The sequence below is a fragment of the Lissotriton vulgaris genome, unplaced genomic scaffold (assembly GCF_964263255.1).
Source record: "Lissotriton vulgaris unplaced genomic scaffold, aLisVul1.2 SCAFFOLD_336, whole genome shotgun sequence".
In the NCBI taxonomy this organism is placed as follows: Eukaryota; Metazoa; Chordata; class Amphibia; order Caudata; family Salamandridae; genus Lissotriton; species Lissotriton vulgaris.
In genome coordinates this window covers 409318-553496 of record NW_028249992.1, presented here as the reverse complement: position 1 = coordinate 553496, position 144179 = coordinate 409318, and the positions used below count along the sequence as shown (strand labels likewise).

At 46.1% G+C, this 144179-nt stretch overlaps 1 protein-coding gene across 1 annotated transcript; it reads left to right on the top strand.

Annotated features, from left to right (window-relative positions):
* Positions 1–28341: 28341 nt before the first annotated feature.
* LOC147663430 (zona pellucida sperm-binding protein 1-like) lies at positions 28342–141156 on the top strand. The gene is made up of 12 exons (XM_086950465.1): positions 28342–28565; positions 56396–56517; positions 57306–57498; positions 77256–77402; positions 92865–93049; positions 93139–93236; positions 93324–93451; positions 100234–100423; positions 100502–100643; positions 121188–121269; positions 121358–121462; positions 140978–141156. Exons 1-12 carry the CDS (start codon positions 28370–28372, stop codon positions 141133–141135), a joined length of 1746 nt encoding a protein of 581 aa, XP_086806591.1. The 5' UTR covers positions 28342–28369; the 3' UTR covers positions 141136–141156.
* The last annotated feature ends 3023 nt before the right edge of the window (positions 141157–144179 follow it).

The following is a 144179-nucleotide window of genomic DNA, read 5'->3' as shown; positions in this document are numbered from 1 at the left end:
ATTCTTGGGGAAGGTCTTCAAAAAAACTGATTTCCAATTCAAGAGACAATCAAATCCAACATTTGCTAGTCCGGCTTTAGATAACAATGCACTATGAAGACGGGCACATTCCAAGTGTTTGATGATGCTCTTCGGATCTTCTTAGTTCTGTTCGATCTTTCTAGTGCCTTCAAAAGTATCAATCACCAAGCTCACCTTAACATCCTCACATTCTGAAGAGGCTTTGCTAAGATCTGCCAGCAATGCTTCATCTCCTACAGAAAAAAACAGAGCCCTGTTAGTAAAAGAGGATTCTTCTAGTTACAAACCCATCCTTCGTCACCTGTGGTGTCCCCAAGACTCCGCTTCAGTGATCTTCCACCGCTATACTGAACCCCCAGGAGTACTGATAGATTGCAAACATACTGGTATTCACCAACATGCAGTTGACACCCCGCTGAACTTGAAAATATCTTCAGACTATGATATTGAGAGCCTGGAATATTGTCTCCCAGATCTGTTGACTGGGTGTGAGTGTTTGATTGGTTCAGATGCTCCATCCATCACCACCCCCTTTTGTACCGCTTTACCGCTATTCAAGCACGGACGCCTAAACCATTCCTCAAGGTGAATCGCAACATAGCAGAATGTATACTGCTTACCAAGGCAGCAAACAAGGTGTAGAGCAAGAAAGGCTATCAAAGACGAATCCTGGCACATTCGCTACCTCAACTCACTGACTGCACTAATTGCCACATGCAACTCAACTTCAAAACCTACTTCACACACAGGAAGAACATTTGTGTGCAAAATCTCTAAATAGTGGGCACCATAGTGAAGGGTTCCAGGCATTATTTAGAACTCATAAGCAATAATGGTCCCTTGGCGTAATAAACGAAAATATTCCCAGTCACAAATGGCACATTAATGTCAAAACAACAATTGATGGAAAGAATGCAGAACAATGTCCCCAAACAATAATGAACATAATTAACTTGAGCTAGTAAAGGATAATACTGGACCCAGGCAGTAAGGAGCATCAATATTGGCTGCAGGCAATAATGATTATCAATGTCCTGGCAGTAAGGAGCTGCATTGACTCCAAACATAAATCAGTATAATTGGCCCCATGCATTAAAAACTATTATAGACTCAAACATAATGTGCCTCAAGGGACCCATTATTCACGAGCAGCAGTGGCCCCAAGCTTAATAACGGGTCAACGAAAACCTTTGAAAAAGTGGAACTGTTGGGTATTCCTACAACATAGAACATTATAACTTTATTGTGATTATGTTCACAAAACAAAACTTCCATTCTGGAGCTGTCTGTTTGCCAGACCTTTTGTTTCCAGTATGCATATAGTGGGCTTCGGGTCTACAAAGTGCTGCTGGGCCTCGAGCAGTCTTTTATTGTGCAATATGCTCCTTTTTTAAATCGTGTTTTTAATATTTTAATTTACCAATCAAACATGGGGGTCTTTCATGTTAGAATGGTATATTTCACAAAAAAGGCTGAATAAAATTATATACATGCACAAATCATGAAAACTGTCATGACTCGCGCGTTACGATGTGTGGATGCTCATGTGTTTTGTGACACCAGCAGCCATCTTAAAATTAGTTGACTTTATTAGAAATCCCACGCCAAAATTGCCATCAAATGCATGCATGTGAACACATGCATTTGGAAAACAAGCATTTACAATGCAACGGTCTCGCCTTTGCAAAAGTTAGCGCTTTTGGCATTGTAAATGACAAATGTTTTATTTATGTGTTGGTTTTGGAAACAGATAAATAAATGGCATTGTCATGAGCAGTAGAGAGTGAGTAGTAGAGAGTGAGTAGTAGAGAGTGAGTAGTAGAGAGTGAGTAGTAGAGAGTGAGTAGTAGAGAGAGAGTAGTAGTGAGTAGTAGAGAGTAGTAGTGAGTAGTAGAGAGTGAGTAGAGAGTAGTAAGTGAGTAGTAGAGTGTGTAGTAGAGAGTAGTGAGTGTGTAGTAGAGAGTAGTGAGTGTGTAGTAGAGAGTGTGTAGTAGAGAGTGTGTAGTAGAGAGTGTGTAGTAGAGAGTGTGTAGTAGAGACTAGTGAGTGTGTAGTAGAGTGGTGAGTGTGTAGTAGAGTGGTGAGTGTAAAATAGGAACCAACAATTTGAAGATGAAAAGTAGTGGTTTATTAGAAGAAAGATCCCAGCCACAGGTGAGCATCCAGCCAGCATCAAGGTATGACAGCAACTGCTTCTAGGTTAAAGCATAACATTCCACATGAGGTTTGAGGTTCCAGTGCTCCATGACATCAGCGCAGCTATGTCATGAAAGACACAGAGAACCACGATGCCACACATCTCCCTTCTTAACAACAGTAACAAAATTACAAAAAGAAATGAGTTAACATTAAGGCATAAATCAGTAACGAAATTGGAGGAGGAAAAGAGTTAACATAAAAGCACAAATCACACAGTCACATAGTCTCTTAAATACTCAGGAGAATGAGAGACCCTTGCAGACTTGCGAAGAAGTGAAGAGGGTTCACCACTAGGAATTTGGCAATGAGAACTGCAAGAAGCCTCCACAAGATCATCACTAACCACCACCACCCTGTTCAAATTCCAAACACGATGATCTGCAGTCTTGATGGCATTTTTAAAAACTTTAATGACCCGAATGGGCTTCTTAAAGGTAGCCTTATTGTTTTTACAGGGATTTTTAATGAGTACCCAATCTCCCACTTTAACTGGCGTGACCTTTACAGAATTCCTTGCATCAAAATTCCTTTTTCTATTCTCAACTCTAGAAGATTCACGCAGCATCCAGTCATCCCGAACATCACGAGGACAAGGTTGTAGGTCATTAACCCATGCAGGTACCACAAGGGTATTGGGAATGCGTGACCTAAAAAGTTCAAAGGGAGTCTTCCCAGTAACAGCATGGGGAGATATCCTGTAAACCTTAACCTTTTTAAAGACATCTGTTCTCCAATCTGTACCAGCAGACTTGGCCATTCTGATGGTTTCTTTTAGAACACGGTTGAATCTCTCAACCATACCGTTTGTTTCTGGGTGGTACAAAGAGGACTTTTTGTGTTTTACACCTTGCTCTAACAGAAAATGCTCCATCTCGTTAGATACTAATTGGGGACCATTATCCGTGAGAATGGTGTCGGGAATGCCCTCCCTTGCGAAAAGTTTAGTTAAAAAGGCCACCACATGTTTAGTCTCGATGCCACGAGTAATGGCAATTTCTGGCCATCTGGAAAAGAAGTCAACAAGGACCAGAACATACCACTCACAACCAGCAGACACAATGGGCCCCAAAATATCCAGACCAACTTCTTTCCAGGGTGCACTCGGTCTGTCTCTGATCACCATAGGTTGAACTTTAGGTTTCGCTACCTTCTCACTGAGGGCACAGTCAATGCAATCTCTAACCTTACGTTCCACTTCTAAATCCATATTAGGCCACCAATACGACCTCCTCAATATCTCTTTGGTTTTAGAGACTCCTAAATGGCCAATATGTGCTAAAGACATAAGCTCATCCCGAAGAGCTAGAGGTGGAACCAATCTAGTTCCCCTAAAAAGTAAGCCATCCTGTTCTGAAAGTTGATCTTTGACATGCCAAAACTTCTCGAGGCCTTCATTAGATTTGGGTTTGACCTTCCATCCTGTCGTTAACAGTTTAAGAACCTCCACGAGAACCAAATCCTCCTGAACCATCTTCAACCACCTTTCCTTATCAATGACAGCCTCCTCTACAACACAAACCATCTCATCGTCTTCATCACAATCCTCCTCATCATTAGCCTCAGAAGTAGGAACAAGGCGGGATAAGGCATCTGCTACCTTGTTTTCTACTCCAGGTAGATATTTTACATCAAAATCATAATCTTGTAAACCAACAACCCATTTAGTGATCCTTCCAGACACAGCATCAATTCCTTTCTTTTTTAGAATTTCACAAAGCGGCTTGTGATCCGTCCTAACCTCAAAGGTGGTTCCCCATAATAGATTTTTAAGCTTCTTGACCGACCAGTAAACAGCGAGAGCTTCACGCTCAATAACTGAGTATCGAGTTTCAGCTCCCTTTAAACTCCTTGACAAGAAGAGAATGACCCTCTCGGTGCCCTCAAACTTCTGTACCAGTACCGCACCTAAACCCTTCAAGCTTGCATCAGTAATCAAAATAGATTTCTCAGAAGGATCAAAACTGCTCAGTTTAGGGGCAGAAGCTAACCTCTTCTTGATGACTTCAAACTCATGTTGACACTTTTCTCCCCAAACAAAGTCCACTCCTTTCTTCAACAAGTATCTCATGTTAGCACACAAAGAGGCAAAATCTTTCACAAACTTACTATAATATTCAGCAAGTCCCAAAAAACTCATCAATTCTTCCTTATTCTGTGGGGAAGACAACTTTGAAATGGTAGAGATTAAGTTTTCCTTAGGTAAAATTCCTCCTTCAGTAATTGTGTGACCAAGATAGTCAATGGAAGTCTTCCTAAACTTGCACTTTTCAATCTTAACAGTTAAACCTGCAGTACACAGTCTTTCTAAGACTGCAAAGAGCCTCAAATCATGCTGTGAGTTATCCACTCCAAACACAAGAATATCATCTTGGTATACTCTGACACCCTGTAAACCTTTTAAAACCTTTTCCAATGCCCTTTGAAAAACCGATGCGGCTGACACCAAGCCAAATGGTAGTCTGACAAACCTAAAAGTGCCATAAGGTGTTACAAAAGAGGTCAAATCTTTTGAATTCTCCTCTAACCTAATCTGATGGTATGCAGACCGTAGGTCAATGGTGCTAAAGATCTTGGCACCCTTGAGTAACATAAGCATGTCTGCAATCTTGGGTAAAGGATAGTGATCTGTAACCACACACTTGTTAAGTTCTCTTAAATCAACACAGAGACGAAGAGAGTTGTCCGATTTCTTAGCTGCGACAATCGGGGCAACCCATTCCGTTCCTTCTACTGTTTCTATAATGCCTCCCTTGACAAGCTTGTCAAGTTCAGCTTTAACTTGTTCCCTGACAGCCACAGGTACATTTCGCACTTTGCAGCAAACAGGTACAGCATCCTTCTTCAAAATGATACGATGACAATAATCATTCAGGCACCCCAAGTCCTCAGAAAAAACTTTAGGAAACCTCCCTTTCAACTCAGAGGTGAAATCTTGAGAGACCAGTGAGATAGTGTGAGAGGTAGAAGGGAAAGGTTCTTTTAATACAATAGGAGGTGTCGAGTTTGGATCAAGCATCACCCCCAAATCCTTGAGAGCAAACCAACTTATTATGCTATCTCCCTTCTGAGAAACATAAATTTTTGCTTTGGCCAATCTATTCTTATAATTGATAACACCTTCACAAACCCCAAGTAACTTAATGGGTTGTCCAGCATAGCCAAAAGGTCTTATGTCAGGGCGAGACAACTCGAGCTTTTGCCCTAACTTATTCAAGAAAAATTCTTTTGCTACAATAGTGATTTTTGCTCCAGAATCGAACAAAACTTTCGTGGGGAAACCTTCTACTAAAATCTCGTCAGAAGGCGAATTTTTTGCTTCTTCAGCACTTACAGTTTGTATACAAATTTGGCCACAATCTACATTTTCATCTGGATTGCATTCATTTTCAAAATCATAAAATATCTCATTCACTCTACCTTTGTAGTTTCCCCCTTTACAACATGAGGTAAAATGTCCTTTCTTTTTGCATTTACCACAATACGCCTTCCAACCTTGACACTGTCTATCCGTAGCAAAATGTCCCATTTTACCACACCTATAACACCTTATCTGGGAGAAATCAAGACCGTTTTCCTTCTTTTTATAGGGAATTTTGCTTGAACCATTTTCATTTCTAGATTCCTTCTGGGGATTACCGCCTACTCTAGGAGTAGATTTTACAACACTCACTGTTTCCTTAGTAGTTTTGCTCTCACCATTTTTTTTAATGACTTCCACACACTTGATAGAATGTTCTATTCTCTTTGCAATAGTAAGAACCTCTTCTAAAGAAGGTTCATCCTTTTGCCATAATTCCTCCCTGACCTTTTCAATATAGCATCCAAGCATGAATTGATCTCTTATGTGTTCATCAAGAGTGGCACCAAACTTACACGAAGAAGCTAACTTCCTTAAGGCTGTAATGTAATTTTCAATTGTCTCTTCTTCCATTTGTGTTCTCCGACCAAAATGATATCTCTCTAATATTGTACTGACTCTAGGAAGATAATGTTCATCCAATTTTGCAATACATATTTCATATTCATTTAAAGTACCATCATCAAGGTCAGGCAAATGATCGAATACCTCTTGTCCTTCTGCCCCCAAACAGTGTAAGAGTAAAGCCGTCTTTCTTTCAGCACTCAAGCTAGATCCACATACTCTCGCATACCTTTCAAATACCTTACGCCATTTTTTCCATCTGATAGGTGGATCCCCAGGTGAGGATAAAAAGAAGGGGGGAGCAGTTACATTTTGCATAATGCTGTTATCAAAAAAGAATACAAGAGAAATAAAACACAAAAATAAATAAATAAATAAATATCAATATGAGTGTGTAAGAGTAAGTGCACACAAAAGAATAATAATAATGGTGGTAAGTAGTGGAGAGGAGGTATAGTGTGAGTGTGTCACAGTAGGAGGACACACAAAAGCAGTTAAGTACAGTGTGTGTGTGTCACAGTAGTAGGACACACAAAAGCAGTTTCAAATATAGTGTGTGTGTGTCACAGTAGTAGGACACACAAAAGCAGTTTCAAATATAGTGTGTGTGTGTCACAGTAGCAGGACACACAAAAAAAATGGTTTCAAGTGAGTGTCTCCAGAAGGTAAATAAATCAAAACAGTACCTTTAAATTGTCTTTCACTGAAAATGTGGCAATGTTCGTAGAAAATAAAGGACTTCACAGTAAATTAGAGGATTAGCGATGATTAGCGGTAATTATAGTCAAACAACGCAAAGAAAGCGTAATGCGTGTACTTTGAGGTGAATATCCGGAAAGTGACCAATCCAAGATGGCGCCCACGTTTGCGTGACTCCCAGAGTACCTAGCGGCACGCTTGCGTCCTTCCCAGCAAGCTTTGCGAGCAGCCGTGAAGAGGAACGAGGCTGGTTTGTTTGTTTCCCGATGCCGAAAGTTCCAAAAGGCTGCTAGGCAATGGCGTTGGCGTTCTCCAAACGATGTAGCTCGTGAGGACGTTGGGAGGTAGGGGGCTTTTTCAAAAGATGCAGATCGCAAAGTAGATCGAGTAGATCGCGCTTTGAATTGAATTGTAAAATAAGCGCAAAGAGTGTCTGAAATAGCGATCGCAGCAGTGCCAAAGTAATAAGATTGGTCAGACCGCTAACAATGTAAACAAAGAGGTTGTTTTGTTTTTAAAGAAAGAAAAATGTTTCCTCTTACCATGAAGATATGGAATGAAGTCCTTGTAGAAGTCCAGAGCCACAGAAATGTTTTCAATCTTGAAAGTTGAATGCCACTGAGTATCTCATAAAAGTTGTTTTAAATAGTCCACGAATTTCCAAGGGAAAAATAGTTTTGTTTTTTTTAAAAAAAAATAAAAATTAGAGATAGGTGTTGAGATCTTTTCTTCTTCCCATCCTGCGTCGCCAAATGTAAAATAGGAACCAACAATTTGAAGATGAAAAGTAGTGGTTTATTAGAAGAAAGATCCCAGCCACAGGTGAGCATCCAGCCAGCATCAAGGTATGACAGCAACTGCTTCTAGGTTAAAGCATAACATTCCACATGAGGTTTGAGGTTCCAGTGCTCCATGACATCAGCGCAGCTATGTCATGAATGACACAGAGAACCACGATGCCACAGTGAGTGTGTAGTAGAGTGTGTAGTAGAGTGTGTAGGAGAATGTGTAGTAGGGAGTGTAGTAGAGTGTGTAGTAGGGAGTGTAGTAGAGTGTGTAGTAGAGAGTGTGTAGTAGAGAGTAGTGAGTGTGTAGTAGAGAGTGTGTAATACAGAATGTGAAGTAGAGAGATTGAAGTAGAGAGATTGAAGTAGAGAGATTGAATTAGAGAGATTGAGGTAGAGAGATTGAAGTAGAGAGATTGAGGTAGAGAGATTGAAGTAGAGAGTGTGGAGTAGAGAGTGTGGAGTAGAGAGTGGAGAGTCTGTAGTAGAGTGTAGTAGAAAGTAGTGAGTGTGTAGTAGAGTAGTAGAGAATGTGTAGTAGAGTAGTAGAGAGTAGTAGAGGGTGTGTAGTAGAGTGTGTAGTAGAGCGTGTGTGTAGCAGAGTGTGTAGTAGAGTGTAGTAGAGTGTGTAGTGTAGAGTGTGTAGTAGAGAGTGTGTAGTAGAGAGTGTGTAGTAGAGAGTGTGTAGTAGAGAGTGTGTAGTAGAGAGTGTGTAATGTAGAGTGTGTAGTAGAGTGTGTAGTAGAGTGTGTAGTAGAGTGTGTAGTAGAGTGTGTAGTAAGTAGTGACTGTAGTAGATAGTGTGTAGTAGAGAGTGTCTAGTATAGAGTGTGTCGAATAGAGTAGTGGCTGTAGTAGTGAGTGTGTAGTGAGTGTGTAGTAGAGTGTGTAGTAGAGAGTAGTGACTGTAGTAGAGAGTGTGTAGTAGTGTGTAGTAGAGAGTAGTGACTGTAGTAGAGTGTGTAGTACAGTGTGTAGTAGAGAGTAGTGACTGTAGTAGATAGTGTGTAGTAGAGAGTGTCTAGTATAGAGTGTGTCGAAGAGAGTAGTGGCTGTAGTAGTGAGTGTGTAGTGAGTGTGTAGTAGAGAGTAGTGACTGTAGTAGTGTGTAGTAGTGTGTAGTAGAGAGTAGTGACTGTAGTAGAGTGTGTAGTACAGTGTGTAGTAGAGAGTAGCGACTGTAGTAGAGAGTGTGTAGTAGAGTGTGCAGTAGAGAGTGTGTAGTAGAGTGTGTAGTAGAGAGTAGAGTGCGTAGCAGAGAGTAGTGACTGTAGTAGAGAGTGTGTAGTAGAGTGTGTAGTAGAGAGTGTGTAGTAGAATGTGTAGTAGAGAGTGTGTAGCAGAATGTGTAGTAGAGAGTAGTGACTGTAGTAGGGAGTGTGTAGTAGAGAGTAGTGACTGTAGTAGAGAGTGTGTAGTAGAGAGTGTGTAGTAGAGAGTGTGCAGTGATTTGAGTTTTACATCAAATTAAAAACGGGAACGGAACAAACTCATCCTATACATTATTGTGGTAGGTGCCCACGCATATAGGGTTAAATGATGCGTTAGATGCCACAGGTCCCACCAACACGCTTCCTTTATGATAGGAGAATGCCCAACATCGCGGAGATTTGCTCTCTGCTCTTCCCGGATATTTGTATTTTCAAATGTATAATGTTATCCTGCTAAACGAAGACGATGCTCAAACTATAAAAGAAGAGGGTTTCACAGATATGTTAGTCCTTCCGGGCAAACGAAATGACCCAAAGAAAGATCAAGTGACAGTTTAGAGCTCCAAGTGAGTCTTAATAAAATCAGTGTCTGGAACGCATAGCATCAAAAAACGAGCGGGGCATCAAACTGCAGTGTCATTCAATCAAAGCTTCAAGGCTTCTGAGCGCTAGCCGAGAATTATTTTTTGTGAAGCACTAATCACTGTGGAAGGTGCCCCTGCTATCCCAGATGTGAGAAGTCAGTCTGATATGAAAATAAGCAGTATTTGGAATGAATGTATTTGGCAGGGGGAAGGTGGGGCGGCGCAAGACCGTACTGACGAGTGAACAGGAGCCATTTTGTACCGAGTGATTCTGCCTGTGTGCATGTAGACAAACCAGGCAGCAGCATGAGCATGTGAGTCGGTAAAATAACAAGCATTTACAATGCAATGGTTTTGCCTTTGTTAAAGTTAGAGCTATTGGCATTGCTCTTGACACTCTGAAGCTCCACTCTGCATTCGAAAGCTCCACTCTGCACTCTGAAGCTCCACTCTGCACTCTGAAGCTCCACTCTGCACTCTGAAGCTCCACTCTGCACTCTGAAGCTCCACTCTGCACTCTGAAGCTCCACTCTGAAGCTCCACTCTGAAGCTCCACTCTGAAGCTCCACTCTGAAGCTCCACTCTGAAGCTCCACTCTGAAGCTCCACTCTGAAGCTGCACTCTGAAGCTCCACTCTGCACTCTGAAGCTCCACTCTGAATCTGAACTCTGAAGCTCCACTCTGAATGTTATGTTATGTTATGTTAGATGCATTTATTTTGCGCACAGCTGCTCCAGCGAAGGAGCGTCCTGGCGTATGGAAAAGGTGAGCATAACACAACGCGGAAAAAGTGAGAGTCAACATAAAAGGATTAAAACAGGTAGGTTTTCACGGCCCTGCGAAATGCTAATAGATCCTCTAGAAGGCGGATTTCCAAAGGAAGCGAATTCCAGAGAGCCGCAGCTCTCACACGGAAGGAGCGGCCGCCCATCCGGCTAAGCCTGAAACGCGGGGTAACCACAAGGGATTGCCCTAGGGATCTGAGAGAGCGAGTCGGGACATAAGGGGATATAAGATTATTGAGGATCTCAGGAGCCGATCCTTTTAAAATTTTAAAAGCAAGGCTGAGTACCTTAAAATGGATTCGGCTTTTCACTGGTAACCAGTGTAGGGACCTCAGAGTGTTGGACGTGGGACATGACCTCGGCAGGCCCACCACAGCTCTCGCAGCCGCGTTCTGGACGCGCTGCAGGCGGACGATCTCAGCTTGGTTAGCTCCCAGCAGGAGCGAGCTGGCATAGTCCAGCCGGGAGATGATCGTCGCTTGGATGACCAACTGTCTCGTCGGGGCATCGAAAAATTTAAGCACCGGCCTCAGTCCGCGTAGGACACCAAAGCAGCAAGCTGCCACTCTCTTAGTGTGGGTGGTAAAACATAAGGTGTGGTCGAGCCATACTCCCAGGTTTCTGAGCTCCATCACCGGTATGGGGGCAGGCCCGAGCTCCTGTGGCCACCAATTGTCCCCCCAGCAGTCCGTTCCTCTTCCCACGATCATCACCTCGGTTTTTTTTGCGTTCAGCTGGAGACAGTTGTTATTCATCCAGCTGGCCACCTCTCTCAGCCCATCACGGAACCTGGGGGCATCTAGTTCGGCGTCCCCGCTGATCGTGACCGCTAGCTGTGTGTCGTCGGCATATGAGACCATAGTAAGGCCCCACTGCCTGGCGACATCAGCCAGCGGCCGCACGTAGAGATTGAAAAGCGTGGGACTCAGCGAGGAGCCCTGGGGAACCCCCAGGTCCAACTGATGGAATTTGGACTGGAAAGGAGGGGTGGCAACGCAGAAGGAGCGATCGCTGAGGAAGGAACGGAACCACTGCAGAGCGGGGCCACAAATGCCGATGTTCTCCAGGCGGTGTAGGAGGATGCGATGGGACACTGTGTCAAAGGCAGCGCTAAGATCTAATAAAATAAGCGCTGCCGTTTGACCTGCATCCAACACACTCCGCAGATGTTCCACCATTGCCAGAAGGGCGGTCTCCGTGCTGTGCCCAGCACGGAACCCATTCTGCGTAGGATCGAGAACATTGGCCAGTACCAGATGCTCAGATAAGGCTAGATTGACATGGGCCTCCATGACTTTGGCCGGCCAGGGAAGCAATGAGATTGGGCGATAGTTTTCCGGTTTTAGCGGATCCAAAGATGGTTTTTTCAGGATCGGGGAAACCACCGCCTGCTTCCACTTGGCAGGAACAGTGCCTGAAGTCAGGGAAAGATTGATTAATGAACACACTGCCGTGCGCCCCTGAAAGGACGGATCTCTGAAGAGAGCAGGTCTGAGTGGGTCCGCCGGGGAGCCGGACTTGACACGTTGTGCCAACTTAACAAACCCATCCCAAGAGAGAGCGGGGAGAGAATGTAATACCAGCCGGCTGCAGAGATCGTTCCGAGGAGAAAGTGGTAATGTCATGCTGGGAAATGACAAATAGATGTTCTTAACTTTCTCCAGAAAGAAGGCAGCCAAAATCTCACACTGTGAGGTGGAACCATCCACAGGCGGAGCCACTCTCTTAGCCATCAAGTCTTTTAAGGCTTTAAAGATGGTCTTCGAGGGATTATGGCTATTACGGAATTCCGTTGCGTAGAACGCCGCGCGGGCTCTACAGATAGCTCGATGATAGAGCTTAACCGCGGCCAAGTACGCGGTTTTTTTAACGGCATCGTACGCCTTCCGCCACTCTCTTTCTGCCCGCCTACACGAGCTCTTCAGAGCGCGGAGAGCACTGTCGTACCAAGGGCTCGACTTCCTGGAGCTGGATTTACTTGCAATAACAGGCACCAGTCTGCACTCTGAAGCTCCACTCTGCACTCTGAAGCTCCACTCTGAATCTGAACTCTGAAGCTCCACTCTGAATCTGCACTCTGCACTCTGAATCTGCACTCTGAATCTCCACTCTGCACTCTGAATCTCCACTCTGCACTCTGAATCTCCACTCTGCACTCTGAAGCTCCACTCTGCACTCTGAAGCTCCACTCTGCACTCTGAAGCTCCACTCTGAATCTCCACTCTGCACTCTGAAGCTCCACTCTGAATCTCCACTCTGCACTCTGAATCTCCACTCTGCACTCTGAAGCTCCACTCTGCACTCTGAAGCTCCACTCTGCACTCTGAATCTCAACTCTGAAGCTCCACTCTCCACTCTGAATCTCCACTCTGAAGCTCCACTCTCCACTCTGAATCTCCACTCTGAATCTCCACTCTCCACTCTGAAGCTCCACTCTGAACCTCCACTCTGAAGCTCCACTCCACTCCACTCTGAAGCTCCACTCTGAAGCTCCACTCTGAAGCTCCACTCTGAAGCTCCACTCTGAAGCTCCACTCTGCACTCTGAATCTGCACTCTGAATCTGCACTCTGAATCTGCACTCTGAATCTCCACTCTGAATCTCCACTCTGAAGCTCCACTCTGAAGCTCCACTCTGAAGCTCCACTCTGAAGCTCCACTCTGAAGCTCCACTCTGCACTCTGAATCTGCACTCTGAATCTCCACTCTGCACTCTGAATCTCCACTCTGCACTCTGAATCTCCACTCTGCACTCTGAAGCTCCACTCTGCACTCTGAAGCTCCACTCTGCACTCTGAAGCTCCACTCTGCACTCTGAAGCTCCACTCTGCACTCTGAAGCTCCACTCTGAATCTGCACTCTGAATCTGCACTCTGAATCTGCACTCTGAATCTGCACTCTGAAGCTCCACTCTGAAGCTCCACTCTGAAGCTCCACTCTGAAGCTCCACTCTGAAGCTCCACTCTGCACTCTGAAGCTCCACTCTGAAGCTCCACTCTGCACTCTGAAGCTCCACTCTGAAGCTCCACTCTGAAGCTCCACTCTGAAGCTCCACTCTGCACTCTGAAGCTCCACTCTGAAGCTCCGCTCTGAAGCTCCGCTCTGAAGCTCCGCTCTGAAGCTCCGCTCTGAAGCTCCACTCTGAAGCTCCACTCTGCACTCTGAAGCTCCACTCTGAAGCTCCACTCTGCACTCTGAATCTGCACTCTGAATCTGCACTCTGAATCTGCACTCTGAAGCTCCACTCTGAATCTGCACTCTGAATCTGCACTCTGAAGCTCCACTCTGCACTCTGAAGCTCCACTCTGAAGCTCCACTCTGCACTCTGAAGCTCCACTCTGAAGCTCCACTCTGCACTCTGAAGCTCCACTCTGAAGCTCCACTCTGAAGCTCCACTCTGAAGCTCCACTCTGCACTCTGAAGCTCCACTCTGAAGCTCCGCTCTGAAGCTCCGCTCTGAAGCTCCACTCTGAAGCTCCACTCTGCACTCTGAAGCTCCACTCTGAAGCTCCACTCTGCACTCTGAAGCTCCACTCCGCACTCTGAAGCTCCACTCTGAAGCTCCACTCTGAAGCTGCACTCTGAAGCTCCTCTCTGAAGCTCCTCTCTGAAGCTCCACTCTGAAGCTGCACTCTGAAGCTCCACTCTGAATCTCCACTCTGAAGCTCCACTCTGAAGCTCCACTCTGAAGCTCCACTCTGCACTCTGAAGCTCCACTCTGAAGCTCCACTCTGCACTCTGAATCTGCACTCTGAATCTGCACTCTGAAGCTCCACTCTGAATCTGCACTCTGAATCTGCACTCTGAAGCTCCACTCTGCACTCTGAAGCTCCACTCTGAAGCTCCACTCTGCACTCTGAAGCTCCACTCTGAAGCTCCACTCTGCACTCTGAAGCTCCACTCTGAAGCTCCACTCTGAATCTGCACTCTGAAGCTCCACTCTGAAGCTCCACTCTGCACTCTGAAGCTCCACTCTGAAGCTCCACTCTGCACTCTGAAGCTCCACTCTGAAGCTCCACTCTGCACTCTGAAGCTCCACTCCGCACTCTGAAGCTCCACTCTGAAGCTCCACTCTGAAGCTGCACTCTGAAGCTCCTCTCTGAAGCTCCTCTCTGAAGCTCCACTCTGAAGCTGCACTCTGAAGCTCCACTCTGAAGCTCCACTCTGAAGCTCCACTCTGAAGCTCCACTCTGAAGCTCCACTCTGCACTCTGAAGCTCCACTCTGAAGCTCCACTCTGAAGCTCCACTCTGAAGCTCCACTCTGAAGCTCTACTCTGCACTCTGAAGCTCCACTCTGAAGCTCCACTCTAAAGCTCCACTCTGAAGCTCTACTCCGCACTCTGAAGCTCCACTCTGCAGCTCCACTCTGCAGCTCCACTCTCAAGCTCCACTCTCAAGCTCCACTCTGAAGCTCCACTCTGAAGCTCCACTCTGAAGCTCCACTCTGAAGCTGCACTCTGAAGCTCCACTCTGCACTCTGAAGCTCCACTCTGCACTCTGAAGCTCCACTCTGAAGCTCCACTCTGCACTCTGAAGCTCCACTCTGCACTCTGAAGCTCCACTCTGCACTCTGAAGCTCCACTCTGCACTCTGAAGCTCCACTCTGCACTCTGAAGCTCCACTCTGAAGCTCCACTCTGCACTCTGAATCTGCACTCTGAATCTGCACTCTGAAGCTCCACTCTGCACTCTGAAGCTCCACTCTGAAGCTCCACTCTGCACTCTGAAGCTCCACTCTGAAGCTCCACTCTGCACTCTGAAGCTCCACTCTGAAGCTTCACTCTGCACTCTGAATCTGCACTCTGAATCTGCACTCTGAATCTGCACTCTGAATCTGCACTCTGAATCTGCACTCTGAAGCTCCACTCTGCACTCTGAAGCTCCACTCTGAAGCTCCACTCTGCACTCTGAAGCTCCACTCTGAAGCTCCACTCTGCACTCTGAAGCTCCACTCTGAAGCTCCACTCTGCACTCTGAAGCTCCACTCCGCACTCTGAAGCTTCACTCTGAAGCTCCACTCTGAAGCTGCACTCTGAAGCTCCTCTCTGATCCTCCTCTCTGAAGCTCCACTCTGAAGCTGCACTCTGAAGCTCCACTCTGAAGCTCCACTCTGCAGCTCCACTCTGCAGCTCCACTCTCAAGCTCCACTCTCAAGCTCCACTCTCAAGCTCCACTCTGAAGCTCCACTCTGAAGCTCCACTCTGAAGCTGCAATCTGAAGCTCCACTCTGCACTCTGAAGCTCCACTCTGCACTCTGAAGCTCCACTCTGAAGCTCCACTCTGCACTCTGAAGCTCCACTCTGCACTCTGAAGCTCCACTCTGCACTCTGAAGCTCCACTCTGCACTCTGAAGCTCCACTCTGCACTCTGAAGCTCCACTCTGAAGCTCCACTCTGCACTCTGAATCTGCACTCTGAATCTGCACTCTGAAGCTCCACTCTGCACTCTGAAGCTCCACTCTGAAGCTCCACTCTGCACTCTGAAGCTCCACTCTGAAGCTCCACTCTGCACTCTGAAGCTCCACTCTGAAGCTTCACTCTGCACTCTGAATCTGCACTCTGAATCTGCACTCTGAATCTGCACTCTGAATCTGCACTCTGAATCTGCACTCTGAATCTGCACTCTGAAGCTCCACTCTGCACTCTGAAGCTCCACTCTGAAGCTCCACTCTGCACTCTGAAGCTCCACTCTGAAGCTCCACTCTGCACTCTGAAGCTCCACTCTGAAGCTCCACTCTGCACTCTGAAGCTCCACTCCGCACTCTGAAGCTTCACTCTGAAGCTCCACTCTGAAGCTGCACTCTGAAGCTCCTCTCTGATCCTCCTCTCTGAAGCTCCACTCTGAAGCTGCACTCTGAAGCTCCACTCTGAAGCTGCACTCTGAAGCTCCACTCTGAAGCTCCACTCTGAAGCTCCACTCTGAAGCTCCACTCTGAAGCTCCACTCTCCACTCTGAAGCTCCACTCTGAAGCTCCACTCTGAAGCTCCACTCTGAAGCTCTACTCTCTACTCTGAAACTCCACTCTGAAGCTCCACTCTGAAGCTCCACTCTGAAGCTCTACTCTGCACTCTGAAGCTCCACTCTGAAGCTCCACTCTGAAGCTCCACTCTGAAGCTCCACTCTGAAGCTCCACTCTGCAGCTCCACTCTGCAGCTCCACTCTGAAGCTCCACTCTGAAGCTCCACTCTGAAGCTCCACTCTGAAGCTCCACTCTGCACTCCGAAGCTCCACTCTGCACTCTGAAGCTCCACTCTGAAGCTGCACTCTGAAGCTCCACTCTGAAGCTGCACTCTGAAGCTCCACTCTGAAGCTCCACTCTGCACTCTGAAGATCCACTCTGAAGCTCCACTCTGAAGCTCCACTCTGAAGCTCTACTCTGCACTCTGAAGCTCCACTCTGAAGCTCCACTCTGAAGCTCCACTCTGAAGCTCTACTCTGCACTCTGAAGCTCCACTCTGAAGCTCCACTCTGAAGCTCCACTCTGAAGCTCCACTCTGCAGCTCCACTCTGCAGCTCCACTCTGAAGCTCCACTCTGAAGCTCCACTCTGAAGCTCCACTCTGAAGCTCCACTCTGCACTCTGAAGCTCCACTCTGCACTCTGAAGCTCCACTCTGCACTCTGAAGCTCCACTCTGCACTCTGAAGCTCCACTCTGCACTCTGAAGCTCCACTCCGCACTCTGAAGCTCCACTCCGCACTCTGAAGCTCCACTCTGAAGCTCCACTCTGAAGCTCCACTCTGAAGCTCCACTCTGAAGCTCCACTCTGAAGCTGCACTCTGAAGCTCCACTCTGAAGCTGCACTCTGAAGCTCCACTCTGCACTCTGAAGCTCCACTCTGAAGCTCCACTCTGAAGCTCCACTCTGAAGCTCCTCTCTGAAGCTCCACTCTGAAGCTCCACTCTGAAGCTCCACTCTGAAGCTCCACTCTGAAGCTCCACTCTGAAGCTCCACTCTGCACTCTGAAGCTCCACTCTGAAGCTCCACTCTGAAGCTCCACTCTGAAGCTCCACTCTGAAGCTCCACTCTGAAGCTCTACTCTGCACTCTGAAGCTCCACTCTGAAGCTCCACTCTGAAGCTCCACTCTGAAGCTCCACTCTGCACTCTGAAGCTCCACTCTGAAGCTCCACTCTGAAGCTCCACTCTGCACTCTGAAGCTCCACTCTGCACTCTGAAGCTCCACTCTGCACTCTGAAGCTCCACTCTGCACTCTGAAGCTCCACTCTGAAGCTCCACTCTGAAGCTCCACTCTGAAGCTCCACTCTGCACTCTGAAGCTCCACTCTGAAGCTCCACTCTGCACTCTGAAGCTCCACTCGGAAGCTCCACTCGGAAGCTCCACTCGGAAGCTCCACTCTGAAGCTCCACTCTGCACTCTGAAGCTCCACTCTGAAGCTCCACTCTGAAGCTCCACTCTGAAGCTCCACTCTGAAGCTCCACTCTGAAGCTCCACTCTGCACTCTGAAGCTCCACTCTGAAGCTCCACTCTGAAGCTCCACTCTGAAGCTCCACTCTGCACTCTGAAGCTCCACTCTGAAGCTCCACTCTGAAGCTCCACTCTGCACTCTGAAGCTCCACTCTGCACTCTGAAGCTCCACTCTGCACTCTGAAGCTCCACTCTGCACTCTGAAGCTCCACTTTGAAGCTCCACTCTGAAGCTCCACTCTGCACTCTGAAGCTCCACTCTGAAGCTCCACTCTGCACTCTGAAGCTCCACTCTGAAGCTCCACTCTGAAGCTCCACTCTGAAGCTCCACTCTGAAGCTCCACTCTGCACTCTGAAGCTCCACTCTGCACTCTGAAGCTCCACTCTGAAGCTCCACTCTGCACTCTGAAGCTCCACTCTGCACTCTGAAGCTCCACTCTGAAGCTCCACTCTGAAGCTCCACTCTGAAACTCCACTCTGAAGCTCCACTCTGAAGCTCCACTCTGAAGCTGCACTCTGAAGCTGCACTCTGAAGCTGCACTCTGAAGCTCCACTCTGAAGCTCCACTCTGAAGCTCCACTCTGAAGCTCCACTCTGCACTCTGAAGCTCCACTCTGCACTCTGAAGCTCCACTCTGAAGCTCCACTCTGAAGCTCCACTCTGCACTCTGAAGCTCCACTCTGAAGCTCCACTCTGCACTCTGAAGCTCCACTCTGAAGCTCCACTCTGAAGCTCCACTCTGAAGCTCCACTCTGAAGCTCCACTCTGCACTCTGAAGCTCCACTCTGCACTCTGAAGCTCCACTCTGAAGCTCCACTCTGCACTCTGAAGCTCCACTCTGCACTCTGAAGCTCCACTCTGAAGCTCCACTCTGAAGCTCTACTCTGCACTCTGAAGCTCCACTCTGAAGCTCTACTCTGCACTCTGAAGCTCCACTCTGAAGCTCCACTCTGAAGCTCCACTCTGAAGCTCCACTCTGCACTCTGAAGCTCCACTCTGAAGCTCCACTCTGCACTCTGAAGCTCCACTCTGCACTCTGAAGCTCCACTCTGAAGCTCCACTCTGAAGCTCCACTCTGAAACTCCACTCTGAAGCTCCACTCTGAAGCTCCACTCTGAAGCTGCACTCTGAAGCTGCACTCTGAAGCTCCACTCTGAAGCTCCACTCTGAAGCTCCACTCTGAAGCTCCACTCTGCACTCTGAAGCTCCACTCTGAAGCTCCACTCTGCACTCTGAAGCTCCACTCTGAAGCTCCACTCTGAAGCTCCACTCTGCACTCTGAAGCTCCACTCTGCACTCTGAAGCTCCACTCTGCACTCTGAAGCTCCACTCTGAAGCTCCACTCTGAAGCTCCACTCTGAAGCTGCACTCTGAAGCTCCACTCTGCACTCTGAAGCTCCACTCTGAAGCTCCACTCTGAAGCTCCACTCTGAAGCTCCTCTCTGAAGCTCCACTCTGAAGCTCCACTCTGAAGCTCCACTCTGAAGCTCCACTCTGAAGCTCCACTCTGAAGCTCCACTCTGAAGCTCCACTCTGCACTCTGAAGCTCCACTCTGAAGCTCCACTCTGAAGCTCCACTCTGAAGCTCCACTCTGAAGCTCCACTCTGAAGCTCTACTCTGCACTCTGAAGCTCCACTCTGAAGCTCCACTCTGAAGCTCCACTCTGAAGCTCCACTCTGCACTCTGAAGCTCCACTCTGAAGCTCCACTCTGAAGCTCCACTCTGCACTCTGAAGCTCCACTCTGCACTCTGAAGCTCCACTCTGAAGCTCCACTCTGAAGCTCTACTCTGCACTCTGAAGCTCCACTCTGAAGCTCTACTCTGCACTCTGAAGCTCCACTCTGAAGCTCCACTCTGAAGCTCCACTCTGAAGCTCCACTCTGCACTCTGAAGCTCCACTCTGAAGCTCCACTCTGCACTCTGAAGCTCCACTCTGCACTCTGAAGCTCCACTCTGAAGCTCCACTCTGAAGCTCCACTCTGAAACTCCACTCTGAAGCTCCACTCTGAAGCTCCACTCTGAAGCTGCACTCTGAAGCTGCACTCTGAAGCTCCACTCTGAAGCTCCACTCTGAAGCTCCACTCTGAAGCTCCACTCTGCACTCTGAAGCTCCACTCTGAAGCTCCACTCTGCACTCTGAAGCTCCACTCTGAAGCTCCACTCTGAAGCTCCACTCTGCACTCTGAAGCTCCACTCTGCACTCTGAAGCTCCACTCTGCACTCTGAAGCTCCACTCTGCACTCTGAAGCTCCACTCTGAAGCTCCACTCTGAAGCTCCACTCTGAAGCTGCACTCTGAAGCTCCACTCTGCACTCTGAAGCTCCACTCTGAAGCTCCACTCTGAAGCTCCACTCTGAAGCTCCTCTCTGAAGCTCCACTCTGAAGCTCCACTCTGAAGCTCCACTCTGAAGCTCCACTCTGAAGCTCCACTCTGAAGCTCCACTCTGCACTCTGAAGCTCCACTCTGAAGCTCCACTCTGAAGCTCCACTCTGAAGCTCCACTCTGAAGCTCCACTCTGAAGCTCTACTCTGCACTCTGAAGCTCCACTCTGAAGCTCCACTCTGAAGCTCCACTCTGAAGCTCCACTCTGCACTCTGAAGCTCCACTCTGAAGCTCCACTCTGAAGCTCCACTCTGCACTCTGAAGCTCCACTCTGCACTCTGAAGCTCCACTCTGCACTCTGAAGCTCCACTCTGCACTCTGAAGCTCCACTCTGAAGCTCCACTCTGAAGCTCCACTCTGAAGCTCCACTCTGCACTCTGAAGCTCCACTCTGAAGCTCCACTCTGCACTCTGAAGCTCCACTCGGAAGCTCCACTCGGAAGCTCCACTCGGAAGCTCCACTCTGAAGCTCCACTCTGCACTCTGAAGCTCCACTCTGAAGCTCCACTCTGAAGCTCCACTCTGAAGCTCCACTCTGAAGCTCCACTCTGAAGCTCCACTCTGCACTCTGAAGCTCCACTCTGAAGCTCCACTCTGAAGCTCCACTCTGAAGCTCCACTCTGCACTCTGAAGCTCCACTCTGAAGCTCCACTCTGAAGCTCCACTCTGCACTCTGAAGCTCCACTCTGCACTCTGAAGCTCCACTCTGCACTCTGAAGCTCCACTCTGCACTCTGAAGCTCCACTCTGAAGCTCCACTCTGAAGCTCCACTCTGCACTCTGAAGCTCCACTCTGAAGCTCCACTCTGCACTCTGAAGCTCCACTCTGAAGCTCCACTCTGAAGCTCCACTCTGAAGCTCCACTCTGAAGCTCCACTCTGCACTCTGAAGCTCCACTCTGCACTCTGAAGCTCCACTCTGAAGCTCCACTCTGCACTCTGAAGCTCCACTCTGCACTCTGAAGCTCCACTCTGAAGCTCCACTCTGAAGCTCCACTCTGAAACTCCACTCTGAAGCTCCACTCTGAAGCTCCACTCTGAAGCTGCACTCTGAAGCTGCACTCTGAAGCTGCACTCTGAAGCTCCACTCTGAAGCTCCACTCTGCACTCTGAAGCTCCACTCTGCACTCTGAAGCTCCACTCTGAAGCTCCACTCTGAAGCTCCACTCTGCACTCTGAAGCTCCACTCTGAAGCTCCACTCTGCACTCTGAAGCTCCACTCTGAAGCTCCACTCTGAAGCTCCACTCTGAAGCTCCACTCTGAAGCTCCACTCTGCACTCTGAAGCTCCACTCTGCACTCTGAAGCTCCACTCTGAAGCTCCACTCTGCACTCTGAAGCTCCACTCTGCACTCTGAAGCTCCACTCTGAAGCTCCACTCTGAAGCTCTACTCTGCACTCTGAAGCTCCACTCTGAAGCTCTACTCTGCACTCTGAAGCTCCACTCTGAAGCTCCACTCTGAAGCTCCACTCTGAAGCTCCACTCTGCACTCTGAAGCTCCACTCTGAAGCTCCACTCTGCACTCTGAAGCTCCACTCTGCACTCTGAAGCTCCACTCTGAAGCTCCACTCTGAAGCTCCACTCTGAAACTCCACTCTGAAGCTCCACTCTGAAGCTCCACTCTGAAGCTGCACTCTGAAGCTGCACTCTGAAGCTCCACTCTGAAGCTCCACTCTGAAGCTCCACTCTGAAGCTCCACTCTGCACTCTGAAGCTCCACTCTGAAGCTCCACTCTGCACTCTGAAGCTCCACTCTGAAGCTCCACTCTGAAGCTCCACTCTGCACTCTGAAGCTCCACTCTGAAGCTCCACTCTGCACTCTGAAGCTCCACTCTGAAGCTCCACTCTGCACTCTGAAGCTCCACTCTGAAGCTCCACTCTGCACTCTGAAGCTCCACTCTGAATCTGCACTCTGAAGCTCCACTCTGAAGCTCCACTCTGAAGCTCCACTCTGAAGCTCCACTCTGAAGCTCCACTCTGCACTCTGAAGCTCCACTCTGAAGCTCCACTCTGCACTCTGAAGCTCCACTCTGAAGCTCCACTCTGAAGCTCCACTCTGAAGCTCCACTCTGAAGCTCCACTCTGCACTCTGAACGGTCAGACTCCAAAAATCGGCCCTAATCACAATAGTATTATTTCACCTGCGTGAATATAAGTCTTTGAAATTCTGGCCAGTGGTAATACACACAAGTAATATAAAATTGTTGTTCCAAAGAGCATTAAATAGAAATAAAACAAGTACCAGACCCATTGACGCCTGCACCTTAAAAGTGAAACTGACTGAAGCAAGCGCCAGGGCCACGTTGAAAAAAAAAGCCACACACATTAGATGCAGTCAAGGCGCGTTCACGAGGTCAGAAGGCACTCCACATGAACAACTACCAGACACATTGACGCCTGCACTTTCAAAGTGAAATGAAACAAAGTGAAACTGACTAAAGGAAGCGCACGGCCCATTAGATGCAGTCAAGGCGCGCTCACGAGGTCAAATCTCCAAAGGAGAAGCTCGTGACAGCCTGACTACAGCAGAAAAAGCTCGTAACAGTCTGATGTCCACACCATTCCCAGAAAAGTGGCAACATAAGTTGTCTCGCATAGACAGCAAAAGCTTCGCTTTTGCTTTCGTCTAGGCGAGACCTAAAAATGGCTAACTCAATAACTTGTCATTTTGGCGCTGAGACCTTCCAGTCTTGTAAATGCTTGTTTCTTTTCTTTTTAAACTGAAACACTCTTGAAACTTCCGAAGAATGTCACAATGTGAAAGCGCTGTTCTTCAACATATGTTTTCTGTCTTTTAGTTAGATATTCTTTTAAATGGAAAGTCATTTTTACCATAACTTTAACAACCTCTCCATGGCTTTTCCAGACTTTGGTGCAAACTGATCAAGAGAGGACCACTTTATTACAAGTATGGATAGTCCTTTGGAGTGCTGCTTGAAGCCTAACAAGAGAAGTGTGAATACATCTTCAGTTTTATGTATCAGAGCAAACTTGATGGGAAATGTTATTTTGAACAAGTGATTTAGTAGCTTACACGCGCCTACCTGTGCGGAAAGTACAGATGTTGGACCTATATCTATTCTCATGAGCCTCTTGGTAGAAGCAGGCCTCTCACACAGCCATGGCATGCCCCTGCATCCTTTGGTACCCCAGTGCATATTGGTGCCCTTTAACATCCCCAAAAGGATTGGAGACTGTGTCTCAAACACAATCACATGGCTGTCAGCTCTTCACCGGCTTACAGGTGACAAGCAAGGTCTTTCAGTTATGGTGAAATTGATCATGTGGGCTCCCTCTACCCTCTTTGTGCTGAACTGTTGCCATGGAGACTGGGCTAGTGGACCACGCCTTCTTCGCAGCGTATCGGTGGCCCACATGCGCTGCGTGGCCCATCGCCTTCTTACCAAGCGACCTTAGAAAGTGAATCTCCTGAGGGATCGAAGTACTACAGAAAGGAGAGTGCCTGGATATCCTATTGGGTGTTTAGCTGCGCTTTATAAATCCTGATCGATTGATTAATTGATTGACAGTGGAGTGTACCCCCCACCAGGCCCTAAACACAGGATGACCCCCTGAACTCCAGTCACCGACCTTAGAAGGTAAGGTCCATGCAGATTAAGTGAGGACCCAAACCATAGCGCACATTGCCGCCAAAGACTCTGGCCGCGTTGCTGATGCGCATCTATGGCTCCAAGCGATGGGTGGCCATCACAGGATGGACAGTTAGGGGCATGCGCGGGTGCCACCTTGGCCCCACCTCTGAGAGCTCTTGATGCACTGGTCACAATGCACAGAAACACCTGTCACAATCTCTTCTGGTCAATCGTTGGGTTTCATCTTTGTTAAAGAAAGTCTGCTCAGATACACTCCACGGATGAAAGACTGTAGTAACAAAAAGAAAAGTTGGTAACCTGTGAATCAAGGGTACTTTTCAATCAAGGGCGGTCACACATTTCTGGTTAGACACCGTTCTTCACTGGGAAACACGTGAGGGATTTAAGTAAAAAGAGCTGCGGGTGTCTGAGGCCGGAGGTCATGAGAAAGGAGGAAGGAAGGCGGCCTTCAGAGGGCGACACGTATGGAACTGTATCGAGTGAGTAAGTTAATCAGCACGAGCCAAGATGTGAAAGGGAGGCTTGCAGGAGCAGGAAACATGGCTGAGGCGTGTTAGAGTCACACACACTAATTTTTATTTATTTTGGAGATTTATAGAGCGCATGGCTGCCCGAGAGCGTCCCAGCGCTGACAAAAATCCACTATGATCTCCAGAGGAGGGGGCCGGTGGGGAAGCAAGGGATCAAGGGAACAGCCATGTCTTCAGGGATTTGCGGAATGCTAGGAGATTAGGTTGGGCCCGGAGGTCCGGTGGAAGAGTATTCCACATCTTGGACGCCTGAAATGAGAATTGTCGACCTCCAAAACGTGATTTTTTTGATCTTGGGTATTTTGGTCAGGTGGGCATTGGTAGAGCGTAGGGTTCTGGTTGTCGTGTGGGGAGTCACGAGATCTTTCAGAACCGGGGGGGCTTTTCCGTGCAGGATTTTGTGGGTTAGGCACATGGCCTTGAAGTGCACCCTTTGTTCCACCGGGAGCCAATGGAGTTCTTTGAGTGCAGGTTTGGCAGAGCAGCGTTTTTTGGTGCCAGTGAGGATTCTGGCGGCTGCATTTTGCACCACCTGAAGCCTAGAGATGACTTTCTTTGGGGATCCAAGATATAAGGCATTGCCGTAGTCCAGTCTGGACAGTATGAGGCCCTGGATGACCAATTTTCTTGACTGGAATGGTAAGAGTGGGAGAATTTTGCGGATGGAGCGGAGCAGGCCAAAGCAAGTTCCCGCAGTTTTTTTGGCCTGAGTGTTGAGAGTAAGTTTGTCATCCAGCCAAATCCCTAGGCTTTTGATATCAGTTTTGGGGATTGGTGGTGGGCCCATACTGGGAGGCCATAGAGACTCCGGGCGGAAAAGGGACTGGTTACCTAGTACCATTAGCTCGGTTTTTTCCCCATTGAGCTTTAAATGGGAGTCGCTCATCCAGCTGACTATATTCTCCAGGCAGGAATACAGATCGATGGTGGGGGGTTCTGACTGGCTCAGGGAAACGACCAGCTGTGTGTCGTCCGCGTAGGTCAGGAGTTTAATGCCATAGGGGACGACGATTTGTTCCAGAGGTGCCATATATACGTTGAAGAGTGTCGGGCTCAAAGAGGAGCCCTGAGGCACTCCGCAACGTATCGGGGTTTCCTTAGAGATACAGTCTCCATCTGCCACCTGAAAGGAGCAGTTGTGGAGGAAGGATTTTAGCCATTTGAGTGCCGTCCCGGAGATGGCGAGGTTTTCTAGGCGTTGGGCAAGGATGCTATGGTTGACGGTGTCGAATGCTGCGCTGAGGTCCAGGAGGATCACCGCCACTGATCCTCCTGCATCGATGACTTTCCTGGTTTCTTCGACTACCGCCACCATTGCTGTTTCTGTCCCTTGGCCCGGGCGGAAGCCCGTTTGAGAGGTTTTTAGCAGCTCATTGGACTCCAGATAATGTGAAAGCTGGGAGTTTATGTATTTTTCCGCCAGTTTACTGATACCTGGGAAGAGAGATATAGGTCTGAAGTTGGCCAGGTTGTCCGGGTCAAGGTTAGGTTTTTTTATGAGTGCCTTCACCACCGCTTTTTTCCAGCTTGTGGGCACTGTTCCAGATTCGAAGGAGGTATTTAGTAAGTTGGTCATAAGAGGTAGGATGCTCGGGGCCACCTGTTTAAGGTGTCTCATCGGGGCTGGGTCATGGGGCGATCCGCTTTTGAGGGCTTGTAATATAGAACCAAGAGTTTCCGCGTTGATGGGTTGGAATTTGCTTAGCTCAATGCCTTTGCTCTGATGTTGGGAGGTGGGAAGGGGGGTCTAAGGGGGAGAGAGGCGGAAGTTGTTTGAGTATAGTTTGAATTTTAGAGTCAAAGAAGTTGGCTAACTCATTACAGTGTTCGGTTGTAGGGTCTCGCGCAGCTGGGGGAGTGGGGGGTTTTAGAAGTTTTTTCAAAGTGAGAAACGTCTCCCTCGACGAGTTTGCTGCTTTGCTAATTTTCTCGCTGTAAAAGGAGATTTGTGCGTTTTTCAGAGCTTTTTTATAATTGAGAATCATCAGTCTGTAGTTGTTTTTGCTGATGGGATTAAAGTCTTTTCTCCAGACTCTTTCTGCTCTCTTGCAGGTTTTCTTTAGAAGGCGTATTTCTTGGGTAAACCATGGAGAGGTAGCTTTTGTCCTTGGTTTACGATGAGGTTTTTTTGGGAGGGCTAAGTCTAGAGAATTGGTAATCCAGGATGAGAATTCCCTATCTGCGAGGTCGATGGTTGAGCTAAGGGTGGGGACTGTATCCTCGAGGGCTTGTTTCCATGTAACAAAGTCTAATTTCGCCCAGGGTCTAGATGGTCTGCCGGGGGCTTGGGTTTGCGGCGGTTTGGGGTAGGTGTGCCAACTGAAAGGAATAAGAAGGTGGTCGGACCATGGCACGGGAGTGGGGGGCCTGGTCACAAGGTCCTGGAAATTACAGAATATGGGGTCGAGCAAATGCCCCCGATTATGAGTAGGGAGGGAATTCTGTAAGTGCAATTGGTGAGTAGCCAAGTCTTGGATCAGTTCTGAGGCCGTATTGTCTTTGCTGTCTTCAAAATGGACATTAAAGTCCCCTAGAATGAGGAAGTTGGTCCGAGTGCTAGATCTGGCCAAGGAGCATTCTAGAAGGGAATTAAGGAATTTTTCCATGGAGCCGGGTGGACGGTAGATAAGGAGTCCGAAAAAAGAGGAGCAAGGGGAGATCTGCAAGGTGAAGTGGACGTTTTCACAGTCTACCAGAGGACTGTCAAGGAAACGGCATGGTATTGAGTCCTTGGAGATGACAGCAATGCCACCACCTCTACCTTTGGGCCAATGAAACACCGCAGCCTTGCGCCGCATTATCTGATGACCTCACTCATGACAACACATCTTTGTGGCGTCCCAAGTCATCACCGGCAGCCCCTCCAGTGCAGGGTCTTTCTTTGCACCCTGAGTCTTGTGCTCCCCACTGTATGATGGGATCAGCAGGACCGCAAGCCCCAACATGAAGCACAGCCACTCACGCGGAATTTGCAAACCCAGAGTTCTGTTTCAGTGGGTGTCAGATGTGTAGGCTCACAGCACATCGCCTGTTATTTGCACTTTTCCTTTTCCTCATTGAATACTGAAAGACAGCTTCCGAACTGTGCATGAGCTGTGTTGTTCTCGCAGTGTTGTCCATCAGATGTGTGCACTGAGGTTTACGCTGAACTTATCGCCGTCAAGCTTCCCAGACCCGTGGGTGATGCGCTGCTCCAGGCCAGGGGTTGTCTTTGAATTATGGGGCTGGTTGTCTTGCTTCCCAGGACTCGTGGAGAAAAACCTGGACTGGAACAGCACATCATGCATGTTTAAACGTCTTAGATTGAATGTAGTATGATGCACTGCTCCACGGCTGCTGTGAACCCCCATGCAGCACTTTCAGTCAGGCTTTGATTTTAAGCCAAGAATACTTTGCATAAAGCAACATTTGACTATATTGGGTGTTAAAAGTTAAACTACAAGCCCCACAATGCTAGGTGCTGATGGCTAAAAATCGACACAAGTCATGAGGCCATTTGGCAGCTATGCTGGCTGCTGCAAATGCAGTTGCGTATGCCAAGGTACCACGCGGATGCAGTTAAGTTTTGTTTCACATCTGGTGTTGAATATCCCTGGACGGGTGAAGGAACACACCGCAGTGCCAGCTTCCGTTGCGACTTCAGCCACAAGCAGACTGGATACACTTAGGACATGCACCTTGCACGGCAATGAGACCGGTTCCAGTCGAGTGATTTAACCACTCGGTGCATTCTGGGATTTATAGTCCTGATATGCCTCAATGGACCACTGTGGATAAACATACTTGGAAACAAAGATACCTAAAACGAAAGCCTTGGATTGTGAACATGCGGCTGACAATCGATACGGGAAAAAAAAACCTGTAAGATGGACAAAAAGAGATAAGCAGTGTAGGGGGGCATTAGTTACCCACAAGTCTATACACCCCAGCATTCGACCGCTCCTGCGGTGTGCCCTCATGCAACTCTTTGGACCCTTTTGCATATTATTATTGAAAACAGGCACTATCTCTCTCCCTCTCTCTCTTTCCCTCTCATTTCCAAGAGTTGTTAGCGTGGTTCAGGGCGTTCCTCACTCGTGGGTAATTTCCCCTCGCTCCCTGGAGGCTTGGTCTCCACAGGTGCTCTGTGTTGAGGGCTCCCTGGCTCCTTCCCATAGTTCCCGAGATTATATTGCCCTCCCCTGTCCCAACCTTTGTTTTCTGTTTTTTTTGGTCCGATGTGGCGAGTCTGTGAGTTCCGCGGCCTCTGGCCCTGGGTCTGGCTCCTGGTTTTGGAGGCCTCTCTCCCGGACCTTGCTGCAGCGGCCAACTCGGTCCTCAAGGCGCACTATGATTGCGGGGAGCACGGCCTGCAGCTCGTGGCCTCGCTGGTGCCGTGGCCTCCTGGGGACCGGGTGGATTTCCAGATACTGGGTGAGTTTGGGGGTCTCTGAGGCCTGCGTCAGGCGTGAGCACAGCGTAAGATTGTAACCCCGCATCCGCTTTACTGACCAACATTTAAAATCTTAAATGCGTGTGTAACTAAAAAAGCTGTCGAGGACGGGCATTGCATTTTTCTATAGCACTTAATATCACTTGTGAGGCATTGAAGCACAGCCGAAAGGTATCGCATTAACTAGAGTTAGTTCGTGAAATGGCCTTAAAAGCACAAGAGGCCATTTTATCAGAACAGGTTTTGCACTAATAGAAGTTTAATTCAACTTTACATGAACGTCGACATCTTTAAAGTATCGGCACAACGTCTTTCATTCGACCTTCCATTCCCCCTGCCTCTTTCTCACTTAAGCTACCAGATATCCTCCTATGCTGCCTCCTTGTCCTGTTGCAAAGCCCAACTCCCCACCGCCCCCTCCCCTGTGCTCCCCACCGCCAGGGGTGGCTCTGCCTTTATCTGACAGGCAGTGCCCGGTGATGCACGCCTGCTGTGCAGGTTTTACACTCGGCTTGTGCGTGCACTGCTGCTCCTGAACTTGTAGGAAGGTTGAGGGCTGGATACACGCCTCCTTGTTAACTGCTACTGAGAGCGGCGTCGCGGAGCCTTGCTGGGGGACAGTGCTAAATTATAAACTCGACAGTAGGGTGACCAACCGGCATGGGTGCAAATTCAGGACGGGGAGTGTAAAAATTCAGGACAAAACTTTGGGACAAAAGGTACGTTCTACAGACACTTTAAGTTCAGTAATTTGTATAGCGCACTACTCACCCAGAGGGTCTCAAGGCGCTTGAGTGAGGTGGGTGCATTATTTATCGTATAGCCAGGTTTTTAGCTGCTTTCTGAAGGAGAGGTGGTTCTGTGTGAGGCGGAGGTGAGTGGGGAGAGAATTCCAGGTTTTGGCTGCTAAGTGCCACTAACCTGCTTTGACCTTTGTGCCGCTTCGAGAGGAGGAGAAAACGCCGCTGCCTGTTCCCTGCTAGGGGAGACCTGGGGGAGTGTTGCTGTTTGCGGGCCGCGCCGTGCGGATTGAAACGCGGCTGCTGCCTGCACCCTGCTGGGGGATTGGTCCAGCCAAAGATCACCCGTGCCTGGAGACCCCCGCGGACCGCGCGCTGCCTGCCTACAACATCCAGCAGGCTGTGCGGTCTCGCGTGAGGTGACGGCCGGAAGCCCCGCCCCCTGGGACCTTCAAAATCGGCACCGGAGCAACGCGCAGCGGGACGCGCGCGGGGCTCGCACGGGGCTAAGCCCGGGCAAAGGGCGGGCCCTCTTAGGCCCTCAGAGGCTAAAGGAGGCTGGGCTGGGCCCGAGGCCCTGGACAAAATCCCGAGTAAGTAAATACATACCCACGATTGTTATTAAATTGCTATATGGCTACTGCCACTGTAAGCGCTGCCAATACTGGGCCGGATAAATCCGGGAGTGCACTAAACAGAACACTGGATGACTATTTTTCCAAGGCTGCTCCAGAGGGTAGCAAAGAATTATCTCTTGCAGAAAAGCGGGCAGACAGACGTCGTTCAATTGAACGTATTAAAAACAGGACCCTGTCTGAGCCCATTTATTCTGTAACCCTTGATAATGACACTTATAACATTTCGACAGACAACCTATCCCCAACTGCTAGTGTGCCCTTATTACTCAAGGAATGCTTGGCACCTGCTATTTCTCCAACGCAAACTGGGACTGTTTCACAAATTGAGGGACAAGACTTCCCCAGTACACCCAACCCCGCAGCAACTCTGATTTCCCCTACTATTAGACCGGGGAAAGTAGTAAGAGGGAAACAACAGAGGTCACTGGCTAATAAAGTACATGGGCCCCCACCCCCTAAAAGGAGACGAACAAAAATGGACACAAGCAAGTCCAAGCTAAGCCATTCCGAGTTTGGCAAGAAGACCAGCATTGCATCTACTATGACAGTGGGGAAGCCAGTTGGCAAGCAAACAACGGCAACTGACTTAACCCCGTCAAATTCCATAACACCACCCCCACCACTAATTATATTGCCAGATATTACTCCCACCCCGATGGAAGAAGGTCCCCAGACAATCTTTCCGAAGGATTTACTGGACAATATTGAACTGATAGTACGGACCTATATGCTAGCCCTATCGGACAGATTAAAGGGAGTGGAAACAAGGTTGGGGAGGATTGAGCTGGATCTGACAGCTCTTGGGCAATTGGAAAGGCCACCAAGACCTCAGAATGTAATACAGCCCCAAAAAGCCACACACACAGTCTGCACCCCCTGTACCCCCTCTACCGTAAGAGAAGCTGTAAAAGCTACTAATTTAACAAACGATAACAACATGGTAGTAGTTAATGCAGCTGCCCCTAACCATCCAACTAAAGGTACCCACCCTGTCAGTCAACCTCCTAAAAAAACTGACCTAAAAATTCAACAACCTGCTAAGAGTAAACCTACCACAATACCAAGTATTACGGAAACCCTGCCCAACACTCAACCTAGGGATTCAACCAGTTTTTCTAACTGGTTACCTAGTGTTGAGGAGAAAGAGGTTGGACATGTAAGAGGGGGTCAGGGAAGGATACCACCTACGGAACTCCCACCGGAAGCACTACCATATGTAGTGGTGCTTACTGGGGTTCCCGAGCTGACAAGTGGCAAACGGGAAGGTTACTTTCAGTTAAAAAACAAGATCATGCATTGGTTATCATTGTACAGACCAAAAGTTAACCATGTAAATGGCGAAATTGTTCATGTACGCCGTTTGTCCTGGCTGGGTAACAGAACAAAGGATATTGGGGGCGACATTGTAGTGGTAAATTTTAGGGATAGGAAGGCGGTCCAATATATATTGAATTGGCCATATGGCAATGAAAACAACTGTGTAGTCCCACGCCCATTAACCTACTTCTACCCTAGAGCAACTGTATTCCCTCCTCAACACACATCTAGACTCATTCCATTTAACATGCAATATTTGAATGCAGAAACATCTAGGAACCCTGTTCACTTCCAACAGTTCGTCCCACCCTCCGTGTTCCATGGGTGGAACACTGTACCAACTAACCACAACATAGGAGGAAATGGTAATATGTCCAATCTTATCCCATTTACTCCCTTGGAATTGTCAAATAGGTTTGAAGCATTCAGTAGTTTGGAAGAGTGCGATTGATGTTTAAAGAGCAAGGAAGATAATAGTGGTATTGAAAGTATTCTATGTACTCGGGGGTGTACTGTGGTAAAAGGATTAGGTTGCTTGAAGTCTGGCCCAAACATTACTGGTATTTGTGATGATATAAACAAAAAAAGATCGACTGTTGCATTACCTATAGTGTCTCCAGAGACAAATGAGGGCCCATTTCTGTCTGCTTTGTGCTCAGAAAGAAGAGACGCTGGAGGGGTTGTAAATGCACTGTGTACCTTGGGTCATGACCACCGTATAGAAGGTGATAGTAGTATTATGGAGGACACATGTTCTGCTGTTGTTACAGCCCCAGATAAAGTGAATAGGAGTTCAATACCAGTTGCTCCTGCAGTGCTCCATGACACGAATAGGGGAATTCCCCTGTTCTCACTGGTCTCATGGAACATTGCGGGGGTGCGTGCTAAATTGAACGACCCAGATTGGAACGCATATATAAATACTTTCGACATCTGTGTGTTGCAGGAAACGTGGGCTACAACACAACTGCACAGGGTTGGCTATAAAACCTACCAAATAGAGGCTGTCCCTTCCCCGAGAGGTCGTGCTTCTGGAGGCCTCTTAGTGTGGGTTAATGTTTCCATAAAGCTAACTATCAATATGATTAACACCGACTCTCCAGACATTCTCTGTCTGGAAATAAGAACAGCGGATAATAGGACATTTCATTTATTTAATGTTTACAACAGTCCCCAATCTTCCCACAAGGAATCCACATGCATAGGGAAGTTGGAATCGCTTGTGGTTTTACTAAAATCAGAGTCTGGTGTTATTTTATGTGGAGACTTGAACTGCAACTTTGAACCTATCACAGGGATAGCCGAACTGTTTAAGGAGGAGGACATTGCCAATGCAATACCTGCCCTGAGCGAGAGTTGTATGGTTGCTGGTACAGCACTGGCCTTACAGATTACACGCTTCCTGACCTCACATGGCCTGAGAGCATGTAATGGACGTATGCCTTCAGATAGCTCAAAAGCCCCTACATTTAAGAGAGGTAATTATGGGAGTAAAATAGACTATGTTATTGTCTCCATTGACCTCTGGCCTTTTACAGTGGATCTAAAAGTCAAAGAAAGATACGAAAGTGATCACTACCCCTTAGAAATGAGTTTTCTGCTAAGCTTGGTTATGGAGCCTGATAACAGGGAGGGAGATCAGAGTTTAGCAACCTTAACCACCACCGACAATATTGTCCTTAGCAACAATCGCAGGGCGGTTAAATGGGCATTTGTGCTAGAAAAAGAGGACCTACTGACTAACATTTATAGTGCTTTTGCAGATACCCTGGACCAATATTGCCCCTATAGCTGCTCCCCTAAAAAATTTATTGATCTGCACAAATCCCTTTTCAGCAAACTATTAGTAATGCTCACTAAGAAACCAAAAAGAGGTGCAGGTAGGACCAGTGCAAAACCCTTAGGCAAACCTTGGTACAACAAGGAATGCCGCCTTGCCAAAACTGCACTGATTAATGCTGTTAAAGGGGAAAGCCCATCTATAGTTAGAGAGCAAAGAAAGGTCTATAACAAAATAATATTGAAAGCTAAATCCACATGGGATGAGGAAGTGTGGCTTAACATGTTAATAGCCGCTAAAACAAAGGATCAGAAACAATTTTGGGAATTGGCAGCTAAAGAAAATAAACGAGAGAAAGGTTCCAGGGAGATCTACTTAGACGAAGACACTTGGGTTAAGCACTTTTCGGCATTATATGCAGCCAAAACCTCGACCGAGGCAGCTAACGATGCACCCCCCCCTAAAATACCAGCTAACACTCAGCAGGTAGTGTTCACCTTACAAGAAACAGAGGCAGCAATCACTTCAATCAAGAAAGGGAAGGCGCCAGGGCTCGATAGAATCCCTGGTGACCTGTACCTTTATAGTATCGAAGTCTGGGCACCCTATCTAAATCATTTATTTAACATGATTACAGCCAGTGAGCACATTCCAGATACTTGGAATGGCGCAGAAATCATCACCATTTTTAAAAAAGGGGATCGTGGTGATCCAGCAAATTACCGCCCCATTAGTCTTTTAGATATCACGCAAAAAATATATGCTAGGCATATTCTTAATAGAATAAATTCATGGTTGGAAGAGGAGTCAATTTTATCTAAATATCAGGCGGGATTCCGAAGCAAAACTAGTACTATAGACCAAGTATTCAGGTTATGCTGCTTGTATTGGAAGTATGTCATCATGCGCAAAGGTCACTTGTATGTGACCTTTGTTGACTTACGAGCAGCATTTGATCTCATCCCACGAGATCTACTTTGGGAAACCCTGAATAGGCAAGGGCTGCCTGGCGATCTTTTAAAACTAGTAATAGGATTGCACCGGGAGAATTACGCTAAGGTTAGATGGGGCCCAAATGGGGAGCTCACACACCCAATTCCAATAAAAAGGGGAGTGCGGCAGGGCTGCGTCCTGGCGCCTACCCTATTCTCCCTCTATGTAAATGACATTGCAACCTATATGCAAGATTGCGATAATGATTCTCCTCGACTGGGAGGGGAACGCGTTGCGTCCCTCCTCTTCGCGGACGATACAATCTTAATATCGCAAACGCCCCATGGCCTACAGACCCTTTTAGACAGGTTCCAACAGTACTGTATTAACAAAGGACTAGAAATTAACATAAAAAAAACAAAATATATGGCTTTGAACCCGCACAAAACTTTTAAAAAGAATCTAATGTTGAATGGGCAAAGATTGGATTACGAGCACAGTTTTACCTACCTGGGGGTACTGATGGACTCCGCAATGAGCTGGGGCCCACAATTGGAAAAATCTAAATTGGTATTCAGACAAAATTGCTTCCCAATCACACAGAGATATAATAAAAGTGTAAACAAAGCAGTTACTCCTGCGATAGAGCTTTTTAGATACAAGGTACAATCCGCCTCCTTGTATGGGGCAGAAATCTGGGGTCCAATATGTAAAAAATCCTTTGAAGTATTGGAAAACAAATTCGTCAGGGGACTACTAAAAATTCCAACTAACACTCCCCTGATACCCCTATATCTAGATCTTGACATCAAACACACAGATCAGCATGCTATATTGAGACCATTGCTGATGTGGATCAGATTATGGTCAACTGTAGAACTATCTGACTACAGAAATGGCCTGAAGGAAGTTTTAGAGCTGGATAGAGACAATAAGATCTTTTGGTCCAAGCACGTGAAAAACTGGCTTACCAAGCTCGGATTAGCACATTTTTGGAACGAGCCGGAAACGCTAAATCCAAACTCCAAGAAAATTGTTAAACTAAGCTTCTGGTCATATGTGCACTATAATTCTGTGTATTCGAGAACCAATGGGCCCCTTACAGATAAATTTCTACTGGCAAAAAATGAGGTTCTATTCGAACAATTTCTAGATGAAATTCAACCCCCATTGGCAAAAACCCTATATCTAAAATTCAGGTATGGAACATTGAGGTTAAAAGTAACTGAGAAAAGATGGGGGAAGTCTGACAAAGAGCACTGTACTTTGTGCACCGATAACCAAAGGGAGGACATCTTCCACATATTGTTTTTTTGCCCTAGTTATGATAAAGCTAGGAAAAAATGGATAGTCCCCCTGTGCCGCAATCTTGGTACATCTTCCCATAGGGAAGCGGGTAGAATCCTAACTATGGACACCAGCCAAGTAATTGTGTTCGGCATTAGTAAATTCCTATTGTCCACCTACTTTGTTAGAAGGAAACTATCTCTTCCATTTTAAACTAGTCTCCTCGGAATCATGAATAATGCCAATGTATAACATTTTAAATTTTGGTGCAAACTCAATTTAATGTTTTTTTAAACTTTTCTACTCTTTTTAAATTATTTTAATATTTATTGATACTGTGCCAAACTGAGTTATATATTATGTGCTCTATTGATGAAATATTTGCTAATGTGCTAGATTGTTGAATTGTAGAATGAATGTAATACTAGGGTGCCCTTATGATGAAGATTTTACAGTTGTATGTCTTATAATGTATTGTATATTTTATTGTATCTTTTATGTTGCAATGCGACGAAATAAAGATTGAATTGAATTGAGAATTGAGGTTTTGGCTGCTAAGTAGGAGAAAGATCTTCCTCCCATGGTGGATCTATTGATGCGCGGGATTGTGGCGAGGGCTTGATTGGATGAACGTAGTTGGCGGGTGGGTGTGTAGAAGGATAGTCGTTTGTTGAGGCATTCGGGTCCAAGGTCGTAGAGGGCCTTGTGTGCGTGGGTAAGGCGTCGGAACGTTATTCTCTTGTTGACGGGAAGTCAGTGGAGATCTTTCAGATGACCGGAAATGTGAGCTTGACGGGGGATGTCCAGTATGAGTCTGGCTGAGGCGTTTTGGATGCGTTGGAGTTTTTTCTGTAGTTTGGCTGTGGTTCCGGCGTAGAGGGTGTTTCCATAATCTAGTCTGCCAGTGGTTAGTGCGTGGGTGACTGTCTTTCTTGTTTCGGTGGTGATCCAGCGGAAGATTTTTTTGAGCATACGTAGGATGTTGAAGCATGATGATGAGACGGCGTTGACTTGTCTGGTCATCGATAGGGAGGAGTCTAAGATGAAGCCCAGGTTACGTGCGTGATGTGTAGGTATGGGTGCTGTGCCCAGAGCCGGTGGCCACCATGAGTCGTCCCAAGCCGAGGGGGATGATCCTAAAATGAGGACTTCCGTTTTGTCTGAGTTTAGTTTTAAACGACTGTTCTTCATCCATTCGGCTACTCCTTTCATTCCTTCGTGTAGATTGGTTCTGGCGGTGTTAGGATCTTTGGTGAGGGAGAGGATCAGCTGGGTGTCGTCAGCGATGATGATGATGATGTTGTGTTGTTGCGCGATAGATGTGAGGGGACTCATGTACATGTTGAAGAGCGTGGGACTGAGTGATGATCCTTGTGGTACGCCGCAGATGACTTCGGTTGTCTCTGATTTGAATGGGGGGAGGCGGACTCTCTGGGTTCTTCCGGCGAGGAACGAGATGATCCAGTCCAACGCTTTTCCTTGTATTCCCATGTTGCTGAGGCGTTGTATGAGGGTGTTATGACACTGTCGAAGGCGGCGGAGAGGTCAAGTAGTATGAGGGCAACTGTTTCTCCGTTGTCCGGTAGCTTTCGGATGTCGTCTGTAGCAGCGATGAGGGCGGTTTCGGTGCTGTGTTTGGCTCGGAAGCCGGACTGTGAGGGGTCAAGTGAATTGTTAGATTCAAGGAAGGCGGCGAGCTGACTATTGACTGCTTTCTCGATGACTTTTGCCGGGAAGGGGAGGAGTGAGATGGGGCGGTAGTTCTTAAGTTCAGAGGGGTCCGCTGTGGTTTTCTTCAGAAGGGCACTGAGTTCGGCATGTTTCCAGCTTTCTGGGAAGTTGGCGGAGTTGAGGTAGCAGTTGATGACATCGCAAAGATGGGGTGCGATGATAGTCTGCTTTGTTGAAAATGTAATGGGGACATGGGTCGGTTGGCGATCCTGAGTGGATGGAGTTCATCAGGCGGATGGTGTCTTCAGTCGTAATTGGGTTCCAGGCGCAAAGGTTGTGAGTGTGTTTTTGGTTCGGAGGTGGGTGGAGTGGGTTGTTCTTGGTACAGGTTTCCAAAGCTGTTATGAATGTCGGCGATTTTGTTGTGGAAGAAAGAGGATAGGGAGTCGCAGAGGTCTTGGGGGGGAGTGATGTTGTTGGTGCCGGCGGTGGGGTTGGTAAATTCTCTGACTATATGTTGAATAATTCTTTGCTGTTGTGGGTGTTGTTGTTGAGTCGATCCTTGAATGCTGATTTCTTGGTGGATCGGATCAGTTGGTGGTGTTTGCGGGTGGCGTCCTTGAAGGTGGTCAGGTTGTTAGTGGTTGGGTTTTTTCTCCAGGTTTTCTCGAGGGTACGACATAATTTCTTGGATTTCTTAAGGTCATCGTTGAACCAAGGGGGCTTTTTGCTACCTTGTTTGATCTGGTGATTTTCCAAGGGTGCTAATTTGTCAGTGCTGTGGGTGATCCATTGTGTGAGTTTGGTGGCAGCTTGGTTTGGGTCCGATGATATGGCGGGGGGGGGTTTTGGTAAGCGATGTGAGGAGTTGGCCGGTGGTGATTTTGTTCCAGTTTCTTCGAGGAATAGGTTGTGGTGGGATGTGAGTCGTGGTCTTTTTGTAGCTGAAGTGAATGCAGCTGTGGTCCGTCCAGTGAAGAGCCATGGTGTGGTCGAAGGAGATGTGTTTGCTGGAGGTGAAGATAGGGTCGAGCCTGTGTCCGGCAAGGTGGGTGGGGGTGTCAACAAGTTGTTTGAGTCCGAGATTGGCCAGGTTGTCCAGAAGGGTGGTGGTGTTGTTGTCGTTATTCTTTTCCAGGTGGAAGTTGAGGTTTTCCGCCTGATGATCAGAAGCTGCAAGTAAGTAACGTTGGGCTGACCTGAATGTGGAAATGATTTTGCATACACACGAGAGTAGACCAGGTCTGAAGGTGGTGTGTGCCTGGACAAGTGCAAGCGAGAACACAAGGACACAGGTGCAGATGAACTAAAAGGTTAAGTAGTCACACAGGTCTGAATAAATCCCATCAGATCACCCAGTTGGTGGAGCTTCATCATGCGGGAGTTGTTAATTATTCAAGACCATACCTGACCATATTAGTGTCAGGATAACATAGAGCGTCTATGTCAATCATTCCTCTACTCAGTAGTGTTCATAAAGTGCAGTGCTCAAAATTAAAAGTGATGGCTAAAATCGATTACTTAGACTCCAAGAGTATTCAAATAAGAGATCTAGGTATCAAAAATTATAAAACCACGCCAAATAGTTGCAACAGATACTATCATGAAGGCGCTAAATAAGGGGGTCGACATGTTTCAGCCATAAGGGGTGTTACCCCGGCTTTCTTCAGGACCTATCTTACAAAGATATCACTACCACTAGCATTGCTTAAATATGAGGAATAGTAAAAAAATGCGCTCAAATAAGTCACATATCTACCAGGAACTTTATGTTCTCCATTGTTCGCTGGAGGAAGGGAGACAAAACTTCTTCCCAACTTTGTGTGGGTGATGACCTCACCTCACCCGGCGACCGCTCGGGAGAATGAGGCCCCGCTCTGTCCGTCGGTACCTCGTATGTTCATCCGAGCGGAAGTGGAGGTGGAAATGATTTTGCCACATGATCCCGCAGGCTATACTTAACCCTCCAAAACGGCCAGTAAACTCAAACTGGGCATCTGTTCTCTATCATCTTTCAGGAGACTGACTCTTGCCGTCTTGGAAGCGGTGGTGCCCATGAAGCGGTAGTGCTGCAACGAAGCGTAAGCTACAGCTATATACCAGTCGCGATTCACGATAGCGACGTCACGACTGCTCACAATCGTTTGCAGCCGTCCACATCGCAACACCACTAAGATCACTCACCCATAGTACGCCGCCCTTATTTCACATTATATTCCCAGACGCCAAAATCAGTTTGACACCTCCTTTTTGGCGCTGGTCCGTCAACTGATAGGCACAGTCCGGTAAAAACACTGAAGCACTGTTGCGTGACCGCAATAGATGGATCCTACTGTCTGATTCTAAATGCTGGCATGACCCCATCTATTGACTGGAATGGGGTGAAGACTAGCAATATATGTGTTAAATGTAGTACATGTGTATTGTCAACCCAGGTATGTGACCCCTTCCTGTCTTTTGTTTTCCTGTTTCCTTACAGGTTTTTTCTCAAAAAGAAAAACGCACTATATTACACGAGTTCACAATTTGTGTACTCCAACTTGGACTAGGGCAGGACGCACCTTAGCGTGTGTGGACCACCCAGTTCAACAACACGGTCCTGACGAAAACCAATGAATATATACAATGGTTGAAACATGTAGACCTTTTTAATCCATAGCATTGTAAATATCACACCTCACATAGCACACTTGGCTATTTTTAAAAAACACTACTCTTGACACCAAAGTCTACCTAACTAGGCATAGGTGCCACACGTTTTTAACAAGGGTTCAAGCACTCAAGAATAAAAACTTGCAGTGAGTAGTTTTGGCCCTTTTTTAAACTCACTTTTTTTGATTGTTATGCACACATAAAAGAAAATACTAACCAGCTCCACTGAAGTCAGGTGTCGTAGCACACCCTATAGGCACTCGGCCTATGGGGTGGGACCCCGATGATGAAGCATGTCACCAACTAGGTTGGTGAGTGAGGGGTCTTCTACAAGGATATGCATTATCCACTAATAGGTTGGGCATATAGTGCTGAATAGAGCACTTAAGCCTACGTCCAGAGAATTTTTTCTCTGCTGTTGAGGGGATACTCCTCTATTGTTTTTGTAATTAATCTCGGGGACCAGGAGTTCCCACCTCACATAAATAATTGTCAACTTCCCTCACTCTCTCTTTTGTTACTGAAGAGGAAGTTGAGGTCTCCTAGTAAAATGTAGTTCTCGGAGGTGAGGGCATGTGGGCTGATGAAGTCAGTGATGTCTTCATTAAATTGTGTGCGGGTTCCTGGTGGTCTGTAGATTAGGGTGCCTCTAAGTGTGGTTCTGGGGTCGGTGTGGATCTGGAAGTGAAGGTGTTCGGCGGTTGCGAGGTTATCGTGGAGCTGGTCGTGATTCGGATTGTGTTCTTATGGGCGATGGCGATGCCTCCTCCTGTTTGGTTGGTGCGGTCTTTTCGGATGATCTTGTAGGCGTCCGGGATGGCTATGGCGATGTCGGGCGCTGATGATGCATTCATCCAGGTTTCTGTAAGGAAGGTGAGGTTACGCAATAATATATAAGGAAATAGACAACCAACATAAGTACAAGTCAAAATAATGTTATATTAGGTTGAGACAATTGTGCACATCCGTTTTTCGTGCAGCTTTGAGCAACTGGGTAGGTGTTTTTGTGGTATTTCATATGATCATAATCTATTTATATGGTTACTGCACTGGGTTGTCCAGTCTGATTATTCGTTTACAGTTCATGGTCCTGAGAAGGCATGTTTGGTGAGAGAACTGGTTGAATGGATGGACTTAGTTACCAGCATCTCATATCTGAGTTCCATTGTGAGATGTAAAGCAGCACGCATAGGATGTAACTAATTGGGACCTGCAGTGCTGGCCTAGAATACAGTCCTCTGAGTGGCCAGCATTATGTGTCAGATGATGTCAGGTATTTCATTTCTGTTCAGCTGGTGATGATTGGTTATGAGGCTGGTACAGTACTGAGTCATGGATAAGACCTGTAGCGCACAGGTCTTATGTGAGGGTAAGAGCATGAAGCAGGAAAACAGAGTTATTAACCACCCTGCATGAGCTATGCTTGGCTGCACACTGCTGAGTGGTATGGCATTATTGTGGGCCAGAACGATTAGATAGTAGTTGACATTACTATATAATGTCCTGGTTAGCCATATATCAACCCTCCTTATTTTACCTATATATGATTGGACGGTTTCATTTCTGTAAGGTTTAAACGGCAGATTCTTACCAATCCACAGAAGTGTGCTATAGACTAGAAACTGTATACGTTGTTGTGGCATTATTGTAGGTCAGAAAAGGACACTGTTTTTTACATACAGAACATTTTCTTTTGAAATAGAAGAACAATGCCAACATGCAGCGCTACTGATAAAACCAAGTAGCGCACAAATAATGTTTGGAAATGCGGTTTCAGCAAATATGTATCATTTGAACATCAGCAAGTAAAGTGCCTTGATTGTTTTCATCCTATTAAAACTTTGTTTTGAGCACACTTCTGAATTACAAACACGTGGTCAATTTGTGGTTTCCTAACTGTTGTCATGTTTTGAGACATTTGCACAGTTCATCGACTCCACAGCCAACCACACAAAGGAGCTCTTCAAAATAGTCAAAGAATTCTCCAAACTGACAGCCATGGAGACAATCCACCCCTCTCAGACTACTTCCACAGCAAGACCACCATCTACAATTTCAACATCCAACCTACCACCCTCAACCAGACAACCTCAACCAACCAGCCAAACCATCACCACCTGGTCACCACTCACCACCCTGACCACCTCAGCCATCATGTCTTCCATCCACTCAGGGACGCCCACTGACTGCAGCCTCCACCACCTGTACAACCGCGCAACAAACCCAATCAACACGCAACTCGCCAGCATCCTTAACTCCTCCATCTTCCCAGACAGATGGCAACATGGAGACCTCAAACCCCTCCTAGAAAAACCCTCCGCTGACCCCAACAATCTAAAAAATTATCATCCAATCTTCCTGCTCCCTATCTGGCCACAGTTCTTGAGAAAGCCATCAACCAGCAGTTCACCAAACTCCTGAAACAAAAACATTTACTGGACGCCTCTCAATCAGGATACCGTGCCAACTGCAGCACTGAGACCTCAGTGATTGCCGCCACAGACAACGTCAGAGCACTCCTCAACCGTGGAGAAACCATGGCACTGATCCTCTGCGACCTCTCCGCAGCTTTCGACAGTCTCCAGCAACACCCACATCAACAGACTCTACAACACAGGCATATGCCAAGGGGCCCTCAAGTGGATCACCTCCTTCTTTACAGGACACAAACCGAGCATCCCACTGCCTCCCTTCACCTCCGCACCCAAAGACATCATATGCGGTGTGCCACAAGAATGCTCCCTCAGCCCCACCCTGTTCAACACCTACATGACCCCCATTACAGACGTCCTCAGATCCCACTGACTCCACATATTCTCCTACGCAGATGACTCAACTGATCCTCTCGATCACAGAGCACCCCTCCAATGCCAAAACCAACTTCTGAATTATATGAATTTATTTCACCCCAAACATCCATTTTTTACCAACATCCGGCTAATGAAAAACGGGGAAACCGCCATAACCTTCTAACAAATACAAAACAGCTCTTTGATGGCAGTTCATAGCTCACTGTGCTAGATTATGATTGTCATTTATGTACTACACAATAACTAAAAAATCTATGTAACAAAAGCAGTAACCTAATGAGCTGCGTACATAAAATACTGTAATTTGACATGCACAGTACACATTTTTTGCAGCCGGCATATTAACCCTCTGCATTTCCTTATCAAAACTGCCACTGGACAAAACTCCCATCTCTCTCCAGCAGGTACATTAATCACCAGAGTTATTGTGACACTTTTATTGCTGCCTGAAAACTGCTGGATATACAAGGAACTTAGCAATGCTTTCAAAACTACTACACTGCTACAAAACCAGCCCCCAGTAACAAAACCAGCCTCCTACCCTTCCAGCCTCCTGTGAAAATCCTGATGCCTGATACGGCCCATCCGCCAATGGTGCCCTTCACCTAGAACCTTTCTCATGGGTATTTCATTTCTTTTATTGTAGTGTATTGTATTCGCATTTTATAGCACTTACGACCCCTGTCAAAGTGCTTTTTCAGCGAGTAGCACACTACTCCAGAACCCATAAAGGATTAGTGGTGAACTAGTATTGTGTAAAATATTAAAGTAATTTGAGTGGTGGATATGTTGGTCAGTTTTTGGATTGAGAAGAATAGTGGAGGGATAGCGAAGGGAAAGAGGTTTGCTTTATATAGCGCTTGCTACATCTAATGGGGTGTTAAAGCATTTTTTTTGGTGAGTAGCACGATTCTTCAGAACCCATAAAGGGTTAGTGGTGAATTTGTATAGTGAAAATATGAAAGTAATTTGAGTGGTGGATAGGTCAGCCAGATTATTTGGATTGAGAAGGATAGTGGAGGGATAGAGAAGGGAAAAAAGGTTTGAGTGCTTGCTACTCTTGATGGTTTCTTTCGGCGAGTAACATGCTTATCTGGACCCCATACATAGTGCTTGTCATGCCAAGTATGTAGGACAGGGTGTCAGAGTGCGTTAAATCACACACAAATTATATTGAGACAATGACTCATATAAATGTGTAAGTCAATGTGTAGGAAATGTTACATAAGACAATGAGGGCTACAAGGTGTAAGAGTCGGATGTCATCTATATTGGTAGGTAATATATCTTAAGAGTGGGCGGCCTGGGTAACTATAGAAACTCAGGAGTTAAAACCAAACATGTTGGTTAGGATTGCTTTTACTAATAACTATTGTTTATATTGACCTATTTAGACTAACACAACAGATAGCAATGGTTTGCAAAAGAAAAGATCAGGAATGGAAACATGGAGCCAGAAGGCAGGGCCGGCACTTAATAAAGCTAGGTAAGACAGGACCCTTTAAGAACTGCCACTGCGTAACACCAAAAACAATAAAGGTCTGAAAACACCCTTATTTTTTCTGTAGAGGGAGCACACCAAAACAAACTCCTATTTTGCTTGGAACGCTAAAAATCCTTACACCGTTCCATACCCTAAAGTCGAATCAGCAACAAATGAGGAATAGATAGTGTAGTCCTACGGCAGTTTTTGTGCTTCCAGTCACCTTATCAAAGTATGAAAAGCAGCCAAAGGCAGCAGTGGAACCAGACCCATATTGGACAGAGTTTATGAGCCAGAATGGCCCTCCGTGAAAGGGCTTGGGACGGAAGGTGGAACCCACAACACCAAGATATTTTTTTTAAACAGGCCAACTTTTTCTTCTGAAACGAAATGTTCTAAATATGTTCTTTGAAATTAGTTGCATGTTATAAAGGACACCAACGATACATCTAGCACAGTGCCCATGAGCAGTGTGAAATAACGTGCCTACACTTTGCCTAAAGGTGATAATCTAAATCACTTTATGGTGGTGAATAAACACAGCATGTAATCTGGAAACACCCTTGCAAGTTAGACCAAACATCGTCTTCAGCTTTATTCTTACTTAACGTGCACATGGGTCACCACATGCCTTAACTGTCGAGACTTGCCCATTGTCATTCTGTATGTGACAATCAGCCGGCATACAGAATGACAACGGGCTCATCACAGTCTGTGAGAGGCTGGGGAGGGGCTGCTTTTCAGCACAGAGAAGTGCGAGGGACCTCCAGCAGGGAGCTCTCACACTGAGGCGTCATAGAGGTGAGCAGTGCAGGCCGCCGTAAACCCCAAATTACGGACAAAGGGTGTCCGTAAGAGGGATCTTAACGGACAATGGACGTGAGGTCCAATTTACAGACTGTCCGTGAAATTTACGGACGGTTGGTCACCCTACTCGACAGGTACAGCGCTAACTTAGTCAAGCAAAGGCAACGAAGAGCCGTTGAAGCACAGGAGAGGCATTGGGGGAGAGCTGGTCACGCTCAATGGCGTAACAAAACGTGAGGCCCCCCATGCAAGGTTTGCATAGGGGACCCCTCTGGGCTCAATCAGGAGCTCTCCGGCCGGAGTATTGTGCTGAAGGGGCCCTCTGGAGCATTTCGGTGGGGCCCCCCTGAACCATGGGTGCTGCGGGAGCCTTTGTTAGGCTACTGGCCACGCTGACAGGCACTGCATCTAAAGATCTACTGGAGCTTTTGAGAAGGAAACAGCGAACATAATCCTAGGTCACCGAAGCTTTGTGAAAAGCATTTGGGGGCAGAGCCTATCACTCTGACCAGCACAGCTTTATGAAGGCTGCTGTCAGGGAAGGAAATTGTCTGCAGTTATGGTAATATTTGTGTCCATAATATGTTAATGCTGTTCAAACTTGTATTGATGGTTCATTAATACAAAGCCTTTATTATTAGGGTGAACGCTCTACGGAAATGTAGGTTCAGGCTGCACTATCCACAGTGATTCCAGTATAGAAATGTGTTCACACGTTTGCAAAGTATAACAGTATGAAGCTTTGTGTAATGAATCCGGGATGCTCTCTGACAAGGTGTAAATATATGCAGAAGCTTGAAAGCAAGATTGATGATTCTTTGCTGTCAAAAGAAAATGTTCACAGAAAAATGCAACTTGGATAAAATATTTTGCTTAATTATCTTCTTTGAAATTTTAGGTGCCATTTCGTTGAAGCATAATTTTGTAAAATGTGTTGATGCATGCTAGTATTTCCCAAAAATATTCATGATGGAACCAAGTGTAGCCAGTTTCAACAAAATAATAGGAAACTTGGGAATAAACAAGCATTGCCTAAATCTATAGGTGTTACATTGGTGGTCAGCCTTTTGGTTTTGTCAATGTGTCGTGTTTTGACATGGTTTTTGTAAGACTTTATTTTTGTGGGAGCTGCCTGCCCCTTATTATATGGCAAAAGCAAAATTATTTTTGGTCTCAAAAAGGACCTATTGCCAAGTACTTAACATAATTACTTTGGTTGCCAATATGCTCCTTGTGAAAGAGCAGAATGCTTTCACTAAATTAAGCCATCTGGAGGATAGAGAAAATGTCAATAAAAACAAAAGGTCTTGGTTAGCGCCAGACCTAAAGAAGGATCTATTTCCTAATGAAAGTCCACCCATGGTATGTCCTTGCATTAGTGCAGATTTACGGCTTTCATGAATTCCAAGAATTTACAGAAGCAGGTCAGGAAAAGTTTACTCATAGAAAATATTTGTGAACTGCATTTTAGCACAAGCAAATATGCATGTGTAGATTCTCTCATGCAGAAATCTGTTGTGCGAAACAAGTTCACTTTTCCACCAATAATTTTTTTCCCTACCCTGGAAGAATTTTTTTCTTCTGCCCTTGTCAGGAGGAACTTGTCAAGCTTCCTCTTTATAGGAAAATATTAGATGCAAGCTGATGAAAACCCATAAAAAATGAGTTAGTAGCTTTACACAGATGCAGAAGGGCATTCCTACCATGGGGCGCTACTGCTTACTACTACCTCCAGCCCCCAGTTTGTAGATTTGTGGAAAAGTGGCAAAATAAGGGAAATGCTAGTATTCAAAGCCTACTATGATGGTCTGAGCTCTGGAAGCTATTATCAGAGCTTGCTGCCATAATTTGTCGCTGCAATACATAGCACCAAGTTGACAAGTGGATTTTGTTACAGGACAAGTATATTAACCCGTTAGCTGCGGCGGCTATTCCGCTGCAGTGCTAAGGGGCATGGGGGGCCGCGCAGCGCTCCCGTGCTCGTTACCGAACCGCTCCGTCACGATCCTCGGGAGGGCTGTGCTTGTGACGGAACGGTTTCGTCACGGCCCCGCCTGCCTAATAGAACGCTCAGCGCAGGTGCGGAATTCGCGCCGCACAGGCACGGCGAGTTGGCCATGACGGAACTGTTCCGTCACATGCACAGCCCACCCGAGGCTCGTAACGGAATGTTTTCGTCACGAGCATGCAAGGGTGAAGAAAGCGGTCCTATGGACAAGTAGATATTTTAATAAATTCCACACCATTGTCTGAGTATTCATTGAAGCACACCCTTGCCCTGGTCTGGCATAGCTGTGTGAGCCTGTCATGCTGGCGGGCACAGCTCAGGTGTCTGGTTTCGATTGAGGTAATTGAAACCTGTTAAAATAAATCACCGAGCTACTCAGTGGAATCGGAGCAGTTTGGAGGAGTGCATAAAGTACAATGCAGCTGAAACGCTCACTTGCCTCAAAACGTGCAAGGTGGTTTGCTGCTCTATTCTTTCAGCCAGCAGCTATGTGAACCTTTTCCCTCCTCCTATGACAATCTTCCTATTCCATTTGAATAGAATTCTGGAAACAAGTGCAGTAACGTGAAGTACTTTGCAAGTTTTTAGCAGCGATATTTAGAGTGGGTATAACAATCTGTGCTAAAGGGTGGTTCGTAACTTTTACATAATGTCCTCTGCTTGTATAAGAGCAGGATTAAAATAAAGTGTTAAATATATATTTGTACAGTATTGATATGCCATTTTGGGGCTAGTTGCTTGGTTATGTAGTCCTTTTTTAATTGTTTCACTATGGCAGCTTGTAGTGTGAGCCAATATCCTCTTTTCATAAGTGATATTGGCACCCCATTATTACCCTGGAAGGAGTGGGTGAAACTATTCAAAACCTACTTAGTAGCTATAGGGGTGGACAAGTTATCATCTTATTAGAAACACATCCTTCTCCATAATTTAGCTGCTCAGGGAAGGAAAATCTTTAGAATTATGGGATGTAGCGAAGCTGGGCGTGGGGGCGGTCTGCCCTGTGCAGCACTGTTTTGGGGGGTGGAGGCGGTGGGCAAGTCATGCCTGCCGACTCATCACCCTGCCCCCTGAGAACAAGTCATCCGTCCCCCTCTAAACCCACGCTTGCACTGGGTGTCTGCCCCAGGTGTCAGTAGGTCTAGCTACTGATTCTGGGTGACCTTATGAGGGATAGGGATGATGAGCAACTAGATCTTTACCAAGAAACACGAAGCAAGAACAACATGTTGGACAAAAAATAAATGCTGTTCTACAACATCACAATTTTTTTTAGTAGAGTAAAAGACACAAACGAAAAATCAATAAGCTAAATTGCGGTACCTAGAGGCCTATCAAACACATGTGAACTTGGCGTGTTATGAGATTCCTTAATATAAGTCAAATTGGTGAGGTGTACTAATAATTTGAGATTTCAGGAGAAAATATTGGCTCATACCCCAGATCTGAAGGAAGCAGTATAATTCACAAAAAACATAGAATAGAATAATTTATTGCTCAGTTAATTAAAACCATTGCAATCAGCATATTTACATGTGAATGAACTTAAAATAAAACTTTTGTCTAGTAAAATATGACTATCAAACATTTCAGTTAGATTAATTTTAAAAATGTTCTAAGAGCTTACTTGAGCAAAAAAAAATATATATATATGTTGGAAAACGATTAGGCTTTCGGTTATCTAAATACTAAGTCATTTTGTGAGCTGGAAGAGAATAAAGAATAAAAGGCAAGCTCGCAGACTCCCTGCAGCCTTTACAGATTCTTTGGGGTTCGTAATCCATCCGTGGTAATTGTGGCTTGAGTTTGTGGTAGCGGCTTGATGGGACGGTAGTCGGAGTTAAAAAAACACAAAAAACATAGAGCACACAGTGGAATGCATAAAAGTAATAAAACCACCCAGTACCAATGAATCAGTGCAGGAAGTACATATTGAGGGGAAAAAGGCATGACTACGTTCTTGAAATGAAACAGAAAAGTAACAATATGAGGAACAAATGTAGGTCTAACCATGATACAGAGAAAACAAGGTGCTATAGATGCGCAAGTTCTATCTATTTGGCAACCAATCCCTGTTGCCTGGCTCGTCATTTTATATGCAGTAAGTGTAACCAGAGAGGTCACTATGCTAAAAGTTATGCAAAAACAGAGTAAACTAGTACATACAGTGGGGTTGGAAGAAGACTTAGGAGAGAAATTCATTTGTCCAAATTGATGCGCAGGAGTACAAACGCTTATCCCACTTGAAAAGATTGCTTTTGATGGGGGTGAAATTACCATTTTGCGTACTCTTGTTCACCCTATACCTTTATAGAGAAAAGGGTGGATGAGAAGTTTACAAAAGGGGTACAGTTTGCAAGATGCCAAAATAAATCCCAGTGGTTACAATAAAGATTCCATTCCTTTATGGGGTATGGCCACCATGAGAAAGGAGTTTAAAGAACAGTCCACTATTGGAAATATTTGTGACCGCACAGGATGGAGACATCAAAGAGAATTGGGAATAAAGCTAGACCCAAATGACCCTGAATGATTACTCCTAAGTGAGAGGTCGTACACTAGTAATGACGTTTGCAAAGAATTACCAGAATTGTTTAAAAACGAATTGGGTTGTTTATAAAACTAGCAACACCAGACTAAACTAAAAAGTAAGGCATTCCCAGGGGTACTCAAAGTGAGGACAGTTTGTCATCTAACGGAAGGACCCTTAAAAGAAGAAATCAAGACTTTTAACATCAAGCTAATTGAAAACTCAGTGGCTAGCGCATATTGTAGTTAACAACAAGGCTGGGGGTAGAGGGATCAAGTTATATGTGGACCTCTGGGACCTTAACTCCACCATTTGGGTATATCGTTTCTCTTGTCCTAGGAGAAACAATGTTGTGCATGATGGGTAAAGTTAATTATTTTAAAGCGATTGACCTCTCACAGGCATACCATCAAGTTGAGCTCCACCCAGAATCAAGAACTTGTACATCATTTAGAACCCCTTTCAGCACATATCGATATTGAAGAATGCCCATTGGCCTAGCTTCCATTTTTGTAGTCTTTCAAAGACTAATACAGCACATTTTGAAAGGCCTTAACAATGTTCTGGTTTTTCAAGATGTCTTGATTTATAGCAACTCAGAAATGGAACATAACCGGTCATTCTTGGCTGTACTAACAGAAGCTGGACTAACTCTAAAGTTATACAACTTTTAAATTGGGATGGGTTTGGTTGACTACCGTAGCCAAACTACCTCCAAAAATGGGATAAAACCGAAGATTGAATTGGTTGAAGCGGTCGGATGCAGCCTCACATGTCAAAGATGAACGCTAGTCATTCCTATGACTTGTTGAATACAAGTCTAAGTTTATAAAAATAGCGAGCAGCCCGTCCCGACGTTGTCCGGGTATGAATTGCGGCCGGCCAGTAGTATATTGTTTCGTAGGATTTCATTTCGATAGCATTTCTTATCTGTGACAGGCCTGTGGAACGCTCGGATTCACAGTGCACTGCTGATGCACTTAAGAGTGCGCGTTCAGTAGTGTGTGAACTCGAGTTTCCCTACTTTATTTTCCCTGCAATATTATATAGCGCGAACTCGACAACATGGCATGAGCACAATTTACATTACAGAAGAACACATTGATTTGTGGTAGGCACGGGGAGACAAAGCGATTTGCCTGGAATCACAGGATGTTGAGCTGATGCCGAGATTCTAATGTAGCTCCCCATCTCTAAAGTTCGCAATTCTAGAACTTGTGGTGGGAGGTGTGTCTAAAAGTGTATGTCGGTGCTGGGCATCAATGAGAGAGACCTGTGCATTTTTCCAATTGGTGGTGAAAAAATGAGTATGTTGCTGGAGATGTGGGCCGCCGTGCCACCAATGTACTTACGGGCGAGGGTAAACACCCATTATTCCGCAAATTTCTTTCCGCATACCGTCACTCTGCATACTTTCATTACGAAAGTACCATGACTCCGCAATGCCATTATAACGCATGGCATTACATTTTATATGCTTTTACCACGCATACATTTACAACGAAATTCGTTGTCAATGCATGAATGGTAAAAGCATGTGTTTTAAAAATGTCTGCATAAGGCAAGTATGGGTATAGGGGTATATGTTTTGGGGTACTGAGGTAAATGTTTTGGGGTGTTTGGGTATTTTAATGATTGAGATATAGTTTTGGGTTATGGGGTACAGGGTTTTTTTTAGGGTTCAGGGCTAGGTTTGGGTTTTGGGGTATTTTTAGGGTTCAGTGGTAGGTTTGGGTTTTGGGGTACAGGGGTATTTCATGGGTTCTGGGCTAGGTTTGGGTTTTGGGGTACTGGGGTTTTATTTTTTAGGGTTCAGGGCTAGGTTTGGGTTTTGGGATACAGGGGTATTTTAGGGTTCTGGGCTAGGTTTGGGTTTTGGGGTACAGGGGTATTTTTAGGGTTCAGGGATAGGTTTGGGTTTTGGGGTACAGGGTAGATTTATAGGGTTAAGATGGGTTAGTGTTTAATGGTGTTGGGGTATTTTATAGAGTAAGGGTGGGTTATGATTATGGGGTGCAGGGGTATTTAAAGTAGGAGTGGGTGGAATTGGCGCGAACTTGGTACAATAAATCCGCAATATTTCGTTCCGTCAGATTTCCAATTATTAAAACAGAAACCTCATATATTCAAGGTAAAATAACAAGTATTTCTACATGCTAAAATTTATATAGTCATTTCACAAAAGTGAAATTAGCTTCCAGCAAGCAGTGAGAGAGGTGATGATTTTGAGATCAAGCCCCTGCAAACCATTATGGGACAAGATTAGCAGTGGGAAGTGAATATTATAGTATCCAAATAATTCTACAAAGAGCTGCAGTTCACTTCGTTTTCCCCAGTTGTCCCCAAGAGGCAAATGCAATAGCATTTAAAATATTATACATCAAGCTGCAGTTCACCTCATGGTCCCTAGATGTCCCTGATGAGGCAAATGCAATAGCATTTAAAATATTACACATCAAGCTGCAGTTCACCTCATGTCCCTCGATGTCCCTGATGAGTAAAATTCTAAAACATTGAAACCCTTTCATGAATGCTAAAAATTATGCTAACCTTATCCCATAATGCTTTGCAGGGCCTTTCAGTTGTATTTTTGCCCATAACTGTGCTTGGGGTGGTTCTAAGAGAATGTGACCTCCACTGAATTACTATTTAAAGGGAGCAGGAATGTATAGAACCTGGGAAGAAAAAACAAATCGTGACGGAATGCCCCCAGCGATTGTCACACCCCCATCACACACCCACAGCACAATGCAGACATTTTAAATGTATATGGTGGGCGTCTGCATAGCCTATGTCCTTCTGCTGCAACTGCCCTTTCCAACGCTGTATTGGGTGTTTTGATTGGTGCTGTGGTTCCAGAGTTTACCTGGCCAAAAGGTGCAAGTTCTCTCTTTATAATAGTAGTATAGATTTGCAGGAAGAGTTGCACTGTTAAGGGAATTGCTAAAAAAATAAAGGTACCCACTTTGTATGGGATGAGCAGTTGTAAGATGTTTTTGAGAGTATAAAATAAGCAATAATCTCTGCTCCCACTGTCAGCAAATTTGATGTGAGGCAAAAAATTATACTAACAAAGGATGTGAGTACCGAGGGGCTTGGGGCCATTCTAATTCTAGTTGTGGATAACAGTGAGCTCGAGCATTTGCATCACGCACACTTAAAAGGGCTGAGTGTTAATATTCCATGATTGAAAGAGAGGCCCTTGCTTGTTATTGGGCCACCTTGCACTTTTTAAGTACTGCCTGTGGGCCTACTGTTCACCTTGCACACTGATCATACATTTTTGACTCACATTTTCTCCACCAAAGGCATAGAAAAAACTACACCACAGATTTCAAAATGGGTGTTGGGTCTTGAGGGGTATGATTACAGAATATAATCTATCCCTGGGTTAGCAGCAGATTGGCTCTAAATGTTGCCAATAGGAAAACATGTACCCACTGAAGAGTCAGGAGGGGCCAGTTTTGGAGATTACCATTCTTCTTCACTAATGCCCGCCAAGGCAATCGGGGACTGAGGAGGGTGATACCTTATCCAGGGTAAGAGACAAAGTTATGCAGGGAAGGCCTAACAAACCATATCAATTAACATATAGAAAGGCCAGTGCTGCCACTTTTCTTAAACCTTTTAACAAATGGGAACCGAATCAAACTAGTCCCTCTTAACCACTCTTTCCGTTTTGAATTGATCGGTTTTATTTTTAACAATTTTGAAAGATTTTTTCAAATAAAACACTTTACAAAGCTTCAATACATCACTCTTCTTCCCCAAAACAAGAAAATGTCCTATTGGACCTAATCAGTGTTCCCTTTGTAACAGACTCGCATCTATAATTACCCAATCACTCACACTAAAAGTGACCCATTTATACTTGTGTTGGACTCATTCTCACCTTCAAGTGTTCACACTCGAAGGCAGAGTAAGTGTTGCATGGAGTAATTTGGCGATGTCTCCCCGAAACAATTAGAGGTATCCAGTCCAATTTAAACAGAAAAAGTTCTTCTTTTTTGAGGACAACAAATCAAGATCAGAACACTATTCAATAATTGAAAATCTTCACAGACCCTGGGAAGTGGCTCCAAATCAGGTACGCTGCGCCTGGACTTTTTAAATGTTACGTGAGAGGTCTCCATGATTCTGATCTTTCGTCAGAAAAGAGATTTTGGATCCTGAGGAGAATCCCTCGAAAGAAGGGATTCAAAAAGCGTCACAACACTTTAGGCCAATCAAGCGAAGTTATCTTTTAAAGATTTGTATCGTTCTGCGAATTTATGATGGCCTTTGTTCAAATTTATTATTCTGTTTTCTAATCTGATTGAAAATTTCATGTCTTTTTCACAAAAGGATTTCGTTAGGGCATTTCAGGGAGGGTCTTTGTGTGAATGAAGAAAGGATGATTGTATGAATGTGAGAATGAGTCCCAACACAAGTATAAATGGGTCACTTTTATTGTGAGTGATTGGGTGATTATAGATGCGAGTCTGTTACAAAGGGAACACTGATTAGGTCCCATAGGATATATTTTCTTGTTTTGGGGAAGAAGAGTTGTTAGTGATGTATTGAAGCTTTGTAAAGGGTTTTATTTGAAAAAAATCTTTCAAAATTGGTAAAAATAAAACAGATCAATTCAAACGGAAAGAGTGGTTAAGAGGCACTTGTTTGATTTGGTTTCCGTTTGTTAAAGGGTTTAAGAAAAGTGGCAGCACTGGCATTTCTATATGTTAATTGTTATTGTGGCGTGGCCTTGTTGCATGTTAGCCAAACCCTTTTTTGGTAATTCTAACAAACAATATGGCCTAACTGAAGATTGCAACGTTTGTGAGGAATTGGGCAAAAACTTAACATTTAAGAGAAACTAATCAAAAGAGACCAGTTAATACTTCCTAGGAAATTGTATTATAGAATAGCTGAGTTAGTGTGTGAAGGGCACTCAACCCAGAGCTTAACCAAAAGCAAAGCCAGAGCCCATTATTGGTTCTCAGGCATGGATACCCTGTTGGAGAACATGGTGAAGAACTGCATAGCCTGCGCACAGTGATAAATCAAAATGGTTAGGAAGAACCTTATTTCCCCAGTAGAAGTACCAAGTAAACCATGGGACAAGTTTTCTATAGACAAAATTGGACCCTTCAAATACATGACATGGTATGGGAAGTACATGATAGTCTTAATAGACTATCATTCTCCATGGATAGTAATCAGAGTAGAACACTCCATTACCATAAAAGTAATGAATGAATTGAGGGCATTCTTAACACAATATTTTATAATGGGGTACAGTTTAACTCGGAGGAGATAAGACTTCTAAAATGTTTAGCTATAACCTGTTTAACCACCGCTCTGTACTGTCCTAGAGCCAATGGTTTGGTAGAGCGGACCAATAGAATGGTTAAGAGAATCTGGATCTTGCCACGATATCTGGGGCATCTTTGTACAAATCAATACGGGACATTTTCTGGTCTTACCATACTACTCCCAACTCTGTCCCCGGTATCTCTCCATTCATGTCACTCAAAGGAAGAGGACCAGAAACCAAACTCAAGCCAAATTAGTTGAGGAGGGCAGCCAGTAGGGATCCAAAGGGGGTGTACCTGGGTGAACGAATTAAACTACATAAATAAAATACAGTGCATACCATAATAAAAAAGAGCGTTTAATTAAGCAGGCCTCGAAGATTGGTGACAAGGTAGTAGTTCTACTCAGAGTCCTGCAGACAAAATAACCGTGTTATTCTGAGCCCAAATGCATAACACCGGTATGGAGAAATGGTGTAGAGCTGGACAATGGAAAGACATGGAGCATGGATAGGATATCCGGGTGCCCTGCCACTTCAGTTAATTTGCCTGGTGTATTGGCTTGGAGAAGAGACAAACGTAAAGATAATGGTAACACTAAACCAAATAGGAACAGTAGGAAATCAACATAGTTCAAAGATTGTCATGTGATATGACCAAGCAGTGTTTTACGCTATCTGTAGGGTTATCTACCACCCCAATGGGGAGATGAGAGCACAGTTGAATTTATAGTTTATAGCAACTATAAGATTTATTTCTACATAATAAGCGGTTTCATTTTGTTTCCTTTTTGTAAAGAGCACCATGTCTTGTATTTATCCAGTTATGTAATGTGTCCTACATAAATGCATCCTTTTGTTAACACCTACTTGACAATGGGCTTATTCCTAGTTTCAACCCATTTGGTCTTTCTCTATCCTCACATTTCCCAGTTCACCCTTGTGTTGTATCCATAATGGAATGGCCAAGCGTCTGCCCTATAATGTTGAGAACAGAATGCTGAGATTGTTGTGAAATGACTTGTCGGTTGGCAATGAAACTTCAACTGTAACCAGTGCCTGACTTTGATTATATCAAAACCTCTTGTGATTAACAAATGCTTCCTTTCATATAATACTTAAGTTACTCAGAGAATGGACTCTGGTATACTTGCTATGTTTTTTTCCTCCACACTGCAAAGGTTATATCACTTACTGCTGTGGTTTTGCCTTACTGCTGTTTGCGGTCTACTACATCCCTCCATCTTTGTGTTTGCTTTGTTCGCCCTAAGTTGGCAGGGTATGCCCAGACATGGCTCTCTTGTTCACTTTGCCACTGGATTCAAGCTAACCTGGCTGATGAGGGATGTTCGCCCGAAACTGGTCCCAGGATGCTTGTTTCCGCTCCAGGGAAGACTTGGCTTGGAAGTTGAGGCTGGACTGTTCCCATGAAGCACATGGTCAAGACTGATTTCCATATAGCGGAGTCTGAACTGGGGTGGTGAAGTGTACTAAAGAACAGTGATGGATTTAACCCAGATCTGTGACTGGGGGTGAGTGCCTGAAAAGTTTCAGCGCTCCGGCCATCATCCCCTTGTGCTTACTACTGCTATGACTGTCTTCTTACTATGGTTTTGATGCCTTACTTCTGTGGGTTTATCTTTTACTACTATGATTTGCCTCAATACAGTGGAGGGTTTATCGCTTCTGTGTTTTACTGCTGTCTTTCATTTACTCCCGATTTTATCTCCTTACTGCCTTGGTTTTGTGTCTTAGTGCCATGGCTTTGTCTTATTGATGTGGTTTTGTCTTACTGCTCTGATTTTTGTCTCCTTAGTTCCTTTGTTTTTGTCCCTTACGGTTGTGTTTTTTGTGTCTTACAGATGAGTTTGGAAATGCCAAGGATGTGGAGGATTGCTGGGCCTGCCAGCACTGGGTCACCACAGGACCCCAGGGTGAAGCCGTGCTGGCGGTGAAATACACTGGCTGCTATGTCTCTGTGGCGGTATTTGATAACTTCTGTGTATTTGGTTGAAAGTCCAGTTGGTTTCCTCCTGGGTAGTTTTCCCTAGTTTAGTACTCTGTGCTCTTGAAGGAAGCATGAAGTCTTCTGTAAGCTTTAGTGCCCCCCTTATTAATTGATGGTATTCCTAATGAGCATACCTTTCCAGATCACTTACAATTGCTAAAATGCTTATGGCTTTAATAAAGCACTTTCCTGGTTGAATAAAGTGTGTAATCCCCTCTTACTCATTGATCTACTTGAAACTGGGTAGTTTGTTCCTCTAGCCACATAACCTACACACCAAGTGTGTCTGGCTCTATTTCCGTAATACTGCAAATATTATCCAATTCCTACCCGTGCCTTTTCACGCGGGGGCCTTTACAACTGTGACTACCTGGGCTATAATCAGGGCCACTAGGATCATGTGGCAGTATGGTCCACATTTTGCAACAAGTTATTTACAAAATGCTGTGATAAAGTTCAAAGTTTGCAGCAGGTGAAGTATTGGCAAGGGTGACGAGCCCAAACTTAAATAGCACAGCCATATAATATCACAATTCCTGTTACCATGACTAGAACTGAGTGCCTTTGTCACAGTGGCACCTCATTACTATCCTCTGACTTCTGTACTAAATCTAGCTCTTGAGGTCTGTCGACCTGCCTCAGTCACAGGACTGATTCTAAATTGTGAAGAATTTACATCATTGCCACTGAACTTTCGTCTTTATCTTTCTACTTTGGATAGGCAGTTCTCATTGACTGCTTTCTAATACTTTTGCTTCTTACAGGAGAACAGTTTTTACCTCAAAGTGAGAATCCTGCAGCGGTCAGCGTCTCAGGAACCCGTTCTTTTACAAGATATTGAGATCACGTGCCAAAAGCCGCTCCCGGGCTCTTGGGTAAGGCTGCTTCCACCGCCCTGGAATGTTTCACTAAACACTCCACCACAACAGGAAGTGTCGACACAGACTCCCGGGACCAGTGAGTAATCTTTGGCATTTTTACTTTTTGGGGGGGGGGGAGGGGAGGAGTTGTAGTTTGGGTAGCAATTTGGATCTCACAGGTCGTGCATACATATCAGATTAAGCTAGCATACAGTATTGCTATATAATATGACTTCTAAATCTTACTGTGGAGGTAACCAGTTTATTTTTTGATCAATGTTTAGATGAGAAGACAAACTATTGGGTTGCACCACCTATGTTTTCTTGCAGCAAGTGAAAAACTACAGAAACATTTTACAAAACCAGAATCCAAAACTCGCCCTTATTCTAAGAGGTTCCTACAACAGTTTTGATTTGCTCAAAGTTCAAAGTTATTCCACTATCGCGCACTCTCCTAAATATTGGATTTAAATTAGAATAGCAAATTGTCTAATTTCTAATCTGCGAGAAATACGAGGTTGACTGGAATTGAGAATTAAATCCAGGTCTTAACTTTTGAAGCAAGATATTTGAGAGGTCCGGATTTTGTCAATCTATACTTTGGAGCCTGTTTTACACAAAACAAACCATTCTACAAAGAAATTGTTTGTTGAACCTTCACTTGCGCCTAAAATTTGGTTAATTGGACTTTGACCTGATTTAATTGACCAATAACAGTAGGTTTAATGCACTTGATTTAATACTCCATATGCAGATCATGAAATTAATCCCTGGCTAGGGCATGGACTAGCTTAGCTCTGAATGCGGATTCCATTTTAGAATGGAGGAAAGTTTCACAAAGCAGTTTTGGAAAGATGGGCTTGTTAACCTGCCACAACTCATGCATGTTGAGTAATTGGTGATGGATCCTGGTCCGGAACCACATTTCACTGATAAATTGTCAAGTCAGTGTTTTCAGAGTCTGGAAATCTTGTTTTTAAAAATATTCTGTTTCATTTATTTTAGTTGGAATAAGACCCTCGTTTTATAACAATAGGAACAATTTATTTGTATGGATGATTTCAGAGTTTACCTTCAACCATGATACATTTGCAGTCCACTACTCTGAATAGGACACCTTTACAAAGGATCATGGGTTCTGGTCTCTGGTACCTCTGCTAGGCATCCCCGATTATAGTTTAGTTCATTGTTTCACATCGGTTGGGAGCCAATTTTTAGTGGGTCATGAAAGTCCAAGAAATGAAGATTCCTTTAAATTTATGTATTTAAGTATTTAACTTTTAACATTTGCTGTGCTTCAAAGACAAGAGGTCAAAAATCAGGATTTGTCTTCCCCCAAATCGCTGCTGCTGATTTTTTTTTTTTTAACACGGTTTACAAACTCCTCTCACTTTGCAGCCAGAGAAAAAATAAATAAAGGGAATTTCAAATATTGTTAGGGTATAGTGTGCGACACATAAAAACATGTAAATACCCTTAACTAACTATACACATTCAACAGTTAGTAAAGCAAAAATGAAGCACATTTTTTAAAAATTCTAAAGTGTGATGTAAGCAAAGATTTTAATAAGATCAAAACAATTTAAGACACTTGATGATACACAAATTATAAATCACAAAAATCCAATTTCCACACATTTGTGTGCAGTATAGTTTTATCAGTAAAACTTGATGTCTGTGCGATTTTAGTCACCATTTCAATGGAAAATGGGCTGTCTGTGAATGACTGAAAGGGCACACAATGCTTTACTTGCATAAAAAAATCGCCCGCCTCATGTCCATTAAAGCTAGGTGTGTCACAAATGATTGTCGTTTAAAAAGTGGGTTGTGGTTCTAAAAAGTTTATGAACCACTGGCCAACTTTTTTTTTTTTCTTTTTTTAGATCTTCACCGACGGAAGAAATAATATAATTGAAATATAGCGGCATCCTTTCAATCCAGTAAATTCTAGAAAAAAGTACTCCAAAAAACAGAACATTTTCCCTGCAGAATAAGGGCTTACACAATCTGGCTCTGATGGGCCTTCACAGGTGTCTCAAGGGTGGAATTCAGTCCCTGAGCCAGTCACCTAGGAGTTCCTTACCTGAAGAGTTCTGTTGTCACTTAAAGGAGCTCAATCGTTTTGTGGTTAAATTACTAATGTCGGGACCCTGAGAGCGGCTTCGGCACTTGAACATGTAGGCAAATCACTTAACCTGACTGTGACTGAAAATATAAATGTGTAATTTAGAAACCTGCTGCTGTTACCCTCAAATCTCATGTCTCCACTAGTTCCATCTCAACTGCTTCTGCCTCAGTTGTTATTCAGTCCCCAAAGCTAATGCAAAGTACCCCAAGATGCTCTCACTGCAATAACAATGTAAATATTGTTACCGGTAGATTGTATGATCCTTCATGTCAAAATGTGACCTCCACCAATGCCATGGCTATTGACACTAATTGTATCGGAAAGGAAGCTTTATGTGGGAGGCTTTATTTGTGACGAGTCATGTGGGCACTTCAGCAGCGTCATTTTCTACTAAATCTGTGTATGGCCTTTTATTTCAGTTGGATTTCATGTATTGACTTTGTGTGCTTTCAGCCATGGGTAGCCTAGATTATTAATCTAGTCCCTCTAGGCCCCTCTTGGTCTCACCTGGCCAGAAGAGTACAGTACTTAGGCAAAGGTTCTTGGCATCTGCTGGACACTCCTCTAGCTAGGACTGCGTGAAAATGTACACTGTGCAGGGCCTTGCAGAAAGGCCTTTTTAGGTCGAGCCTGGGCAGCGTACGCGCAGCTCTGCGGGACATCCTGTAATCAGGTAGGGACTTAAAGCTCTGCCCATATTTTTATTTGGCAAGTCATTGTCCACTGTAAATTTCTGCTGTTCATTGGTCAATAGGCTTAGTAGTTCCTCCTTCGTACCACCTGGTTTCATTTTGTAACCTCCCATGGCAACACCCCCTTTTATGTGTGTTAGTCTGTAGGATTTAATTGCAGCCTCCGAGCACTACTTTCTCAAATAGCTTTGTCCTGCCTGCTGTTGCGGTCAAGACATGCTCTCCAAACTTTTGTTAAAAACAGTTTGTAGCCCACGTGGCAAACACATTTGTAATGCAATAGGTCTTGCAGCTGTGGGAGTTTAAGCTACTGGCATTGTAAATGACCATGCTTTTTATTTGTGTTTTAAAAGCAACACATAAATAAAAGGCATTGTCATTTACTCTCGTAAATGGTAGACCTACTGCATTGCAAATGCTTGTTTTAGAAGTTCCCAATAAAGGTAGTGAAATATTACGAAGCTCAACAATCTTGACTTGCACTTACGTAACAAGGCTAAGGTTTATCTATGGAAGTTACAGATCACTTACTCAAACTTCAAGAGTATTAAAATCCTCAGTTTTTAAAATGGATCTGAAAACGGCCATTGAACCATCTGCTGCTTGTTTTTTTTTTTTTCTTCATCTTTTCTTCTTCCTTTGTGTCGAACCTCCGGAAAGTAGAATGCTGCAAGCTTACTGAATACGAGGAACTTCTATTTAGGCTTGGACTCTCCCGCAACGAGCCCGTACTTAATCGCAAGGGTTGGTGTGGAGGAAAATACTCGGATACATTGAACATTTGAATGGCAGACTCAATATTTTTTTCTTGTATGTTTTATGACTTTATAAGAAGTAAAATTCTTTTTTTATTCCCAGTCAAGATTCAATTGTGCAAGAAAAAGGTATCTTCTCCGCCTCCAGGATGTTTTCTCAGTTTATGGGTGAGGGGAAAGGAAGTCAGCCTAAATTGTATCCAAATTAATTGAGTTTAAGAGTTCCATTGGAGACGAGTAGCAGAGGACAAATGTGCTTCAACAATCGGAGCTTGCCTTTTTTACCCTTGCTATGTGAAATATTTGAAGTGCATAATAGCCTTGCTGTGCAAGTTACAACCAGTCATTGGACCACGCCTTTCTAAGTCTTGTCTTCTGGGCAACTTGTGTTCTATCTTTTGTGAGATTTATTGCTCACTTTCAGTGGGCTTGGAGCCCGCCCATTGCTTACCATTGGCTGGCTTCATTGTCACTCTTGTTTCTTTGCATCGTATTTGTTAGTGTCTTTGGGATTTCCCTCCTCTTCTTGTTTGACCCTATCCTGGATCATTGATGGATTACTTATCTTTCCACTGCTCCCTTTTCATGGACTACTTTTTTTGTTTAAACATCCTTCCAGAGTGCATGTGTTTTCAGTGTTTCCTCTCTCGTGTACTTCTCCCTTCTGCCCTGCTAGCTTATATTAGTCTTATGCTGCCCCTGTGCTTCTCTCCCACCCTCTTCCAAGATGTCCTTGTGTGCTTATCCCCTTCACAGCTTTTTCACTCGTGCTTCTCTCCCCATCTTCAAGTTGTGCGCTCGTCCGTTTGCTACCCCCATGTTCTTCTGTGTATCCTCATACCCACGCCCCATGCTTTGTCCTCCCAAACTCCTGTTGCCCCCTAGCCCTTAATGATTATGCTCACTACCATCTGCTCGACTTTTTACCCACTAATTCAATCCAATTCATCAAACCAAAAAGAAAAAGCATAGGCCCCAAAGGTGACGCCTATCAGCTTTTCCAATGTTTCCTCAGTAAAGGCTCTTGTCGGTCAATGGGGGAGCAATAAAACCGTTAGGACATTTATCAATCATTACAGCCAGTGTAGGCTGGTGAACGTTCAAATATGTGTGGCATAAATACCTACACTAGATGGTCCTTAGAGACCGTAATGAGCTAGGTTGAGTTTGGGGGTCCTCACCTTCCCCCAGGACTTGACTCCAACTACAGCATTTATATGGATCAGCAATTGGATAGATGAGAGCACTCCTGGGTGTAAATTTTACATCAATCTAAAGGAGGTAGATGGTGCAGATTGGTTAATTCTTCTGAGTATGAGGAAGACACAGTATCCGAAAGCGCTGCTCTCACAGCATGAGGGGCATCTCCAACTTGCACTCGATGAAAAGTTGTAAATAAATTATTCACTTCTTAATAAATTCTTCTCAATTAACTTTGAGTTGACACATTTTCTTTGATTATATCGCTCGTTATTCATGCGTAATGGTGATTTTCACTTGATGACATAAATGTAATTATACATATATTCATGTGCCCAATGCATTTTGGGCTGTTGCCCTTTGTCACTGGCTTAATTCTGAAACATAGAATAAACTTGAATTCAGTACTATGAATGGCAGACTTGCCATTACGCACAGCGTAATTACTGTTAGTGCTGTGTGTAACAAAAAAGAATGGGGAACATTCATGTCAAATGAATGTTGGTAACAGTGAATGGAAAGTCCGCATGCAGGAGATATCGGTCGAGCTTGGTGAAAAAATTAAAATAAGAAGTGCATGGTAAAAGGTGAACTTAATTATGAACAAATCAGATAACAAATCGGATAAGTCAATTAATCTGTCAGTGTGTTCTTATGTGGGCATAGTCGGATTTAAAAAAGTTACAATAAATCAGCGTCTATACAGACTTATATAAACAATATCGAGATCATAATCTACTCCCCAGAGCAGATTTGATTATCACTAACAGTAATTACGCTGTTGTTTTAATGGCACGTCTACGTCTGCCATTCATAGGAATGAACTAGAGTTTCTTCTAGGTTTCAGAATTACGCCCCTGATGAAGGGCATCTCCCCGAACTGCATTGGGCACATGAACATATGTATAATTAAATTTGGCATCAAGTGAGAATCACTGTTATGCATGAATAACGAATGATGCAAACAAAGAAAATTTGACAACTCAGTTAATTGAGAAGAATTTATTAAGTGAAAAATTTATTTCAATCCTTTTCATCAAGTGCAAGTTGTAGTCTCTCCTCATGCTGTGAGGACAGCGCATTTGGATATAGCTACTGCCTTTATGCCATTTTCTTAAGTTATCGAACACCTCAATGGTTCAACAAGTTGATATTAGGAGGCACAATTGAAATATACTAAAAGGTTAGACTGCAACTGAGGAATTATGTACTTCACTGGCTTTCAGACTCTGATAGTTAATTCAATTGTTGGGAGAGAACAAGGTCTATATTGCAGCCTTTGATATGCCTGTGCTGCGTCAGTAGTGACTGACTGATCTTTGACAATGCTCCAAGAATAGAAGGAGAATTTTATAAACTGCATCCAGAACATGCCCTGTGCAGACCGGGCCACTGTTTGCCTAATTTACAAAATGCAAAAGCACACTGGCATAGTAAGGCCTTTTTGTGCCCTAATGCCAGCAAGAAAATGTGGCCTCCCTGTCCCAGATTTGCTGTTAAAACAATGAAGAGGGCTCATCACACTACCGGGTCCCAGTGCAACTGCATCAGTAGCTACACTCCTTTAATCTCAAGTGCCTGCAGCTCCTCTGCTTCAGTTTTGTCTTTGCATTCTGGTTTGTGTGGTGGCCAATTTCAAAAAGAAATAAATGGGATCAGCATCAAAACAAAAGCAGTCAGTCGCATGGAATCTGAAACTTAGAAAGCTCTGTAAATAGATGCAGTCTGATCCTTTCACCAATTTAGCATACGGTTTTTACCACAGGTCTTTTAATATACAGCCCAGATTAATTCACTAGTTTTATAGATGGGTTTAATTGCAGGCTCACATCCTCGCTAGCCACTGGCCCAAGACCTCCCACCCCACTGGCTTTCATACTGCGCTCACTCATGTATATAAACATATTCATGCACAGCCATGCACACCATGACAATCCTACTAACTTCAGTCACCGGCACATAGACAACAACCCCAGACTCCACCCTCATGCAAAGTAAACTGCCAACGATGGGGTACCTGGGGCAGACCTCTTCAGCCCGAGCTGTTCTACTCTTCCAGCAGGGCCCATGATGCTCGAATGGCATAAATCTGGCAAGCAACTCATCAGAGGTAGGTCGAAGAGCTTCTACCTAATCAGAAGCTGGCATAGGGGTAGAGGTAAACTCCTTTTTAGGTCTCTGCCTATTCCATTCCGCAGGAATAAATAGGATGAGTCTATTGCGGTGAAACCAAGAGTTAAACTAAGCTCTCCAAAAAAGTGGATTTCCACGAGTGCATGTGCTCTCGTGCACGAGCTTTTGTCTGAGCCGCCTGCCTCCAAGAGCTTCACATCCAAGCCATCTGTTACTTCCCCAGCGTGGTGCCACCAGCAGCTTCACTTCAAGGGGTTCCGCTCCGCCCCCTGCTGCATCAAAGGCTTTCATTTCGCGGTCGCTGAGTTTTTTTATGCCCCTTCAGGCCACAGACTTGCTCCATTACTTGCGTCCTATTTTTTTTGTGATACAAGTCACATCATAAGTACAAAGTGTGGCGCCCGACTTGTATTTTGCTGTTTCCGTCATTGCATCTAAATATATGATACAAGTTTCATGCTTTTGGTACATTTCATTTCTTTTCCTTTACTGCGCGCAAACACGCAGACCACAGCCTCTCTGTCAGCTGCACGTTCGTCTATTCCACCCCCCCCCCCCTCACTCATGCACGCTCTTCGCTCTACATTTTTTTTTTTTAGGTTTAAAGCATTTTATTAACACAGAAACATAGGGAGAGTGAACAGGAGGTTAGGATTACATGCATTTAAGCGAAGGAAATGAGCATGATACTACGAGTGCGACGGTGGACTAGTCCGCTGTGGAAAAGGAAGTAACAGCAAATGAAAAAAGCTAAATATAATCAATACCTTCAATCTGAGCATAGTCAACACCATCAGTCTGAGCAGAAAGTAATAAACGGTAACACAAAGAAACCCAACCCACCATCCCCTAGAACCCCCCCCAAACACCCCAGCTCACCCCAACTCCCCCCCCCCCCCCGTCCAATGCACCGCTAATAACACTACCTGCCCCCCACCGCACCCCCCCTCCATAAACCCAGCCCCGCCACCCCTCCTAGTCTGCTGGAATCACCGGTGGCGTTAACCTTAGGAGCCTGAGGTACCTCGGCCAGGTGAGTTCCCTAAATTCCGTAGTTAAAAGCGCACGAAAGGGTTGCCACAGCTCATCAAATTGGTCTATCTCCCCCGCTACCATGAGTGACAACTTTTCCATACCCAGCACATGCCAGAGCCTGTGCAACCAGCCAGTGATGGAGGGGACCGTGGTGGTGAGCCAGTGGATTAGGATGTTCTGAACCGCTGAGACCAGCGCTATCGCGATTTGCCTGCCCCTGCGGAACTTCAGCGGATACATCAGGCCATTAGGAAGGCCCAGCAATACATACGCCGGAAAGCGCGGCAATTCAATTTCAAAATGCATATCAACCTCATCCAGAACCTCCTTCCAATAAGCAGCCAACAAGGGACAATCCCAAAGAATATGTGAAAGGGTCCCCACCTGACCACAACCCCTCCAGCACTCCTTTTCGATATGCCTGTTCATCTCGTGCAGTCTCTCTGGGGTGTAATACCAGTATGTGGACACCTTGGTGAATGTCTCGGTGAGGCCAGTGTGATATGCTGAGTGTCTCGCACGGTGTGCAATCTGGTCCCACTCCTTATGGCTAAGTGTCCTACCTAATTCCCTGTGCCATCGTTCCCTGCCCGGATTATAGTAGTGAAACGGAGGGGGCTGTAAGAACTTGTAGAGATCAGTGATCAATTTGGCATCGGAGGCGCGGGTCACCAGCCACCGCTCATATGGTGTTATCTGACGATCAGCTGTGTCCCGCACCTTGGGCTGAAGCGCCCAGTGTCGGACCTGCATATATCGCAGTCTATCCGACTCCGGCAGGTGGAACTCCTGTTGAAGTTGCTGAAAGGGGACCACTCCCTCCGACCCATAAATCTGAAAGAGCGCTCGACAACCCGCCGTCCTCCAATGGGAGAAAGCGCCCGGCTCCATCCCTGGGGAGAAATCAGGATTACCTGCTATGGGCGTAAATGGCGAGGGGAACGTAGTGAGTTCCCGCACCTCACAAACTGTGTCCCACACCCTCAGGGGAACCCGCGTGACAAAGGAAGCATAAAGGTTGGGGGGGCGGTGAACTCGGCGCAAGAATGGAACTTCCTGGAGGGTACGCCCTGCCACTGCCTGGTCCTGAAAGAGCCAATGCTTATCGGATTCCCACCTGCTCCACTCCACAAGGTAGCGCAGCTGCGCCGCCTGAAAATATTTCCGGAGGTCCGGAATACCAAGGCCCCCCCGCCTCCGGGGCAAGCGTGGAGAGAACCCTCTTCATCCGCGGCTTACGGCCTTGCCAGACAAAGCGTGCGATGTCAGCTTGCGTCTGCCTGATCCAACCCACTGGAGGCTGGAGCGGCAAGGCTCGGAAAAGGTATAGGATCTGGGGCAGAATCGTCCTCTTGACCGCAGCAATCCTGCCAAGACAACAGGCCTTTGCTCCAGCGGCCAAGCTCCTCCTTGATCTTCTTACTAAGAGAGGTGTAATTAGCCGTCACCATCTCTGGCAACGTCGGCGCCAGCAGAATCCCCAGGTATGGCACCAGGGAAGATGACCACTGCATGGGAAAGAGCCGCTGAAGGTCCCGTCTAGTATCCGCAGCCAGAGACACATCTAGAGCCACCGACTTGCCCATGTTCATTTTGAAACCAGCCACTCGTGAAAAAGCATCCAACTCATGGATGCAGGCGGGAAGGGACCTCCTGGGATCATCCAGGGTCAGCAGGATATCATCCGCATAGAGACTGACCGTGTGAACATACTGCCCCATCTTGATCCCGATTGCATCCGGGTTTTGGCGGATCCTCTGGGCAAACTGCTCCATGTAAAGAGCAAAGAGGAGTGGGGAAAGCGGGCACCCCTGCCTAGTGCCGCGCTCGATTGCAAAACTACGGGAGCTGCACCCATTGACCCTCACCGTCGCTGAAGGGTACCTGTAACAATTGAAAACCATCGAGCAGAATTTATCACCGACGCCCAGTTTCTTGAGCACCTGCTCGAGGTAAGGCCAGTGAACCCTGTCGAAGGCTTTCTCAGCATCCACCGCCAGCAGCATCCGCTCGCCTGGGATCCGCGAAGCCTTCTCCAGAATGTGCGTCACTCGCTTAGTATTGTCGACAGTCTGTCTGCCGGGCACAAAGCCAGCCTGGTCGGCCTCAACCAGACCCGGGAGGTGCAGGGCCAGCCTGGATGCCAGAATCCCGGTGTACAACTTGAGGTCGACATTCAGGAGCGAGATGGGCCTATACGAGCCACATAAGGCCCGATCCTTCCCAGGCTTCTGGATCACTGAGACTGTTGCTCTCAGGAGATCCGGTTGGTATGGCTCCTGGTTCGGAGAAGGAGTTAAACAGCCGGGCGAGGATAGGGGCCACAACCGGGCAAAAGGTTTTGTAGAACAGGGACGTGTAACCGTCCGGGCCCGGGGATTTCCCGTGCTTAAGTCTGGCTATCGCAGAAATCACCTCCTCAACGTGGATATCGCGCTCAAGATATTCCGCCTGAGTGGGATCCAGCGCCGGAAGGGTCACGGATTCCAGATATTCCACGGCTTCCCGCGACGAGGGGGGCTCCCCAGCGTACAGCGCCTCATAGAAACCACAAAAAGTTTCCGCCACCGCTGCATCACCAGAAACGGCCACCCCGTCCGTACCCAAGAGTTCCTTCACCACATTGCGCTGTTGCGCGACACGGAGCCTGTGTGCCAAGAGTTTGCCACACCTATTCCCCCCCCCGTGTAGAATGCGTGTTTCAGACATAACGCTGCGTATTCCGCCCTGTCCATGTCCAGTGCCGACAGGAGCTTCCTGGCAGCCTTCAACTGCCTCCAAACCCTTGGAGCACCCGTACGGCGGTGGACCTGTTCGAGCTCCCGGACCTGGGAAGTCAGCTCCTCCCTCTTCCGCTGCCGCTCTCTGTTTTCTGCCGAGGAGATGGAGATGAATTCCCCCCTGAGGACCGCCTTCAGCGCCGCCCACTGTGTCGCCAATAAGGTGTCTGAGTTACTGTTGTGTGCCTGGTATTCCCGTATTGCCTCCTCAATATGTTTTACAACTGTTTTTTTGTGCAGAAGGGTGTCCCTAAGGCGCCACACCCCCCGAGAGGGGGAGATCGCCGGCCACGCAAACGTACCCACGACTGGCGCGTGATCAGTTAGTGTCAGGACCCCAATGTCCGCCGCCGTAGCAGCGGCATGCATCGGTCCACTAACCACAAAGTAGTCCAACCGTGCGTAGGTCCGGTGCGCATGCGAGTAATAGGAATAATCCTTATCTGTAGGGTGGAGGGTGCGCCAAAGGTCATGCAAATCCATGTTGGTGATTCGGGCCTTCCCGGCCTGGGAAAGTTCCCCAGTCTGCGGGAATCGCTGCGCTGACCTATCTAAGGCAGAATCGAAGACTATATTTAAGTCACCCCCTAGGATAACATGACGATCGGGGGAGGCAGTTACATCCACCAGCACCGAATCTAAAAAGCGTTCTTGATGATCATTCGGGCTATATAAGGAGCCAATGGTAAACGATGTGCCCCCTAGGCGGAGGCGGTATGCCAAAAGCCTCCCCTTCTGTTCAGCAAATTTATACAACACTTCCCCCTTGAAGGAGCTCACCAACAGAATAGCCACCCCCGCAGTCTTGGACGCAGCAGAGGAGAAAAACTGGGTGGGAAACCTGGCAGAGCGCATTCTGTGACAGTCACGGGACAACAAGTGGGTTTCTTGCAGGAGGCATATATCAGCTTGTGTCCCCTCCAGCAGAGACAAAATCGCCCTACGCTTTACAGGGTTATTCAGACCCTTAACATTAAGGGTCACCACCTTCAGGGACGACATATCTCCCAGAGTCCGGAGACGCTATGTCGCGGGCAGGCAGCCGGCGGGGGAGGGGCGCAGGGCAGCAGCGCAGGACAAGCAAAATAGGACCAAGCGTTAACACAGGAAATATCGGATGGTTCCTTCCCAACCCCTAAACACCCGACCCCACCCCAAACGAACCAATGGCAACTAGCCAAATTCCAACTCAAACACAAACAACCCATTGTCCCAGTCAAGTCCCAAAACGGACAAGTCTGCAGAAAGTACCAAAAGTGGACGTCCGGCCACTCGCCTTCCCCGCTCCCCCCCAGCCCTCCCTCCGACCCCCAAACCTGGCACCGAAGAAGCTATGTCCATCTCCGCCCGGAGTGAGTTTAGGCCGTCAAGGCCACACCGTTCGAGGCGGCCGAGTCCCTGGCCGCTTCTCTCAGGGCGCTGGCCATGTCCGCTCTGATGGTGGGCGAGTCAGGCCGCCCAGCGCTCGCCGCCGCTCTCCTTCTCGCCGACCACCGTCGTCCTCCTCTATCTGGGCGCCTCCAGGTCGGTGTCGCTCCATCCTCTTCAGTAGCCGTGAGCCCCAAGACGCCGGAAAAATCCGGCAAGGAGCGCAGCTGGTGCAGTACCCCGTTCCAACGGAATATCAAACGAAAGGGATGCCCCCAGGAATACGGTGTCTCGTGCTCGCGCAGGAAATCGGTTGCAATCTTGAAGGACCTGCGCTTCTGCAACGTGATGGCGACCGGTCTTGATACAGCGCCACAGGTCGCTCTCGGAACGTCAATGGTTGTTCCCTGCGGGCCTCGGACATCATGCGCTCTTTCACCGGGAAGTCAGGGAGGTAGGCCAAGATGTCCGGCGGAGGTGCCGCCGACTGTCGCTGTCGGCCGACTCTGTGGGCCCTGTCGATGCGGATCGGGAAGTCCGCGGCCTGTCCCAGAATTTCCCGGAACAAGTCCTGCAGGTAGCCCACCAGGTCTGTCCCCTCATCTGCAGACGGTACACCCCGTACCCGTATATTATTCCTCCTCGACCTGTTCTCCAGGTCCTCGTTATGGGCTTGGAGTTCAACATGTTGCTCCCTGAGACGGAGAACGTCCTGTTGCAAATGGACAATCTCGTCGTCCCGACGTTGGGCCGCCGCCTCCACCGTCTCCATCCGCTCACCAAGGCCCTCCACCTACCTGCGGACCGCGCGTACTTCACTGGCCACCTCCTGCTTCAGCGTCTGGAAGTCTGCTTTAAGTGAGCCGAACAGTTCCTCCATGAAGGACCTCGTGACGGGGGGCTCACCCCCGGTCTGGTCCGCAGCGGCCCCGGAAGAACCCGGAGACGGTTGCACCCTGTCTCGCTGTTGCTGGGCCCTGCTAAGCATGTCCGGCAGGGTGCGATCCCCCTTCCTCGATCCTCCTTTCCCGGACATTCGTGTCCGTGCGCTGTCTCACTCAACCGAAGCAGGAACACTGGCTGCGGCCACCTGCAGTAGGCTCGGCCCTCGATGAGCTTCCAACTTTCGGTAGAGTCCCTCGAGAAGGAACCCCCAGCCAGATAGGGGACCTGCGCCACAGATGACAAAATGGCGGGCCAGTCTAGTCACAGAGAACCGTTCGGTGCCCAGCCAAGAGTTCAACAGGGACCCCCGCCAGGGGAACCTCAGCCGGTGCGTCCCACAGGAAGGGAGAGCCGTGCAAAAGCAGAGGTGTAGGAGACGACCTCAAGCGACATTGAAGGAGGGCTGTGTCACCGTCGCCGTGAAGACAAGATGGCGGTTGGGCGGGGCCGGGTAGATCGACCAGGCCCGGCGATGCCACCAGGGCCACTCTAAGAGCCAGGTATACAGAGGAAAGTTCCACCCAGGGCCGGTCAGCCAGAGAGGAGAAACGGGAGGCCCGGCTCCGATCTTAAGCGTTGTCGTCAACTGGCCACGGGGCCAGGGCCCGTACCACATGAGAGGCCACCACCGCAAGTCCAAGCACCACCACGATCACACGGCAGGGTCCTCGCTCATCGAAGTCACACCACCGGTGTCCCTCCGATGATCCCTGTCTAGCACCGGGGCGAGCTACACTCCAGATCTCTAGACATCAGCACCAGGCCCCAGCCGAGGCATCCGGAGAGCGCCCCGCTCTGCTCTGCCTCCACGGCGCTCCTCCGTCCGGTAATCTGTCTTTTAGCGTGCTTCCGCCGGGGCGATCGGGGCCAAAGTAGCATCAATGTGTGCCCCAGGATCTCCGCCGCCCGTCTCTCAGCCGCTAAGCTTCATCGGGGGGATAGAAGCTAACGAAAAAGGGCTCGGGCCTAGGCGGGCCGGAGGAGCTGCGGGAAGAAGTGTCCGCTCACCCCGCCATCTTGGCCACGCCCCCTACGTTTTTTTTTATCTCAAACCCCATTACTCGGGCCACAGACTTGATCCATTACTTGCGTGCTATTCTTTTAGGTGATACAAGTCGTCATTGCATCCAAATATGCAGTGTGGCGCACAACTTGTATTTTGCTGTTTCGGTCATTGCATCCAAATATGATACAAGTTTCATGCTTTTGCTCAAACACGCAGACCACAGCCTCTGTCAGATGCACGTTCGTCCATTCCACCCCCTCTTCCTCTCATGCATGCTCTTCGCTCTCCATTTTTTTAATCTCAAACACCATTACTCAGGCCACAGACTGGCTCCTTTACTTGCGTTCTATTGTTTATTTAACAAGTGACATAAAAACTACTCACTATGGCCTCTGCACCACAACATTAGTACTTTACAACACTAAGCACAACCACAGTAACACAGCAGAAATCAGCAACATTCAGCACCAATACCACAACCACTCACCACCACCACACCACCACAGCATCACTCAGCACCACCACCGCATCATTCAGCACCACCGCAGCAACACTCAGCACCACCACAGCATCACTCAGCGCTACCCAGGTTATAGGTGTCACACTTGCAAAAGTTATAACTATTAGCATTGTAAATGACAAATATATTACTTTAACTAATTTCAAAACAAAAACATAACAAAAAATTGTCATTTACAAAACCAATAGCTCAAACTTACCTATCGCGAGACCTATTGCATTGCAAATGCTTGTTTTATTCTGGCTTCTGATTGTCAACCCCCGTAGCTCCACTGCCTGGCACACACTGCATGACCAGGCACGGACTGGCCAAAGCGGGCACCGGGCAATCCCCTGGTGCGCCGCACGGGTGGGGACCGGTTTTTGGCCGCTGGGCCCGTTTTTGCAGCATAGCTGCATAATAGGCCCTGTAACAAAATCGGCCCAAAACCGGCCCCGGCAGAGTGCTCGGCCGGCCCCCCCCTCAACGCATTTCAGAGTGGGGAGGGGAGGCCGGCCGAGCACTTTGCCAGGGCCGGTTGTGGTTCCCAGTCCCGCCCTGTGCGTGACACTAGTACAGCATGTCTGATAGGTATTGCGTCTGTGTGAGGCTCGGCTGTAACGGCTCTCACCTGACACATGCGCAGTACATCTAGTAAAGCCATCTTCTGCTGCCAATTGGACATAACCACATTTATATGCAAGCAAGCAACACCCGAAGCAATTAAATGCAGAGGCAGAGTGTCAACGCCCTGGTACCCCCCAATGGAGGAGCCGCTAATGGGTATAGCCCTGTGCAGTATGTCAGAATATGATTCTTCGCCCCTTATTTATCTAATAAGTCTCCGGGGACTGCAGTGCTTAATTTGTAAAATTTTAAGTGCCAGGGCTCTGATCAGGAGTCCACTGCAGCTCGCAACACCCATCAACACATTCATCGCTGCCAAAACAACTATTAACCATGTCTCTCGCGTGTAAATGCAACTGTTCACATTATTCCAGGTAGTAAATTTTTAATGTATATTGTTTTCCTGATCAATTTAAGACTAAATTACAGGAGCAGCGCCAGCTTGTGGCAAACTGCCCTAAGTGCAATGTTGACATTAGGTGCTGGTGCCGAGCACCTGAAAGCTCTGGCTCAAATTAAGCGCTGTGAGGCAGCAGGATGTGATGAAGGTGTCCGTAAAGAAAAAGAAAAACACGCCAACTGCCCAGGAACTGGTGTGTACGAGGAGTCTCAATTCACCTTTGACAAGAGACTAGGCTTGGAAAGACCCCCATCGATGTCCACTGGTCGGCTATTCTGGTGTTTCCGAATTTTGCCTGTCTGATCATAGTTTTGTTATTTCCATTTGTATAGCGCACTAATCACCCGTTAATTTATCCAGGCGCTTGGGCAGGTGTATAGGTGTGTGGTCCTCTGGGTGTTTAATTGAAAACCCAGGCCTTCAGCTGCTTGCAGAATTCTAGACGTGGAGATTATCAGGGTGCATTTAATCATTTTACTGAGCCCTAATGAGCTTTCACTTCTGTTTGAAACAACTTACTATATATTAGAACATTGGAATGTTGGGAGCTCCATTGAAAACAATGGAGTGCTCTGGGCTTATAATGGCTGGTATAAGCCTGGAGCTCCAATATTCCAATGTTTCTTTGTTCACAGCTCTGGCTGTGAACAAAGGCTTCAGGGAGCCTGAGGGGATTCCAGTACCCTCACACTACCATGTTTTTTTTGTTAGAACATTCTGTCCTCTACTGACAGAATGTTCTAATAGCCTTATAGCCCTTCGTAGATGGGCTATACGGCTATTAAAGTCCCTCTACCTTGTTATTACTGGATATACTACTTTTTTGTGTGTAATTGTTTTAATGAATATTTGCAAGGTGGAAATTAGTGTCTAATGCACTTTCACAGTAAGAAGCAACATCCAATTACAAGAACACCCAATGTAATAAAACACATTTCTAGATCAGGAAAAAGGCATATAGAAGATTGGCTGCAAGTCCAGCTTTGCACTCTTAAAGCTGTGCGGATAACTGGAGAAAGAAACCCAGGAATCAAAAATATTTCCCTTACATCACTGAAAGGAGGGGTATCTGCTATAACTTCAAACTGGTTTCAGTAAAACTTTCTAGAACCTGATACAGCATAAAAAGTACATAGGCTCTATTATGTTGGTCAAACAAAGTAGGCAAAAAAAGGAAGACTGACCTCAAAAGCGACCTTTGAATATGCAATTAAGAGGTCTGTGACCAGACGTTTTATGGCTATGTAACCTAGTAGAAGCCACATTAAAAAAGTTTTTTAAAGGGTCTATACTGTAGTACCCTGTCCTGGGGATACAGGCGAGGGCTATTGGGACCCAGCCGTCAGGGTTCAGGAGGTTGCCTCTGACATGGGTCTTCCCTACTATGTCTGTGTGAGAAATTGAGGTGCTGGTTGAGGGGGTGTGAAACCCTACTCAAGCAACAGTCACAATCCTGGTCAGGATGAACCACAAATAGTCACTAACATAAACATGTGCTTAACCCTCCGGTAGTTTGGAACAAAACCCGGCTGTCTTAACTAAGAGGCAATGTGGAAAGTATTTATGCAGCACACAAAATCGCAACACATGAAAAATCTCCTTCCAATTGTGAGAGTGAAAATTGATAAATTGTTTGACACCAAACTGACAAAAATCCAAATAGGAGACCCAGAGATATAAATTTCAAAGAACTAAGGTGAGTATAGTGCCTAAAAGTGCCACTCGCTGTTCTTTGTTTTTCTGGCGGACTATGATGTAGCGTGGACCAGGTTAGCCCTGCTGAAAAAGTAATCTTCTAATGTTCAGCGTGAAGTTTTGCTCAGTGAAGGAAGCCACATGGGGCAGGGAGAGCATCGCCGATGGTCATTACTGTGGTGCGAAGAGCAGGCCAAGTGCTGCGGACTGTCATTGTTGAAGCTTAGCATTGCCAGTCACCGCTGAGGTTGCAGCGCGAAGTACAGCCCTCGCGTTGACAATTGTCATTTTAGCGCAGAGCCTAGGTCAGCCAAAGCTTCACATTTGCAGTATGTGTGGGAGGCAAGATCTTGACCATTCATGGTTGTAAAGAGCCAAAATCTTAGGATTTCTCAGTTTCTTGTAGGAGGAGCTGCACTGTTGCCACACCAATGGTCCAGGACCTGAGGAGCGCTTCTTGGGATCAGAACTCACACCTGCATAGGCCAGCAAAGCTCATGCAGGTCCAGTACAATGCAGTTATAGGGAGCGCTCTGGAGCTTGTTGTGTCCCTGTAGCTCCGAATTAGTCAGCCAGCGTACCCTTTGACCTTAGTCACTTCAGTCTGGGTTGAAGGGTGCAGGTCCAGTCTTCCTTCTCAGACAACGAGTGAGGGCAGAGCAGGACGGTTAACGTCTCACCGCTTGCAGCCTACATAAATCGTATGCCTTCCTCCTCGCGCAGCGGACGTGCGCAGCCACGAAACAGCAGGCGAAATAATCAATCAGCAAGCTCAACTGGTGGTGCGCATGTGAGGTGCCATTTGGCTTTTTTTTTTCTATTTTTGAAATATTAAACACATTTATGGGTGTGTTTATTTTCAGGGCAGCTTCAGTGTGAATGTGGGTTTAGCTTCAGTCTTTAGTGCCCGGTTCGATCATGGTGACCGATGTTGACTGTGATATGGTTGTGGTGATGTCGCCCAGCTTTGAGTGAGAACACATTCCCAATACTGATGGTCCCAGCAGTTGGGCCTCTGACTTTCATAGGTGTTTCAGCCCTTGACCAGGACAACTAAGCTCACAACTGTTGAGGTTCTGGCCAATAACCAGGTTGTGAGATCGGGGGGTTTACACACTGGCCCCTCCCAGCTTGTTCTTGGGCACTCAGCTCTCTGGATGTCCTTCAGCTACTGTGGACATTCTTTCTTTTACTACAGGGCCCGGCAGACTCATTCCTTTCTCTCAGTAGGCAGGCTTCTAGGTTCTTCAGATCAGACCCACTGCTTCTAGAGCAGAAAGCGCAGACTCTGGGTTTGGGTGATGTCCACTCACCTCTGGGAGAGTGGTTATCAGGCTTACACCAGCCTTAGCTGCACAGCAGTCCTATGTATACTCTGTAGACCACTCCTTTCCTCTGTCATGAAGGACATGGTACTGTAACAAAGTGGGGTGGTTTAGGGAACTTACATTTATGCACAAGTTATTGACTGGGAATGTGGATTCACTGCCTCAAACTCTAGAACCGGATTGAGGTGGTTCTTCTTGTAAGTGTCCTCCTCAGCCTACTTTCCAGACATGGCCTTGATAGCAAATGATGCATCTCATAGTTGATAGCACGGGGGCTGTTTTTCAATGTATAGCACCCACAGCAAAGGTGCAATGAGGTGTGAATTTTCTCCAGCTGGCTGAGAGCAACCCAAATGAAGCTGTAGACCGGGACTGGCAAAAGGTCAGGCCTACCCAAGAAACTTCCACTTCAGGCTTGTGCAGAGCAGCAAAAACACTTGGAGTGGTACCGAGGGTTAAAATAGGAAGGACTTGTATGTGGCCTATGTAACTACTAGTGACTGAGATTAATTCAACCATCACAAATCCTGTTTTAAAGCGTTTCCAAATCGAATGCAGTAAGTGCGACATGTCTGCCCAGATGTGGGTTCTGTGCTTACTATGCCATAGGAGACCAGCTGCAGCTCCCAGATGAGGCACACATTGGTTCAGTCTGCTTGGGGAATGCTTGAGTCCACATCAAGGGGGAGACCAGCTCTGGCTGTTCGTGCTGTATTGTTCCAACTGCATCAAGCCCATGTTTGATTTGCAAATTGTCGACTATCTGGAGATGCATAGTGGGCACAGAGCTATTGACTAGAATATGGCAAGAGGAATTACTGGTAGCTGAGTATCACATTACACAAGTCAGCTTTTTGTGTTTTTACTTTGCAGAGCTGTATAGTCGTCCACTTGGTTTGGGTCTTACAACTGAGGATCAGTGCCCAATTCAGTTTTTTCAGATACTACTCACTGAGGCTGGAAAGAGAGGATGTGAGAGGTCTTCCAAAGTGTTTGTGTGAGAGGGTGAAAAGGGTGTAAGTAGTTGCAACATGTGAATGTAGCGTGTCTGCTTTAAGAAATCTCTAATCTGCTGTACTGAAAGTGCTTCTAAAACCTGCTCTTAAGCAGTTTAAATCCGCTGGTTTCTTCCCAAATTACTCGTCCTATGAACTTTACATGCTTTGTAGAAATCCATAGGATGCTGTGTAATGTATGTGATTAAATCATTAACCTTCATGTCTTCTTACCTCTCTACAATCCCTATCTGATTTTATGCTGTAGGCCCCAACCTTCCTTCTGTGTGCAAGGTGGGTTCAGGAAAGATCCCATGTGGAGGAAACTCTTCAGCCTCATTGGATGCCTGCCTCCGCTCTGGCTGCTGCTATGATCCCGCCGACCACACTGCTCCTTGTTACTATGGCAATAAAGGTGAGTGGGCCATGTAAAGACCCTAGCAGTTGCTGGGCCAAGAACTGGAGTTGGCCATCAGTCTTTGACAACTGAACGGGTTAACGTTTCTGATGAGTTTTGAATTCAGCCAGTATTTGTTATCCGGTAACACGTCTATTTTGTTGCATTTTACATATGTAAGTGTAGACAAATAGTAAAAAATATATATCCTCCTTCCTTCCTAGTACTCCTGATTTCATCTGAAAGTATTCTGCTGCCACAAATATAGTGTAAGCTTTAATAAAGTTCTTTGCAGATTCTGGACTCTACTGGTGAGTCTAGATGTGGGTGTCAATAAAAGTCTCTGGTGAATTGTCCTCAATATTCTGTTTGAACTGTTTTCACCTCTTCCTCCTTTGCTTTTGGGGCAGATCATCTTCAGGCAAATAAAGAATCCTCTTCAGTAATGTATGGTAGAGGAACTGGACTAGTGCTGTGACAACACAATTGAAGATTGAGAATGTAGCATTTTGATAGAGCTGTTATAACTTCCAATGGTTAGAATTGACGCGGACAAATAACATCACAGATTCACTGTTGGAATTTGTCAATCTTTATTTGTAAATGGGATAATCCTTTAGTTACCGCTCTTGTTTGGGGATATGCCCAATTGCAGCCATAATTCTCTTTTGATGCAAGATTTATCCATGCCTATTCATTCTGGTGATGACTGAAAGCTACTGGTTGTCTCAGAAGTTCACAACTTATCTGGCTCCTTTTGTTGTATTTTGCCACCATGCCAGTTGCACTTGTAGAGTTACTATTAGGATCTAATTTAGCATTATTATAAATGGCTGTTAACCTCCTGGGTTAAGTGTGGTGTACAATCAAGTACCATAATGCTTTATATTTTACTGAGAACAGTTAATAGGCAGCCACTTAAATCAGCCCAATGGTTTACTCTGTAGTTTTCACACAATGTCCTGCCTTCTAGATTATCTCAAATAAGTGAGCAGGCTAAAAAGAGTAATTACAGTGGATCATTAGAGGGAGGAATAAGGTGAAGAAAGAGGTCGTTCATAGAGAAAGTCCCTCAACCTCCAAAATGTAGTTTAAGCAGATACGTTTGTTTACAACTCTAATAGTGATTCTACATATCTATGTTCAAGTGGGAGAATTCCATAATTCAGTTCTTAGAATGCTTGCTTAACATCTATGGGCCCGATTCACAGAATGAATTTAAGACCCAATCCTAAACTTACTACTATTTTGGTATTCACAGAATGCACTTACTACTTTTGGCATTCACAGAAGTTAGGATTTTATCAGACTTAAGACAGACGTAAGCCACAATCCTAACTTCTGTGAATACCAAAAGTAGTAAGTTCATTCTGTGAATGCCAAAAGTAGTAAGTGCATTCTGTGAATACCAAAATAGTAGTAAGTTTAGGATTGAGTCTTAAATTCATTCTGTGAATCTGGCCCTATATATTTTTCTTGTCCTTGGGGTCACATACGTTTTTCATGTTTATCAGATTTCTGTTAGTCATCCAAGTGGTATGCACCCTGAAGGTTACCATGTTGACAGTTGTATGGCTATGTAGATTATGCTGGCAATGTGGATTTTAGATTATAGGGGCCAACCTGAATTTTATCCTCCTAAACTAACCAGCATAGATCCTTGTACTAGTTTCATGTGATCATATTTCCTGGTGCCTATAATCCGTTTCATGGCAGAATGTAGAAGAGCTTTCATACACTGATGTTGGAAGTGCCTTCTAAAAATGCATTGCCTTAATCAAATCTAGAAGTTATCGTGTGGTAGAAAATATTTTATTCTCTTGATTAACTGCAGTACATCTCTGGCTTTAGTGCTTGTCTTTTCATTCTGTTAGCATGATCAGATTTGAGACCAGCCAGTTTCCTATTGATCTCATTTATGTAGATAAGAAAAGTGAGATTTAGGAGGTCACAACATATCTAGCAAATGTAATTTGAAGCTTGGGTCTTGGAGGCCTTGAAGCAGAATTCATTCTATTTTATCTGGGTTGTGCTTTAATAGATTGCAGACATTCGGTTTTGCCGCATAGATGAACAATTCTTCAGAGTTGGGTACATTTGGGAACCATGTGCATACAGCTGGATGTGTGCACTCATTGCATTACAGTTCTCGGACTGGCTCCATGTGTATGTTGAACATTACCAGTATTTGGAACTTGGGAGCACCACATACATTAGCGAGTTTCAAGACAAAACCGCCTGACCTGCTGATTATCGTTGAGGATGAAGAATGTGAACTATCTATGCACATTGCTCGCGATGCCCATGCAAATTTCATTGGGACCTGGTAAATTTAGATGATCGAAGTATTGAATTACTCAGAGATCCTGTAGAATGTGACTGCCATTGTCACAATAGTTTGCAATGAGTGTTGTCTTGTATTTTGAGGGTGGCAGACTCTATGCTGCAACCACTACAAAAGCCAATTCATTTAAAGAGTAGACTTTGTTAGCAAGGCTGTGTATTCTGAAGTGAGGCACTGGCTACTGATGGCTATATGATGGCTATGTATGAAAATGGAAAATCATGGTTCAAGTTTAATTTTCCTGAATAATCATTAAGAGTGCAATTTATTCAGCCTAGTTGTGGAGATAAAGGAAAAGGCATTTAGAGGATAAGTTGGAAGACTAACGAAAGATATATTTAATTATTTAATAATGTAATTATTATTATTATTATATAATATTTGTAAATTATACAATCCGATTGAATTCTAAAATGTCAATAGTTTGTCTGTAATGCATTTTATAATGGTTAATTTAGAGGATTCCTTGACTTTTTATTCTTCAATCCAGAATTAACTAATTAAAACAGTCAGGGAGCCATTATCAGACTATGCAAAACGTATGTTCTTTAATAGTCTGAAACTGATATTAATGCAGAGACTTGCAGCACTTTTAGACTCTTGGGGTGCTGCTTTCAAAATATACTCATAAAAACTACTGGGTTGGTACCTCCCAGATGATTCTAGAGATATGCCTAAAAGTAGAGTGACAGTGTTCTTTCGGACCTCAGACGTAGAGGTCAATAGGAAGAACATTCTCCAAGCATCACCAGAAGGTGATGGAAAGCTGCAAGAATGATTGATTTTACTTCAGTGTTAATTCTGATTGATTCCTACTCGCATACATCTTAGCATTGGTAACCTATCAAGTCTCTTAGCGTCTCCAGTCTAAGAGTGAAATGTGAGTGCATGACTTTTCCAGATACTTTTGAATGTTTTTTCTTCGCTTCAACAATAGCTCGTTTGCAGAAGAGAATTCGGGGAGTGGCTGTAAGCGTCTTTTCATAGTACATGCTGTCTCCTCTAAGAACTATTTTTACATGTGCAACAAATATTTCTAAACCAGTTCTTCTGAAATTAATGCTCAATTTATGGGAGACGCTTGATTTAACTAGTCCATGTCATACCCCAGAGAATGTTCTGATGATTTTCTATCAAAACAATAGGTTGGAAGACCTTTTAATACCTTTTTCATATGCATTCATGGAAAAGTTTTTAAGTGATCACAGATTTGCTAAAAATGCAGAAATTATTGGATTGTTCCTAAATTAACAGCAGGATGAAAGACTAAAAATGAGCTGGTTTAGTTGACATTCATAGAAATTAAAGCCATCATTTAGGAAAGGCTAGGACACTGTCTTTTTCATTTGGAGGCACACTTTTTCCTGTGCCAATCAATTTTGAGATACTGTAGTATTTGCTTTGGGAGGTGTGGTAATTTGACAAAGACGCAAAATGACAAATACGTGAGGCAGCAAGGTTTATTGGAATGAGCCCACAATATGCAGGATTGCGGATAGCAAGATACAGAGCAACTGACTGTCACCCAACACAGGGCAGTCGAGTTACTGGAATAAATGGCAGTGAACTTTCTAACAGTAAATCTTCTAATAGCGAAGACAATAACTATTACATTGCTATACTACTTACCCCCTTTCATGTAAGAAAATATAACCATAAAACAGATTTGAGAAGAACACAACTACATTTTGCTGTAATAAGTTTTGCAGCAGGAACAATCTTCTATTTCGAGATAATTCCATCTGACGTGTCAGAAATGGTGTGTTCCACAGGTGACTCGAAGTCAAATGATAAAACATCTAACTAGATTCTGAGTCAGAAATATTGGTAAATGAGGTAACTGATTGTGAAGAAGTTTCACCTGATGATGATATAATGTTACTATTCGGGTACAGATTACAATAAGTATATATACTTCTTTCCATAGAGTGATTGTGATAATTTGTGTGTTTTCAACATTAGATCAGTCAAAACCTGCATTAAATATGTAGCCATTAAGAGTCACAATTACAAGATTTACCAGCACTCTGAATAATTTTTGCCCATTCAGGTGAAATTCAAACTAGGTTCCTAAAATTCGACCAAACCTTGGGCCTGATAGAGATTTTGATGTATCGGTTACTCCATCACAACTGTTTTGGATGTCCTGTCTGCTGAAATATAAATCCCTTTATATTCTAAAGGATTTCTATTTCGGTGGATGGGATATCCTTCACCGTTGTGACAGAACCCTTCCGCCAAGCTCTTAATCATGTTCTTTATCTTTTAATAAAACAGATGTTTTAGTAACTGAAGAAAGTTGTTTTCTCTTGCAGTGTTGAAATGGAGTTCTTTTTAACACCTAATCACCAGAGTGAATTCTAGACCCTCTTGCTTTTCTATGAGCATCAAAGTATTTCCTGTTATTGGATTGTCTCAAACTCTCTCACCTAAATGTTCTAACTTTTCATCGGTGTACCTTGCATGAGGTTTCAACCACATTGGCATATGCCTACATTTCGGCTCCTTAACAGCCTAAATGAAGGTCTAATTGGACCTCAAGGTGTCATAATTTAGCTCCATACATTTTCATTACTATATTCTCAACATTTAATCCTGAAGAAGAATACTGTGTGACCTCCTTTTAAAATACCATTAACTGTTTCTTCTAGTGCATTTGAGGATGGACTATTTAGGGCTACTTTTATATGCCTTATATATTGAAACACAATAAATTGTTACATTTTTATGAAACAAAATGAGTACTATTATATGGTAAAATCTACTATAGAACTCTTAACTTAAAAACATTAGACATTTTATAGTATTTTCAGTAGATGCATGGCTAACCTCAACAAAGGTTACTCTGGGATGGGGACCAGCTGTAAAGGTTTCTCTCCATTTCCAGTGCTCGTCAGTAAGCATTCCTACCATTTACCAATTATATTGGAGACTTGACTTTCCAAGTATGGCCCCCAATAAAACATATTTATTGTAAGAAAATAGTTGTCTTGCCTAAATGATCCTCATGAGGTATATGAATTAACTTTGCTATCAATTGCTCAGGCAGAATTAATTTGGTCTTGTGACAAAATAATTTTTAATTGCATGTTAAGATGCGACTGGAGTATAACAATGAAGTTTAGGATCCAAACATCTGACCATCCTTTTTTGTATATATTATCCATTGGCTGTAAAAACTTTACTTTATGGTAGCTTCTTCTCAATCAGTGTCAGAAATTTTTTGTTCTTACCTAAAGCATCAATGACCGCAACACCATCTTTCGCTTCTAAACTGTCCGTACCAGAATCAGCAGATATTGAGGTACAAGATAAGCAATCGGACCTGAAGTTCTTTCTCCTAGGAATGCATTTTATAGTTGGATTGTGGTCTTGATATTTCAAAAGAACCCTCACCAGCATACCTGTGGCCTTACCAATGCCACCGCCATGTATTAAATAAACAAGTGCTTTGCGATCAGTACATATATTGAATGGAGAACTCCAAATTAATATTTTACATTTATCCAGTGGCCACACAAAAGCAACTACTTCCTACACTATATTCCTGTCTTGTTTCCCAATCTTGTAATATCCTGGAATTAAAAGTGATGGTATACTCTTTCCTATCCATATGCTAGCATAGTACTGCCCCTAAATCTAAAAGTCTTGCATGCAGACTGACACATCTTTCAGCAGTAACTAAATGATAAAAGGCAGAAGCATCACTTTCTTATTTTTTTCCCAAACACTTCTGTTAATGTAATCCCCTTTTTGGCTGAGAACAGTTGTTGTTCAATTACAGAACAATCCTGGACAAATCTGATGCAATGTTTGCAAAGTCCGAAAAAAATATTTTGAAACATTCTTGTCTTTTGGGATTAGAGCATTCTTGACAGAACTGCATTTAGGTTTAATACTTTCAGCGAAAACTGTGTCCAAAACATTCTACCTCATCTGTGTGTGAAACTTGATAATCTTCCCCACAGAGTTTTGGGGTTCTCGACAAAATATTAGTGCAGGATATTATAGCGAGAGCTCTGGCAAGCACGCCTAGCTTGCCATTCGCCCAGGCCATGCCCCCCACCCCTCTGTTACATATCTTGAATGTGAGATATTGCATGTAGCTGGTGGGGGTGTCCGTATAGGCGGTGCAATTTATATAATATATGAATGTGATGGGGACTCCACCTCTGGGCTTGTGCTGATCTTGCCAGGCAATCTCGTAGCCGGCGATGGCTGTAGCCATGTCTGGTTCATAGGTTGGGTGTAGCCATGTTTCCATGAGAATCGGGTCTAGAGTGTGGGCGTGCTCTAGGTCTCTTATTTCCATGGTTTGTTTGGTGAGCTAACAGATGTGTGTTTTTTGGTTTTTGTGAGCGTAACCGGGGGGCTGATTTGTGTGCGTGTTTTTGAGGGCTGGATGCTGTTGGTAGGCAAGTGGTACGTCCGAGCAGTGCGAGAATTCAGTGGAACTTGCAGGGGATCCAATTGGAAAGCTCCTAATGTGTTGTGCAGTGAGGCAGCAGTGCAATGAGCAAAGGCCAGAGTTGGGAGCCGTGGTCAGTTGGGGGAGAACCAGGATTCCTGCTGCTGGATGCAGTCAAGGCACAGACTACTACAGACAAGCTTACGTTTGGCGCACCAGTGGTCCACGTTGTGGCTACCTTAGAGTGAGGGTCCTGGGAGGGGGGAGGAGCACAGGGTACTGTGGACCAGAATCTATGATGCCACCTTCTGTGCAACATTAAACTCGTGTTCAGAGTGATTATTTTAAAAAGTGAACATAATAAAAATGGTGCTGGCTTAGCAAACCTCAGAGCCTTCAGTGAGCTAAGGTGGGTCTGCATGAAGGTACATATTAGTACCTGCTTGGTGAGTAACTCCTAAGATCTGGTCACTGTGGCTTTTTATCTTCATTGCAAAAGGTTGGAAGTTCAGAAATAGGACGCGCACATGAATATATAGATGGGATAGTGGATGAAAATTTCAGGAAAGTATGATTGGAAGGGTGAGTGAAAGGAAAGGTGAAGAGACTGACATGAGTGTACATTGATGGAAGAGTCAAAGGTTTGGTTCAAGTGGGGACATTTAATTTATTAGCTACTCCCTTGATGAAGGTGGCACTAAAGAATAGTTCATATCGGATAGAAACATTCATCATTGCAGTGCAAGACCTAACGGTTAGGATAGTGCCCACAAGTTTATTTGTAGTTTATGGATTACTGTGGTGTCTTGCTGATCTCCTGAAATCCGGAGACAGTTTGGCCTAGGCTTATTTGATGAAGCTGACCTGTTTAATCACCTGAAAGAATAAAATCACTCCTCTACATTCCTGTGAACTGTAATCCTTCCAATACAATAACTTTACACTGGCGACAATCGGAGAAACTAACCTGGAAGCCTGGAGCCCTGCAGTCCACAGATCCCTAATCTGACCACTGTCAAAAACGAGGAGCGCCTCCTGAACAACTCTGGTGAAGACCTTGTGAGTGACGCTTCACTCTCCTGAAAATTGCAGCAAAATTGAAAATTGCGGTGAGATTGTTCTCATTTCTATGAGCTTTGCTATTTTTCTTTTATTAGTCTCGTGCTTGGACCATGAAACCTGCATGTGTTTTCTTGTCTCTCGCACGAACAGTGAACGTGTTGAGCCTGCACGCGTTGCTCCTTACACACAATTGTTCACCAAAGTTCTAATCTGTGCCTCTCATTCGTTCACTGCGAAGCATGTATGCAGAGCCTGCACACACTAAAGCACAGTACATTGTGCGTGTCACAAAAGCTGATTATTCAATCAAATGCGCATGTGCTTGTAACTCCTGTCTCTTGCGCTGACTGAGTTTTTAAACACTGCATGCAATGAAGTATCAGAGTGAAGACTAGAGCGCTGACCTCCTTTTGGATGAAGATTCTTTTCATTGAAGACTAGAGCGCTGACCTTCTTATGATGATTCTTTTCACTGTTATAATCCTGTGTGTAGCTGCTTCTCGGTGAGATGCACGCCTGTAATGGATGAAGTATCTAAAGGTTATTCTCATATTTTGCCTCAATACGTCATCACAATTCACTCATTTTACATCATCCTTACCTAATTTCCATTTACAGCAGACTAGCAGTGTCACTGCTACATTCACAACAATTGACATTTTCTACATCATATAAACCTCTACTGGCAACAATAAAAGCAAAAGTTCTTCCAACCCTGTCATATGGCAGTGTAGAATTGCATGGGAAAGATGCGGATCTGCTTAACAAAATGCAGACAGCCATCTTTAAATCCACCTTCCAAATACAACAGGGAGCCTCACCAGCTCAGACGAGGTTAGAATTTGGAATAACAAATGAAATACAGGGAAGAAAGTATGCAAATATCAAGTACTGGTATACAATGAAATAGAATACGTCAGCCTCGGAATTGCACCAAGCACTATGGGAAGAAGTAAGATCTGATAAGTCCCCATACAATCAGTATCTTGAAAAGGCCATAACTGAGACTGGAACAAGGAAACTTTGGCAACTCAACCTGCCTAACACGGCGTTCAAACATGCGTAAACAAGTCGACAAAATTCCACTCTCTTACTTGATAAAGCTACGTTTAGCACCAGAAAACACGCATGGATGGTCATATCAAACTACAAAACACTTGTGGCAGCCCCATACTTAACAATCACATTCCCAGTTCACAGAAATTAATGGGACTTTGTTTGGGGAAATTTCCTTCGATTATGGACCAATCAAGCTGGGTACACGACGGACCCAAAATCTGCAGACTATGCGGGAGGAGCAATGAGGACTTCATTCATCTTGTCTGTATCTGCCCGAATCTAGCTCAATCTCTAATCTCTTTTAAAAAAGTCTATGAACGAGCGGGGCATAAGAACGTGCAGATCTGCAATTATGGCAACCTTGAACCCAGCAGACACGCGATTGAACTGCCTACTATTAATGTTCCTTGCAGCCCACTCCCAAGCGCTAAAACAAACCTTAGCACCATGTCCACAAAAGGATAACACAACAGTGGTAGCTAGGGAAGAGGGCTCTCCGGAACTTAACAGAGAAAAAAACCAAGAACTCCTGAACTAAGATAGACAGATTGTATTCTAATTACACTGTATTCTATTTTAAATAACAAGCTCTACCTTAGACTGAGAATGTTTTAGAACCTATTAACAGATATTGCTCCCAAAAATTAAGACATTTTAAACACACTAGTCGATTCTTTTAAAATGTATTGTTGTGGTTTTAATTAACTGAAACAATAAAAAAAATTCATTTCATTTTCATTTCATTCTATTTTTGAATATGGAGGGTTTTAATGCACCAGCGCCATTTTTATCATATCCTGGTGAACCCATTCTATAATGGTAACAATGGAAAGAAGGTTTAGAGGCGTACACTGAAGCCATTGGTGGTGATTATATGGACAAGAGGAAACTTGCAATTTTAAAACATTGTCTTGGTGCAGAAGGCAGACCTATTTTAAGTCACTTACCTCCAAGTACCGTACATCACGCATCGTCATCAGATGACGATAGCGATGTATTTAATGAGGCCATCACACAATTAGACAAACTGTATGTTAAAGTCAATGAAGTTGTTTTACATCACAAATTTCTCAGCAGAGGTCAATAAAGGTATCCATAGATGTTTTGGTCAATGATTTAAGAATCTTAGCATCCAAATGTAATTACTCTACATTTCATGACCATATGGTGCGTGACCAACTCGTACATAAAGTTGCTGATGTCAAACTACAAGAAAAATTATTGGCAGCTGAAGATCTTACGCTAAATAAAGCCATTGATATTGTCCATCGCTCTGAGGATGTGAAACTTGGCTTAAAGGAACTTAACAGAAGGTTTCTGAGGTTCAGACAGTAAAAATTCTAATGCTGATGAGGGCTGTTCTAACAAATTCAAGTCTAAAACTCGTATCAACCAAGAAAGAAAAGTATGTTTGTTTCAAGTGTGGCATTCCTTGTCATTTGGTAAACTAAAAGGTCATTACACTAGGATGTGTAGGAATAAGAACAAATCAAAGAATAGAATTATTGACTATAAGAGTCAAAAGGCTGAGCAGGTGCAAGAAGTTGACTGTGATATCGAAGATGATGAATTCCTTCCAGCTGTTTATGAAGGCAACAGTAATGCGAAAGAGGCTCCTTTTTGAACTGTTGTAATTGGTGATAAAGATGTAAGGAGTCATGGCAGACTCTGGTGCCAAAAGCACCCTTATTAGGGATGAATGTTTAAAGGAATTTCCTAATATATGTTTATCACCTCCAGACATCAAGCTAGTTGGGTATGAGAGAAAACCCATAGATGTATTGGGATTTTTCACAACTACCATAAGTTTTAAAGGAAAATCTATTTCTTCAAAAGTGGATTTTGCAAGGAAGGGTTCATGACTTTTAGGTTGGCCTTAACATAGAGATCTTATGATCACGCTTGACCCCAACCATCAAGGTAAAGTTCTTGGGTACTCTGATTTGATTCTTCATGTCAATATTGATCCTGCATCCGAGTGGGAGAAGCGGTTTCCAAGTGTATTCTCCTCTTCTGAATTAGGTCTTAAACATTTTGTCCACAAAATAATTCTGAAACATGTTGCTGTACTCTGGATCCACAAGGTTAGAAATGTTCCATTCAATTTAAGGAAAGCTGTCAAGAAAGAACTAGAAAGATGATGTAGTCTTGATGTTATTGAGGAAATTGAATCTTGAGAATGGTTGTCACCTGTTGTTGCACACAAACTTAATGGCCAAGTCAGATTAGGTGTGGACTTATGAACTCCACAACAGTGTGTGGGTGAACAGTCATCCTCTTCCCAATATTGGTGAGATGTTTACCAAACTTAAAGGTGCCTCAATATTTTCAACCCTTGATTTGTCGAACACCTATTATCAGATAGCCCTCCACGGAGATAGCAAACATCTCACCTCATTTATTACCCCTGAGGGTGCTTTTAGGTACAAGTAAATGCCTTTTGGATTAATATCTGCATTCTCTGTTTTTCAAAGATTAATGCAGAAGTTGTTTAAAGACCTCAATAATGTATTATATTTTCAAGACGGCATTCTAGATTTTGCTGGTAATTCACAAGAACATGCTGATCCTTCACAAAGTTTTGTGTATTCTACAGGACAATGGTTTGACTTTAACAAAGGACAGATATAGTTTGGGGTGACATCTGTCGATTTATTTGGGTCATTCCAAAAATAAGCATGGCATTTTTCCCAAGCAAAATCTTTCGCTATTGAACAAGCACTGGAGCCTCAAAATAAGGATCAACTAAGATCTTTTCTTGGTCTTGCAGAGTATTACGCTGTTTATTCTGGTATTTTCTGACAAAACTGTACATATGAGATCCCTGATGAAAAAGAACCAGTCATTTTTGTGGGATGACAATTGTGCCAGCGAATGTAAGCATTTGAAGAAGTATATCTCTTCTGCACCTGCATTAGCCACATTCAATACTGCTTATGACTCTGTAATTGTCTCTGCCAGCAATTTTGGTTTAGGTGTTCTTAAGGAAAATCAAAATGGTCATTTAGTTATAATTGCTTTTGCATCCAGACCAATAAGAGCTGATGAATGCAAATACTCCACTTTAGAAAAAAACTCTTGCATGTTGGTGGGGTATTGAGTTTTTTCGTAAGTATGTTTAAGTCACTGCCTTCAAGGTGCGGACAGACCACTGTCCTCTTGTAGATTTATTTTCAACAAAAGTTTGTGGTAGAGCCACTTCTAGAGTGGCCAGATGGCTGTACAAGTTACAGGATTTTCATTTCAAAGTAAAGTATATTCCTGGGGTAAAAAACATTCTTGCTGATTTTTTATCGAGGCTACCTGTGTCTAACAATGTTGTTGAAGAAGATGAAGATTTAGAGAATGGTATGTCAATGTGCGAGGTGTCCAAGAGATGTATCAAAGAGAATCAGTGGAGAATGGCGTGTGACTAGGACGTGGTGCTAAAAATGTGATTAATTACATCAATGTTTCATGGCCTAGGAAGGCTGACATTACAGAAAATCTTTCCTTTCATTCATGTAGCCCAAGTATTGTCTCTACCTTATTACGTTTTAATGAGGTTTGCAACTTGTTGTGACTGTAGATTTGCAACAAACTATTCTTGATATGTCGCATGAAGGGCACCCCGATATGACCAGTATGAAAAGGATTGAAAGCGAGTTTTGGTAGCCAGCGATGGCTAAGTGTGTGGAACACAAGGTTAGATGTTGTGTTGAATGTTCCATTAGCAATAAATCTAAAAAAACTTTCTTATGAGCGCCTTCCTATTGATAGATCAGAATGTGTATGGCAATGTGTATCGCTTGACATTGCTGGTCCAATGAGTTTGAGCCATACTATGTACGCTATAGTTCTTATTGATCAGTTATCGCAGTGGCCATATGTTAGAATAGTTCCACATATTACCTTGACAGTTGTTCCATTTTTAATTGATATATTTGAAAGAGAAGGGTTTCCTGAATCGCTTCAAACAGACAATGGGGTGCAATTGACATCCATTAAGATGAGTTTTTCTTGACAGTCATGGCATTGTTCATAAACGCTCCTCTGTTTATTATCCCTAGAGCAATGGAATAGTGGAGAGATGGATGAAGGTGTTCAAGGAAGGATTACAATTAGCGGTTTCTAATTGAAAAAATTGCAACTAGGCCATCAAAGAGTTTCTTTGGAGTTACAGAAATACTCCAGATGCAATGGGGGATGTATCTCCTTTTGAAAAAATGAGGGGAAGGAAAGAGTGTGTGTAACAGGAGTCAAGCATAGATGAGTGTTATTGTGTAAGGAAAACGACAAGTGTGTATCCAATCAACATGGTAAAGATTCTATTTCTCCTTTGAAGATAAATGATTTGGTACGTGTGAAGAAAGTTAGAGTTGTGAAGTCTGAGTCTCGGTTTTCCCTTCCTTTGAAAGTGGTCAGAGTGGCTCGCCAAGTTGTAGAACTTTGGCTGGAACGTTTGGAGTCTGTCCAAGGTGGTGAAAGTTCCTCAGTGATTGTGGCCTGATGATAAGACTCCTGATTCCACAGTTAGGTCATCTCCTAAGCAGGGCCGGCTCTAGGGCGATGCGACCGCTGCCGCCACACCGGGTGCTGGCTTTCTGGGGGCCCTGTCTTTGCAAGTTTATTATGTGTTTGAAGCACCTGCTGCAGCGTTCCTTTCGTCTGGCAATTACCAGGCCTCTCAAACAATTCAAGATAACTTATGTGATTATCTTCCTGGAGAGAGATCAGTGTTTTCTATAGTTGAGGTTTTGACTTGTGTGAAGTTAGTGCAGAGGGTTAATATGCCTACTGCAAAGAACGTGTACCAAGTAGAGTGCATATAATATAAACCGATCAGCATGTTACTGCTTTTAAAAGAGACCTCCTTTTGTTACTTGCAATTTATAACATAAAGTCCTAATATACAAGAGTGTGCTATTAACTTTCATCATAGAATTTCATACACACTGCAAAGTATACATTAGAACACTGATTAATTTTGCAAAAATTGCTAATTTGGCTGGAAATCGATTCTTCTTATTAAAGAAAACTCCCAACTATGCTGTTTCTTTTTCGACTCGGAGTTTGTGCTTCTCCTCACCAAGCACTCATAAACTATACTGCATACCAGTATGGATGACAATTGAGTCCTACACTTTGTCCTTTGGCTTGTGTAACATTTCCTATACACTGATTTACACACGTCTGATTGATTCTCTGTGTAATGTGTGTGTGTTGCTAAGTGCTCTGACAACCTACAATGGTATGCGTGGCGCTATATAACAAATTCAATGCATCTGAGAAAGAATGGAGACTTTGGGCCAGATGTACAACCTGCCAAATAGCGTCTCGCAAATTGCGTTGCATTTGCGGCTCGCAATTTGCGAGGCCCTATTTGGAATGTACAACAGTGTGTTTAACACGGTTTGCGATTCCAAACGTGGTTGCAAATTGCGAGGCTCATGAATAGTTAAGAGCCTCTCGCAATTTGCAAGCCCATTGGGAGTGACAGGCCCTCCCTGGGATGGTGGCCTGCTGGGCTCCTTAAAGGAAAACTGGATGCATTTAAAACAAAAAATGAAACCTTTTCTTTTCATTTTTTAAGGGCAGGCAGTGGTCCCTGGGACCACCCCCTGCCCTTAAAAAATATTGTCTGCATTTGCAAATGAGGAGAAGGGTTCCCCTGGAGATCCCTTCCCATTTGCGAATGTATTACCACCTACTTCAAGTAGGTGGTAATCTGCAAGTCTTTTGTGACCCCGGTTGCAAAACATTGGTACATAGCTTTGTGGTCGCTTCCTAATAGTCGCAAAACAGTATTTTGCGAGTCGCAATTTACATGCGAGTCGCAAAATACTGTTTGTACATGGGCCCCTGCTTTTTAGCGTGCACACGCTTAAGTGTCGTGCATCTGGCCTTGGTCACTGTTAACTGGTGCTAGTGAGAGAATCCGTGGTGGAGGAGATCATTGGGGGGGGAGGGGTGCCAACAAACATTGTCACACAGGGCGCCACCAGCGCTAAAGCCAGCCCTACTCCTACGTTTTCGTGCAATGGAACAAATTGGCGCATATTCTTCCTCAACAATCAAATGTTCCAGATAAGACTTGTGTTCAAAGACAACGTCCTGTCTGGTGTAAAGATTATAATTTGGATAAATGAAATTTCACTGTTCCTTATTATTGATGATATGTTATGCTTGTGTTGGTTACACAGGTTTCTTTCTACATAATCTTTAGTTTAGTTTTTATATTCTATTAACTTTTTTTTTTTTGCTCTGTTCACGAAGGGTAATGTGTGGTGTCTCGCTGATCTTCTAGAATTTGGAATGTGTCCCATGTTCCAGATTCCAGGGCAGACGGTTTGGCCCATGCTTATTTGATGAATTTGACCTGTTTATCTCCTGAAAGAATAAACTCGCTTATCTACATTCCTATGAACTGTAATCCTTCTGATACAACAACTTTAAAATTAGTTGTGACAAGAGAGATGGGCAAGGATTTGTGGTGATGAGGCTTATTTTTGGCCGAGCGAGAGAAACTAATTACCCTCTCCAGTAGTGCTAACTAAAAGATCCCTGCTTGTTTCTTTTTGTTTCAGGTTCCCAATATTTAACTTGCATATTTCGTCTTCTGTTTCAGCCACAGTTCTTTGTACTCCTGATGGTTTCTTTGTTGTGGTCATTTCTCGCGATTTTGTGAGCCAATCTATCCGCTTGGATACAGCCCACTTTGCAGATGGAGGTGCTTCCTGCCAGCCAAAGGTCGCGACTGCATCCTTTCGTTTGTTCCGTTTCCCTCTACACCAGTGTGGCACCATTGTCCAGGTTACTGACTAGTCGGGACAGGAGAAATTGGATGGGAATTGGCTTGTTTGTTTGCACTGCAATCCCTAATTTTTCTTTATCTCCCAAAGATGCGAAGTGATCGTATTGTGTATGAGAATACGCTGAAGTCTGCCATTGATGTGCAACACTCTGAGAATGGGTCCATCACAAGGGACACTGCTTTCATGTGAGTAGACCTAGGAATGCTTTCTTTTTCCCTTTTTTTCTTCAAAAGGATCTGGGGTCCTAAATTGACTCCCTTGTCTCCTTCCAGGTTGACTGTCCGCTGCAGCTATACCACCAATGACTCCCTGCAGGCAATGGCTGAGGTCCTCACTTTACCTCCACCCCAGAACATCTTTGAATCTGGACCTCTTCGTTTGGAGATGAGGATTGCAAAAGGTGATGGCAGTGAAACTCCTAAAATTCACACACTTGGTGGGAGAATCATGGAAAGGAACCTCCTAAATTTACGAACAGTAACATCTATGTAATGCATTCTCATCGATTAACTCTTACTTACGAGTTATTGCATGAAGGGCGATCCACTCTAATTCCCTGTTTGCATGTTTTGAACCATAGCATGTATGCTATATTTCCATAGCACATGCTGAAACAAAAATGCAGTGGAGTGCTGTACAGGGTCAAATACTAGCGTAAAGTCAATGAGTGATAGATGTAGCTGGTTTGTTGACTGTTAATGCACTGTGAGGTAGCAGTATTTAAAGATGGGAGTCTTCAATTATTTCCTTACTTCAAGCAGTGTTTCAGGCGGTCATGCAGGATATGGAGAGGTTACCACGGAGCCTGGATTCATTGATGGAAAATGCATACTGTCTTGTTTTTGTCTTTTTAGCACTTCGTCTGCAGTCTGGTGGTCTACTGGCTGCAGGTGTGCTTAGAAACCTCAGGGATGGTGACCATGCCTGAATGGTGATGACCTTGGAAATGGTGCAGTTTAGAAGATGGTGTGGGCTGTCTAGGGGACCCAATGCAGCTCTAAAAAAAATAGGATCAATTCACCCCCTTCTGACTGACCCTGGATCAAATGTGCTGCAGCATGTAGGAATCCCGTAAGGCGGGCTCTTGTGCAGTTTGGCAGGTCATGGAGCAGGTCATACCCACTATCCAGGCGCAAGACTACAAGGGCTTGAACAGTAGTTCTGAAGTTGCTTTTGGAAAGAAATTGTATCACATTCTTTAGAAAAGAGCTGGTAGCCATCTGCGTTTGTTGGTTGTTTTTGGGATGTACATATGTTCTTTTGGAGTAGAGGTAGTGCCCCAGTTCACAATAACAATTGTTTAGATTAAATGATTCTGCGCTTAGTCTTTTGAAAACCTCTAAATACACGTTAAAAATGTCTGTCTGACCACAGTCGTCCTAATCTGCCCTGCAACTTCCCAATTTCTTTAGTGCCTGGGCACCACTGTCCAAAAACAGGTAGCAGAGTCATTATCTGCCACTTTCCAATTTCCTGTCAGTACAACGGGTCTTGATTTATTTTTTTGTTGCAGTCTCCCCAACTTACATACTATATATACTCCACATCTGATTTTGATTTTCATAAGCAGGTTTTTGTAAGCTGTGTTTGGCTTGCTGCTTTGACAGAAGCTAGAATGCCCTCTTTGCTAGTCCTTACTCTCTTTAGTTTCATAGGAGGTTGCCATTGAGCTTTTCTGCTTTTTGTTTGATACAACCCTGCATAATTAGTCTATCCAGATCAGGAAGGAAGACTTAGTATTTCTTGACTTGGGGGCGGGGGGTTTGGCTGTCAATCTAAGTTGCAACCTTTTGTAAGCTGCTGGCAGTAACTGACTGACAAATGTTTATTTTATAAAATAATTTTTTGTGCCATGGTGAATGGGTTGTGGAGTTGTCAGCTTCACGGTCTAATATGGAGTCCTCCTTTCCCTGAATGAGTTGTGAATGGGTACTTGGGATAAAGTAGCTTGTCAAGCTAAATGGCTTAATTGATTGTTCATTAAACATGATTTGGTTAGGAGTTGATCCATTTGGCTTGGACCAAAATACTTAAATAGGAACCTGGGTAATGGTTGTCATTCTAGGCTATCCAGTAGGTCAGCAACCTGAAATACGCTTGTATGTCTCAGACTGCTGTGTAACATGTAAAAAAAATGACAAAGCCAATACAACTTGTTACACCATCCTACTTAATTCATAGGAACTTTATATCTGAACAACAGACTTCATAATATGGGGACTCTGGTCACACCTCAGAAAATGTAGACCTAATTCCTAGCTAGCCTACTATCTGAACCCCTAAACCTACCAGGGTACTAGATGGTATTGACAACCTCAAACATGACTATTGTTATTCCCCAATGAAATTCTGGACACAGATCTATCCTTTTTTGTTACTTTTGCATGCCAAAGGTAAACACAAAGATTGTTTCAATAAATGTTTGAAAAGCCACTTCATACCTTTAGTCTTGTATAGAAAGTGTGTAGTGCAATTAGGCCGTTGAAAGAACGCATTGTAACCAGCATTATGCAAAAGGTGAAAAGAAAGAACAGTTCAACCATGATGTTACTGTGTGGTTAAACTCCTACCTATACTACTGAGAGCATAGTGGGAGAACCCTCTGCCAGATCCATAGTTGGCCTAATCCCTCATACATGGGTATAATGTGCTAGGTAGCCGGTCTGATGTAGTACATGCTACCGCCCATTGTAGAATGGAGGTCTGAGTCTGCAGGGCTCCATCTGTCAAAGTGCTTCTTGTTCCAGAAAAATCTCCGCCAAAGTGCTGATCTGCCGGATGTGGCTCAGAAGCAAGTAAATAAAATAAAAGCATTGTTCCAATTGCACTGTCGAAAGTGCAGAGCTGATGCAATGGTTTGTCTGGAGTCTTAAAGCAGTCTCCTACGGACAACATAAATGCATGGCCATTGAGTTCCATGTCCCCCGCTTTCGACCACATATACAAATAACATGATAATACTTAGTAAGAAATTAACTGCATGTGCTTCTCAGTACATTACTGTATAAGTGTAATGCATGTAAAAAGTAACTATTCAAAAAGAAGCCAAGCTAATACTTGAAACAAAAATAGATAATTGGAGCCAGCCATAAAGTAGCCCCATGACCATCGCATATGTGCCAAAATTTGGCTTCGCCAATGCTTGCTAAGCTTTGCGCTTGTGGGAGCAGAACCCCTATATCCCAATAATCATGACTCTACCTCAATAATTCACACCCCAAACATTTCTAAATCTCACCACTTACCTCAGGAGGTTTTAGTTCTGAACTGATCAGCGTGCGAGAGAACCCCACCAACATCGGTTTAGCAGAGCAATAGAATAAGTCGTGAAGGCCACTCAATAGCAGAATTCTAGATCAGGAACAATTTAAGTAGTTTTACAACACAAATCTCTAAATCAAGCAGTACAGAATAAATGCTATAAAGGCTCATTGCAAGGTTCTACAAAATATGCAAAAGTTAGTAAATCATTCTAAGTCGCCATTGTGCAGCAAGATAGATGAAAGTCCGATAGCATTCCTAGTAGCATGAAGGAAAGATCAATCTTCTGGCTCACTCCCATAATTAAGGGGTTCTTGTACACAATTCTTGCATAAACATTAGCTAAAACATATATTCAACATGGCATGGTCAATATTTAGCAAATCAAAAGTTTCAATGTCTCATTGATGATGCGAACACTAAACCGTGTGTGTAAGCCCCGAGCAGCCTCAGTAACACATCCTCCTAAGAAGTTCAGCAAAAATACTACTGTTGGAAAACAATTAAATTACATCCATAAACATTTTAACAGTAGGCATTTTAGAAACTAAGACCACTATATGGCATTTCTATACTAAAGGCTGATCCAGTAGGGAGTATAAACTGCTCTCATCTTTAATAACATAGTTTCAATGAGAGAAACTGGTTGAAGGAAGGTAAGAGGAAGTTTCAACTTGTCAATGCTTAATTTTAGCCGGTGCTCTGCACCAGCACTTAATTGCTTTCCGGTGCTTGGCACCAGCACCTAATTATTAACACCATACTTGGAACAGTCCACCACATGGTGGCGCTGATCATCTAATTTAGAGATGAGCAGAGCAACAGTAGTTTAGGACTACAATATACATTAAAATTGCTAATACCTGCCTCCCCAGCTATTCCTTTAGCTTTGGGGACCTGGAATAATCTGAACTCTCGCATTTATATGCGAAATAGATGGTTAGTAGTTTTGGCAGCAATGACAAGGGCGATGGTTGGTGCAAGCTGCAGTGGCCTCCTGGTCAGAGCCCTGGCACTTAATATTTTACAAATTAAGCACTGACTTGTGTAGAGAATGTGGTACTATCTACCCTTGGAGACATGTCTTGCTATCCTTATTTGTCTAGATCTACCTCCGATTCTGACTGAGGTATAGTTCTAATACCAAAAATGAGGAAAGAAATAAATGTCATGCTATGGTATACGATATGAGCCGTAGTAGTAAACTGTGCGAAGCCAACAGCGGATTGCAGCGAGAAGTCCTTGGGTAATGGAAACATTAAATAACCGCATTAGAATACAAGAAAATTAATGCATATTTTGGAAAATACCAGATATCTTCTGGTTCCTGCTCTGCAAAGCCTCTGTGGATAAAAGGGACTCAAAGACCCGATAGGACGGGTGCATTCATGAGCAAAGACCGAGGGAAACCCGTCATTTAACCAATATGGCAGTTTTCACTAAAATGTGGCCTAACGAAAGCATCTTAATGAACACACTTTTAAATCCTATATAAAATCTATACCAAATGCAAATGGCTTAATTCATTGTTTGCGATTACAATTCACCATAAAAATCATTAATGCTCAATATTTGCAACAGGACAAAAATGAACCCCAAAATAACTTCTCGCTCTCAGATTTATTATCTTTAAACCTGCTAATCCTATTATTAGTCAAAGTGTACATCTGAAGGAGCTTGTACAGTAGTACCATCTCCTACTCCTGTGTCTGGTCTTGTAACAAACACCTGCTTCTGTTGTCACTGCAGCTGCTGTAGTATTTGGAGGAGGTCGAGAATTCAAAAGTTCATTAAAGGAATTGTTGTCCCTATCAGAATCTGGTTTCCTTCTTGTAGGAAACTGGATTACTGGTTGAGGTTCAGGTGAGACCCTTCTCCATCAGCAACCACAATTTGTCAGGATAAAAAAACTAACAAAACCTTCAAATTAACTGTAAGGTGGCACAAAGCAGTCCAGCTTAGCTTGGAGGGAAAGTGTAAAGAATTTATGCAGCACTTCACACAGTAGTTAAACAAAAACACAAGAAAAATCCCACACTTATTTAGGAAGAGTAAAATGTATTCTATTCGACTTTCAATCGACAAAAATCCAAACTGAGGAACTAGAGATAAGCAGTTTTAAGGATTTATGTAAAAATAGTCCCTAGAAGCACAAAGGGCCAACTGTGAATTTTTTGGTCATGCTAGACCAGGAGGGAGTCACAAGTCAGGCTGCCGACAATGGATTGTAGGCTGGGTACAGGGACCAAGTTAGGCCTGTGGAACAAAGTACCTTAAAACTGGTTATGTAGCATTGTGAGATCCCTTGTTGAGTATGTCCTGCAGCAGCTGTTGACGAAGCTGACGACGCGTGGTCCTGCGCGAGAATGCATCTCACAGTTAAAGTTCCAATGAAGTGGTCAGCAAGACTTAAAATGTCTGGTTCAGCGTCATCGTTGAGGATGCTGTTGATGGAGGGTTGTGTTGCAAAGTCCTACATCTCGATACGTGTCACAGCAGCAATTCCGAGGAACTGTGGGCTGCAGTATCTTTACATTGATGTGCCATGCAGCAGGGGTTCAGATGCAGAGCTATTAGGAGATGCATCAGGTTGTGTTGGTTCTGCCCAAAAGACCACATTGGCAGAGTACCTTCAGGCTCACTACTTGGGGTCCAGGACTGGGGTGGCACCACTTTGAGGTAGAGGGTTGAGACTCAAAGCAGACAGACGGGTGCAGGGTTAAAGGTGGTTGGAGCCTTTTCTGTCCTTGAGGCACTGATAACTAGGCCAGTCAACTAGCCCTTGGTGCCATTTTTGCAGTGTTTGGTTCAAGATACAGGTATAGTTCTTCTCACCATGTCTGCAGAGTAGCCATTCATATTAGAATAGAGCAGTATTGCAGTCCTTTTGAGTCTTCCACAGGTCCAGAGGTGTACCGAAGGGTTGGGTCTGAGAATCCAATATTTATACTTTATGCCAGCTTTGAAGTAGAAGGTACTTGTGTTTTACCCCTCAGAGGTGTTTGGAATTTCCTTCCCGGACCCTAGCTTGTCTGGGGACACAATGGACTAGTAGTGGGAAACTCTGAGTGTACTAAGGCAGAGCCTTTGTGATGTGGAAGTGTGGTAGGTGACCACCCCCCTTCCCCATCAAGTCCGAGATGGCCCATTCTGTCAGTACCTATCCCCCCTGTGTCTCACTGTCTAGGAGCAATACACAAAGACCACCTGCTAGCTACACATAGGCATGTGGCCCAGTATACAGGCTGCAGGCACCAAATGGTTTGGACAAGAAAATGCCAACTTTCTAAAAGTGACATTTTCAGAATTGTGACTAAAAAGCGGACTTGGCCACTAACGACAATTTCTAGCCCCCACACTACACTTGTCTACCTGCTCCCAATTGAAAGCTATGGCTTACTAAATGTTATAAGGAGATTCCAATGTTATCCTAAAGAAGAAGCAGGCCTTGCAGTAATGAAAAACAAATGTAAGTATTTTTCACTTTCCTGATATGACACGTAAAACTAAAGTACATGCCCAACATTTTAAATACACTGCACTCTGTCCTCTGGGCTGTTCAAGACCTACCCTAGGGGTATCTTCTATGTATTACAGAAAAATGGTTTGAACCTGGAAAAAGGTTTATTTTGCCATGTTGAAATGGTAGTGTAGAACTGCACACAGAGGCAGGCTTAAGACTTGGTTAAAGGGCTACTTAAGTGGGTGACACAATAAATGCTGCAGTATGAATTGGTGAGAATTTAGGGCCATTCATAGACATGATTTTGAAACTTAAGTTTTAGGCAAGGTGCACTTTGAGAAAAGAGTAAATGTTTACAGACTTGAGTTCAAGAATGCGGTGGAAGGGTACATGGGTTAAGGTACACCAGTGGTGATAAGTGTGGCCCTGCTCACCTTTTTCTAATGTTCTCCTTCCAGATGCTCTGTATAGTGCTTACTACAGTGAGGAAGAGTACCCCATTGTGAGGGTCCTGCGGGATCTGATCTTTGTGGAGGTCCGGCTCCTTCAGCCGACAGACCCAAGCTTGAGGTTGGTCCTGAATCAGTGCTGGGCAGGTCCTACATCTAACCCTCGGCAGGAGCCTCAATGGCCAATACTTGTAGATGGGTGAGTAATGGACGAAGTTTGACCTTATAAGTAGGCACGGAAGGTAAATAAATCTACCATGTGTTTTGTCTGTTTCAGGTGCCCCTTTTCTGGAGACAATCTCCCATCAACCACTATATCTTTGGACACCTCAATGCAATTCCCATCACACTACAGTCGCTTCACTGCAGCTGCGTTCACATTCGTGGACTTTACATCTCCTTTGAGTCATGGAGACCAGGTAGCTGCTTATCAAGCTCTTTACTCAAGCATAGCTTCTTCTGGTTCACTTACCACAGATATTGGTGTAGCATGAGCTATTTTAAAAGTGCCTCTGCAAGAATTATACAGCATCTGATGTGCAGACACTGACACTGTAAATGGTGAGGAAAATGATTTCCAACTGCGTCATGGAATTCTGCAGGGGGTACTGGGTAAAAAAGATGAGATGTGCAACATGTAGCGAGCACTAGTAAGCATTTATGTGCCAAGACATGCATTCCAAGACATTCACAAAAGTTATGTATATTTGTAAAACAAGCTATTACCCACCAGGGAATCCTGACAATGAAGAATGTTTACATGCATTTCATTTACCTGTGCTATTTATCACATTAAGCCTAAACTACTTGCTTTGGCAATGATACAAAAACTGAAGCAAAGAAAGATTGCGTTCTGTATAGAGTTCAGGTAAGTGATCAATAATTCAATGTGACAAGCAGCGTGATTGAGTGTACTTTTCAAATGCAGAGTAGTTCCCCATGCATTCCTAAAGAAGCACTTGCTGGAAGGGGAATAATTCATGAATTAGTCAGTAGAATAAGAGTAATAGTAATAAGTCACTGAGTGAGTAGAGGTCTTGTAAAGCGCATACTTTGCCTGAAGGCGTCAAGGTGCTGCGGAAAGGCAGGCAAACAGTGGTACATGTAAGGCTCAGTTTGGCAGACTGGTAAAAAGCCAGATCTTCAAGGCTTTGTGAACGTTTGAGATTCTGTCCAGAAACTACTGACTGGAGGGAGTTCCAGAGCCTCGTACCAACAGTGGAGAAGGCTCTACCCCCCACCGCCCCCCCCCTCCTGACTCTTAACCCCTCCCACGCTGATGACTTGCTCAGCTCTTCCTCCACTACGGTGCTTGTGTGCTGATGACGAGCTGAGCCGTTAGAATGCTCACACGCGAGGATAATTCCCCTGCTGTGCGAGCGTTCTAAAGGAATGATAACGAGCTGAGCTCGTCATCCGCACCGGGGCGCTGTGCGCGCCCCCGCCCCCAAGCATAGCGGGTGAATTACCCCAGCTGCGAAGGGGTTAAACCTGGGTAATACCAGCAGATTTTTATTGGACGATCTCACCTGCTTGGTAGGAACATAGCGTCAAAGACAGTTAATGCCTTCTGTGCCTCGATTGTAGAAAGCCTGTGCATAAGACAGAGCCTTAAACTGAATTCTCTAATCTAGAGGGAGCCAGTGCAGCTTTCTTACAGTGACTGAGACTGAGTGAGATCTGGGGACGTCCATCACCATCCTGGCTGCTGCGTTCTGTACCAGCTTTAGAGGATGGATTAGAGATTTAATACCCAAATAGACGGCATTACAATAGTCCAATCTGGGCAACACTAGAGCAGTGACCGCCTGCTTATGAGAAGCTAAGGATAAAAATTGTGAAATTTTTCTAAAGAAGTTAATGGTCCTAAAGCAGGTGGACACCATTCTATTAATCTGAGGTTCCAAAGAAAGAGTTGTCCACAATGACACCAAGGTTTTTTCCTTGGCACACTGGATGTGGAAAGGGGCCAAGGGTGTCGGGCCACCAGGTATTGCACCAGATCTGTAGTTTATTTCCAAATATCAAAAGCTCAGTTTTGTCCCCATTCCTCATCGGAGCATGGCGGCTGGGTTAGTAGACTCCACAATCAGATCGGAGAAAATAAAAAATCCAGAGCGATGTCCTTCATCAGAACATTATTAGCCCATAATGGCCCCCCAAATTTTAAGTAATTTTAAGTCCACAGTTAACATTTATCAGTCTTTGTTATCGTTCAATTTTCATGTTTTAAATTGTAAATGTTTTTTTAAACCAATCAGAGTATTATTATTCCCGGTTCAATTTGAGTGTCATCAGCGTAGGACAACACCTCCAGTCCAAAGGATCTAACGACCCTGTCCAGAGATGCAGCATATACGTTGAAAAGGGTTGGGCTCAGGGAGGAGCCCTGAGGGTCTCCACAAAACAATTACCAGGGGCCGGAAAAAAAATGCTCCATTTTTAACAATAGTACCCAGTCACTGAGGAACGAGGTAAGCAGCTTAAGGGCAGTGCCCCCAACCGCCATTTCCTTGAGCCGATTCATCCGTCTCAAAGGAGATATGGTGTCAAAGGCCGCAGTAAGGTCAATGAGAATAAACAGTGTGGTATTTCTGACGTCAACCTGAACGCGAATGTTAATTACGGAGGTTAACGCAGTCTCTGCACTGTGATTGCTTCTGAAACCATGTTGCGAGTCATGTTCCTCTAGGTGGGAGCTAAGATGTAAATGCAGGTGCTTTTTGCAGGAACAGGCAAAAGGGTAATAGGGAGATCATTTTTCAGTTCAGCCGGATCCAATGTAGGTTTCTTTAGGGGTGGTTTAACGACTACTGTCTTCCAGGGAATAGGATACTGCCCAGCTGTGATAACTCTATTGATCACTGAGGTAAGGTGGGGAAAGATGACCTCCCACTCTAATTTCAAAAACTTCAAAGACCAGGGCACAAAAGAGGACCCAGAAGTGATGCCCCCCTAGTAATCAATCTGCATCCTCTAAGGACAAGATGGGGAAGTCATGGTAGTAGTGTTACTGAGAGGGGGGAGAGGTCGATAGAGACTGGATTGTAAGTCCCAGCATTGACAGTTTCCAAGACAGAGTATATATCCGAGATCTTAGAACACGAAAAACTAGCTATTCTGTCACAAAGGTCCTGGGAAATATCCGTGTGACAGGAGACTGGACTGAAAGGGAGTTAAATTAAAAAGTTCCCTGGGCGATCTCAGGGAATCTGTAATCTTGGAGTAAAAAGACACCTTTTCTCCAATAATGGCAGATTTATATTCCCATAGCCATTGTTTATGTAAGGCTCTTCCTGCTGGGTTGAGATCCAGCCGCCAAATCCTTTCCTGATGGTGGCAAGATTGTCTGTTTTGTCAGCCTATCGGAAAACCAGGGGGCAGAGGGCTTTTTCCTAGCCTGGGTGGAACTAAAGCCCATTCTATGTAAAGTTTGCTATTTGAATGGGTAACAATTGGTCAGCGGAAAGATGCAATGTCAAGCCAGACCCAAAGAAGAGAAGGCAGGGAAACCTATTGATATTAGTAGTAGGGGAACCTACACTAGTGGAGGGTTGGGGTTGCAGGAGGGCAACAAGCAATGGGGAGCAGATCAACCATGCATTTAGTAAAGGTAGGTATGAGTCCAGATCATCTTCTGATGAATTAGTTCATCTGAGTGGGATCCGGAAGCACCGGGGTAAACAGGCACTCAGTCTCACCAATGCAAGAGCTTCTGGCTTTGGCAATGAGTTTAATGTTGTGTACACTAGTGTTGCTGCTGTTCAGCACGGGTTAAAGTGAGGGTCATAAAGTGGAGTAGGGGGGGAGTAGTGTGCAGTAGGGTAAAAGTGGTGTGGAGTAGGGAAGTAGATTACAATGACACTGTTGAGTGCAGTGGCATAGTTGTGGGTTGGAATCTGATTGGAATGGGTTGGATTGAGGTGGGGTGGATTGCGGTGTGGTCAATTGGATAGGGTGGGGTGGACTAGTGGGTTTACTTATTTATTGGGGTGGACTTGGGTGGATGGATTAGTGTGGGATGGGTCGGGTGTACTGTATTGGAGTGAGTGGCGTGGAATGGACTGGAGTTGGTTAGGGGTGGGGCGGATTAGTTTTGAGTGGGGGGATTGGGGCTGGTTAGATCGGGGCAGGTTGGGTCGGGGCAAATTGGGTTGTATCATATTCAAGTGGGTTGGATTGGGGTGTGGTGTGTTTAATTATTTATTTCTTTATTTATTATACTTGTAAAGCGCACTACCACCTCGAGAGGCATCCTGGCGCTGGAGAACCCAAGGGAAAGGTGTTATTAGTTAGACTACAAATAAAGCCCGGGTGGGAAAGAGCAAGGTTTTTAACTGTCTTCTAAAAGTGAGAATGCAGTTGATCTTCCTCAAATCAATAGGCAGCGAGTTCCAGAGCCTGGCCGCAGCCACGCTAAATGACCTGCCACCTGCTCTGGACCTTCTAAATCTCGGTACAGTCACCATCCTAGCCGTAGCGGAGCGTAGATTGCGGACCGGCACATGCCATGAAAATTTCCTGTGAAAGCAAGCCGGACCTAACCCATGTAGGGCTCTAAAGGTCAGACAAAGTGACTTAAACATCACCCGTTGTCTCAGAAGGAGCCAGTGCAACTGAGCCAGGGCCCCAAGGAGGTGGATCTGGTTGGCCAATCTAAGGCGAATTTTGCAGCTGCCGACGAGTCTCGGGAGTCTGTCCAGGAGATAGCTGGGAGACTCCAGCAGCAGGGCGTTACAGTAGTGTATCCTACTGAGCACGGTGCAACGCCCCACCTCTATCTTTGCCAGGGACGGTAGCAGGGGTAAGATTTTTTTCAAGAGGCGAAGGATGGGAAACCTGAGCCTCCAAGGAGAGGTCACTATTGAACATAACACCCAGATTCCGGACTACCTTCACAGGCTGGATCCGGGGCGAGAAATCCTTCGGCCAGAAAGTACTAGGTAGAGGAGAATGTATCCTAGGCCTAGGGCAATAAAGCACTTCAGTCTTCCCTGTATTGAATTGCAAGGAATTGTCTTTCAGCCATTCCGCAGTGGCTCTCATACAGTTGTGGAATTCCTCCCAGGAGGGAGTCATTCCCCTCCCAGGACATGATCAGCTGCGTGTCCGCATAATTTAACAGTTTTGATCTTAAACTGCTTGATGATCGCTATTAAGGGCTTCATATAAACATTAAAGAGTATTGGACTGACAGACAATCCTTTAGGGCACCATGCGAGATGGTAGAGAAGGCGGATTGAAAGGGAGGGAGAGACACAGCCTGTTCCCTACCCTGGAGGAAGGACTCAAACTATCCAAGGGCTTTCCCTGCAACTCCCACCTCTCTCAGCCTGTCCAGCAAAATATCATGGTTCACCATATCAAAGGCGGCAGACAGGTCAAGCAGGATCAGAACCCCCGCCTGTCCCCTGTCTGCCTGCCAGCGAAGTTCATCCAACACGGTCACAAGGGCCGTCTCGGTGCCGTGAGCTGGATGGAAGCCAAATTGAGCGTCCTCCAAGAGCTTGTGATGTTCAAGATGCCTGGAAAGGGTGCCTGCCACCACCCACTCTACAATTTTTGCAAGATATGGTTGGAGCGAGATTGGCCTAAAATTCTTTAGGCAATCCGGATCGAGGGAGGGCTTTTTCAATAGGGGGTAACCACCGCTTGTTTCCACTGAGGTGGAACCGCTCCCGTAGCAAGCGACTGGTTGCACACCCGCCGCAGCGCAGGAAAGAGCTCACTCATACTCCTTCCAGATTTTTAAAGGTAACGGATCAAGCGGGGACCCAGATGTAATATAATACCAGAGGCCACTTCCCTGAACTACTGTACAGACAGCTGAGGAAAGACTGTAAGAGGTACAACTCCTTCCAGTACATAGGCAGCCCGGGGGTCGGCAGGCTGTCACAATCAACTTTTTCCAAAGATTGTTGCTGCTCCACCCCAGATTGGAGATCTGGAGTGGAATGAGTTGGTGGGTTGGAGTTTGAGTGTGGGCGTGTTGGGGTTGGGCTGTGGGCATGTTTGGGTTGGGCTGTGGTGAGGTGGGGTGAAATGGATTGGACTTGATCGGATTGGGGCGGATTGGATTGATGTGGGGTGAAATGAATTGGACTTGGGGTGGATTGGGCTAGGCTGGATTGGGTTGGATTGGACTGAATTGGAGTGAGGTGGATTGAACTAGATTAGTGTGGGGTTGATTGAACTTGGTGGGGTGGACTAGACTGGATTTATTTGGGGTGGACTGGGCTGGGCTGGGCTGGGCTGGGTTGGGCTGGGCTGGATTGGAGCGGGCGTGTTGGACTGGATTGGAGCAGGGCGTGTTGGACTGGATTGGAGCGGGCGTGTTGGACTGGATTGGAGCGAGGCGGGTTGGACTGGACTGGATTGGAGCGGCTTGGACTGGACTGGGACTGGACTGGGACTGGGACTGGATTGGAGTGGGGCAGGTTGGACTGGATTGGATTGGACTGGACTGGACTGGGGCGGGTTGGATTGGAGTGGGGAGGACTGGACTGGACTGGACTGGACTGGACTGGACTGGATTGGAGTGGAGCGGGTTGGACTGGATTGGAGTGGGGCGGGTTGGACTGGATTGGAGTGGGGCGGGTTGGACTGGATTGGAGTGGGGCGGGTTGGACTGGATTGGAGTGGGGCGGATTGAACTAGATTGGTGTGGGGTTGATTGAACTTGGTGGGGTGGACTAGACTGGATTTATTTGGGGTGGACTGGGCTGGGCTGGGCTGGGCTGGATTGGACTGGATTGGAGCGGGGCGTGTTGGACTGGATTGGAGCGGGCGTGTTGGACTGGATTGGAGCGAGGTTGGAATGGAACTGGATTGGAGTGGGGCAGGTTGGACTGGATTGGATTGGATTGGGGCGGGTTGGACTGGATTGGATTGGAGTGGGGCGGGTTGGACTGGATTGGATTGGAGTGGGGCGGGTTGGACTAGACTGGATTGGATTGGAGTGGGGCGGGTTGGACTGGACTGGACTGGAGCGGGTTGGAATGGAACTGGATTGGAGTGGGGCAGGTTGGACTGGATTGGACTGGAATGGGGCGGGTTGGACTGGAGTGGGGCGGACTGGACTGGAGTGGGGCGGACTGGACTGGATTGGAGTGGGGCGGGTTGGACTGGACTGGACTGGACTGGACTGGACTGGATTGGAGTGGGGCGGGTTGGACTGGATTGGAGTGGGGAGGGTTGGACTGGATTGGATTGGAGTGGGGCGGGTTGGACTGGACTGGATTGGATTGGAGTGGGGCGGGTTGGACTGGATTGGAGCAGGGCGTGTTGGATTGGATTGGATTGGATTGGATTGGAGTGGGGCGGGTTGGACTGGATTGGAGCAGGGCGTGTTGGACTGGATTGGATTGGATTGGATTGGATTGGAGTGGGGCGGGTTGGACTGGACTGGATTGGAGCAGGGCGTGTTGGACTGGATTGGATTGGATTGGATTGGAGTGGGGCGGGTTGGACTGGATTGGAGCAGGGCGTGTTGGATTGGATTGGATTGGAGTGGGGCGGGTTGGACTGGAGTGGGGAGGACTGGACTGGACTGGACTGGATTGGATTGGAGTGGGGCGGGTTGGACTGGAGTGGGGAGGACTGGAGTGGGGAGGACTGGAGTGGGGAGGACTGGAGTGGGGAGGACTGGAGTGGGGAGGACTGGAGTGGAGTGGAGTGGAGTGGAGTGGAGTGGAGTGGAGTGGGGCGGGTTGGACTGGACTGGACTGGATTGGATTGGAGTGGGGCGGGTTGGACTGGACTGGATTGGATTGGAGTGGGGCGGGTTGGACTGGACTGGACTGGAGCGGGTTGGAATGGAACTGGATTGGAGTGGGGCAGGTTGGACTGGATTGGACTGGAATGGGGCGGGTTGGACTGGAGTGGGGCGGACTGGACTGGAGTGGGGCGGACTGGACTGGATTGGATTGGATTGGATTGGATTGGAGCGGGTTGGACTGGAGTGGGGAGGACTGGATTGGATTGGAGTGGGGCGGGTTGGACTGGATTGGATTGGATTGGATTGGATTGGAGTGGGGCGGGTTGGACTGGATTGGAGCAGGGCGTGTTGGACTGGATTGGATTGGATTGGATTGGATTGGAGTGGGGCGGGTTGGACTGGATTGGAGCAGGGCGTGTTGGATTGGATTGGATTGGATTGGATTGGAGTGGGGCGGGTTGGACTAGATTGGAGCAGGGCGTGTTGGACTGGATTGGATTGGATTGGAGCAGGGCGTGTTGGACTGGATTGGATTGGATTGGATTGGATTGGATTGGATTGGAGTGGGGCGGGTTGGACTGGATTGGAGCAGGGCGTGTTGGACTGGATTGGATTGGATTGGAGCAGGGCGTGTTGGACTGGATTGGATTGGATTGGATTGGATTGGAGTGGGGCGGGTTGGACTAGATTGGATTGGAGTGGGGCGGGTTGGACTGGACTGGATTGGATTGGAGTGGGGCGGGTTGGACTGGATTGGATTGGATTGGAGTGGGGCGGGTTGGACTGGACTGGACTGGATTGGATTGGATTGGAGTGGGGCGGGTTGGACTGGAGTGGGGAGGACTGGATTGGATTGGATTGGATTGGATTGGATTGGAGTGGGGCGGGTTGGACTGGAGTGGGGAGGACTGGATTGGATTGGATTGGAGTGGGGCGGGTTGGACTGGATTGGAGCAGGGCGTGTTGGACTGGATTGGATTGGATTGGAGTGGGGCGGGTTGGACTGGATTGGAGCAGGGCGTGTTGGATTGGATTGGATTGGATTGGATTGGAGTGGGGCGGGTTGGACTGGATTGGAGCAGGGCGTGTTGGACTGGATTGGATTGGATTGGAGCAGGGCGTGTTGGACTGGATTGGATTGGATTGGATTGGAGTGGGGCGGGTTGGACTGGATTGGAGCAGGGCGTGTTGGACTGGACTGGATTGGATTGGATTGGATTGGAGTGGGGCGGGTTGGACTGGACTGGAGTGGGGAGGACTGGACTGGACTGGACTGGATTGGATTGGAGTGGGGCGGGTTGGACTGGAGTGGGGAGGACTGGATTGGATTGGAGTGGAGTGGAGTGGAGTGGGGCGGGTTGGACTGGACTGGACTGGATTGGATTGGAGTGGGGCGGGTTGGACTGGATTGGAGTGGGGCGGGTTGGACTGGAGTGGGGAGGACTGGACTGGATTGGATTGGATTGGATTGGATTGGAGTGGGGCGGGTTGGACTGGACTGGATTGGAGTGGGGCGGGTTGGACTGGACTGGACTGGACTGGACTGGATTGGATTGGATTGGATTGGAGTGGGGCGGGTTGGACTGGAGTGGGGAGGACTGGATTGGATTGGATTGGATTGGAGTGGGGCGGGTTGGACTGGAGTGGGGAGGACTGGACTGGACTGGATTGGATTGGATTGGATTGGAGTGGGGCGGGTTGGACTGGATTGGAGCAGGGCGTGTTGGACTGGATTGGATTGGATTGGATTGGATTGGAGTGGGGCAGGTTGGACTGGATTGGAGCAGGGCGTGTTGGACTGGATTGGATTGGATTGGATTGGAGTGGGGCGGGTTGGACTGGATTGGAGCAGGGCGTGTTGGACTGGACTGGATTGGATTGGATTGGAGTGGGGCGGGTTTGACTGGAGTGGGGAGGACTGGACTGGATTGGACTGGACTGGACTGGATTGGAGTGGGGCGGGTTGGACTGGAGTGGGGAGGACTGGACTGGATTGGATTGGAGTGGAGTGAGGCGGGTTGGACTGGACTGGATTGGATTGGAGTGGGGCGGACTGGATTGGATTGGATTGGAGTGGGGCGGGTTGGAGTGGATTGGATTGGAGTGGGGCGGGTTGGAGTGGATTGGATTGGATTGGAGTGGGGCGGGTTGGAGTGGATTGGATTGGATTGGAGTGGGGCGGGTTGGAGTGGATTGGATTGGAGTGGGGCGGGTTGGAGTGGATTGGATTGGATTGGAGTGGGGCGGGTTGGACTGGACTGGATTGGACTGGAGTGGGGCGGGTTGGACTGGAGTGGGGAGGATTGGATTGGAGTGGGGCGGGTTGGACTGGATTGGATTGGATTGGAGTGGGGCGGGTTGGATTGGATTGGAGTGGGGCGGGTTGGATTGGATTGGAGTGGGGCGGGTTGGATTGGATTGGAGTGGGGCGGGTTGGATTGGATTGGATTGGATTGGAGTGCGGCGGATTGGATTGGATTGGATTGGATTGGAGTGGGGCGGGTTGGATTGGATTGGAGTGGGGCGGATTGGATTGGATTGGATTGGAGTGGGGCGGGTTGGACTGGATTGGATTGGAGTGGGGCGGGTTGGACTGGATTGGATTGGAGTGGGGCGGGTTGGATTGGATTGGATTGGAGTGGGGCGGGTTGGACTGGAGTGGGGAGGACTGGACTGGATTGGATTGGATTGGATTGGAGTGGGGAGGACTGGACTGGATTGGATTGGATTGGATTGGATTGGAGTGGGGCGGGTTGGACTGGAGTGGGGAGGACTGGATTGGATTGGATTGGATTGGAGTGGGGCGGGTTGGACTGGAGTGGGGAGGACTGGATTGGATTGGATTGGATTGGAGTGGGGCGGGTTGGACTGGATTGGAGCAGGGCGTGTTGGACTGGATTGGATTGGATTGGATTGGAGTGGGGCGGGTTGGACTGGATTGGAGCAGGGCGTGTTGGACTGGATTGGATTGGATTGGATTGGAGTGGGGCGGGTTGGACTGGACTGGATTGGAGTGGGGCGGGTTGGACTGGACTGGACTGGACTGGATTGGATTGGATTGGATTGGAGTGGGGCGGGTTGGACTGGATTGGAGCAGGGCGTGTTGGACTGGATTGGATTGGATTGGATTGGATTGGAGTGGGGCGGGTTGGACTGGAGTGGGGAGGACTGGATTGGATTGGATTGGATTGGATTGGAGTGGGGCGGGTTGGACTGGAGTGGGGAGGACTGGATTGGATTGGATTGGATTGGAGTGGGGCGGGTTGGACTGGAGTGGGGAGGACTGGAGTGGATTGGATTGGATTGGATTGGATTGGAGTGGGGCGGGTTGGACTGGAGTGGGGCGGGTTGGACTGGAGTGGGGCGGACTGGACTGGATTGGATTGGAGTGGGGCGGGTTGGACTGGAGTGGGGCGGACTGGACTGGATTGGATTGGAGTGGGGCAGGTTGGACTGGATTGGACTGGAATGGGGCGGGTTGGACTGGAGTGGGGCGGACTGGATTGGATTGGATTGGAGTGGGGCGGGTTGGAGTGGATTGGATTGGATTGGAGTGGGGCGGGTTGGAGTGGATTGGATTGGATTGGAGTGGGGCGGGTTGGAGTGGATTGGATTGGATTGGAGTGGGGCGGGTTGGAGTGGATTGGATTGGATTGGAGTGGAGTGGGGCGGGTTGGAGTGGATTGGATTGGATTGGATTGGAGTGGGGCGGGTTGGAGTGGATTGGATTGGATTGGAGTGGGGCGGGTTGGAGTGGATTGGATTGGATTGGAGTGGGGTGGGTTTGAGTGGATTGGATTGGATTGGAGTGGGGCGGGTTGGACTGGATTGGACTGGAATGGGGCGGGTTGGACTGGAGTGGGGCGGACTGGACTGGAGTGGGGCGGATTGGATTGGAGTGGGGCGGGTTGGACTGGACTGGACTGGATTGGATTGGAGTGGGGCGGGTTGGACTGGATTGGATTGGACTGGATTGGATTGGACTGGACTGGACTGGATTAGACTGGACTGGACTGGAATGGGGCGGGTTGGATTGGAGTGGGGAGGACTGGACTGGACTAGACTAGACTGGACTGGATTGGATTGGAGTGGGGCGGGTTGGACTGGAGTGGGGAGGACTGGACTGGATTGGATTGGAGTGGGGCGGGTTAGACTGGAGTGGGGAGGACTGGACTGGATTGGATTGGAGTGGGGCGGGTTGGATTGGACTGGAATGGGGCGGGTTGGACTGGAGTGGGGCGGACTGGATTGGATTGGAGTGGGGCGGGTTGGAGTGGATTGGATTGGATTGGAGTGGGGCGGGTTGGATTGGATTGGAGTGGGGCGGGTTGGAGTGGATTGGATTGGATTGGAGTGGGGCGGGTTGGACTGGAATGGGGCGGGTTGGACTGGAGTGGGGCGGACTGGACGAGTGGAGTGGAGTGGGGCGGACTGGACTGGATTGGATTGGATTGGATTGGATTGGAGTGGGGCGGGTTGGACTGGACTGGATTGGAGTGGGGCGGGTTAGACTGGATTGGACTGGACTGGACTGGATTGGACTGGACTGGACTGGACTGGAATGGGGCGGGTTGGATTGGAGTGGGGAGGACTGGACTGGACTGGACTGGACTGGATTGGAGTGGGGCGGGTTGGACTGGATTGGAGAGGGGCGGGTTGGACTGGATTGGAGTGGGGCGGGTTGGACTGGATTGTAATGGGGCGGGTTGGACTGGACTGGACTGGATTGGATTGGATTGGAGTGGGGCGGGTTGGACTGGACTGGAGTGGGGAGGACTGGACTGGACTGGATTGGATTGGAGTGGGGCGGGTTGGACTGGATTGGAGTGGGGCGGGTTGGACTGGACTGGATTGGAGTGGGGCGGGTTGGACTGGACTGGATTGGAGTGGGGCGTGTTGGACTGGATTGGAGTGGGGCGGGTTGGACTGGATTGGATTGGATTGGAGTGGGGCGGGTTGGAGTGGGGCGGGTTGGAGCGGATTGGATTGGATTGGATTGGATTGGAGTGGGGCGGGTTGGACTGGATTGGATTGGATTGGAGTGGGGCGAGTTGGACTGGATTGGATTGGATTGGAGTGGGGCGAGTTGGACTGGATTGGATTGGAGTGGGGCGGGTTGGACTGGATTGGATTGGAGTGGGGCGGGTTGGATTGGAGTGGGGCGGGTCGGAGTGGGGCGAGTTGGACTGGACTGGATTGGATTGGAGTGGGGCGGGTTGGATTGGATTGGATTGGATTGGAGTGGGGCGGGTTGGACTGGATTGGATTAGATTGGAGTGGGGCGGGTTGGATTGGATTGGATTGGAGTGGGGCGGGTTGGAGTGGGGCGAGTTGGACTGGATTGGATTGGAGTGGGGCGGGTTGGATTGGATTGGATTGGAGTGGGGCGGGTTGGACTGGATTGGATTGGATTGGATTGGAGTGGGGCGGGGCGGGTTGGACTGGATTGGAGTGGGGCGGGTTGGACTGGACTGCATTGGATTGGATTGGATTGTAGTGGGGCGGGTTGGATTGGATTGGAGTGGGGCGGGTTGGACTGGATTGGATTGGATTGGATTGGATTGGATTGGACTGGGGCGGGTTGGATTGGATTGGATTGGATTGGAGTGGGGCGGGTTGGATTGGATTGGACTGGATTGGATTGGATTGGAGTGGGGCGGATTGGACTGGATTGGATTGGACTGGACTGGATTGGATTGGATTGGATTGGAGTGGGGCGGGTTGGATTGGATTGGATTGGACTGGATTGGATTGGATTGGAGTGGGGCGGGTTGGATTGGATTGGACTGGATTGGATTGGAGTGGGGCGGATTGGATTGGATTGGAGTGGGGCGGGTTGGACTGGATTGGATTGGATTGGAGTGGGGCGGGTTGGACTGGATTGGACTGGATTGGACTGGATTGGACTGGATTGGACTGGATTGGAGTGGGGCGGGTTGGACTGGGTTGGATTGGATTGGAGTGGGGCGGGTTGGACTGGGTTGGATTGGATTGGAGTGGGGCGGGTTGGAGTGGGGCGGGTTGGATTGGATTGGAGTGGGTTGGATTGGATTGGAGTGGGGCGGGTTGGATTGGATTGGGTTGGGTTGGATTGGAGTGGGGCGGGTTGGATTGGAATGGAGTGGGGCGGGTTGGATTGGATTGGATTGGAGTGGGGCGGGTTGGATTGGATTGGAGTGGGGCGGATTGGATTGGATTGGATTGGGGCGGGTTGGATTGGATTGGATTGGGGCGGGTTGGACTGGAGTGGAGTGGGGCGGAGTGGAGTGGGGCGGAGTGGAGTGGGGCGGAGTGGAGTGGGGCGGAGTGGAGTGGGGCGGAGTGGAGTGGGGCGGAGTGGAGTGGGGCGGAGTGGGGCGGAGTGGAGTGGAGTGGAGTGGAGTGGAGTGGAGTGGAGTGGAGTGGAGTGGAGTGGAGTGGAGTGGAGTGGAGTGGAGTGGAGTGGAGTGGAGTGGAGTGGAGTGGAGTGGAGTGGAGTGGAGTGGAGTGGAGTGGAGTGGAGTGGAGTGGAGTGGAGTGGAGTGGAGTGGAGTGGAGTGGAGTGGAGTGGAGTGGAGTGGAGTGGAGTGGAGTGGAGTGGAGTGGAGTGGAGTGGAGTGGAGTGGAGTGGGGCGGGTTGGATTGGATTGGATTGGATTGGAGTGGGGCGGGTTGGATTGGATTGGATTGGAGTGGGGCGGGATTGGATTGGATTGGAGTGGGGCGGGATTGGATTGGATTGGAGTGGGGCGGGGCGGAGTGGGGCGGGTTGGACTGGACTGGATTGGATTGGATTGGATTGGATTGGAGTGGGGCGGGGCGGGTTGGACTGGAGTGGGGCGGGTTGGACTGGATTGGACTGGGGCGGGTTGGACTGGATTGGACTGGGGCGGGGCGGGGCGGGTTGGACTGGAGTGGGGCGGGTTGGACTGGATTGGACTGGGGCGGGGCGGGGCGGGTTGGACTGGAGTGGGGCGGGTTGGACTGGACTGGATTGGATTGGAGTGGGGCGGGTTGGACTGGACTGGATTGGATTGGAGTGGGGCGGGTTGGACTGGACTGGATTGGATTGGAGTGGGGCGGGTTGGACTGGACTGGATTGGAGTGGAGTGGGGCGGGTTGGGTTGGACTGGATTGGAGTGGAGTGGGGCGGGTTGGGTTGGACTGGATTGGAGTGGAGTGGGGCGGGTTGGACTGGACTGGATTGGATTGGAGCGGGGCGGGTTGGACTGGATTGGATTGGGGCGGGCGGGTTGGACTGGATTGGATTGGATTGGAGCGGGGCGGGTTGGACTGGATTGGATTGGATTGGATTGGAGTGGGGCGGGGCGGGTTGGACTGGAGTGGGGCGGGTTGGACTGGACTGGATTGGATTGGAGTGGGGCGGGTTGGACTGGACTGGATTGGATTGGAGTGGGGCGGGTTGGACTGGACTGGATTGGATTGGAGTGGGGCGGGTTGGACTGGATTGGATTGGAGTGGGGCGGGTTGGACTGGATTGGATTGGAGTGGGGCGGGTTGGACTGGACTGGATTGGATTGGAGTGGGGCGGGTTGGACTGGACTGGATTGGATTGGACTGGACTGGATTGGATTGGAGTGGGGCGGGTTGGACTGGACTGGATTGGAGTGGGGCGGGTTGGACTGGATTGGATTGGAGTGGGGCGGGTTGGACTGGATTGGATTGGAGTGGGGCGGGTTGGACTGGACTGGATTGGAGTGGAGTGGGGCGGGTTGGATTGGATTGGATTGGACTGGGGCGGGTTGGACTGGACTGGATTGGATTGGAGTGGGGCGGGTTGGACTGGGTTGGATTGGATTGGAGTGGTGCGGGTTGGACTGGGTTGGATTGGATTGGACTGGGTTGGATTGGATTGGATTGGAGTGGGGCGGGTTGGATTGGATTGGATTGGAGTGGGGCGGGTTGGATTGGATTGGATTGGAGTGGGGCGGGTTGGATTGGATTGGAGTGGGTTGGATTGGATTGGATTGGAGTGGGGCGGGTTGGATTGGATTGGAGTGGGGCGGGTTGGTTCGGATTGGATTGGAGTGGGGCGGGTTGGACTGGATTGGATTGGAGTGGGGCGGGTTGGACTGGATTGGATTGGATTGGATTGGATTGGATTGTAGTGGGGCGGGTTGGATTGGATTGGAGTGGGGCGGATTGGATTGGATTGGACTGGATTGGATTGGAGTGGGGCGGATTGGACTGGATTGGATTGGACTGGACTGGATTGGATTGGAGTGGGGCGGGTTGGATTGGATTGGATTGGACTGGATTGGATTGGATTGGAGTGGGGCGGGTTGGATTGGATTGGACTGGATTGGATTGGATTGGATTGGAGTGGGGCGGGTTGGACTGGACTGGATTGGAGTGGGGCGGGTTGGATTGGATTGGATTGGAGTGGGGCGGGTTGGACTGGATTGGATTTGATTGGAGTGGGGCGGGTTGGACTGGACTGGATTTGATTGGAGTGGGGCGGGTTGGACTGGACTGGATTTGATTGGAGTGGGGCGGGTTGGACTGGACTGGATTTGATTGGAGTGGGCGGGTTGGACTGGATTGGAGTGGGGCGGGTTGGACTGGATTGGAGTGGGGCGGGTTGGACTGGATTGGAGTGGGGCGGGTTGGACTGGATTGGAGTGGGGCGGGTTGGACTGGATTGGAGTGGGGCGGGTTGGACTGGATTGGAGTGGGGCGGGTTGGACTGGATTGGAGTGGGGCGGGTTGGACTGGATTGGAGTGGGGCGGGTTGGACTGGATTGGAGTGGGGCGGGTTGGACTGGATTGGAGTGGGGCGGGTTGGACTGGATTGGAGTGGGGCGGGTTGGACTGGATTGGATTGGAGTGGGGCGGGTTGGACTGGATTGGATTGGAGTGGGGCGGGTTGGATTGGATTGGAGTGGGGCGGGTTGGACTGGACTGGATTGGAGTAGGGCGGGTTGGACTGGACTGGATTGGGGCGGGTTGGACTGGATTGGATTGGAGTGGAGTGGGGCGGGTTGGACTGGATTGGACTGGATTGGACTGGATTGGACTGGATTGGATTGGACTGGATTGGATTGGATTGGAGTGGGGCGGGTTGGACTGGATTGGACTGGATTGGACTGGATTGGATTGGATTGGATTGGATTGGACTGGGGCGGGTTGGACTGGATTGGATTGGATTGGATTGGAGTGGGGCGGGTTGGATTGGATTGGATTGGAGTGGGGCGGGTTGGACTGGGTTGGATTGGATTGGAGTGGTGCGGGTTGGACTGGGTTGGATTGGATTGGACTGGGTTGGATTGGATTGGAGTGGGGCGGGTTGGATTGGATTGGATTGGATTGGAGTGGGGCGGGTTGGATTGGATTGGAGTGGGTTGGATTGGATTGGATTGGAGTGGGGCGGGTTGGATTGGATTGGAGTGGGTTGGATTGGATTGGATTGGAGTGGGGCGGGTTGGATTGGATTGTAGTGGGGCGGGTTGGTTCGGATTGGATTGGAGTGGGGCGGGTTGGACTGGATTGGATTGGAGTGGGGCGGGTTGGACTGGATTGGATTGGAGTGGGGCGGGTTGGACTGGATTGGATTGTGGCGGACTGGACTGGATTGGATTGGATTGGAGTGGGGCGGGTTGGAGTGGGGCGGGTTGGACTGGATTGGAGTGGGGCGGGTTGGACTGGATTGGATTGGGCCGGGTTGGACTGGATTGGATTGGAGTGGGGCGGGTTGGACTGGATTGGAGTGGGGCGGGTTGGACTGGATTGGAGTGGGGCGGGTTGGACTGGATTGGATTGTAGTGGGGCGGGTTGGACTGGACTGGATTGGATTGGGGCGGGTTGGACTGGACTGGACTGGATTGGATTGGATTGGAGTGGGGCGGGTTGGACTGGACTGGACTGGATTGGAGTGGGGCGGGTTGGACTGGATTGGAGTGGGGCGGGTTGGACTGGATTGGAGTGGGGCGGGTTGGACTGGATTGGAGCGGGTTGGACTGGATTGGAGTGGGGCGGGTTGGATTGGGTTGGGTTGGGTTGGGTTGGGACTGGACTGGATTGGATTGGAGTGGGGCGGGGACTGGATTGGGGTGGGGTGGGGTGGGTTGGACTGGACTGGATTGGATTGGAGTGGGGCGGGTTGGACTGGATTGGATTGGATTGGAGTGGGGCGGGTTGGACTGGACTGGACTGGACTGGATTGGATTGGAGTGGGGCGGGTTGGACTGGACTGGACTGGACTGGACTGGATTGGATTGGAGTGGGGCGGGTTGGACTGGACTGGACTGGATTGGATTGGAGTGGGGCGGGTTGGACTGGACTGGATTGGATTGGATTGGAGTTGGGTGGGTTGGACTGGACTGGATTAGATTGGAGTGGGGTGGGTTGGATTGGATTGGATTGGAGTGGGGCGGGTTGGACTGGATTGGATTGGAGTGGGGCGGGTTGTACTGGACTGGACTGGATTGGAGTGGGGCGGGTTGGACTGGATTGGAGTGGGGCGGGTTGGACTGGATTGGAGTGGGGCGGGTTGGACTGGATTGGAGTGGGGCGGGTTGGACTGGATTGGAGTGGGGCGGGTTGGACTGGATTGGAGTGGGGCGGGTTGGACTGGATTGGAGTGGGGCGGGTTGGACTGGATTGGAGTGGGGCGGGTTGGACTGGATTGGATTGGAGTGGGGCGGGTTGGACTGGATTGGATTGGAGTGGGGCGGGTTGGACTGGATTGGATTGGATTGGAGTGGGGCGGGTTGGACTGGATTGGATTGGATTGGAGTGGGGCGGGTTGGACTGGATTGGATTGGAGTGGGGCGGGTTGGACTGGACTGGATTGGAGTGGGGCGGGTTGGACTGGACTGGATTGGATTGGATTGGATTGGATTGGATTGTAGTGGGGCGGGTTGGACTGGATTGGATTGGATTGGATTGGAGTGGAGTGGAGTGGAGTGGAGTGGGGCGGGTTGGATTGGATTGGATTGGAGTGGGGCGGGTTGGACTGGATTGGATTGGAGTGGGGCGGGTTGGACTGGACTGGACTGGATTGGATTGGATTGGAGTGGGGCGGGTTGGACTGGACTGGATTGGATTGGATTGGATTGGAGTGGGGCGGGTTGGACTGGACTGGATTGGATTGGAGTGGGGCGGGTTGGATTGGATTGGATTGGAGTGGGGCGGGTTGGATTGGATTGGATTGGAGTGGGGCGGGTTGGATTTGATTGGAGTGGGGCAGGTTGGATTGGACTGGATTGGAGTGGGGCGGGTTGGACTGGACTGGACTGGACTGGACTGGATTGGATTGGATTGGAGTGGGGCGGGTTGGACTGGATTGGATTGTAGTGGGGCGGGTTGGACTGCACTGGATTGGATTGGGGCGGGTTGGACTGGACTGGATTGGATTGGGGCGGGTTGGACTGGACTGGATTGGATTGGAGTGGGGCGGGTTGGACTGGACTGGACTGGATTGGAGTGGGGCGGGTTGGACTGGACTGGATTGGATTGGAGTGGGGCGGGTTGGACTGGACTGGATTGGATTGGAGTGGGGCGGGTTGGACTGGACTGGACTGGATTGGATTGGAGTGGGGCGGGGTTGGACTGGACTGGATTGGATTGGAGTGGGGCGGGTTGGACTGGACTGGATTGGATTGGATTGGATTGGACTGGGGCGGGTTGGACTGGATTGGATTGGAGTGGGGCGGGTTGGACTGGACTGGACTGGACTGGATTGGAGTGGGGCGGGTTGGACTGGACTGGATTGGATTGGATTGGATTGGATTGGAGTGGGGCGGGTTGGACTGGATTGGATTGGATTGGATTGGGGCGGGTTGGAAGGGATCGGGGTTGATTGGGTTCCATTGGAATTGATTGGGTTGGGGTGGATTGGGCTATGTTGGACTAGGGTGAGGTGGGTTGGATTTGATCGGCATGGGGTGGATTGGCAAGGATTAGATTTAATCTGGGTGGGTTGGCATGGGTTGGATTGGATTGGCGTAGTTTGGATTGGATCGGAGTGGGGTGGGCTGGGGTAACTTGGATTGGATCGGGGTGGGTTGGCGTGGATTGGATTGGATTGGATTGGAGTGGGGTGGCTTGGCATGGGTTGGATTGGACCGGGTTGGATTGGAATGGGGTGGGTTGGCATGGGTTGGATTGGACCGGGTTGGATTGGAATGGGGTGGGTTGGCATGGGTTGGATTGGAGTGGGGTGGGGTGGGTTGGATTGGATCGAAGTGGGGTGTATTGGGTTATATTGCACGACTGTATGCTAAGCCATAATTTAGTAAATTATAGATAAAACCGAAACAAGGTTACTTTGCAATAATTGGAACAAGCTCAACGTCCCATTTCGAGAACCGAGCCCACAAGCAAAATCATAGCATGAGTCTGCGAAATGAAGACTTGGCAAAATGAAATAATTGGAGGACCGACCTCAAAAGTGCTGCTTCAGCTCTGGAGCTTGCTTTTAGCTGCATGGCAGCATTATTGGCGAGTTTCTAAACCCTGGGTTGAGTACAGTTCTGTTCCCAATATCTGCATTATACATGGGGTCACACTCTCTAGTCTACTGCCCTCTATTTGCAGGGCACTAGAAGTTATAAAGAACAAAATAGTACCTCAACCATGTCAGGAGCAGCGGACTGACACTGGTTTAAGTTGAATCAATCAGTGCTTGGTCCCTGCTCCATGGAATGGAACACATAATATTGGTCTGCAGTGACCTATTACTACTCTGTGAAGAAGAATGCCATGCAAGCCAATGAATGGTAAGCAGTGGGCAGGTTTCAAGCACTTTATTTACACAATAGTGTCTTGCATGCGAGAAGCTTGTTCTAGCCCATGCTCTCACAGATTCAACCCTAAAAAGAGTCCAAACCCCTGAATTTGCCTCTGCTGCATGTTGCTCGCCTATGCCTGGCTGTTTAGTTGGTTGGTACGAGCAAAGCCGAATTCTAAGACTAGTGAATGGTGGTGTGGGCAGTCTTGGGACACACAAATAAATGGAGTCCGTGTGCTCTGGCTCCTTTGTTTCATGTACATCACAAAAAATGAACAATCAATATATTAATTTACCTAAAGAAGATCCCTTTTCCATGATAAAAAATATTTGTTTCCAATATGTTTACAGCAGTTGTTTGTGCGTGTGTATATGTGTGTATATAAGCACTTTAATTGCATCTTTTATGCAGTAACTTTTTTCTTGACTTTGTGGTAAGAATTACATATGGGAGGCGTGTTTTCTTTCAGATTCAATAGATTTAAATAAAGGGATGCTTTTTTTTTTTCATTCAAGGTCTACTTCTTCTGCACGGCCTCTGTCTGCCATCCTACTGCTGCAGAACAGTGTACCCCACTGTGCCCTCCACCTAGAGGAAGTAAGTAGTTTTTTATTGATTGTTATTTTTGTGAGACTATCCATCTTTGCTTCCGGTTCATTTTATTTTTTAATATTTTTTTTTTTAGGACAGAAAAGGTTTTTGCATCTGGTTGAAGACAAGCCACTGAATTTAGTAGTTTCTCCTGGACCGGTAATTCTGCGTGGAAAGCCTATTGTGGACCAGAAGATAGGTGAGCAAGTTAACAGAAAGCAGTGGCCCTATTCATTAGGGGTTGTTGGAAAACTTCCATCCTCTTGAGACACTCAAGTGCTACTTTGCTGCAATCTAAATGTTGAGTGTATGTACTGTTTAATATTGGCATTTTATCCAGATGTGATATCTGGAGCACAGGCATTTTCAGGAATTCTGTACTTCTGTCAAGGGCGTAATTCAGCCACTCAACTTTGTGGGTCCTCTTGTTCTTCTCCCTTGTTGGCCTCTTATTATTGTAGAGTTACATACTGCGAATTTGCATTCAACTTTAATGTTCTAATTGGAATACATTTTAGATTTTTGAGCTTCCATCTTGGTATTTGATTCATGATATCAGTAGACCTTGCTGTAGAGTACTAGTTGACATTGGCCTATCTTGCATCTATTTGTTGCATTGAGTCGGGTATGGGCTCTCCTTTGAAGCCGGAACATCGCGCATTGCAGGACAACTGGATGTTTTCTAAACTCTGTCCTTGTGCTCCAATCCAAATGCGATGAATAGAAAGAGGTTTATGTGCCCTCTTAATGGCCATGCAGGGATCCGGCTGAGCTCCTCTTCTGGATCCTCAGACCAAATACCATGTGCTCCTGTGAAAAACTAATGTCCTTTTTACTTGAATGTTATTTTTTAATTCATGAAAGTATACCCTTACTCCTCATGAGCAGCATGGTGAACATCATGGAAATTACTTCAGCAAATGATTTGGTCTTAACAGCAAATTGCTGATTTCCAGCCATGTGAAAGCAATAATGGTCAACCTTTTCAAAACTATAACAAGAGCAATGATCGATCTTTTACAATTGAAACATCCAAAAATCTTGATCACACCCATAATGCAAAAACCGGTTTCAGCCCTCTTGGCAGTGATTATTAAGTCTTCATCAAGACGGAGTATTATAGTTAAAGGATCTAATGTATTTATATCATAAATTATTACTTTAGATATTTATACTAAGGATTCCCCTACTTCCCCTGCGTAGAACGGAATTGCTTATAGGTGGTTAGGTGATCTAGAATGCCGCAATTAGGAAGATAATTGTACTGTGAATGTTGAATAATCTAAATTGAAGGAGAAAAGTGAGTCCTGCATTACAGAAACTAACTGAACATTCAGACATGATAGTATTGCACACCACAAATGGTAGATGAGTGTACGCTTTGGCTGGTCGCACATCATGCAATAATGGCTTTAGTAAACTTTGTGCTCTACCGAACACCAATTAGAAAGGCAATGAAAACTAAGGTTTTCAGAACAACAACAATAAAGTACATGCGTTTATTAACTTCCCTCAAACTAAATGATTCATCTGTATTGCTGAATTGCATTACTGTTGTGATGAGGCCACGAGTTTAAAAAAATTACGAAACTTCATGGGCACAGTTGCTAAATGGCATAATAAAGCAATCTGCCTACCATTGCAAAGCGACAATGCAACGTTTTAAAACCTGCAGACTAAACCTCGCAGATTACCTTTTCATTGATACCTACAGAAGCATGAGCACACAATTTCAATATTTAATATGGACTTGTGTGTTGGGATACAGACCCTCTTACTTAAAAGAGAATCATTCTCGGAGTGCAGAGAGCAATTTTCTATTACTGTTTTACAATTTTTTTGAAGTTCTAGGGATCATTTGCCAATTGACCCAGGAGTTTCCATGGAATACCAGAGTGTTTCAATCTTGTGACTTTATTTGGAAAATAAATTGAGGCCTAATGTTCCTCTGTTAGGTGATTGTGTCCTCTTTTAAAGAATGACCATTATTTTACTTCAGGAGCTATTCAATGATGATCATAATCACTGAAATAACCTCGCATTCATTGAATCACATTTTCTTTAGAAAGGATCATTTTCTTTAAAAAAAATATATTTGATTGAAAACTTCTTACTACTCTAAATTTCAGGTTTGTGATCTCACTCGAATCCTTTTAAACTAAAGGGATTATTTGAGGAGTTTTTTCTGGCACATTGTTTTTCATTTTAGACAAAATAGCTTCGCTTGTTGTCAGATGTTGGTCCAGTGGCAGGAGGAAGGCCCAAAGACCATTTCAACCATTGCTTCATCTGCCTTTCGGATTCTCGTCTACTTAAAGATTGTATGATGTCTTGGAGAACTCCCATTGCACCCTCCATTCCCCCCCCCCCCTTCGAAAGATCCATGAAGGTCATGACATCCTGGGGGTTCATGTTAAGACCTCTGAAGTCCGGCACCAGTCCATTAGCTGACTGTTCACCCCCATGAGCTACTTCACTACCATGCCACTGGATCTCAAGAAAACACAAACTCTCAGCTCAGATAGACCCAAAAGCTAAAGCACATCACAGCCAACCATTTGTTGTTGGGAAAATCTTTATATTTTTCAATGTCTTCACCTCCGTTTTTAAGTCTAGGCATCTCCTAGTGGCTACTAGTGAGCGCCTGAGGATATTCTTGGGAGAGATCCCCCCCCCCCCTTGTGGTACAACTGGTCTGCACCACCTTGACTTAGTGTTTGTAGATCTCTGGAAAATTATTCTCCAAAATGACCTTCCTTTACTCTGCAGACCACTCTTCAGATAGTTGTTCCTTCAGTATCTTCTTGGCCTGTGAATACTACTAGCTCTCTACCAGCTGTATGAGTTGCTACTGTTCACCTCCTATGGAAAACAAGTGGCACTACTTCAGCATCTCCTCCTCTGCCTGCTACTCAGTCGCTCATATTCCTCAAGAGACCGCTTTCATTGTTCAACCTCCCATAGGTATGAATACTCAAATTGGAGCGTCAAAACCAAGCTTATGAGAAAGAAGCGAGCATACAGCAAAATTCAGTCTCAAATTGGCTGTGAGAAGAAACCTCTTATGGTTATTTAGAAAGCCCTCACTCACCAACCTAGTTGGTGACATGTGTTATCATTGGGCCCCCACCAGGAGTGGCTGAATGCCACCCTAGTGTGCTTCGACGCCAGGTTACTGCGGAGCTGTTTTTTTCGTGAGTGAAGAGTGATTTTGGGTGATTTAAAAATGTACCAATTGTGTCAAAAGAACCTCAAGGGCGGTGTGCCAAAGTGCTACCACCCTCCTCCCAAGACCTATGATGCTTAATATGTCTAGCATACTTAAATAAACTCGGTTCCACTCTAATTCATTGGGAATCTTGAGACAGTGTTTTTATATTTTGTCTTTTCACACTGACACCCCAGGACAGGATGGGCCTTAGCGCGCCCATACAACCGGGGTCTATTAGTTATTATTTACACCTTCACCTTTTTCACTGGTCCTGACGAACGCCCGATATACCATTATCTTTGTAGCAGAAACATTTTGATCAAACGACGCAGGGTAAATCTGGACTTTTAATTTTGGTCTTTTACCATTCACTTCTGTTTTTAACCATGTACAATTGGAAAAACTATTAATTGTTCTTTTGACACAATTGTTACATTTTTGATTCACCCAAAATCACTCTTCACTCACAACTAAACCAGCTCCGCAGTAACCTGGCGTCGAAGCACACTAGGGTGGCATTCAGCCACTCCTGGTGGGGCCCAATGATGAAGCATGTCACCAACCAGTTTGGTGAGTGAGGGCTTTCTAAATAACCACAAGAGGTTTCTTCTCACAGCCAACATGAGACTGTCAACTTTGCTGCATGCTCGCTTCTTTCTCATAAGCTTGCTTTTGACGCTCCTTTGTTTTCATTGATTACCTTGAAGGGGACAGGAGCGCCCAGTGTTCCCTTCCTCTCTTGTTGTTACAATTACTCAAATTGGAGACCACAAACTCTGCATGGGGTCTGCTTCCTCTGCGACTAGCTCCTCATGAGGCTGACACCTTGTCTTTTTTTTAAATGATTATTCCAGTACTCCAATGGGGCTCACCCTAGATCAATGTCACCACCTTGATACATCTTGAGCTTTCATTAGAAAGTGCTCTTCTATTCTCATGGTTCCTCCTCTTGTAAGCATCCTTCCTATTAATGATAAAACCTTTCATGAGGTACAGATTGGATGCTGTAATCCAATAACTTCATATCCTATGTTGCCTTTGATCCACCACTGCTAGAACCTGCCATAGATGTACTGCTGCTTAGATCTACTGTTCCTCCAGATAAGATGAAGCGTATGGACTCGTGGATTGCAGCGGTTGCAAGTGCCTCTGCTCAGGGCCGGACTGGCCATAGCGGCACTGGGCAATCCCCTGGTGCGCCGCATGGGTGGGGGCCGGTTTTGGGCACCAGGGGGACGGTGTAGTTACAGGGCCGTTTTTGCAGCATAGCTGCAAAATCGGCCCTGTAATAAAATCTGCTGAAAACCGGCCCCGGCAAAGAGCTCGGTGGCACCTCCACCCCCCTCCCTGCCCTGCCCCCCCCCCCCTCGCCCCCCCCCCAGTGGGGAGCGGGGACCGCCCGAGCACTTTGCCGGGGCCGGTTTTGCTTCCCAGTCCGACCCTGCCTCTGCTTTATTGGTGACATATGAGCGATCCGATGGGACTTTGTACAATTATTTGCTGAAGAATTTTCTCAGTAAAGAAGGCAGACTTGCAACGAAATTCCTCCAGAATGGATGATATCAAACTACATACGTATGGGAGCAGATTCCTTTCACCTCATCGTTATTGCCACTGTCTTTTAATAAGACATTCATTCTGGCAGCATCTGAGGCCAGAAACCCAGCACAGATTTGTGATATTCGCCGCTTTATGCAACCCAAATTTCTTTTGCATTTTTTCGTCCACATGCAAGAGGTTAAAGTCAGACATTAGGACTTTAAAAGTTGTTGGTATGGTGAAAGAACGAGAAGCACTATCCTGGAGTACCTCCACTATCCGTGAGGTTTCATACTCCCTTAGTGGTCTTATCCTCCACAAACGCAAAAGCGCAGAGCGAGAAGAGAGAGGTGACAACCTTCTGTAGCCACATGGCAGCCTCCTGCTGGCGAGCAGTGACCTCTCTCTCGCCTTCTATCTGCCACCCTGATTGAGAAAAGCTGAGTGAACAATTATAATGTCTAATTACCTGAGACAGATGTATACAGAATAGTGTGAAAATTGGCTATTATCTCAGATCCAAAACTTTTCCACCAACTATATCATAGCAGGAATCCACCCAATGCCACCAGGAAGACCTTCAAAGTGTGATGAGAAGATGTCTAATCACCAAAACAAAGAAAGGAAACTTATTTTACTCATGTGTCTGAATCGCTATGAAAAGGCCATAGGGCGCGGAGGAGCTACTGGGCCCAACCGTGGTGGTTGAGGCCTTTTACTCCTGATGCCCCAGGGCCCAACCTACTATGGAAACTGAGCAAAGTACCCTTCTGCACTGGAGTCTAAATGGTAGCTGTGGATGAGCAGTTAAAGGTACCATCTGGTGTAGGTAGATAAAGCTTAGTGGACACAACTTATAACTCCGTTTGTTCCATAATTTCAATCAGTGTTCTGTTGAATACTAGCTTTTATATGAAAAGGGTATTTTATTTCTAATGCTACACATTCAAAGAAATAAGCAGCAACACAATCCACCTTGAGGTCAGGGCTCTATTTATCCGTCAAATACATGCCCCCCCTCTTCCTTGCAATGTGGTCAGGATTATTCCCCATTCACTGGTGGCCACATCCAGGGAATGCTTATTCTCCTTTGTCTCTAAGAAAGCAGTCAAGTGTCTTTGGTGCCTCAGCACCTTCAAAAGCGACTTCCCTGAGGCCAAACAGGCCTGTTTCAAATATGACCTGTTCCAGCAGCATGTAAGCATTCAGCGTTTCAGTGGGTGCACTGAATGCGGGCACTTGGAAGCACTATGTCTGTTCTGAGGAGTTGGGCTGCTTGCAGTTCATGTATCAGCACCTTGCAGGTGCAGACTCTCTCCAGAGCAGCGCTGCCAGCCTCAATAGAGATCGGAGGTGCTTCTAGCTTCTGTTGGCTCAGTACGTTCAGGTTTCACAACACACGAGGGGAAAGGAAAAGGGAAGGGGTTGATCTTTGTGCTCTCGACTGGATTCCAAGGATGGAGCAAAATCCTAATTGCGTACTCTGAAATCCTTGGGGTCAGTCAGGGGATCTCAATGCACAATTTTGACCCACAGGTCACTGTTTCAATTCTCCTGGGCAACAGCCTGAACTTGGCAAACCTCAGTACCAGATTCCCTTATCAGCCCGATCTCCCTACTTAGATGTGTCCAGGAACCTTTCTTGTGATCTATCACTAAATCACAGAGCACCATTTTGAAGTCTTACTATTCCTTCCTCCAGGGTCTCACACCCAGCTCGCAAGAATTCAGCAATACACACATCACATCAGTCTGGGTGTATTCCTCCATTTTTCATATCTTCATCAGGCAGGCTGGGCTTTCCAAATGGAGCCCATGATTCTCCATCAAATGTACCATTGTAGGTACACTTTCACTCAGTGTACATACACAGCACACATACTGTCTACTAATGTCAACTCCATATATTCTACCACCCCAGGTGCACAAACATTTAGCACACACATTTATTGTGGTGCACGACTCTGTACTTTATTCTTCCTGTATTGCTCCATGGTGTGCTAGTAGCAAACCCAAGGTGCCAACACATTCAGTCAGACACATGCTGCACAACACTTCACCTTTCATGTATGGTATTCTTGCAATCACACATACACCCAGCACATGCTCTTGTTGCACGAACACACACTGCACAACATTTCTCATAATGTATTTTCTACCAGGCATACATACATTCAGTCCATGCACTAACCAAGCTTGTACTGCACAGCAGTGCCCTTTTCGCTGTAGGTATACATGCATCCAGCACCTTGTTGCCCCTCCTGTGCTGTGCCACACTCTAGATCTAACTTTCCGAAGGTGAGTAAAGCACACATCTGTGGAATCTGGAAAGAAATGTGAGTGAGCCTGTAGGCCTCCCTCCAGTGATGCAAAGTAAAACGTACCTGTTCACACCTACCGATCACTACACTGTATTCTGCCACCACCGTGCACATGCTGCTTCTCTCTTGGCGAATGTGGTAGTCTTGCTCCACAATGAGTCACACTTTGGGCACGGTCTAACGAGTCTGCTGCCCAGGAGACAAACCTATGTCCTGATGCCCAAACACGATCCAGGTTTGCCTATGACCACCCAAATCTGCATTAGCGATCTAGACAAAAGTACATTTAGGCACTCAGTGCAGAGATCCAAATCTTTTACCATGCAGCAGACTTTTCCATCCCAACAAATCATGTTTCTTCCTTGTTTGGAAAAAAGGACTGACGCATAAATTCTGACTGCCAAATAAACAAACCGAACAGAAAAACATTAAGGATCTGTAAACCCAGAGGACCTCCCTCTCCACAGAAATATCTCCTCCATGGTCGTGTGCTTGTTTCTGGTCCCCAATCCTGTACTTATTCTGCAACCTCTTCAAGAATGTCTGGAAGGTCACCCCCAGTAGCTATCCAGCCCATCTATTTGGGTGCCTACCATAAAAAGCTATTGCACAATGTTTGCTTCAACAGGGAATTTTCTGCTAAATTATATTTGAGAATGCTTTCTCATAGGAAGTAAAGGCCTCCTGGATCACCTTCATAGGCAAGGCACATGGTCTCTGAATGAAATGTCATACCACATGAGCCTTCCAAAACTAAGAGCCGTACACTTTGTTAAATTCTTCCTTGTTATAAGCAACACAACAGTTATGTGCCACCTAATTAAGCCAGGGAAGGGCTGCCAGATCAAGAGAACTGGACCTTGAAGCCCAGGCCAACTAGAAGTGGCTTTTAGCCAAGGATCTGCACATCAGTCCACCTACCAGGTGTGCAGAATGCATAAGCAGTTTTCGCTCAGTGAAACATTCCACAAAAACCATGCGTGTTGGACTTGGCTCTCTTAGCAGAGAAATTCTCAATCTTTTTTTATTAACCCTCTTTGTTTTATAAACCTTTTGTGTTGACTTTTAGGACTCTAGTACTTACAAGAATGGATGGTCCACTTTCCTACCCTTGATGGCTGACCCGCCATTATCCTGAGTCCAGATCACTCTGCATAACCTTTTGATAACTGTCTCAATCTTCATAACCACATAGAGCCATGGACAAAAGCACACAACACCAACTGGAGTAGCTTTAGGGCATCCGACAATTGATTCCAGACAGGAACTCAAACAGTGGTGCAGTCTCATTGTCTCTAGACTAGACCATGGAAATCTTGGGTATTCCCAAAGTTCACCTAGGTCCACTGACTGAAACACTACATGCTGCAGCAAGCTTTGGCTTGGGTCTCAAGGAATGTGAGTACATTTCCCAGCCCTGCTAACCCTTCAAAGGCTCCCCATTGAAGCTTGGGCCCAATTCAAAATGGCCTGCGCTACCCACAGAGCGCTGCACTCATCCTCACCCTCATCCTCACCCTCCTATCTAAATGAGAAACTGAGAATCGGCGGAGCAAATACGGGTTCTGTAAATGTACATTCCCTGCTTTTGGAACCCCCCACCTTCAGTCGAGAATGAAGCAGGAACCAGTCTTTCTCTGGTAGTGCTACTAGAATCTGGAATTCTCTGCCTCCCTTACTCAGTCTATCCACCTGCCTATCAGCCTTCAGGAAGGAACCTAAGCACCTCCTATTTGACAGACCTCTTGGTTAATTCACCCTCAACCAGACTTAAATATTCTTTCCACAGCTCTTTTCTGCCTTTGTTTAAATGTGTAATTGTTGTAACTGTCTCTTGAGGTAACTCTAGTATAAATCTACCGATGTAAATGTCTTGAGTTGAACTACTATTACTGCAAAATGCTATAACCCTGTATCCTGTGTGTTAAGCACTCTGATGCCTTCGGGCCGTGTCCATGCTGCATAAAATTGCAAACAAATGCATCTTTTCCCTCTATTTGTGTATGGAATTGGTCACATTCAGGCTGCAATATACTTCAAAGTCAGGACGATTCGCATAGCGCTAGTGATGGTTTTCCAGACTTTCACAGAGCTAGGAGGATGCAGAATGTATTGGTCTTGAAGTTGTGGTCTGATAGTGCCCCCACTTTTCCTTTAAGTTTAGGCCCTTAAAGCCATTCAGTTTTGCCTCAGGACTGTAGGAAAATTCTGAAACAAGTCAGTCCACCTACCAAGGCATCCAGGGCATTCATATGGAGAGAAGTCTACTTCAGAAGCACTTCATTCCTACGAAGTGCCAAGCGGAAACAGTATTTCATACCTTTATCAGGGCTGCAGGTTTTTCCTCTGTTGTATACTTTATAACCATTACTGACAGAAAATGTCATTTACAAATATGTGTTCTGAGTCCAGTAAAAAGTTGTCCCACCCATTAAGGAGACCTTTGCCTTCCTCGGAACTGAATGTATGTCTTTTAAAGTGCTTTGGTCCTCTATCTGAAAATATTCATTGTTCTAGAAGGCTGTTTCTTGTATCCATCACGTCAGCATTCAGGGTTATTGTGATTCAAGACTTTTATTCCCATAAATCTTACATAATCCATAACATAAAGCTAGTCCTGTGGCTGCATCTCAAATCTTTCCCAGGATATTCTCTGATATCCACGTTAAGGAATGCATTTAGTTATCAAAACCTTTGCTGACCTCTTCCTATCTAGCAGGAAGTTCCTCCATTCTTTAGATTGACATCCTAGCAGCCACACAACACCACCAAGCTTGAAGAGACTACAAATGTCAATTCTAGGCTTGAACACAATGAAATATTAAATTTTAGATGGTCTCTTGCAACGTTATATTTTTACCAGAAACGGTAGACCGAAGGAGGCGATGACTGGTTTTAGGAACATTTCTATTTTAGAAATCTGCAATACGTCAAATGGATGTCTATCAATTGAGCGAATGCACTTTGAATCTATGGCCTCTAACAGCCTCTTTAGGTACAACACAGTTTCCTAATTTTTCAAGAGATGGCCTTGGTGCTATATTAGGTGCCTATGACTGTCAAAGGAGGTCCCTGGAAGTAGAAGAAAAATAGCTTATCAGCAATAGGACCTCTTCAGCGGACTCTCCCTTCAAATCCCCCGCAAACTAACTGTAACCCTTGTAAAGAGTGAAAAATGATATTGCATTTAAAGAAGAAACTCTAAAAATCTGAGCTATCTGCCATTAATAAACAAAAACTGGTGGTCTATAGTTTCTCTGAATACCCTAGTCTATCTAGTTACATGGAAGCTGGTTTTTGTTTTTATGGATAAGCATCAAATGTTTTTGGGTGCTTTGCCCATGCAACATCCTGCTTCTCACTTTCACTTAAACAAAGTGTTTCTGGTGCTGGAGACATATGCCAGAAATTAACCACTGCTCCACATGATTATAACCTGATGCTCACCAGCATGGTGTAAGACTGTGCTGGATATTGGTGGTCTACCCAGGAAAAGATATTCCTTTAGCATGGGTATGGTTCTCTTGTTGGGGCCCCTTAGATGATCTATCCCCTAAAATTGTAGGGTGCTTTATGGAAGTTAGTTTGCTGCCAAATTTGTCTCTCCTCTCATGTCCTGATGCATTGCTACTTAGCTCCCACCTTCTCCCTGCAAACCCCCTCCCCCTTTCTTTCAATCTCTGTGAAGCGAAGAATCCTTTATGGTTCAAAAATTATCTGGAGGAATGATATCTTGTTTCACTTGACTGACACTCAACCAGAGCAAACAGGTCAAGTGGTGTCCTGGGACAAAGCAACCCTTGAACAATGACTGTGAAATGGGTTCATGGTCGCAAGAACAGCCATTTCAGTTGGTGATTGGTTCCCTTCAAGAATTTGGTGAGATCTTTTAATAAGATTCAACAATTTGACTCTGCCACCTGTCCCCAGGGCAGGATATACGCTTGCTGCATATCCAATGTTCTGCTTTTTTTTTCTTGATGAACAGGCAGCTTTATGGAGAAAGGAGAAGAACCGAGACTGGAGACTTGGCTAACTTCCCTTTATGTGATTAGGTCCATATCCCTAGGACTGTAGGGAAGATCTATGCTGCTGAGCACTCACACAAGGAGGTACTGTCCCTTCTTGCTCAGAAGCTGCCTTGGTATGCCAGAGCCTGACATGAGCCTGGCTTTACTGCTGCCAGATACTCAGAACTGTTCACTGAGACCAAGATTTGAGGCAACTCAGTTCTTCCCAGGCTGACCCCAAGATCAGACCAGCCTGTTTGAGCCAACACCGCAGGAGTGAGGGAGGCACATTTCCTTGCCACTCGCATCTGTGTGGTTCCAGTTTTGTTATATTAAACATATAGCACAGGCAATTCTCTCTCCCAAAAGAGTATCTCCATGCTTTCCCCAAGTCAAAGACTAGACAACAAACTGAAATAACTAGGTCTTCAAAGTTCTTTTTTATTTTTAATCTGGTCAAATCCATTCAAGAGTGAATATGAAAAGTCATTTTATTCCAGTGATGGGGAGCAAGGTAGGATAAAGGCCGGCCACCATATCTTGAGGTGCGGATATGGTGGGTACAGGGCAGAGCTTTATCCTTGGATCTAAGGTTTCTGCTGGGACAGTAAAGGATGAGCTACCTTTGCAAGTAGATCTGACCCTTGCCTGCCAGACCATGTGTGATCGAGGCGCTGCACTACACTAAGAGCTTGAAGGCCCCATGCAGCCTCTTCTGCATGTGCAAAAAGAATGTTTGACACCAGTGAGCGGCATCAATGTTGGTCACTGGTAAACAAGTTGAGGTCCTGCATGAGCTGCAGAGAAAACATGTCACCCTGGTGTACCTGTGATCAGAGTCCAGACCCGCGCACCTCCAGCTAAGCTGCATTCTGCAACCATGACGCTCTGGTGCGCAGGTACATGGAGCACCTACAAAGCTTGACTCCCCTAAAGTTGACCCCAACATTGGAAGCTTCATGCGTACACTGCTGCACCACAGAATGCCACCCGACCCTAAACTCTTGAGACCTTGGTTTTTAAGGGATTTCCAAGTCCTAAGATGCACCTTACTCATAGAGCAGATGCTGCTTATAGTTACCTTTATGTTAGGTTAAACTGTGTTCGTAATCCTAGTTTTCCAATGTGCAGCGCTCTCCTGTTTGGCACAGGAAGATGGAACATGTTTACTAAGTTAATGCAAAAATGTCCATCGCCTTTCTCAGTTGGAGCCTATTTACTTTACTTTAATGTACTGTGTGTGAGAAGTAACACTGACTGAACTAGCCCTTCTTCCCACACTACCACCCAAGAGTGGGCCATTACCTTGCTACCCCATGAAAGCCCAAACCTGAAAAGGAGGTACTCTGTAGCTCAGAGTGCATTAGAATTCCATTTCTCTGTAAGACCAGCAGTGTTTTTTGGTAGCCGCATATGACCCAGAGAACTAGCTGAAATCCAGTTGTAGGGGCTCAGGCACAAGGCCATACTAGAACCTAGAAAAAAAGGCACCACCGATATCCTATCTTTTAACTTGTCCAGTCTTAACTGAAGGGTCAAGAGGTTTGGAAGGTGCTACACTTTACACTCATTTCAGAGATCTTAACTCTTAACACACAGTAGTACACTTTTGGGATGACCATGTGCTCCCCTGCCCTGAGTGACCAGACTATGTTTTTTTTGTCCTTTCATACAATCTAATCTGCTCACTGTTGCCTTGGCCTGCACTTGTAATTCTACCTTTATAAATATGTTCTGTGACCTTGAGGGGTGCACCAAGGATGAAGTCTTTTGTTGACATGGGACTACTGTCCAAACCCTGAATTGGAGAATTTGTTTCCTCCTAGATCATATAATAAAACTCCTTTGGGGGTAAAACTGGGCAATGCATGTGTGATATCTGAATGATCACAATAAAAGTTGGGCCAGTGGCTGGCTAACTGTTTTTTAATTCTTTATTGAATCTCACTGTGTTTAATACAAATTACTCCAATGGGAAAAGCATGGAGGCTCTGGAATGGATCATCTCCTTCCTCGACGGAAGAACCCATAGAGTCCGACTACCACCGTACAAATCAAAGGCCACCGAAGTCATCTGCGGCGTACCCCAAGGATCCTCGCTGAGCCCAACCCTCTTCAACGTCTACATGAGCCCCCTCGCGGCCATCGCACGCCAACACAACCTCAACATCCTCTCCTACGCCGACGATACCCAGCTGATCCTCTCCCTTACCAACGACCCCGCCGCCGCCAGAGCCAACCTTCAAGAAGGAATGAAAGAAGTAGCCGAGTGGATGTCGACCAGCCGCCTGAAGCTGAACTCGGACAAGACGGAAGTCCTCATCCTGGGATCCTCGCCCTCCGCCTGGGACGACTCCTGGTGGCCCCCCGCCCTGGGAACTGCACCCAAACCGACAGACCACGCACGCAACCTGGGCTTCATCCTGGACTCCTCCCTCTCCATGACTAAGCAAGTCAACGCAGTCTCCTCGTCGTGCTTCAACATCCTGCGCATGCTACGGAAGATCTTCCGGTGGATCCCCACCGAGACCAGGAAGACTGTCAGCCAGGCCCTCGTCACCAGCCGACTGGACTACGGCAACGCCCTCTACGCCGGAACCACCACCAAGCTCCAGAAGAGACTCCAACGGATCCAGAACGCCTCAGCCAGACTCATCCTCGACATCCCATGACACAGCCACATCTCCGGACACCTAAGAGACCTGCACTGGCTCCCGGTCAACAAGAGAATCACCTTCCGTCTCCTCACCCATGCACACAAAGCCCTACACGATCAAGGCCCGAGCTACCTCAACAACCGCATCAACTTCTACGCTCCCAAACGACACCTCCGATCAGCCAGTCACGCCCTCGCCGCCATCCCCCGCATCCGAAGAACGACAACAGGAGGAAGGTCCTTCTCCTACCTGGCCGCCAAGACCTGGAACTCCCTCCCGACCGACCTGCGCCTGACCCAAGACCACCTCGCCTTCAGGAAGAAGCTCAAGACCTGGCTGTTCGGGCAGTAGCAGCATCCCCCCCCCCTAGCGCCTTGAGACCCTCCGGGTAAGTAGAGCGCTCTATAAATGTCTATGATTGATTGATTGATGGAGAACAGTATACACTTGGTGGCATTGCACCTATAGGAATGGAAGAAAAAGGAAGATGTGTTTTTCAATAACAGCATCTTAACCGGAGAAGACTCAAAATTAAAGAAAAGAAAAGCAGCATTCAGCGGACTCTACCCCTATATTATAACATTATAGCAGGGGCTGGGTGGCTTTCTACTTGGGTTCATGTTTGGTTAAGTTACCTGGGGCAATACCTCACTGCAGGCGTGGTACCTGAGACAGTACTTGTCGGATGGTGTTAATAACTTCCTGCCGGGTAGTGTGGTAACCAAGACCTGCGTAATGGTAGTTCAGTGTAGTGGATACTGCCACAATTTACTTGTCAGCCCCGTACATATGTCCCTGAATACAGATTCCAATTAGATTCCACAGGAATGTGAGATTTCTATTTCTTACAAAAAATTTCCAACTTTGACCATCTTTAATATTGGCTGATCTGAAAAGGTGCTGTGTTGGTTATTGGGGATTGACGTTTGAGAAGGGCATTGGTGAAGATCTGGCTGCAATTTACCAGTGCGTGTTCTCTACCTGTGGGGTTACGAAGCCTGTGCCCACATGTCTGATCTCAGTTAATATGCTTGTTGGAGTTTCCAGTAAGGCTTTAATTACTGTACGAAATCTTATCACTCGCCAAACTTTTTATGTGAGCTGTGACATGGGTTTCAAAAGCCAAACAGTTACCCTTTCAGTGTAAACCAGTTTCTGTGAGTGAAACCATCAATAAAGTTTTGATAAGATATGGGATGCATGTGGCACATGTGCAACAACATCAAAACATCACTTCAATGGGAACCAAGGTACTGACAAAATTACAGAGGGTAGGAAAGTGGGTTATTAGTAGGTAGGGGTATTCGCCCTCAGCTAGTATTAATACCACAAACACTAATAGGTCAAGTCTCAGTAAATTGATCCTTGCTCAACCCTTGTAACACTGCAGACAGTCAGGCTTAACTTAGGAGACCAGTATGTGTAAAGCATTTAATACCACCAAAACAGTAAATAAGTAAATGGCACAACACTATTAAAATCCAACACCAATTTATAAAACTAAAGAATATTTTTATCTTCAAAACCACAACACAATGACAAACATTCAGTGTAGGGAACGGGGGATATGAATTTTTAAAGATGAAATCAAAAATTGTGCATTCTGGCGTCAAAAAGCCTAAAGCGCCACTTGCGACTATCCGGTCACGCTGGGCTGTGACAAAGTCATAGCTTTATGCCAACCGTGATGGAGCGCAGTCTGATAATCAGTAGGCTAAATCCCATTTAAAAGTTTCTTCAAAGTTCTCAGATCCAGTGCCAGATTAGATGGGGACCCATGTAGCACAATGCCTCATTGAGCCTCTGGAAGTCTTTTTCATTGATGGCGAGGAGATCTGGGGCTTACAGCAGGACAAACCAGTGTGGTCAGGCTGATTTGGGGAGTCAACCAGCCTCCTGGAGACTTTCTTAAAACATTGCAGAAAGTTTCCAATCTACTATGGGGGAACATAAACGTCCACGATCTCAGGCCAAGGGGTCAGAGAGACTGGATTGCCTTTTAGGGGCTAGGAATACATTTCCCACAATGCACCTACACCGTCCAGGCAAATTCCAGTTGCCACTAGTCAGCTGGGTTGTTCGCTTTTTAGGCTTTACAGGTGACTTCTTCCAGCTCTGTTGTACCTGTAGCTGATCACAGTCCACTCCTTTCTCTTTGAGGCAGGCATTGTCCTTTCTTGATGGATTCTTGAGTTCAATAGGAAGAGTATTTCAGAGAGCAGGCCTTCTACAGTGTAGTCCAGGGGTGCAGCAAGGCAGTCCTTCCTCTTCAGTTCCAGGAAGTGATCTGCTGAGTTCTTGCTGCTCTTCTGTTTGGGATAGCAGGGGCGGCCTTACTAATAGGGGTGTGACCCCCTACTCCCAAAAAGTTAGGTTATTTTTGACCCTCAAATGCACTGTTCTTCCAAAAATCAAAATGGAGAAAATGTCTCCTTGGTGTGTCTGTGTAACCCAAACAAAAGGTGTGGCTAACAACGGACTACACTTCCCTTCCAGCCCCTCTCAATGTAATTAAGGTGTGCTCCCATCTGGTTGGGGATCAAGATAGTGGGAGCTGGCCTGAGTCCTATGACCTTTGTTCTACTGCCTTTAAAGTCCAGTTTATCTCCTTAGCCCAATTACTCTCCGTGGCTTCTCCAGGAAGCAAATCTCCCACCAGATGGCTGTATTGTTTTAGCCTCAGCCCGCTTCACACCTACCCAGGGAGCAGCTTGGCTGAGGATCACCAATCGGAAAAGGCTACTACTGGGTTGTTTTAGTTATCTTCAGAATAGTTCGTTTTTAAACTACTTTCCGGTAATAGTTGTATTCTAATCAAGTTTGGTAAATTGTTGGATTTAATGTGACCAATAGTTTGATACTTCAAATGGTATTGGTAGGTCCAATGCACAGATAGCCTTTAATACATTTAATAAAGCCTTTCCCCTGTTAGCCTATGGGGCTAGCAGCAATACAATAGGGAAAATGATTTTTGCTGGTTTTCCTTACCACTAAATATAAAACCTCTTTTATATTGTTCCAGCTTTTTATAACTATGCTCTCTACCCTGGGGGCATCTAGGGTGAGGCCTTAGGGGTGACTTGGAAGTCATAGAAAGGTAGTTTTTGACTTTCGAATTAAAAGTACTTCTAAAGTCATATTGGGACATAGTTGTATTGTAAAAGCAGCTGCATGAAAGGCCTGGCTTTAAAATGACAGACAAAACAGCAGTGCAAATCCAAGTGTTTTAAGACTAGGTCTCTAACCCTGCATGCTCTACCATATGCTAGGGACTTCAAGATTCGTATAATTCGAATTGACAAAGACCACCTATTACTATATACCTTTAGAGAACAGAGCACTGGCCCTGGTTAGCAGAGCCCAGGGCACTTTCAGAATCAGTAACCACCAACATCAGTCCAGAAAATGGGGGAGATCAGGGCAAAAATGATGATTTTCCTACACCGAGAAATTAAGAAGTCGATATAGTGAGCAGGTGGTAGTTGGAAAAATCCATCCTATCTTCTTTAAACATGAAAGTGAGAGAGCAATGTTAGTGTTCATGGCTGACTCATTGAAAGAGGTAAGTTAAGGTTGGTAGTGGGTTTCAAGAGGTCAAACATTCTGTGGGGCAGGATGGTAGCTGAAGCCAAGAATGGCTCCATAAAGGCAAATGTATAGGGCTGTGCTACTGTAGCCACTAACTTCAAGATCTAGCAACAAGTCCCTAAGAAGAAACCATGGAAGGTGTACCCTTTTTTTCAGTAATGTTGACCGCTTGTCATAAAGGATAGGTTTTTACTAACCCTTTGTCCAGTGATAAATTTGTAATAGTAGAAGGAACTGTGCCGAGTCATGCTCAGAAGCCTTCCGCTTATGCTATTGAAAGTGTGCTGAATAACCAGGCTGCGAAGTCTGAAATCAGCCTGATGCCTCTTCCATCCACCAATGGTCAATCTGCCCTTTATCTCACTCTTTCAGATTATTTTTCATGCTATATTTCTTTGTCACTATTTATTTTTTTAATCTTTCTCATCGTCCTCCTTTCCCCCTAAGGTTTTATTTCACTCTACTTCAGTCAGTCTGATGAAAAGAAAGTGCTGCTCCACAAAAACGAGTGCCAGTGGACCCTGCTTGCAATCAATTACCAGTTAAAATTAAGCACTGCCTCTGTCTGAATTCCTCAGGAAAGCTCTAATCTTATTAGCTCTGCTGGGTGTTGTGCAAACAGAAAATGTTAGGCCTGAAGCCAGTCTCTTGCTGTTGATTATTCACCACCCCCCAAACAAATCAAACAAAAATGTTTGCACTTTCTCCATCCAAGATTTTCAGGGGATCACCAGAAAAAAAGCAAAATGGTAACCGCTCTACTCCCTTCGGCTCATTCTCCCCCGAGGCTGCAAGTCCTGCCAGTCTGGTGTAGTTACTTCCCAAGGATCAATGAAAATCTCCATTCCTAAGCACTCCTTGTTGACTAGCTCACGTGCTACTTTTGGCTTTGCTATCCCGTGGAATGCTCCCCTTCTCAAAGGTACAGTAGAAGCTCTTCTCAAGGAATATCCCCGGAAGCCTAGGTGCACATGCCCCAGGTGCCAGCCTTTGAAGTGCCAACAGCGTATTCCACTGGATCCCTAATACTGGATTAATAAATAAGCGGTATAGATAATCCAATTATTCCACTGAATTCCAAATACTGGATTAACAAATAAGCGGTATAGATAATCCAATTATTCTACTGAATTCCAAATACTGGATTAACAAATAAGCGGTATTGATAATCCAATTCCACTGAATTCCAAATACTGGATTAACAAATAAGCGGTATAGATAATCCAATTATTCCACTGAATTCCAAATACTGGATTAATAAATAAGCGGTATAGATAATCCAATTCCACTGAATTCCTAATACTGGATTAATAAATAAGCGGTATAGATAATCCAATTCCACTGAATTCCTAATACTGGATTAATAAATAAGCGGTATAGATAATCCAATTATTCCACTGAATTCCTAATACTGGATTAATAAATAAGCGGTATAAATAATCATTTTATTCAATTTAATTTCTAATACTGGATTAACCATATTTTCTAAATTGTGTAAATGGCATTCCAAACAAAGTACATTTAAAAGTAGGATATAGAGTCTGTTAAAAGAAGCGTTTTACGCCCTCCTTACAGTTTTGGAAACCGGTTTTGTCACTGGACAAAATGTTTGTGCAAAGTTTCAGTTCTTTTATTTTAGGATATCAGCAGTTTTCTTCCCATGTGTAGCTGGGGTCTGAGCACCAGGCCTCTCCTACTCTTGAATTCAAAATGTTCAATGTCCAAATCAAACAAAATAAGGAGGTAACTAGAGACTGTATTTCGTTGTGCTTTACTTTGTTAGTACATTTTCACTGAGGTGACCTGTACAGGCTTAATGGTTTATTCGTCCCTGTAGATCTGATGTCCACTCCATCACCATCTGCTGGTGACACCTTCACACCTGCACAGAGCATGTGGCTAAGCTAGAGGACTTATTAGTAAGATGTTCATGGTTAGCAAAACCCAATGTTTGCAGCTATCCCTTTGATGGGCTGTCGTTTGGTAGGTGTGCGGTTATCAACTGTTGGTGTTCTGTTTCAGACCTTTGATCTTGGTATTTGTAAATACTGTCCATTTTGTGAAATTGTGCTGATTGTTTCTAGTTTAGGAAACATAAATGTGAAAATACTGTTCTGACTTGTACTTCTACAAGACTTTTCTTCATTATAAAAAGCACTTAGGATCCTGTTATACAAACCGGAATTAAGTGGTCATCCACACCAGCAACCAAAAAAGTGTATTTTAATTTTTGATGAAATGTTAACTTCACATTTTGTCGTATTGAAGCCCTATCTCTCATGACCATTCTGTTTTTGTGTGGTTGTGGTGGCACTTGCTGGTCATGTTGGGCCTACTGATCATCACATGTGCCGTAGGTTTATGTTCTCCTTTTTATTTCCTCTATAGGGTCATCACCTCTTCCAACCTCTGCGCCTTTGCTGCCCACCTGGCTCCCAGTTGCTGCAGGGGTGGCCACAGGCATGGCTGTCACACTTCTTGCCTTGTCTGTGCTGTGCTGGAGGAAAATTGGGCAAGCTGTGTTTGCTGGGACTTTGCAAAAGTGAAAATAAATATTTTAAATTCTTCCGCTGAGGTGGGCTCTGTTTGTGTTGTGGTAGAAATTCATTTTGGGTACTGGTTGGTCCTTAACCTGTTAAAGTTGTTGGGTTTCAAGACCTTAAGTCTTGCCAACATTTCCATTGGAAAACTTTGGATTGGAAGAATGTTAGACATGTGCAGGTGGAACGCAGGGGGTGGTGTTCCTTGTTTTGTTTTAAAATCATAAAGGCTTTCAAATCATTGATACAGAGAAAAAGTTGTATTGTTAGGGACAAATTTGACTCTTTGCGTCTACTTCAACCCATCCAGTGAATGCTGGTATGGGATCAGTTTGAAGGCTGAGTCCCTAATCTTAGAACTACTTTTTTTTTTTTTTTTACATTGGTTTCCTCTAAATCACGCACGCAATGGTTTGGGGGGGCTACGACGTGAAGGGAAGTGTGCTTTAAGTTAATAAGCCAAACCTCTTCCTACTTCAGATTTGATCAAAATATGGAGAAGTAGCTCAATATATTGCTTACTTTGTTACAAGCACTACTTCTCACCAAAAGAAGACTTCCTGGTATTAATGTGAGCTGCATCATCTTAGTTGATACATTCCCTAGGAGGAGCTAACATTGCTAACTTCTAGCTCTCACACAATTTGTAATAGACTATTAATTTCTTTATCATAATGAAAATGTTGGTGATCTCAAGCGATGCATGAGTTAAAACAGCTAGTCTTTTTACCTCTAACTTGTTGCGTCTGTGATCTCTGTACTGCCTGGGCACCCGAGAACTGTAGTACTTTATAGGGTACCACGGTTCCCAGGCCTCAGAAGACGCTATGGGAGGCCCTCATCTGAGAGTCTCACATGGGCCAGTTCCCTTTTGTGCTCCTGCTCATTCTCTCCAACTCAACAATGGCAATCACGTGCATGAGTCTGCAGCTGCCTTTCAAGGTAACTCTGCAGATAGTCCATTTCAGGTTTTCAGGTCTTTTTCATTTTCATTATTGCTGTTCCTGTCTTGGTTTCTTCCTGACTTTCCCAATGCATTATGTTTCTAGTCATGTGGCATTTGATTGGTTCAGATGCTCCGTCCATCACCACCCCCTTTTGTACCGATGTGGCATTTGATGTAATTTCCTTTTCCTGTGTTTTTTTTTTTTTTACTAAAAGGTTTGGTTTGAAGGTGCATTGCAGCAAACCAGTGTTCCTTCACTTGTTTTCATGTTCCCTCCAATTGCTGGTCCTGACTCTTTGGTCTTGTGACTTCCTTGCCTGGATTGCTGACGCCTGATGTTCTCCAACCCTGTGAAGACTTAACCATCAATGCGATTTCTTTTTACACATTTGCCTTTTTCCTCCTGAGGAAAGCAGATTCTCAAGGGCACTGCCTACCGCATATTCCATTATATGTTGACATTGTGGCTTCTGGAAAGTCACCCTGACCCTGGAAAGCGTAATACCAGGATCTTGTTTACAGGTAAGCGTCTAGCCCTGAACGGTATGCACCTGTTACAACGCATTTTTTACAACGCACTACCACTACAACGCAGGCATTACAACGCATACCATTACAACGCATTGCGCTGGGGGGCGCTCTAGGATAAGAGGTAAGTTTAATTTACTATCCAACACCTTCCCTAGGGTCCACGGGGACTGGAGTTAGAATAGTAAATTATACTTACCACTATCCAGCACCCCAAAGCGCTATGCGTTGTAATGGTATGCGTTATGAATACCGCGTTGTAATGGTATGCAGAGTAAAAGTATGCGTTGTAACGTCATACATCCGCCCTGAACAGGTTGGAATACTGAAAACATCTGACTGTTTCCATCATGGATCCTTGTGCTGAGCTGGCCACTCTCCTCCAGCATTAAAAGCTGGAATTGGACCAATTGAAGGCCAAAATGCTGCTTTTCATCAAGCAGTCCACTCTAGGTCTTGCAATGGGCTCGCCATCAGCACCTCCACATTAAGTTATTTTGGGGATCTACATGGGTGACGTTTTTTTTTGTAAGTGTTATTTTGTCCGGGACAGTTCATCTGACCGAGGAAAATTAGATTTTATTGGTTCCTTGACCGATGCATCTTTGACCTGGGCACTTCCTCTCATTGTCAATAAAAGCCCTATATTAACATTGATGCATTTTTTTTTTTTCTGTTTTTCTTTGCGAAGTTCAAGAAGAAGCTTAAGAGACCAGATAGTAAAAATTGTGCTGTGGCTAGCCAGTGGAAGATCTCACAGGGACATTCTGAAGTACTCATCTATTGCACTATTTCTTGCAGTGAAAACCACCTGGGTGGTAATGCACTCGGAAGACTTTTTCCATTGAGGGATGAAGAGTAAGTTAAAGCATGAGCTGGCAAGGATTCTTTCAGATTTGTTGTTTACTGAACTGCTGACCCAGGTTCTCCTGGTTGAACACAAACTGGTGGAAAGGAAAATGGAAAAACAGAAGTTGAAGGTTCACTTCTACTCTTTTAATTTTTCGGTCGACTGAGCCAATTCTTCCATTTTCTGAGGTGTCTGAGCCAATGCAGCTTGAATCTACTAGAGGTCTCTTGTCCAACTCAGACAGTCAACCAAGATGTAAGGCAAGTTTGTATTTTTATGGTGCAAGTCCTAACCATCTGATATAGAATTGTGCTAGTCGACGGGCAAATGCCAGGTCCTGCCCATTGAAAGGGGCAAAGAGGCAGTAGATTCCACTTTAGAAATTTTTTTTAGTTCCTCTGGTGGAGCCAATTCATGCTTGTTTGTGCTAGAGTTGACCCTAAATGTCAATTGTGGGTAGTCTACTTCGGCATGTATATGGACTTGATTTGTGCCTAGAGACTCCAAATTCCAATCAAGAAGAAGTCATCCATGCATCATATGCAAAAAAAGTGTCCTCTGACTTCAGGCCTTATAACCTCCATTACGGTTCTGCCCTAAGTTTCCTTAGGCATTCATAAATAGGTTTACCATTGATCTAATCCTGTCTCCAAACTATGCTGTAGTACTTGGGACATCCTTGCTGGTACGACAAAATAACTGTCAATTGGGAGACAAGGTCTTCTC

What these genes read in the sequence shown, in the direction of transcription:
- LOC147663430 (XM_086950465.1), top strand. Translation starts at nt 28,370, where the DNA reads ATGTGGCGAGTCTGTGAGTTCCGCGGCCTCTGGCCCTGGGTCTGGCTC. An exon ending in GACACAGACTCCCGGGACCA is followed by an intron (nt 57,499 to 77,255) that starts GTGAGTAATCTT and finishes TTTATGCTGTAG; the next exon opens with GCCCCAACCTTCCTTCTGTG. An exon ending in CTTTGAGTCATGGAGACCAG is followed by an intron (nt 100,644 to 121,187) that starts GTAGCTGCTTAT and finishes TTTTCATTCAAG; the next exon opens with GTCTACTTCTTCTGCACGGC.